This window comes from Cataglyphis hispanica, chromosome 1 (assembly GCF_021464435.1).
Source record: "Cataglyphis hispanica isolate Lineage 1 chromosome 1, ULB_Chis1_1.0, whole genome shotgun sequence".
Lineage (NCBI taxonomy): Eukaryota > Metazoa > Arthropoda > Insecta > Hymenoptera > Formicidae > Cataglyphis > Cataglyphis hispanica.
Window position 1 is genome coordinate 2478085 of NC_065954.1, and position 123018 is coordinate 2601102.

Consider the following 123018-nt stretch of genomic DNA (forward strand, 5'->3'; position numbering starts at 1 on the left):
ACGGAATCAAATTTTCCTTACGTATCATACATGCCAAAGTTGTAACATAGAAAAATACTTTTCATAATATTAAACTCAAAAATGTGGTAAAGCATCTTGTAAGTTGATAACTGTATTCAGCATCTCCGAGAAACTCCATAGAATAATTATGTCTTCTTTCTTGGGTTTGCAAAAAGTTTTTTTTTTCTTAAATCGAATTGTTATAGAAAGCGGCTTCGTGAGAATGAGGTACAAGTATCACGATTCGAATGGACAAGTTCACATTTTATTATTATTTTCGGAAAGTCAAAATTAAGACATCGTGAAATATAATTAACATCTCACGTGTTCGCATTAAAGTATTTTTGTAAGTTCTTTCCGGATTGATCTCCCCGCGAATAAACACAAAGCGTTTGCGCTACACGTTTTGTTGCACGAAGAGTATGATGCTATTAAAATATATCGCAAAGTCACAGCAAAATATATGCGTGTGCCGGTATATTTGTGTGCTGAATGTGGAGTAAGTGTGCATCTATCCTTCCCTTTGGTTTCGATTAAATGGCAGTGATAAAAATGGATATCTCAAATTCATGCATATAGTATATTCGGCTGTCAGATTTATACTTGTATGTACTTTACGTACAGAGTATTCCGGAATAAGCGGATTGGAATTCCGATGACAGATTCTTCTAATCTCTCCTCGACAAATAATATTGACATGAAAATTATTAGCGAGAGCGTAAATGACAAATTTTTGCTTCGAGATCCTTCGATTTTTTTTCTTTATTTGCTTCGGAAGAATCTAGTCGATTGGAATCTGAGCCGCTCACTCTTTGGACTAGACAGACTACAGGTGAAATTTTCGATAACTGGTTGAGTGATACCGCTTTTGTTTTTTTTGTCCAAATGAAATTTTTATTAAACACGGTTTCTCTGTAACATCGAGGACGAATTATAACATAAATAATCATCGTCGATCAGTATCACTTTTTCGCGCTCAACAATGAGTCTATTAGTAACACTGGAAGATAATAGAATTGGGGGTTGGGGGTTGGGCGAGAGCGGGAATGGGGTGGTGGTCTCTCTCTCTCTCTCTCTCTCTCTCTCTCTCTACTCCCTCTGCCAAGTGCATCTATCTTTCATTCTTATATATTCTTTCAATCATTCTTTCTTTCACTCTCTCGTTCGCTCATACATATACGCATCCTTTCATTATATATATATATATATATATATTTGAATAAGAATAATTATCGTTCACACTCAGCTACACAAGGTTTTGGTATACAACAATACCTAACCCTAATCTAGCCTAAATTTTAATTATCATAGCGTGAAGCATCGTGGTGGTGTGTATATACATCACACGCGCGCGCGCATAACTATAATTAAATTCCAGATTTGTTTTTACCTCGATATATAATCGTTTTTGTGTGTTTCAATGTGTTACATATTAAAATACAGGAAAAATGGGGAAAGATGCAGGGGGAAAGAAAGATAATTTGGCGATTAAAATCGGTTTTTTTTTTAAATGTGCCTGCATTTTGTTCGTGAAGCGAAGTGACGTTAAAAAAAAAAGGAAAGATAAACAAACCACCACCACCGCTCCCCGGCTCGCTCGTGCATTATTTTTCCTTTTATAGTGACGCGTTGATTATGTACGCGCGAGTTTCCGGAAAATCGTAACTTTTCTTCTGCATCTTGTCGTCTCGTTCTTCCTCGACGATAATGTCGAGTCTATTGTGTGTTCCGGTAATCTTGAAACATATATATACAGATGCATTTTCAAGGCGAGAACAGCATTATTAAATCCTTTCTTCGATTCGCATGCCGTTTCTTCAAACTTTATCAATCCAACTTCCTCGATGACATCTCGCGTCCCTTTTCTTGCCGGAAATGCGCCTATACATTAAGCTTGTTTCTCTTAGAAAATACTGCACAGTCGAAAAAATGGCAAGCGGACGTTTTCTACAGGTTTCGCTCTCTTCTTTTCTGTCCGTCTATATCCTTCGTTTCTGTAAACAAAATTTTTCAGGGAGAGCACGAAAAATCATGACATGTATGAGGGATGCGATCATCAGCTGCCAATCGATAATCCATCCAACACGACGACGAATGTTGACGTAGCGAATTGTGTAAATTTTATTTCTTTTTTTTTCCTTTTAAACGCCCGCTCGCCTGCATTGAACGAACTTAATATGGAATGTACGAATTATCCTCCGTTTACACATGTCTCTCGTTATTATTGTGTATATAATAAACTCCTCTCTCCTTAGGTGATTCCTCGCCATCATACGATGTGTTTGTCTCTCTTTGTGTATATATGTTGTGTGTATGATGTGTCTACTGGTAAACGTACGGTGTTTTTATACGATTTCACGCAAGCTTTTTCACATCCCCGTTACTCCATCGACATACGATGTTTCTTTCCTCTCGTAATGATGGAAATAATATATATGTGTATAGTGGACCGGATAAAAAAAATCACACATCTAATCGAATGTCGACCGCTGGCCTTTGCGGCTTCCGTAGACGATTAGACGGGACTTTTCTCTTGCCTTTATCGCACCGATCGTATCGTTGTCCATGAATAACCGTGAAAATGCGAAAATTTCACCGCATCCAGCAGCCTCTCAATTGACTTAATACTATCGTGTGTACCTGTTGATCAACTACTATTTGCATTCACACTTCTTTTTTACTAAAGTTTCATCCATCATTCTTCTACTAATTTTTTCAGCTGAACAATCTTCGTCCATACGAGATCTTGTCCGGTACAATTTCACTCTCTCACTCCCTCTTTCTCTCTCTCTCTCTCTCTCTTTGTTATATTACGCCGTTTTATCACGCGCGATTCGCCTACACTTATATATTCCTATCCCAATAATATAATTTTATTTCTTTAGAGTTTTTTTCCTTTTTTTTGTTCACTTACGTGATACTTATTCGCGTACCTGCCGTTTCGCGATCGCATTTAATATATATATATATATTATTTATATATATATATATATATATATATATATTATTTATATATATAATTGTGCTAAATATTCTTTTATCAATAACATGGTTTCTTTTATACACTCAAGTAGAGCCGATTACTTTAACTGGTAATTCAATGTCGCACTAAGCTATAAATGATGATTACTATACAGTGAAAGAGAAATGTTCGACAGTAGAATTAACATGGGAAATCTTCTCTCTACATATATGTGTAATATATATTTCCCTGTCGGCCGTTGTTTTCCATTTTCTTTCCATCTTTTTTTGCTATACATTCGCATACCGTAGCGTCGAAATGCATCCTCACGCATCAATATGCATCGCGAAATATCAATAGAATGTCGGGCGCATTTCTCGATCGTCGATATAATTATACGATTTGTGTGATGGGTAATGGCGTGTGGTTACAAATGTTTGGACGCTAAATATTGTAGATCGATTTTTGAGTTTTACGATATTACAGTGAAAGAGAAACGCGTAAAGAGATGAATCGAGATGGTAAGAAGTAGATAGGTATGCATGGAGTAACGTGATTAAGTAAAATGTCGAAACAAATTTTCTTTTTTCTTTTTAGCATAATAGTAGTCGGGGAGCGCTGTTGGTTACAGGCGACATGTCTTGCATGGAGCCATGTGGCAGGTAGTAGGATGCCATTACTGACCGTTTACTTGGTGTATAGATAGATGGCGACGATCAAACCATAGAGACCTAATACTTCGGCGAAGATCAGAATTAGAATCATGCCGACGAAGAGACGAGGTTGTTGAGCGGTGCCTCTCACACCGGCATCACCGACAATACCAATGGCAAATCCGGCAGCTAAACCGGAAAAGCCTACGGACAAACCGGCGCCCAGATGGGTGAACCCCCTAATGGATAAAAATAAAAATCACTTTTATCAATTATAGATTCGTTTTCTCTCGTTCACGTGTGTAAGAAATAGATTATTATCATATTCTTTTTTTTCAGCGCATCATAAAAGTTGAAGAACTAAACTATAACGTTCTATTATTGAATTTCAACAGACATCTAAGTTATAGCACCAGATTTATTGTATATAATGGAAGTGTTAAAAGTGATACGTACGTATACAGGTCATATTTTGGGACTTTCTCAAGATTGCCAGCAATGAGAACAGCCACTACAAGACCATAAATGGCAATGATACCTGCCATGACAACAGGAATGATGGATTTCATGATTAATTCTGGCCTCATGACAGACATGGCTGCGATTCCTGTACCGGCCTTCGCTGTGCCATACGCTGCTCCCAGAGCTATAAAATGAAATTAATTTTATTATATACGTATTGTATAAAAAAATTTTTTACATTCCGTTTTATATATACACGTTCATACAAGTTGATATTTTTTTTTTTCACTCGCATATTATATAGAAGTGAATATAATATTAATTTAATTTAAAGCATTTTAAAAATTATGTAAACCTAAAAATGTTAAATGTAATGTCAAAACGCCCCTCCCCCCCTGTATTTTTAATAGGATAAATAATGGAACAATCAAATAAGAGCAAGTATTAGCTATACAAACATATGCTGAAAATTTTGACAAATTTGACTTTAAAAAAATTTTAGTAAATTGCCTACAGATTAGTATTTAACTATAACTGTCTTCAAATAATCTTTTTAAAATTCTTTCCTTCATTAATGAAGAACTTTATTGATAAATGTTTGAGATATATACGAACGGCGTCCGACATTTTTAAAGCGTAACACGTGACAAATTCATTTTTAGATCAACAATATAATTTCGCGCGAGTTAACTCCTCGTCCTAGAAAGCCGCCGAAAATGTCTCGTAAAAGGAATCGTAAAGTAAAATGTGCTGCATATATTTTTCGGATGCACTGTACATTTCTTTGCGGTCTTAGCCGCCAAGAGCGTGCAGGAGCATTATCGATCGAGAGTGCTTGTCTCACAGATAATCTCAAAGCGGACAAAAATAATTTTTATCCCATGCCATTTTCGCCTCGCCTGAAGGGAATTAAAGTCATGTGAAAGAGGAAAAATTCCTCGTGAAAATCGGTCGAAATGTCCGCGGCGCGACCAGGTATCTTTACGGATACCCAGCCCAGTTCCTCTGGAAGTTACAGTCACATGATTCTCACGTTGGCAGTCACATGACAATCAAGTCCCATCTCGTGAGTAGGGGAAGGGAGGGGGGAGGAGGCGTGGCTGTGGAGAGGAGCAATTGCATTTTTTTTTTTTTTCGAAAACCATGATTCTCCAACGTGTTTTTACGCTCTAATTAAATACCGACCATTCAATTGTCGATATTGCGAACATATGTGCGTTATCGTATGTTTATTTAATAAATAAATGTCACAGGTACTCATGTAAATCGGTCCCGTTGCTTGGTTTATGCGAAGCACCGCAAGTCGAAAAATGAATTAACTGAATTCTCGATTTCTCTTCTTTTGTTTTTCAGATTTTTGTTCTCTTAAACTTCGTGGAAAGAAAACACGAGTAGCTTGGATTGAACATTTACTCTTGTTAGCAGCACATACGTTAATTTTCGCATCTTTGTTGTCCAAATAAAATGACTCGAATAAATGAATGCAACGAGGAATCACGAACGGTCTCTTGTAGAACATCCAGATAATCGATGACGAACTCGATCGATGCGTTTCGGAGAAAGATGACAGAGGCGGAAAAGTGCGATGTTCGCTCTTCGTTTACTAGACAATCGCGCAAATGTATCCCCATTGATGAGAAAAGCGTCGAAGGCGCTCATACGAAAAGGGAAATCATAGGGAAAAGGTATTGATCTTTCCAATGGTAAGAGCGACGCTCGCAGCGGTGTCGCGAGGGCCATATCGTTTATTACGAATTCGGGAAAATCATTAATTGTAAATCAATACGCGGTGCATTCGCCTTTTGCGAGAGAAAAATGATCTGTGCTTCTTATTTTCATCGGAGAAAAAAATTTGAACGAGGGAAAGAATCGATTTTTTGCCGATTGATCGACATCCGCGTCAAAATTGATATCTGTATATCAGTGAAATTTAGGAGAGGTAGTGGAAAAAAGTGCAAAAGGTACAGGTAGAGCATAAATTGTCGCGAGGAAGCGCGTCTCGTGACACGCACGAGGCGCACGCCCGCTTCAATATTCCATCCGTCCGTCTGTCTGTCTCTCGCTCTCGCTCTCTCTCTCTCTCTCTCTCTCTCATTCTCTCTTCTCCGTCGCTTTTCCGAGACTCGCAAAATTCTAGCGAGGCGCGCGCTCGTCCGAGGTCAGCATTACGAAATAAGCTGCGCCCGGATCGACCCGCGAATCTCCGCGAATAAAGCGCGGACATTCCTTAAGAATTCGCGGCGCAGACCGCGTTTCCCGGATTGCAAATAGCCTTTGATAATCAAAACTAATGAGAAGATTGACTCGACGAGCAGTAGGAGTATGAAGGAGAGGAAGAAAAGGGAAATCGATTTGGCGATTCGGGGAAGGAAGGGGTGGCAGGGGTCGCGATTCCTCCCCGAGCGTGATAAGATAACTTATCCGAAATTTCATGCAGCCTCTCGTCATCGCGACGAGAGATCTCGCGAAACGTCACGCGTCTCATCGGCACATGACATGTCGCCGCGAACGCCCGTGGAAAACGTCCCCCCGACGTTTCTTCGCGACGAGGGGATCGATAATCCGCGCGCGCCGCGCTGTTCGCACACCAACGAAGGATTTTTCGTCCGTCTTACGCCGCTCGAGAAAATGGCGTGGGACACATATCGTGCCGTCGTCGACGACGACGACGACAATGAAAACCCGACATACCCGAGAGCTTCCGCAAAGGAAGCTCTAATACAATCGCCGAGCTGATCTCGCGAGCGAGATCACGAAGGCGATGGAGAGAGGCGGAGAATTATCGACAATAGTTGAAACTCACAGGAAAATATGATGGCAGAGGCGGCGCCCATAACGCCGAAGAACGGCGAGTATATCGGGGCTTCTTCTGAACTCATTGTGGCTTGATTTGCTGGATCTCTCGGTCAGTCGGAGTTGATCGCGGGTGTATTTACAGGTTGCCAATCGGCGGTCGCACGGATCGTCGAACGTAGAACGATCTTCACGTCACTCACGTCGCTAAACTAGTGGGCCACTGTCAAATATGGCCTACACCGGAGTACAGTGGCGCGGGTCATGTGATGAGTGACGAGCGATTAACGCGCCGAGGTAGGTGGCTGTGCGTCGTATCCGCGAGTAGTCGCGTCGCGATTGGCCGACGACGAATAGCCGCCGCCAATCGCCGGCCGTGTCTCATCCCCACCATATAGCGTACGGTTCGCCGATTGGCCGCGCTGACGCTCACGATTTCATCGTCGCGAGCGCGTGACATGATATCGCGAGATTCAAGGCGATTTCTCGCAGGCACATGACCGCGTGTTTCGACTGTCAGCTGAGTGGCTACGTTGAGTGCGAACTTTCAAAGGAAGTAGAGTGAACGGGATATTCATGATTATAAAATTGAAAAGTAATTATGAACATAGCAGGACATATATCGAGAGAAATTGTATCGAAAGATGAATCTCTCATTGATATTATGCCAGAGCAGTTTCTATTATTCAACGTTCGTATATATCCTTGACCTAATTACACCTTGGTATTAAAGAGAAAAAGAGCTTTTAGATTAAAGTACAAAATATATTCGTGTAAAATATCTATATATCTCAGTAGATTATAGCAATTTTATCAAGTCTGTTTAAGTATGTATTATTATCAATAAATGTAGAGTATGTTCGCAATAATTTTATTATCTTTTTCGAAATAATCTTTATTTCTCAATCAAATATCTCTTCTTTAGATATCGCATTTTGAATAAGCTTTCTTTATCAGAGATACTTGACAAAGAGTATTATATGACAAATATCGCACATTGATATTTTCATATGATTAAAATATGATAGATAATTGTCTAGATAGAAATTCATATAAATTACATATATACATATGCTTAGCGAAGATTCAAACCCAGCAGAGATTGGAACAGAGCCATCTTGTGGCAAAGTATAGAATACAAAATTATGTTGGAGATTGAACGAACTAATAAGCGGACTTCCATCGTCTGAAAATATAAGGAGTTTCATATCCCTGATCTGTCACGTGTTTTTACAAAATATTTAAAAAAGATATTTTTTTGATATTGTTGAAGGAGAAAGATGAAGTTTTCGTACAAGGTAAAATACTAATTGTTTGGAAAATTACATTATATGTGGTATTGTATTTTTGCGTCAAATGGCAAAATTGTTAAATATTTCAAGTATATACTAACCTCCCTATGAAAAACATGATTACATTTTTTAAATATGTTTATTAAAATTAATAAATAAAATGGTTTTTTAATAAATTTTATATTCAATCAATTTAATTATGGGCAATACATGTGTTGGAATAGTTGTTTGAGAGTTATATTAAAGATAAACAATATATACTTATAAAATATAAACAAATACACACACATAATAATATCATTTTCTATTTTTATGTTACAGTTTAGTAATTTACTTGGTACGGTTTACCGTAAAGGAGAATTACTTTTTTCTCCAGATGGATCATCAATAATTAGTCCTGTAGGCAATAGAATTACAATTTTTGATTTAAAAAAGTAGGTATAACAAAGTGAACATATAGATTACATATCTGTTTAAAAGCTTCAAGAAAATTTTTAGAAATTTTGTATATAATAATTTTTATAAGTTTTATCTATATAAGAACGATTTTTCTTGCAGCAATAAATCTATGACGCTTCCTGTCGAAAGCAGATTTAATTATGTTACTATCGATATATCGCCAAATGGCAGTATGTTAGTCGCGATTAATACAGGTAAGATTTTTTTTGCATATATATATATATATATATATATATATATATATATATATATAATAGAAATATAATTTGTAACATTTAATAAGAATCTAAAGAATTCTTTTAAAAAAGAAAAAAATTTTATTTTATATTTGCAGATGGTGAAGCTCATATAATTAGTTTGATAAGCAAAGTTATTCTACATAAATATAGATTTAAAGGGCGGCCAAAGCGTGTAAAGTTTTCTCCAGATGGAAAATATTTTGCAGTTTGCAAAGGAGGCGGTGGTATGTGTATTAAAGATAACAAAACTAGATTTATAAAAGGATATATAACTTTTGTAATCATTACTTAAAATAATATTTCCTTGTATGTTTCAGTTTTTGTTTTCAATGCACCAGGTTTACAAACAGGAAATTATAATCCATTTATTATGGAACGTGCATTTCACGGAGCTACTGCTGAAACTACATGCATTAGTTGGTCCTTTGATTCAAAACTATTAGCAGTTGGTTCAAAGGATACGACTATAAAGATATACAGTTTACAAAAATGGGCGAATCTTAAGTGGATTACATTGGGCGGACACTCTGATGTAATAGTAGCATGTTTCTTTGAAAGTAAAGATTATGATATGTATACTATTAGCAAGTAAGTGTTAAATATTTAAAATATTTATATTTATTAAGTTTCAGTTGATATACTTTTTTGATTATTATTATTTTACACAAATATTTTTATTATAATTCTGTACAGAAATATTTTATATAAACAAGGCAATTATAAATTTGTAGTGCATTTCTTTTACAGAAATGGCCGTGTTTGTGTATGGGAATGCACGCTTGAGCCGGACGATTGGGTTGAATGGCAACCACCTGCGAAAAAAGGGAAATCTAAAGATAGTGAGAGTGATAGTGAGGATGACATTGATAAAGAAAAAATTATAGAGAGAACAATGAAACAACAGGCTCGTATTGAACGTAAATTACTAGAATCAGGTGAAATTTTCTATATTCTATAAGATTTTTAATTTTCATATTATTTATAAATTATATTGTAGAACTAAACAAAAGAAATATTCTCTTTATAAAACATATTTTATTAGATGATTTGTTGGAAAATAATGAAAAAGAGGATGTTATAGAAGAGGAAAATACTACCAAAAAGGAAATCAAAATGTTAGGTTACAAAAAACTAGCTACTTTTTATTTGGGGAATGATCTCCAGAAGCACTATAAAGAAGCAAAGCTTACTGCAGCTGCTTATCATCAGGATACTCATATATTGGTTATAGGTTTTAATATAGGTTCATTTTATTTATATGAAATGCCGCATGCCAATTTAATCCATTCATTAAGGTAAAGTATTTAATAAGTTGTATAAAAAAATATTATAAATTTATTTAGGCACACATATTTTTTACATTATCTTACATCTATTTCTTACATATCATTAGATATTAAATTATTCTAAATTACTATATATATGCTTACAGTATCTCCCGACAACGTATCTCATCGATCGCATTAAATTCCATTGGAGATTGGATAGCTATAGGATGTTCCCATGCCGGACAACTACTAGTTTGGGAATGGCAGAGCGAGACATACGTCATGAAACAGCAAGGACATAGAACTAATATGAACTGTCTTGCGTACAGTCCAGACGGCCAATATATTGTGACGGGCGGCGATGACGGAAAAGTTAAACTATGGAATACCTTGAGCGGTTTTTGCACGCTCACGTTTAATGAACACACCTCATCGATATCCGGTGTTTTGTTTAGCCACAATCGTAAATTCATCGCGTCCGCTTCATTAGACGGAACGATACGAGCGTACGATCTAGCGAGATACAGAAACTTTCGAACTCTCACGTCACCACGACCAGTGCAATTCTCTTGCTTGGCTATCGACGCGAGTGATGAATTTCTCGCGGCGGGTGGTCAAGATTTCTTTGATGTGTATTTGTGGAGCATGAAGCTTGGAACTCTTTTAGAGGTATGCGTGTATAATTTTAATGATCTTCAGTAATTTACACAAATTACGCAATTTAACTTTCACGATTGTACAATTTGACTTTTACTTATGTGTGTATTTATCTGTATTACGCTATGCGATTGATAATGTGCAATAAAATATTTGATTTTAGATATTGAGCGGTCACGAGGGACCTGTTGCAAGCTTGGCGTTTAATCCCAATCCTGCCAGTACGGAACTGGTGTCCGCGTCCTGGGATAAGACATTGAAAATATGGAACGCCGTCGAGAACGGTTCCGCGCACGAGACTATACGATTAATCGCCGATGCATTGTGCGTAACTTACAAACCAAATGGGGAAGAGATTGCTGTCGCTACATTGGATGGACAGATTACGTTTTTCGAGTGTAAAACGGCAAGACAAACGGGTTTCATCGAGGGCAGAAACGATTTAGGTGCCGGTAGATCTAAAACAGATCTCATTACGGCAAAAAAAAATTTACAGGGCAAGTAAGTAGTTAGATACAAGAAGAATTACACATTAAATATGTCTAAATTTGTTATAAAATCTGATTTTTTCAGAGCCTTTACTAATTTATGTTATTCGGCCGACGGTACGTGTATATTAGCCGGCGGTCGTTCGAAGAATGTTTGCATTTATAATATTCGAGAGTCAATATTATTGAAAAAATATGAAATCACTCAGAATAGATCTCTGGATGGTGTAGACGTAAGGAATTTCTTTTTTTATGTTTAAATTTGCGATTAATCGGAAAAAAACAGTACTATTCATTTTTATTCAAATTATAATGTCTTATTTCTATTTTGGCAGGATATTATAAATAGGAAATATATGTCTGAATTTGGAAACAGAGCCTTAATTGAGCACCGTGAAGGTGGAAATAACATATCATTACGATTACCAGGTGTCAGGAGTGGTGATAAGGCAAGCAGGAGAGTCAAACCAGAAGTGAGAGTACTTTGCTTACAATTTTCTCCTACAGGTAAAAAATAAATAATTGTTAATTTTGATTGAATTAAGCGTGATCAATTTTTTAAAATAGTATTAGAATATATGGTATATCAAAAGTCTCGTATTTCGTGAAATAGGACAAGCATGGGCTGCGGCAACAACAGAAGGTTTATTGATATACTCTTTGGATATTGGATTGATGTTCGATCCATTTCAATTGGAACTTGGCGTTACTCCGGATACCGTAAAAAAAACACTTGATGAACGCGATTATGCAAAAGGTATAGCATTTTTATGTTAGATTTAATGATAATACAATAAATAATACCATTTTTTTAGCTCTAATGATGGCACTGAAATTAAATGAGAAGCTATTAACGCAACAAGTTATAGAAGCTATTCCTTATAAAGAAAGTAAGAGTATATACATCTTTAATCAAATATACTAATAATTTTATTAATGATTTAATATATAAATGGGTCTTACTATTTTCTCTCTTTATACTACAGTTGAATTAACGACGACAAGTATACCAGACATTTATGTGGAAAAGCTGCTGAAATTTATAGCATCCGAATTGGAATCAACTAGGCATATACATTTCTATCTTTTATGGATAGAAATAATTCTGACAAAACATGGGTCGCGAATTAATACTGCACTTCAGATGCCGGTATTATTGCTACTACAAAAGAATATGCAGAAAAAATATGATGATTTGAGTAGAATGTAAGTTTACACTATATTTTTTTGATTGTAATAATATATGTTACTATAAACAGGGAGATAATTAAAAATGTTATTTTCTTTTGCAGATGTGATTTTAACGAATACACGATAAATTATATACTGAGAATAGGGGAATTAAAATCTGCAAAAAATATATCGAAATATTCCGCTATCACAATGGATGATGGATTTCTCTCTGACGCTTCGGTAGAAAAAATGGATACTGATTGAATCTTATTTAAATTTCATAAAACGAAAGTGTATATACGAAATTATTTTATAGGCAAAATAAATACAAATTCCGGATAAAAATATATATCCCATCTCTATAAATTTTTGATACATTTCTAATTTGATCTAATCGACACTGATTCATCTCAATAGATATGAAAGAAATTTCAATTATAGATGGCATTTATACGGAAATATTTACAATTGAAATTCGCGTCGTTTTATTATTATGGCGCTTTTTTAAGCAATACTATCGGCCAGTATAAAACAACAAAAAGTAAGAAAAGTATAGGAAATACAATTCTGCTATAGCAATCTATTTTCTGAGAGCGCGTTTTACGCGTCTGATATCTAGGATCTGGCATCCATAGTGTTGGCAGCAGATGACGCCCACCAGTTCGTTTATTTTTCGATTTAGTCATGTAAATGAACTCGTCGTCCCATATGCTCGGTCCTTTATTCGTCGTCAACCGCTAAAAATAAATAATTAATATTTAGCGAAGAGAAAGAGATATATATGTGAGACAAAATACAATTGATAAAATTATCTGACGAGATTTTTATATTTCGAACCGAAAACGAACGAAGTCCCGTGGAACTTTGTGAATCATTCTCGGCATGTCGCACATCGAGCACCTTGACGACGACGAATTCACCTAAAGCCGCAAATACGAACATCATGCAGCCAGCCATCCAGACATCCAATGCCTGTATAAACAAACACGTAAATTCTTGTGCAAAAGAAAATAAAATAAACATGAAAGCATGCCCTACATTATACAGAGAGTTCGAAGATAAGATACTGTTGGAGTACATTCGCAAACTCACTTTGATGTATGCCACTGGCGGAATGTCACTCTTGAGTCCGGTGAACATCGTCACTAGTGTAAGCATACTCGTGACCAGAAGAGCCACTCGACCAGGAATCGCGTCCAAGCCCAGCCAGAAACTGAACCAAGAAAGCATCACTACCAGAGTTGAGGGCGCGAATGTCTGTATTAAGTGGTGACCGATCTGTCTCTCAAAGCGAAAAAAGAACACTAGCCGCGAGAAATTTCCTACGAGTATTATCTTTTATTATTTTCTTTATTATTATTGTCCATACATACGGACAGAGATTATATGAGAAAAAAAAGATATATATATGATTCATTTTTTCTTCCCGGGATAATTTTAAAAGTTTGGTTTATATATTCAAATTAATAAGTATAAATAAAAATTTTAGATGTATACCATTTTTTTCGAGCATATAATCTATAGTCTCTTCAAACACTGCAGGTTTTCCGATGTCATATTGCAAGAGCTTCAGTTCGGGATTCACCGTAACACCACCCGCACCCCATTTTAATTGTAACTTCTTTCGATTGTAGGAAACTGCGACAAATAATTCGAATTGTAACGAATGAGCAAATTTATCGGAGTTCTATCTGAAGATACTCATCATGTTTTTTTTTCTCTCGTATTTTTTTATCTTCCGTTTTAAAGATCTATAAAAAAAAATAGCGTCCGTGCAAAATATATATTCCAAAGAGATGTAACAATAATTTTTTTCTATGAGTAATGTTAAATTGAAATTAAAAATATTAAGTGTAAATTGTAGGTGTTAAATTAAAATACAAACATTGAATTAAAATAATACTTATTTATATAAAAAATTGTATGAAGCGTATATAGTATTAATCATTTGCATATTTAAGACTCACTTACAGCTCTCTATGTAAATTGGGCAGATTTGAATATCCATTGGATACAATTGAAATTCCATCTGACAGGCGACAATAGCATTAATTCGTGCAGAATACTTGATGGTTTTATTTCGATATAACGTGACCAGTGAAAACTTGTGGTTCAATGTCGCAATTTCTGAAAAAATATTAATATGCAATAATTTATATTTTAAATAGCAGGCGAGATATAGTTTTTGCCGTTTGCTATGCTTACCAGAAACCTTTGAATTTAAAAAATATGGATCAGGTTGCCAAAGATTGTCGAAGAATTCTGGTGGAAGTATAAGATAATCGTCGTCATCCTCAAAAATATTTTGTGACATATCAAATCGAGATTCTATCCAGCTCTGACTGACAAACATGTCCACACTATGAACATATATGTTCATATAGTTTTTACTTAATTATATAGAATAGATCTTGCATTTTAATTAAAAAAAAGTACTATACAGAAGGTCCAAACATTCCGGCCAGACTTTGAGATTTTATAGGAAATTTAATTGTGAACAAAAAGTTTTTTATAGACATAAGTCGAAAAATGCTTCTTTAAAAAGTTAGCGCTGTAAAATCACTGAAATCACGATTATTTTATACATTTTTGCAAATATCAGGGAAAGTATGCGTTTTTTAATAAAAAGTACCGAAACAAAAATTGTAGGCGCTAACTTTTTAAGGAAGCATTTTTCAATACATGTTTATAGAAAATTTTTGATTTAGAATTAAATTTTCCACAAAATTTCAAAGTCTGATCGGAGCGTTTGGGTCCACTCTGTGTATATAAAGTTTTATTTAATTTTTTAAAATTGCAATTCAGCGATAAAAAATTATATAGAACGATTAAGTTTATACCGGAAATCCATATCTTCCACATTGATGGAATTAATGTCAACTACTAAAATGTTGAAGTTTACTACTACAGGTGCACCCTTTTCTGATGGCGGTCTAATTTCTGCAAAAGTAAAATTTATAAAACTGTAAATTCTAAAATTTAAAAAAAATTTTAAATTTTATTTTTTATTATATGCTATTGCCTGTTAGAAACGCTCTATAAGAGCTTTACCTTTGACGTAACGTTCTGGTAGAATTAGTCTCGACGTCATAGTGCAATTATTGACATCCTCGCTGAATGAGCTGAAAAAAAATGCTGTTATTAAAATTTTTTGTTAACGTTGTGTTAACTCAATTTGCTCATTCGTTCGTTGTGTGTCGGCATTTATTGTCATTTAAATTATCATATTACATATCTGACTCATTGAAAATTCTTAAAAAAAAATATTAAGAAAAAATATTTCTACGAAAAAAATATTTCTACTCCAATATGATTTTGTATGCGCCATCGAGATGGAATCGCGATGTTTATCTTCCCGGTTAGGTAACACTTATTTGATCGCGCGAGAAAGAGAGAAGTCGTTAGCGAGCGAGTTAGGTCTGTATCTATTTGCAGACAGATGTTTGTTATCTGTTGAAAAAAAAAAGAGGAAAATGATAAGTTACAAAATTTATCTTTTCACAAGAAACTGATAGTTACTTACATGCACACACGTATTTTTAAAGTGAATTAATAAATAATCGAGATAAGTATGAACAAGAGTTCGTTCAGGTTGTAAAGCAAGCAAGATGTTAAACAACATTTACTCAAGCACCGTTATTTGATTTCAAAAATTACTAATTGTTTATACATAAAATTGTTACAATTTCTTATTATAATATTGCTGGAATAATATCAGTTGTCTGCAATATAAGAACAAAGTTATCAAAGAGAGAATTTTTTTTCAAAGAATTTCCTGAATTCCAATAAAATTCCATGATTATTTTAGGTACAAAAGAAAATCATTGAAAATTATAGATTTTTTATTTTTTTTCCAGAAAGTAGCCACACTTCCAAAAAATTGCACACAAATTACTAAAAATAATTAATTGGAAATGAAGTAGTACAGTTTTAAGTTGAAATAAAAAAATTCTTATAATTTTGTATGTGTATGTATGTGAAAATCATTCTTGGGACTTTTTTTCCTCTACTTCTCAAGTGCGGAATTACTTACACACGTTTTTCTTCATCGTTTTTCGAAAGCGAGAAAAGACGAAACGACGCGACGCCGCGTCATTTTGTCGCGCTGTGCGTAATGAGGCGAAAATGACGTTTAAAGGAGTACGAAGTCATTTACCTCGAGGAACACACTTCCGGGAGAGAATTCCAGCACAGGTGAAGCAAAACTATTAGAAGTATGTCCTTCATCGTAGCTGGACGTGATGGTCGACTGACGGCGATGTCTTCAGCATCCTTTGCACCGCGCTGTGCAATTAATCAATAAACTGTCGTTTACGCCCGATCTAATCCAATTACAAATATCATTATCCGCTTGTACTTGTCGAGGCAATTGCTTTACGCGAATTGCGTAACGATTTGTCTATTTAGGCACATAGTTGTAGTAGTTAGTGTCTAAGTAGACACATGTTATTTGCATCGTGCGGCCGGGAAGAGCGCTCGCTTGTTGCACCAACAAAAAATATTTGCCGTGCCATTTTAATTTTTAACATCGAATTGTTAATGAGATTTATCAACAATTTTTGCGGTTGCAGCAGCAATTCCAGAACACGTGCCGTTCTTCCGTTCGTGCATTTTCGTTATACTCTTTACTTCTAATTACACTTTAATTCCTAAACAACAAAAATAAAAAAAAAAAATCAAGAAAATTATTTCGCAATCCCTTTCTTTATGATTATCATCGATATCTTGAGATCGAGATTAAAGTTATAAGAAAAAGTTATTTAATTTTTTTATCATGTTATATTTGTGACATCTGAGGTGTTAAAAAAAAATAGTCTGTTCAAAAATGAAGTATGCATATTGATAGAATCTTTATCTGTCAAATGGAATTTGTGGTGAAGATTGAAATTAATAATAGATTTTTCACTTGCTCAATTTATAATTTCAAAATTAAAAATTATGCAGTTTTTATAAGAAGCCACATATACTTATATACGTTCTTATCATTCTGATAGACTCGTCTGAGAGGACGGTGCCGTTGTTGAGAGGAGAAAATCTAAGAGGAGACGGAGGGAAAGAGAAAGGTGAGAGTGAGAGTGGGTCAGTACAAGCGCCTGGTCTGGCTACGGATAGCCGGTCCCGATGCAGGCTTCGGCAAATGAAGCGAGGAAGAAACTCCGAGATTACGATTCGCTACGGTAGGTATACGCGCGCGTATTCTTCCCTTTCCTTCTGCCCGCAACGGTACCATTCATTTAGACGTCACGTCGCGTGTCTGAAAACCCGACCTCGATCGCCGGCCCCGATGGGACATATCTTCCCCTGGGTCCTACCTTTTTATATCTCTTCTTCAAGGACGTAGGATAAAAAAGGGAATCGACGGCCTTTCTTTAGATTTTTCGAACGAGAAGACTACGCAATGAGTCTTAAATTGTTCTCAATACTTTTAAAACAAAAATACTTTTAATACAAAAATTGATAAGTCGGTTTGATAACAATATTTTTTTTCTATCTCAAAAGTGTATAAAAACTTTTTTTTTCTTCGCACACTTTTTTTTCAGAATAATTTTATCTTCATTAAAAGAATTTTGCATTCAGGTCTAGAAATCTTACGCTACGCTTTTGCTCTGTTTGTATATTTCTTGTTAATCATAAGCTTCTCTCCGATGCTTAAACATTAAATATTAAACAGTCGATGAGCATTTCTCTAGACACGGACGGACGGTTCCGAATTTTACCGTTACAAGAATAAAGAGTCATTACTTGTCAAAAAGAACCGGCGACGTTATTGAATCCCAAAAGCATTTCAAGCACGATAGGAAGCATACAAATAAAATAATATTTGCTATTTCTTTTTAAAAACAGGATCCTTGAATACGAAAAATTAATCCAACCCCACGGCTTGAACAACTTGATCTCTTTATACAACTCCGAATTTTGCTCTCATTTTCAATCTTAATTTTCTCATATTTATAGATTCAATAGATTTAATTTTATTATTATATTTAATTTTCCTATTATATTTATTTATTTATTATATTTTTTTATATTATATTTATTTAGAAATTGAGCTCTTTTACTTTACATCTCAAATAAAAGAGGAACTTATGACAAAAATTATAGATTAAATAATTTTGAAAGAAAATGATCTGATTATTTAAAGTATTATTTAAAGTATCAAAATAAATGTCAGATTGAGACTTGAAAAGAAAAATATTGATTCGGGTCAACCATGAGTTGTTAAATGTGGGAAAATAATTTTCTTGATCCGCATATGTTCGGCTTCAAAGACATTGATTATTGTTATCATCGAAAGGATGTCGCGGCGCGTAGGTGGATCGACAAACAGTAAAGCGGACACTAGGTAAAGTGATAAAAAAGACAAAACTCTACACATAGAAAGTCATCGTGCATATCCACATTTTCTTTAATCATCGTTCCTTTTATTCACCTCTAACATTCAATTATTTGAATTTTAAGACCTGATTTATCTCGTGAGAGGAAGATCGAAATGAGATTTAATTTGACAGAAGATCGACATGAGCTTTGTAAGGATAAAAAGTGAAAAGAGATTGACGGTTCGCACTGTTACTGATAGTTACATGATCGATGACCGGGTTTACACAATTAACTGCTAGTCGAAAATAATATACGTAATATCAAATTCGATTTTTGACGTGTGAAAGTGATCCGTGTATATTTACCCGACGACGAGAAACGTCAAAATTATATGAGATATGATTTTCGTTCGCATATCCAATCGATTCTCGATTCAACACGCGACGAATTGTCCTGAAATCCCAGATCATATATACACATATACATATACACCCAGTGTAAGCTCCCCTTAAGGGTTGTATTGATTTCTATGATGGCAGCCGGCCGGCGCCTGCACCCTCGGCGATCGGAGGAAAGGCCAGGAGTAGAGCATTGCTCCGTGTTTTTCTCGAGAGAGAGACGCGACGAGAGAAGCGCGATGTCGCAAGTGTGAAAGCTAATTATTACAAAACGATACGTGACGCGTTACTCTCGATTCCGCGAGCTTTATTGAGGATCGCTGTCGGTCGAGGTCCGTCCGCGAGTGAGTGGTTGACGATGGATGACGGTGAATGTTGAACGACGCGCTACATCTGAGATTGTTCGGTCAAGATCGACGGCGAGTTGGCGCTGTGTAGATTGACCTCTTCGAATGAGAGAGTCGCGAATTAATAGGAGATTGCCGTGCCGTTGCAATTGCGGCGGTTGCATCCTCGTCGACGAGGATTATCGCTTCGAAACGGAAGGTCGCGTGTGACCGACCTTCGGATTACTCGTCGTGGATCACTCGTTGGAGAAATCAGCGGAGAACAACGATACTCTTGGGTAAGGGATTGCTGATTCACCGGAGACCGGTTTACCGGTGTAATATATTCGCTGAGAGTTTGTTAATTTCACTTAAAAGGTATGTCGATTATCGTATGATTACACAGAGTGTTTGCTCATATCCTGTAAAAAAATTTCCTGAAAAATTCCTTAATCCTCTAGGTATTCTTATTCAAAAGTTCAGGTAAAGAGACTATTTTAAAGATTTTTTGCGATTTTTTAAAATAAGATTTTTTATTGTATGCTTTTTCTAATGCCTTTTACTTATGTGAAGAAAAAACACAGGACTTGTATTTCAAGTGTTAAATTTGAAAATGTACTAAAAAAATTGATTATTTTTGTAAGAAAAAAAAAAACATTTTTTACTTACATTTTAATTTTTTTATCATTACTATAAAATGGTACTACAAAAGAATTAGAGAAAAAAAGTTGCTTTATATTTTTGTACAGAGCTCTAGTAAAATTTTTAATTGTACAAGAGTGACTGATACAAATTACGGAGAGGAGCCAGAGATTTATATTTTAAGCGTTTCGAAAAATTGTTACTGATATTTATACAAAATAAATAATTATTTATTCGTAACTCTGGAGAAAGCTTACACGAAATTATCGAAAATAATTCTCTCGTTACATTATACAGACCCGCATCGCATTTCGTATGTTAATTAAATTCGCATTCAATTTGAATGTTAATTGAATTTTGACACGAAAATTTTCACGCGGTTATTCAACGCCGTAATTGCATATAAAGACTATACGTACACACCTGTCACTTGTCACTTGTCCGCGAATGGCTCATCGTCGTCTGTAGTTTACGCTCTATCGACCAACTTGTAGCCCCTTTCGTCATTTATTCATGCGTCTTACTTTTAATATCTCGGTCATTGACTTACGCGACTGCAGGTTGCAAATTTGCTTGATTCGACGCATTCTCGGAATATTTATACAAAACAGCTTACGTGGAGTTTTAATCGCGCCATTACGCATACTATATTACATCTAAACCGTAAACTGTGCAAGTAAAATAAAATAAAAACAAAATGACCGGTAGATCAATCAGTAATCATCCGTATCAGTAATCATCAATCAGTAATCAGAAAGCGCGTATTTCATTCGATGATAGACGATTTTGAACAAAGAAACTGTGAGTCGCGTTCGATTGAGGTCATTTACATTCGGTAATTTCGCATAAACAATTTCCTTATTTAATATGCTGTTCGAGAGCGCGTGGAGTTTGAACTGCCATCATCATTTGACGACGTTTGTCTTAATGAGATGACACGAAATGTTCAAACGCGGTCAAACGCGTACTTAGTCATGTGACATGTGACAGTAGAAAGCATCACAATAATTCAGGCAGTTCAGCTAGATTAAAGAGCGACTTATGTCCACCCGTGCACCATGACCGCTATTCGACCAACTAGGCTAAACTTGACGCTTCGTAAAAGCATAATTTTAAAAGTATAAATAGAGCTTTAAGAAGATAGAATTTTTTTTTTTATTTAAAAAAGACATTTTCATATTGCGTACGGGCGCTTTCGTTGAAGGAATTCCTCAAAGTCGCTTGGCCTGAATATTACGCTAATGTTATTGTTCTTATATTGATAGCATTCCTCGAATAAATCCTACTTCCGAGGAAATGTTACTTTCGCTGTGTGCTTCTTCCTTGTCAGATCCATCGGACATGTCGATGCGGAGAAATCATCGCGATTGCGACAGAAAAATGCGATGAGAAATGCGTATTACGAGATCGATCAAAGAATTTGTCACTTTTCTATAATCTCGATATTAACTTATGTTGAGCCTATCACTTTTAAAATCGAAACTTTTCGATAAACGTTATATTCGAGTAAATATCCATTGGGTTGAAAAATAAGGAAAATCACACAGTCTGATGCGGCTGATATTTGTACTTCGATCAAGGAAAGTTGTGCCGATGCAAAGAGAGTTAATCGCATCACGGGCGTATGCATCGGGCCTAGACATTGACCTCGAAAGTGAGGTGATCATGGCCAATGCGTTAGAGACGTATCGAAGAAAGTGCGCCAACCTCCAACCGGTTTGCTGTCTTACGTATATCGTTGAATCGAAACTTGATACACGATTTTCTTCTTCATAAAACCTTTTTCTTGCAAAGCGATTAATCATTTGCTGATGTCATGCTAATGTTACAATTATACAGAAGAAGACAAAATTTTAGACACAAAAGGCCTCTATTTTTAAATTTACAAGTAGAACTGAAGATTCTCTCTTTAATAGGTTCTGCGGTAAATAGAAAATAGTTTACGTAACTAAAAATGAAAAATAAGATATAATTTATAAATTTTAAATATAATTAATATCTTTATTATATTATATTATATTTTTCTATTATTATTATTATCATATTACGTTTATTACATTATTTTATTTATGTATTATTATTTTATTACATTATTTTTTTTTTAATTATAATTAATTCATCACCGTTCTTTCAATTCGTACGAAAAAAGAGAATTTATGGCCAAAAGTCAATGTATTTTAAATTACGATGATGTTTTTGCAAAGCAAAATAATATATATATTATATTATAATTTCTCCTAAACAATGGAGAGAACATATAAACGGCCATAACATAAGTTATGAACTTCTCTCTGAGAAGTCGTTTTCTTTTAACATTCTCGAATTGGCGGAAATGCAAAAAGAATGATCAATTAGAGAATCCAATAAAAATCTGTCACTTTCACCCTATCAATTGTATCGGTTTAATTTTATCTTTTTTTTTTTTTCTTTTGACTATCTACGCGACTATCGCATTGTTACCAGCGATTTGGATAATTGCATTCTTTTTCCGGGATAGAGGATCGAAGAGAGTGAGATCCGGGGCCCGCGGATATCGCGCACATTACTATATGTGTGTGATTTACATAGAAAGCGAAACTTAATAACTTCAAATATGGCACGAATATATACATGTACATGAAACTAGCAGTGAAACTAATCATCAGATCAATATTATCTCTCTTCACACTCGAACGATACATGCTTTGAGATATTAGACTATTCCTATGTATATGTAATATTTTAATATAGTATTTCACTTTTCGTACTCTGTCCTAGAAAAATTCTACACTCTTTCCAATTAAAAAAAAAAGAAAAACATGTGTTACTATTATTTTTAAAATTAAAGAAACTTTATATATATAAATTTTATATATGTAATTTTATATTTAAAAAAATTTTTTTAGTCAATTATTGCCTTAAGATGTATATGCCTTTCTTCAATCTCGAACGGCACGTGTCTTGCAATGAGAGTATTATTTAGATTCAATTTCCATATTTCTTATTTCATTATTTTCATTATTTCTTATTTCGTAGAAATTGCACGCTCTTTTTAACTTAACAAACATATTATTAATATTTCCAAAATTGAAAAAAATATATATATGAAAACATATATATATATATATATATATATTGTATATATATATTGTATGATATTATTAATACTTAAATAATTTATATGATCATAAAATAATATATTTGTATTAAACAATGTATTAATCTTCATTTCGTTAAATATCGAAGGTAGAAAGTGTTGAGACATTCATGCGTTATATACTTTAGGAAGAGAATTACATTTTAAAGAGATTATTCTAGACTCTTGTCTTAGAGCCAATAATTGTGATAAAGATACAATCCTCGCTATTAAATGCAGGAGAAAGGATATGCAACCACTCTCTATTGAAGAACTTTTCTCTTCGTTTCAACCAGACGTTAACTGGTTACCGTAAGAACACACTATTTGAAAGCAGTTTCACTCGTTATGCGATGATGGAATTTCTTGCATCGTGGATAATAACATTAGATCTGCACTCATGAAAATTCGGATAACTATTTACTGAAAGATTTTCTCGAGCTCTGAGCAGGAATAAATCGAAAAAGTAAACACGTAGTGAGTTTGAAAATTCGTTACATGTAATTTTACATTTATTTGTCTCTTATCATTTTTAAATCAACTCTAAAAAAAATAAAATTTTAAATCATAAGAGTATCTTGTAAGGCAAGAAAATATATGTATCGATTATTTATAATTTTTCTTAAACGATACAGAAGCTTGAACGATGCCTGCTTTGTCTATTAGACACTTTTACGACGTCTTTGAGTCACACATTGCTTGAATTGCGATGTACCATACAGCTGTTTATGATTTCTCTAGAGTAAATATTGGGTAGATTTATAATCCGTTTTATCAATTAGCTAATATATCATCGATTTTTCTGCCTTTTTCTTTTAGATCCCACAGTACCAGCTATTTTACAAATGCCAAAAAAATATTTATTTCGATTGTGTATATGATAAATTATTTATATGTATATATATATTTTTTTTCTTCGTCTATTTTATACACAATTTTGAAAATGCAAAATATAATTCTAATCGTAAGGACAGATTTCGTCGCATATTTTCTCGGGATTCAAGCATTACACTTTATCTACAGGAAATTACGTGATTTGAATTACAACAAAGATTTGAATCTTGCAAGTCTAAGGTATATTGACATTTAATGTGTGATGAGTTCTCGGAAGATATACAATGGCCGACAAATATTTAAGAAGACGCCAAATATTATTTCTCTTAAATTTGTCTTTAAGCAATGTTTCATACATTTCCGTGCCAAAGCCGAAGTGTGTCAGTTATCATTTTCCCGGGAAGTATGCAACATTAAAATCTCTATGATGTACTCGTCGAGTTTATTTTATTCCGCTACGCATATGTACAAGTTAAGACCAACACGTAAGCGATAAAAACATAAGTGGTAAGCAAATCGATCAAATTACAATCAAGTATTCTCATGAATCGATTGTAATGTTTTTTGATTACAAGCGTGTGTTTATGTTTTTATATAAGAATGTTAACATATACCTATGCTTAATTATTGACAATAATAATAAAAAGTTTTCTCTTGGTTTAATATTTTTCTCTTTATTATCGTTCGATTTTTCTTTTCACATATAAAATGAAATTACATAAAAAAAAATGACGCTAATATTATTTATGTAATTTAGTCATTTCGACTGCTAAAAATTCAATTGTTCAGTATTAAAAAAAAGGAATACTCGTTGTCATTGAATTTTTATTTCCTCATGGCAAATAAAATGAACACACAATCGCGTAGATGCTCATTATCATACTGAGCCTTAAAATTGTATCGAGTTATTCGCGATAATTGCTAGAAGTCGCAGGAATGAAGCGGTCTGTGACAGTTCTAATATCACGTTTGTTTAATCGCTATTATTTAGCCAACTATGTAAAGTGAAGAGCGAATGTAAAGGTGATTGCTGCGATCAACCATGCAAAGCGACAAACGAGGTCGTACGACATGTGGCATTCCGCGTTTTTCTTTTTTTTTCAGCTTAAAAGAGATGTTCTGCTTGTTATTCATGAAGCCGCGACACGTTCGTCTAGTAAGATGATTTGGAGAAACGTCATGGCTCATGAGGTGTGAAGGAGTGCTTCGAATAATGTATCCTAAGTAGAGTCTGTGAACATGAAAAAAATGCACACTCTGCACAGTTCTCTCGAAAACAGATTTATACCTCAGCAGATTTCTTCGTCGAGCAAATATAAAAAAAAAAAATAGGTAATTTTGTTTTTATCGCACGTGATATGATTACGCTAATAAGTAAATAAAAATTAGGGTAATAATGTATCATTAAGTCAATAATGAAGAAATAATCGATATTATGTTTGTACAAATAAGTAGGTCGCTGCTTGTTGAATACATCGTCATTGAATGACTCAAGATTCTTATAAATGCCTTCCCGTTACCTTTTCAAACCCATATATTAGGCTTAGTTCTTCCTCTTCTTCCTCTCCCTGACACATAAACGACAGTGATAGTGTTAGTTTCTATTTCTACGATCAAATGTTGGCCGTAATAAGATGTTAATGCTTACAAATTTTCACGAACAGAGAAGATATAAAAGAGTGATACGATGTTATTGATAATATTAAAATATTATACAAAGCGTCTCGTTATCGTGACGATGTACTGATATTTGACGGCCAAAGTACACTTTCAAACTTATGAAATGCTCTGACAAAAAAAAAACAGGCTCTTTTGCTTTGGAAGTGTCAAGTTTTATTGAAGCAAATGATCAAAATCCAATACCATATCGCTGTAAATTGCGTTCGATATCTTGTCTTAGTGCTCTATAGATTAATCTTTAATTATTCTATAAACTATATATAATAAATACTTTAAAGATATTTTATATTTTTTTAGACAAAGATATGTTTTATTTTACAGATAATTAGACCTCTCAGATATTTATTATGTAATTAAAAGTGCTCATTATATTTATTTACATATATTAATATTAATTAATAGAATTTTTTATACAATACAAGAAAAGGACTTTGTGACGATGTTTTATGACTTTATTTTATTAAACGCAAATGTAACATGCAAAAAAAATTTGTCTTGTGTTTGAAAAGAAAAATGACGTCTGATTTCTCTTACTAACGTCATAATCCATTGTGGCGGGAATCATCAGAAGCCTCGATAATGTTTTAACTTTGGCCATTAAGAGAGAGTGACCTTATTATTTATTCAAAAAGATTATTTCTGGATATAATTTATTAAATAAGAACCGTTATGAAAAGATTAAGAAAATTGTGCCAGTTATTGATATATTAGTAATAAAATACAATCAATGTAAAACATGATCAGTATATAATTTTTTATAAAAGAAATAAGAAAGATGTTATTAATCTTTGAAATTTTTCACGTAAAATTTCTCGGAAACAAATATATATATCTATACAAAAAAAAAGCTTCATTCGCATCCTTAATTTTTTCACACGTGATTATCCGCTTTTTGCGATTGTTCCACAACTTTTGGATCATCCTATATATGATCTCGTTTTTACTTTGCTCGCTTTTCATCCGCAGAGTTTTACTTTACGAATCTGTAAAATTAAAGTAACTGTAAAAGTAACTGTAAAATTACGATAATGTTTCTGAAAAAGTAAAAAGATGGTTTTCTAAGCGTCGCGCTTCCGTTTAATTACGTGATCTTGTTAAAAGATGGTAATGAGAACATCTCTTACATCTCGAACATGCCCTTTGTAAACTTGTTTTACTCCGAGAGGATCTGGTTGGTCCGATTGGCGTAAAGCCAACCGAAAAATCTGTTCGAATGAAAGTTTGCTTCAGAGTAAATTAGCTAGATTTCTTTCGCGAGTATATATTATATATATATAATATATACTCGCGATATATAACAGAAAGTATATATATATATATATATATATATATATATATATATATATATACTTTTTGTTTTATATCGCGTATTTAATATTTAAGTGTTAATGTATTTAAAAAAACAGTATTTTATATAAAATAAATCTCTTGTAAAATGATTTTATATCATTATCTGAGAAATTAAAAGTGAATATATATATATATATATATACACATATGTTTTCTATATATAGTATACATTATAAAATATATTTAAATAAATTAACATAAGAAAATAAATAATAATGCAAAAAAAAAAAAATATTTAAATAAAATTCAATAGATTTTTTTTAAATTTCTCACTTGTTATTCATTATGTGCTTATTATCTATAAATACTACATTTCTATAAATACTACACTCAGAATATTTTAAGGCTAAATATATACATTTTTAAATTAATCAATTACAGACATTCTTGTTGAAGTTAAATCATAAATATTTGCTTTTTTCTCTGAATAACCCGGTTTCAAATAATTCTCTCCTTGCCATCTTCGGTACGTTTTTACCTCGGGCTTAATAAAAAGGGCAATTCGATACTTGTTTCACTTGATGCGATGATACCATGTTGTCGGGTACCCAGTAACCCAGCTTTCAATGTGTCTCATCTGCCGAAGCTGGTCCGGACTCCCATCGGCCCACTAACGTAAGCGGCCGAGATATACGCACAACGGGTTTCCTTTTGCATCTTTTTTTTTTTCACCGATTCGTGAGGCACGTGTGAGTCGCCAACCGGCTTCAAGCTCACACGAGGACATTCAGAGATTGGAACACCGATTTTTTGATTTTGAATCCTGTTATTAAAATATTAATAATATTGACGTGTCGCGCATCTAAATTGACGTGAATAACTGTTGCCTATCCAAAGTGTTAAAATATATTATCTATGAACAATGTTTTCTCTTGCCTCAACTAAAATATTGATTTATGTTAAATTTCAGCAAAATAATGACATAATAATTGCTTTTTTATAATTTACATTATATCAGGAAAAAAGTTTGTTTATTATTATCGAAATTTCCTTTCTGTTTTTTATTTCAAAAGAGTGATGAATGATTTTTTTAAATTGGGCAATTACAGCGAGAGTTAAAAGCAATCAATATTGAAAGCGCAAATTTTTGCACATTCATGACATTAAATGGTGACACACATATTATTAACTTGGCATATTACTTACATGAAATCAAAACATACAAAATATAAATACAATTTAATTGGATAAAATTCAGTTTTATATAAAATGTCAGCAAATATCATTAATCTTATCTGAATAAATCTGCCTGCTAGAATCACATATCAACTTTATTTAAAGAATTCGCACTTAGATCGAGAAGAACACTGGAGAATATAATTTTCCATAACGGTAAATAATCACATAGTTATTCTATTTTGCACGAAAAAAAATGCGTAATGGCTATTGATAGAGTAAATTGCTTAATGGAAACCAAATGCATAAATGCAAGTATAGGGCAAATATAAGGTCAACATTGTGTATCGAACTTAAAATTTTTTGTTCCGTATATGCCGAGTCAAAATACACGATATATTTTTCTACTATTTTTATATACATTAATAGATTCTAAAGAAATTTTAATTTTTAAAGCTTATAACTTTTCTAGATTAATTTATAAAGAAATTGAGTTTGTACCTTAAATAGCCAATAAAAAAACCAGTTTTTTATTTAAATATTGAAAAAAAAGTTTTTGATAAAACAATAGAATAATTTCAAGAAAAGATGATTCGACTGCTTGAAGTATCAAAATAGATGTTATATTAAAAAATGAGATTAGAAATAGGAGAAAAGTTTGGGAATTGACGTGTACACAAAAATCTTAATAAGTAATAATTTTATTTTTCACAAATCTCTCTTCGGAAACTTAACTGTGCATGAATTAATTATCGGTGACGGATGTGTCGATCTTTTTGTTGTACTTTTTTGTGAGATAGTTTTTACTAGAAATGTCGGTGTGAAAAATCTGTGAATGGGTATAGACACACATACGAGCTCTATTTAAGTACATAATATTGTGATTAGGTGAAAGGTAAAAAGGAGCCGACAAACGAGCCTCGGTTCGCATGGACCAAGTTATTTGGATTTTGGAACCGTGCTACACACAGTCGGCGAGCGATCCATTGACCTGTTTCAATTCATTGAATTATCGTTGATTTGGGTTTTGCCTCTTCCACATCGCTTTCTCCGCAATTGACGTTTTTCTTGCGGTGCTACGTTTGCTAAAATCATTAGAAAAAAATTAGAGAAAAACTATTTTTTTCTTTCTTGCTTTTCTTTAAAAGAGAGTGAAGTTTCGACTCTCTATCAAGTTTTGCGTACATTTGATAGCATATTTATATATAGAGTAGTCTATATAAAATACAGAAAACTTTCTGAAATAGATAGAGATTAAAACTATAACAGATTTTATAGAAAAGAAAAAACGTTATCTCGATTATCTCTTCACATTTATTTTACTATAAATATATATGCATATTCTATACTTTTATGTTCTATACTTTTCTTAGATTGCATGATACAAAGATTTGTTTTTTTACATAAATAAATTACATTTCTTTTATATTCATATTACATGTCATTTTTTTAATTGAATACATAGACACTTTACGTTTAATTTGCTATTGTCTTTTTATTTATGCTGTGACATTGAGATCAATTAAGAGTATACAATTAACTCTTTGTGTCATAGATTCTATTTTTGATGCAGTTTCTTTTTTGTTTTTAGATATGTCGTGATTCAGCGCATTCTGCGGAATAGTTAAACATTGTTTTGTCACTCGACATTATTTTGTTGGTTCTAAAAATTGGTTCTAAAAATAACAACCAATCATCGTCGATTTCTACCCAACTGTTGAGCTCGTTAAATGTGTCCATTGTTTTATTTACTCCATTGTTATATTTGATATTTTCATGTTCCTAAGACGTATGTTAGAGCATACTTTTTAAAAGCTGCGTACATGCGTCGATTTTACGTATGGTTTAAGAAATTTGCTGAATTAATATTTTAGAGTTAACGAAAGGGAATCTTCGTACTCGTCGCGGTTGTTCGTCCTTGCCCGGACGATGCTCCAGGGCCCACTTTTCTCACACGAGGATCCTGAACCGCAAAAACGCTGAGAGAAGACTTAGCGTAGCGGAGATGCTGCGCGACTCTCGCTTGGAAAACGAGGCTACATCGGCTACGCAGTGTGTAGCAAGTGATATATGGTGGGATGGTCCGGAACGAGATGGATTATCCTGACACATTTTCATTTACGAGGAATTCTTCCGACGTTGTACGCACACCCGTCCCTCATATAAATCGCCAGATTTCGTATCAGCGATCTCGGTTGTGTGCGAAATAATCGCAAAATAAAAATTTCTGATTACGAAATCATATTTTTTTTAAATTGTTACAAGGATAATTCGACTAACGATAACCGTGTTAAATTGACATGTTTATTTTGACAAACAACAAACATTGAGAGGAATCGATTCTATTTAAAATCATGAATTTTTGTTATTCTAATTTTTTTGTTACTTTAATTATTTTTATTGTTCAAGTATTTGGTATTAGATATTTAAATTAAAAAAATAATTTAATAATCGATTCTATTTAAAATCTTGAATTTTTGTTATTCTAATTTTTTTGTTACTTTAATTATTTTTATTGTTCAAGTATTTGGTATTAGATATTTAAATTAAAAAATAATTTAATAATCGATTCTATTTAAAATCTTGAATTTTTGTTATTCTAATTTTTTGTTACTTTAATTATTTTTATTGTTCAAGTATTTGGTATTAGATATTTAAATTAAAAAATAATTTAATAAAAATGATTTTATTATATATATATAAATATTAGATAAATGAAATCACACACAAGATAAATATAAAAATTTAGAACAATGATATTAGAAAGGTGAAAATTAGAATGCTTGTTTAGTCTATTTTGACATCTTATATAAAATCAAGATATATGTAAAAATTTTGTAAAACGACGTTGAAAAGGTGATAATTGGAATGTTTGTTCAGCCTACTCTGACATTTTACCTCTCATTCACCTTCTACTAATATTTCAAGAAGTCTAATCCAATTTTACGTACGTAAAATTGGACGTTTCAATCTCATACGATTGAAGCTTATCAATCCACGGGCGGAAGTAGAAATCGCAGAGGCGAGAGCAACGCGAGAGTACTCGTTGTCTCCGCTCGCGAGAATGGACCCGCGAGCGGAGACAACGAAGAGGGGCCAGATGACGATGACGGTCAGGGGGTGGGATACGCCTCGATCGCGGGAATCCTCGCCTTGACCGATCTCGGTCGATGTATCCCCACGATTGATATCCCACCACGCGATCGTGGTTTTGGCCTCGTTTACGTTCTACGTTCGCGGGCGCGATACCACCTCCGATGTACCGGACGACCCACCACCAAAGCCTTTCGGTGGCGCGGATGGCACCAAAGTTATAAAGTAGACCGGCTAAGCTGGTAAACGGCGCTGCCACTTTGTCGAGAGACCACGACGTGCCACGGTTCCCCCAGCTTTCGTGACAGGAGAGGAGGATAAGCGGACTTTTCGGCGGACACCTCGCGCGGTGTCGTCCTCTGAAGCGCACGGTTGTCGTGCCATGTCATTCTAACGTAAAAGTCGCGGGTGCGGTTAATCATCGATATTCCTGGAACGATATCCCGGAACGCCAATTTTGCCCTCGTTGTAGAAGAACAGGGATCCACTTGAACAGGGAACACTTGACTTTAAGGTACTCTACTAAAGAATCGTGTTTATATCATGGATAAGATAGTCTCTTCTGATCTTCGAAAAATCCCAAGTCTAAGTGACTCTTGATATAAAATTGGCAATTTTGCGATATGACAAGAGTCTCTTCTTTATCGGGTTTTTAAACGCGTTTTATAGCGCACGTCGTAGATATTTGAAAAAATATATATTAAAATATATATATATATATATATATATATATATATATATATAAATATTTAAAAATATATTAAAATATATACAAAAAACACAAAAATTAAACAAGGATTTTTGCGCTTGAAGTATTAGTGATTAATAAAATATTTATAATAAAATTACAAGTAATGGAAACAAGATTTTTGTTTTTACGTTTGTATCACAAAATTGTCTTATATACATCGTGAGATATAACAGTTTTTATCTAGGATGATTTTACCCCTAAAACAAGATTCAACATAGAAATATTTAATACAATCCAAATTTCTCTGTTGCCGAAGATCGAGAGACAGTAAATGTATTTTTATATATTTTTATATATTTTATATAATAATATTTATTATTTATTAATTGTACAATGTACAATTTATTGTAAAAATAATATTTATTTAATGTTTATTAATTATTTATTTTACATAAAAAATTTGTTTAAAATAGCAAATGTAAAATTTTTTTAAAGTGAAAGGGGTCTTAACCCATTGTTTTAATATTTTCAAAAATATTCTTTAAAAGTTTTTAACCACATTTTCAAAAATATTATTTACTTATTGGGTCTGCGCGTGACAATAAAAAAAGACTTTGATGACGGATTAATGACTTACTTGTAATTCGAGATACAATATTGCATTACGTCATTTGGAAATGTGCAATTGTCAGCAAACTGCTGATTCGTGAAAATTTCAAATAAGCATTTATTGATACAATATTTAAATTTCGTTTGAATGTTACTACATTAATTATACAATTTTTTACGGCATTGAAAGTAAATACGTCAGTGTGATTATATCGAAAAATATCTATGTTTTAGGTATATATATTGTTATCGAGTTTGTGTTGCAAAAAAATATATGTATATAGTAAAAAATATATTATACACGTTATTTTTGCGATATATAAAAAATATGTTACAAAATTGGAACAAAAAACAAAAATTAAACAAGAATGTTTGCACTTGAAGTATTAATTACTAATGGAATATTTATAATTTCTCTTTCTCTCTCTTTTTTTCTAAAAAGGGATTAAAAAGAAGAGCTTTTTTTACAAGCTTGTTACAAATTTATTGAATCATATATGTATGTGAATTTTACGTGATTATGTATTTAACTTAATTTACGTCGTATTTTATTATCGTCTGCGTGCTTCGCGGCGCAAAATTCATAGATTTCTCTCATTTGCACTTCTCTCTGTCGGCGTCATATCATAACGAAAGCGTAGTACGTTTTTACACTGTCACGTATCATATGGTGCTCAATGGCCATATTAGATCTTAAAGACATTAATCATAATTTATATTTAAATTGTATGAAATGATTAATTACGTTATTTACGTTTGCATGAAATGATTTTTAACTTTCTTTCGCTGCATACGACGGGAGCTTATTTTTATACAATGTTAATTGCTTCCGTCTAAAATAATTAAATATCAATTTGATGCCTTCTTTATTCGAAAAATATATAATTCACTTATATATACACAAAGTCAATTATTAATAAAGTTTGTCGAATCAGTTCACGAGCAACATGACAAACATGAATTATTGACGATTTAAATAAAATTTACGATTTTAATAAAAACGCGTTATTTTCCCTTTTATTCACTTTAACAAACTTTTATGTGTATTTTTTTCCAACCATCTATTATTCACGAGAATTTTGAAATATGTGATTTTTTATATGTGATTTTATATGTTAGTATAAATATGATTTTTTATATCTGATTTTAATAATTATTATTTATTTTTCTCCTTGTGAATAATACTTAGTTTAATTTTTTAAACGAGAGATATATATAATAAGGTAATAAGATATATAATTATATATTACATAAAGGAATATATAATTAAGTTCTGAATGTAAGGAAAATATTACTTTTTTAAAAATAATTAATGTTACTGATAACTAATATTAGTCTAATTAAAATCGGAGATTTGACATATCGCGTTACGTATTCTTGTATCTATTAATGATGCAAAAATAATGATTGCTAAATTAATATTATTGTGAACATTATATATAATATATATTTACCGACTTAGTGGTATTATTATGATTACTTAATGCATGATATTGCATAAATATGCGATAAGTTATAACAATTTATTTTTGCATGTGCCATAAAATATGAAGTCCTAAAATTCCAGATATTTCGCGAGATTCTTCTCAGCGAGATCCCTTTTTATCCGCAGACTCACTTTACCTTGGGTATAATATATTTTTGTAAAATATTTCATTCCCCTTTGAAGCGATAAATCCATCTTTGCAGTCGCAAAAGGATAAGATTCTGCTGCATCAATCGTGACATGAATCTTCGTTAACATAATAACTCGCATTTGTGCCGAAAGTTCAACACGCGAAGTCGCTCCTTCAATGAAAGTAACTTTCCTCGAAAGATATGTGTGTTAGTTGATAGATGATCGATTGGACAACAAGTCGCTTAAAGAAGAGAAGTGTTCATCGGGACATGGTTCACAGCGACTTGGGGAGATAGTGGTAATAGTTTTCTTCGGAGCGTGAAAGTTATGTTCTACTATGCGAACGGCGAAATGAACGACCGGATAATGTGCATCGAGGAAATTGCTATTAAGAATTAATTATGCGCTAATAGACGCATATATGTCTATATTTACATGATACGAATATATCTCCTAAATATCCTTTAATATCTTGTTGACACACCCGGGAAGAAAAAATTCATATATAAATATATATAATTATATAGAAAATATACTCATATATATATATATTTTAAATCTCTGTTTATATATACACGAAAAATAAGAAGAATAATCAAAAAATAAATTTGATTAAAATCAAAATTTATTTATTATATTCATATTTAAAATGCCAATTATTTTCTCTCTCTCTCTCTTTACGAGACATATGTATTTCGTGAGCGTTCAATGTCACTGAATTTGCTATGTCAATTTAAATATACCTTGTTGGTGATAAAGTACTTAAAGTCGTAAAATTAGCGGTTTTACTGATGAGCGAATGGTGGTCTTGCTCCGATACCTTGCGCCTAAGCTTGAAGACGTGGTATTCGGTCAAGGTAGTACTGAAAGATGCTGAGGTATATGACAATAGAAAGCGGCTATTCTATTAAAATTATTATTGGCCGCTGTGAATCTGCGGGGCGACTTGCCGCTTTTCGACACACATGTATGATTAAAGCCGAGAATGTGACTCGACACAGCAGTTATGCTGTGTAAGCCGCATGCGTAAAAATGCAAGTTCATTCAAGGCGGTTATGGATTCGATAAATTCTCTTTTCGGATTGTTGCAGGCGATGGCGAGCCTCATTAATTCCACAGCGCAATTCATTAGCGATGCATACGACTACTACCTCTGGACTCTGTCCCTCGCAGGTAATTTACGGAATTTTATATACTATTTATGGTATTTGAATTGTAATTGTTGTTTGTCACTTGTTGTTCGTGACATTGTGCATGCGTAGTATATAATAAATTTACGCAATTTTTTAATAAAAATTTATAAATGAGAAAAATTAACTTAATTATATATTATTGACACACTTATATCTATATTAATATATATATATATATATATATATATATATATATATTTATTTATTTAATTAATTATATAAATCATAGATATAATCCAATTTTATAAAAATTCTAAGTATAAAGAACTGGAAGAAATTTATGAAAAAAATAAAAAAATTTGTTATTGTATAAAAAATTAGATCATATAAATATATATTATGCAAATTTTTTTTCACTTATGAAATATCATTATGTTATAAATAAATATATAAAAAATAAATAGTTGTACATTTTAAATAAATATAAAAAAATGTCACAAAATCTTTATTGGAATTTGCTTTACAGACGAGAGGACGAGAGGATGGTTACTGGTTGATTCGCCGCAACCAACGTTAATATACACGCTGTTATACCTTCTCATTGTTTGGGCGGGTCCTAAGATCATGAAGAAGCGAAAAGCTTTCAAATTAACATGGGCGCTGGTGCCCTATAACCTTGCCATGGCCTGTCTCAATGCTTATATTGCCATTCAAGTGAGTATACCGTTTCTTGCCTCGGGTAATAAGAAAATATCGCGGATCGTTTCATTTATTCCCATGTATCCGCTTTCACTTGAAAGTGCACTTCCGCTTCATCGATATCTCTTTATTTCCTTTGCAGTTATTCGTGGCATCCACGAGATTACGATACAGTTACGTGTGTCAGCCAATAAGGCATATCACGCGTCCTGATGAACTTCAGGTAAGAGAAATTTCAGTGAAACGGAAAAAGAAAAATTTCTTTTCTATATTTTTACATTTCAAGCTGGTGGTTAAAAATTTTTTATTTCAAGCAAAAGTCTGTTCTTTTCCCTTTTTATTAAAATAAATTATGAATTGATAGAAAAACTTTTAAGCCACGCAAGAAGAAGTCAATAAAATTGAAATGCTCAAAATGCTTTCAGATTGCTCACGCGGTTTGGTGGTACTACTTTAGCAAGCTTCTGGAATTTTGCGACACGTTCTTTTTCATCTTGCGGAAGAAGGACAATCAGTTGAGCTTCCTTCATGTTTATCATCACTCCACCATGTTCTCGTTGTGGTGGATCGGTATCAAATGGGTACCGAGCGGTTCTAGTAAGTTTGACATATTTTTCTCTTCATCAATATTAATTTATTATAATAGTTGAATGATCCTCTTACGGTAACTTGCCAAAAACAAATGTCTAACAAACGTCCTAGGTCAAGCAGAACGATAACTTTATTAACGAATAATGACTTAAATCTGTTTTTTTTTTTTTTTTGACGATTTAATTATATGATATTAGAATAAAAAAAGTCGCTTTATTTATGCATAATAGAAGGCAATCAATCATGTTTCTCTTATCATTTACGTGTGTCTGCAGCTTTTCTGCCAGCCATGGTAAATAGCTTCATCCACGTGCTGATGTACTCGTACTACGGGCTCGCCGCATTAGGCCCCTCAGTGGCCAAGTACCTCTGGTGGAAGAAATACTTGACAATCCTCCAGCTCATCCAGTTTACGAGCGCGCTGATTCTGGGCATCAACGGCATCCGGTCCGGATGCGACTTCCCTCTCTGGATGCAATACGCACTCGTGATCTACATGCTCTCCTTCATCGTTCTATTCGGGAACTTCTATGCCAAAGCTTACATCGCAAAGGTGAGTCTTGAACTTGATGGACTTTGGACGTAACCGATGCGTGCGAGTATTATCGATCCATGATGTTTGTTTGTAGGGTAAACAGGCGTACGTGGACAAGCGGCTGAAGAGGATAAAAGCCGCCAAGGAGACGTCAATGAATACGCAGCTGACTGTTGACGCAACGCACAGCAACGGAACAAGCGCGAACGGACACGCGAACGGTTACACGAACGGGGTGATCAAGAGAAAGATCCAGTGAATCTTCTTCTGAGAATCTTTCGAGAATCCGACGATGCACGATGCTCGCGACACACAATAAAAGAAAATTTAGTCACGTACGTTAGTAATCTAGTAATCGGCGACGATCAGTATCGACGATAGTTTATAACGTAAGAAAAAAAAAAAGAAAGAAACGAAACAAAAAAAAGTAAGCGGGAAAGAAAAACGGGGATTTTATTCTGTGTTCGCGAAGCAACGTGATCAGCAATGTGATTCCAAAGTTATCGACACGCGATTTCTCCTTCAACTCAGTCAGCTCAATCAACTGTACATTCGCGACGCTGATTTCTCAGCATGATTGTATATATTAAGGGATACATACATACCAGAGGCACTCTACTGGAGTAAATAGTGATTAGCGCGACAGGTCTTACACATATTGGGGGGAGCCTGAAACTCGAAAGGGTTCTACGTAAATAGCAGAATATGGTCAAAAAAAAAAAAATAAATAAATAAATAAATAAAAAATCCGAGCAAACAAACTTAAGAAATCTTTCTCTATAATAAAGATTATTTAAAACAGTAACGAAAAGAAAGATACATATGCGTAAGAAATAGATAAATAGATTGGCGAAAAGTCTAATTATCTGTGGATGGACAGATGAAAAAAAAAAAAAAATTACCGATGTCTCTTTTTTTTTTGTTTATGTCATAGGAAGATTCGAGTTGCATCTGCTGTAAGAGAACAAAAGAGAGAGCCCTACTCGAAATTTAACACGTTCGACTTCTGATACGTTTGCAATAAAATGTATGCGAAATATTAGACACGTGTTAGTTCAATTAAATTTCGCGAACGATATCACGAACGAGTTTTGTATGCATAAACGTTAAAGAAATATTAACAATAACGCGCAAAAAGCCTATAATGGAATTAATTTTCAACTGATTGTAATTATTGTTCAACTAAGAATCGCGAGAGAATTCGACTGTTTTTATTAAACAATTACACACATTTGGATAAACGATAGATTTCTTATTCGTTTCTAAACGACGTATATTTTTAAACAAAAACCACCTATCCATCGGTTAGACGCAGATTTTTATACGGACATTTTTCTACAACGAATAATCCAGGTGTGTATATATGCAAATGACGCGTTTTTGTCAGTGAAAATTGCAGTGAAAATTATGATAGCAAGAAAATTGTACAATGGAAGATAAATGGAAAGAAATCTTGCAGAAAGCAGAGAAAACGTTCATATCACGATGTGTTTTCTCTCATTCGCGTAGATCTGCTTTTTATTTACAGTGTGATTCGTATTTTTATCCTATGAATTTACAGATATAGGAACTCTTAGCCCTTATATAAGTTACAAGATAACCATTTTGCGATGATAGTTTATTATTACTTGCGAATCGTGTGTTTCCCTTTAATATACATATTCCTCAATCTTTTTTAGGTAATTATATTATTGTTAATATGTTTATCTTATTATCACATTCACATAATGTAACGGATGATGCAATTGTTATAAAAATGGCATTGCTGCGCAATGCTTGAAAAAAATAATGCATTATGTTAATGATTTACGATTCACGTTTATTTACGACCTTTCTATATAAAATTTTCCATTAATTAATCTAATATCTTCCATTAATATATCTAATTAATTAATATCTAATTACTTAATATCTAATCTTTTGATCATTAAATATTACAAAATAATTTTTCTTTGTATTTTTGATTGAATATTAAATGAAATAATTTCTTTGCATATATATATATATATATATATATACATAATTATATTTATTGTATACATAATACACAATATATATTGTATAAATAAATTCCGTTAATTTAAAAAGCGAGCAATATATCGTACTTGAATTATATACGTGGCAAGTAGATGCAATTAATCATTTATGACATAATAAAATAATAGACAATTATAAAAAATAAAGCATGGAGAAAATGATTAGATAGCTTTCGATATACAAATGAAATGAAATACATGTTTAATTCTACTGATCATTTCTCTCTTATTTATTAATCCAGAGTTATTTACATGACATTCATAAAATTTTGTTAATAATAATTAACATAAGGTTAATTCATATGAGAAATACCATGTACAGATGACTTTACTATTCGGTCACAATATTCATATATTTTATTTCTTCCTATGTAAAGAGAATTTCCTCCTCAATATAATTTACGAATAGCAATATAATTTACGATAAATAGAAACAATATTTGATATTATTTTTATTTTATTTTAAATTATTTATTAGAATTAAATTCAGATGTTTAAGATTATGAGAGAAAAATATATATAAAATAAATTTATCTAAAAATATAAAATAAAATTATTATTGTAAAAATAAAAAATAAATATCTACAACATACACGAAGAATAAAAAATATATAAGTAAAATATCTTTAAATTGACAATTTAATGTTATTAATTTAATTAATTCTTTTCATTAAATATGAAAAATAGGTGTAATCTATTATATAATTAATTTAAAAAAATCAAAACTTATTATTCAATCAGTCAATGATTAATAACAAGAAGACATATCAACAGTCAGTCTTTTTCAATGATAATTTTGTTGTTGTTAGTTTATTTATAAAGCATTTTAGTTGAAAGCTTCTTAACAAAAAGAAAGATGGCCAAAATTTTGTTGCAAAAATCAGGGATTAACGACTCCGTAAAATCGCTATGGCCAACCATATCGAGCACGTCTTGCCGACATATGGTTTTATGTGACAAACAAGAGCAAATTCGACGGGACCAGTAATATTATGGACTTTCGTAGCGGCTATGTGTTCCGTCAATTCGTCGAGGGTAGTTTGACGTAGGTTCAAGACAAAACCGTGCGTATGATAAGCTCTAAACAATTGTTTCAGATCACGTTTGTCCAACTGATATTTCACGTCGTTTGGAATGTCGGAGATGAAACCGCGCAAGACGCTCACCGCGTGACGATTAAATATCGTCGTTGAACCGAGAGCGCTACGTAAACCCGACAATTTGTCTCGTAAATGTTGCTCCATTTGTGTCGCGCTCTCCTTTATTTGTACATCTTCCTCGGCTGTCACGGCTAACTCCAGTGTCTGGACGGATCGATTACTGCTCGATGACGTGGAGACAGGCACGAGTGGCCGCCAATCCTTGCTTATCGTCACGTTGTACTTCAGATTGTGAGGCAGAGTAGACCTCTGCGTGTTTTCCCATATCTGAAATGGAGGGAAACGATTGTGAAATAAGAGCGTTAATAAAAGAATCATAAAAAAGGAAGTGTATAAACGATAGTGAAAGAACAAATGTGGGGGAGCTTTTGTCACTTAAAGAATCAACTAAATAATTGCTTTATACTAACGCCAGAGTAATTAATTAAGCGAGACACCTTCATTAATGTACAACGGCTGTCGCTTAATTTATAATGTTCCCCAATCTCGGGGTCCCATAAAACAATGTTATTCTCCTCGATGGTCAAAACATACGCGGTCCATTTACTTATCTGCGAAGAACCTGCAACACAAGTACAAGCATTATGTCCATCTATTCTGATCGACAATGTTGTAAATTTATATATAATACATATATCTGCTTTGTCTTATAATTGACTTATGCACATTGTTGACAATTACATAAGGAAAGAAAGTATTAGAAAGATTTTAATATAAATACAATAAATTTGATTTAATAAAAATAATACTAATAAATATTAAAACATGCGACATCTCAAATTTGTATAACATGGAATTAGAATTAAATAGAATAGAATTAATTATTATTTATATTGTCGATATTTAAATTATTGAACCCTGTTGCTTTACATATCATTAACTTTATATACCTAATAGTACGTATGATTGCAAGCCGAAAGCCTGCAACAACGTTGCTAGCAAAGCCGCTCGGCCATAATGATCAACCTTATTGACATTCAACGCCTGACGTGGCGTGACCGGGCCATAATGAACAGGCAAAGATGGTAGAAGCATGACGAGCCGGGCGGCATCATCGGGGGTTTCTATGCCGGATATTTGATAAGGATGCGCCAAGCAACGTTGGACACCCTTGGACAGAGTGTCGATAGCGTTAGCTTCCATAGAGTTTCCAGGTTGCTGGAGTCTCATCAGCACGTAGATCCTGGTGTGCGATTGTCCCGGGCTGGCTTGCGCGTAACCGAACAATAATGCCGGACTGAAAAGAGGTGACAGAGCGATCCAACGCTCGAGCTCCTGATAGTTTCTGTGACGCTCGAGCGGAACCCTCGTCTCGCCCAACCATTGCTGGCCCCAAACTGGGTGCTGATCGTACAGGCGAAACTTGACGCAGTGCTCTCCGTTCTGTCTGGGCAGTTCCAAGTGTATGGTTTCCTGCCAGACAGGCGCGGGCCCGTCCGCGACCGAGGTCGTGCGAACCACGTTGCCCCATTCCACTTCCAACAGCGGAGAGATGAGCGCTGATTCTTCTCTCACTGGTACTTCCACCCCCCGTAGCACGGTAACAGTGAGGATCGTTTTGCCTATGGTGTGATGCCTGCTGTGATGTGAGCTCGACGACGGTCTGAGCGGTCGATTAGGACGAAAGAGATTCTTGAAGGATACATCCAGCAGGGAAAACGCCGGTTGTTCTGTCACCACGATGTCTGGCGGTTTGGATTTCGGCGGAGATAACTTACGAGCCGTCACGCCAGCATCCGAAACGAAGATCAAAGCCGGATCTTCCAATAAAAAATACTCGACCTTTTTCTTATTAACGGGGAGTCTTCTCTGAGGTCTTAATAAAGAAAGGCTGTTCTGCGGATCATTCGGATCGTTGCTCGGTCTGTAAAGATAGCATCCGCTGTCTTCCTTTGGCTCGTCGGTAGAACCGTACGTAGATAGAGAAATGGTACAGGTGACAATCCCGGCGTGTATCCCATGCGAACCGTCACCGATCGCGAAGTCTATGTCTACCTTGTGATCCTTCACGTTGCAACGTCGGGGCAACGGTAACGGAAGCACGCTGGATTCACCGTGTCGCGCGTGCACCTGTATCGAGAGATCGTGGTACTCGGAATCTCTAATCAACAGCTTGTATAGCTTCCTGTTGAACGGACCGTTCGATCTGCATATCGGTCTGCCCCTGAACAAAATAGACACGGAGACGATCTCGATCGGCGTCGCGTCATCCGACTGTTGTTGCGGCGTGTGAATGCGAATCTCGCGTATCGCGATTTCCACGAGTTTTCCGCGAAATCGCGGCTGCGACTCGAAATCCAGCCGTTTCACGTTGTCGAGCTGATACGGCTTGATTATCTTGCGGGTGAAAGGATTCTCGGACACGTACAATCCATCCTCCGTTGCCGACGAATTTCCATTGTTTGACACTCGCAAGGTGCCTCGATTTTTCGCGAGCACATCGTTTGTTTTAAAGTCCTCATCGATCACCGGATACGCATAGCAAAGACCGAGATCTCGCTCGGTTTTATCTTCCGAACGTTGAGTCGTTCCACTTATAAAGTCGATATGAGAGGCAGTCATATTGATAGAATTTTACTCACAAACATCTTTTTCATTTACATAATTTATTTGCAAAATTTTAAATTATTTAAACTATCGTTTTTTTTAGTAAGTATATTATGTAAAATTTAATTTGTTTAAATATCTCGCTGTAGAGTTACAGAACGTATAATCTTCTATTTTATAGACTCCCATTGGTATCTGTATTGTTCACGGTATCACTAATCTCCATGGTGACAATTTCCATGGTAACAAGTAAGGGAAACATAAAAGGCAAAAAGGCTTGAGCCCTATAACGGGCAAGTGGTAAGCTAAAAGATAAGTAACGACATCTTGTAAATTTGCATCGAATGGAACAGAAAATATTAGAAAGAGCTGAGATTATCAAAAGTTTTTGATTATATGATTTGTCAGTATGCGAATAATTAAAAACATATACATCACATTGATTTTAAAACGTATTACTGAACTACTATTATTACGAAAAGGTATATACTAATGAAAATGATAACATTATTTTTATTACAATTAATTGTGCATCGTATGTGTTAACAAATTTAAATTTAAACAAATAAAAATTTAATATATGTATTTAAATCTATACATTCTTATTCGTTTAACACAATGTGCAGAAAATTATACACAAAAGAACTATAATGATAAAAATACTTTGTGTAAGATATATAAATTATATAAAATGAGGCAAATAAAAACGTATATAAAAATTCATAAACTTTAAGATATTCAGTAAAAATTTTACAAATTACATTTACAGGAAAGTTAATATCTAATTTGTAAAATTATTGTTCTATATTACAAATAGAAAACGAATAATTTTACGTCTATATTCTTCAAAATTATAAACATTATTCTGTGTAAATTTTATAATAAATTACAAATCTTGTCAAGAAAATCTTAAATAAATTTTATATCTTTTATTGGTGATTAGAAACAAGTAGATAACGATAGTCTGTTGATAATATATCGATAAAAGGTAACACCCATGTGATGTACAACATCGACAGCATTTTCGTGAGAAGTTAGAGTGTTATTCCTAGCCGGGACGCCATTAACAAAATTTCAGCATACAAATCCATTTTAAATGTAGATATAGTGGAGTCCTGTTTTTTAATTATGATTTATTATAAACGGAAGTAACGGAAATGAGAAATAGGATGGGAGAAGATATTGCACATAACTAACGATCAACAAATACATATATTAAAGAATATGTATCTTATTTTTAATACATAGCTCTTATATCTCTATAAAAAAAGAAAACATTTAAATAATATATGTGCTGTTGGTCCAGACATTTACAATAACAAAATACACATATACATACATATACACGACATGTAAATAACAATACAAAGCTTGTTATAATTACCTTTGAAAGAATTATCGAATATTTTTGATTACGAAAAAATAAAAAGGAAGAAGATTTTGCACAGATAATAATGAAGAGTGAGGGAGAGAGCAAATAATGCAAAAGAAATTAACACAAAACAAAGACTATAAAATCTCAAAGTCTGGCTGCACTTTTGGCCCACTCTGTACATAAAGTTGTGCAGTTTATAATTAAAATATGTAACAGATATTTATATTATTTATAAGAGATCATAAATTTACAATAAAATGTTATCTATTTGTTATCGTAAAATTTCCTAGAGAGGAATGTTGATCAGAATCTGCTAAAATTTAAAATAATTATATATAAATCTTTTTTTTATTATTTTTATAGAACATTAACTTTTTCAAATGCGATTATTGTACGTAGTATACACGTTCCGAAGGAATAATTGATCATAAAATACATTCTACTGTCTTCAAAATTTAACAAAATTTGTAAAGTATAAAAATATAAATTAAATTTTGAAGTATATGTGAGTTAAATATTTATCAATCCCCGAAAACGAAAAAAGGAGGATAAAAAATTCAATTCGCGTGTACATACATAAAGAATATACAAACAATCAACAATTTAGATTTTTCAAATGACACGAGAAGGGCAGAAAATATCTCGTAAGGACGCTCAGGAAGGATTTCTATAAATACGTGCGCGCAGAGAACCGACGTTTTATTATAGTTTTCATCAACAGATTAGCCCCTTTGGAACCATCGATACTCGAGAATCGAGATTCACAGACAGTTTATGGCCCTCATAAAAGAATCTATTTGGTGTTTTCCGACTTTGGCCGACGGAGCCTGAAGCAAGTCGAACAAAGAGTTGTATCCTCTGTAGCCAGGAATTTTGGTATGTAAAAACTATTACGTCTTTGGGTCCAATTACGCACAAGTTGCCGACCGGATTGTCCTTCCTTTTCCTTCGTTCAATTCTTTAAAAAGCCTGACGCCGATATCCCCTTATCTTCTTTCATTTATGTCTTTTTCCCGTTAGTTTCAACCCATATATCACGTGCATTCTGCGGATATCGCAGACAGACTCTATTGTCTCTATTGTGCTTTTCGTCACATTTTGCAAAATATCCATCTTTTTGCCATTCAATGAAAAATGGTATCCTGAATTCTAATGCAACACAATGATAAACAGATGTGCCCCAAATGAAAAGAAAGAGAGGTGAAATTGTGTATAAAAGTTTTTAATCTTAAAACTTCTATTTTTTTACTTGTTACAGGTTTATATATATATATATATATATATATATATATATATATATATATATACCTGTTTGTCTTAAACATTTTAATTTTGAATTTGTCTAATAAATAAACTAAAACATGTACTAAGGATATGTATTATAATTTAAAACGCATGTTAAGTAGTACATAACATGTAATTAATTTTTTTTATTTAAATGATTTTTTATTAGAATGATTTTGTTAAATGTCATATTAACACCTTTATCATCAAGGTGAATAAAAAGCGCGCGATTATACTTTGGCAGAATTTATATTCAGTTTTGTTTATTATGTCGATTTTTTCGAATGAACGGCCTTTCTTTGTCGGCGCGCCATCATCGGATAAATTTAATCGGAATACCACTTTTTAGAATAGTAACGAAATATTAATTCTGTTTTTCGTGTCGATATTATGCTGCGTGCATAATGCATAAAACGTATAATATTAAATCGCCGTCAAAATAATTCTTAGAAGACGGCGAGTAAACACAAGTAAAAATCAAATTTTTTTGCGGATCTGAATTTTATCTAGACCAAATAATTATCTACGAATATTAATTATGAAAAAATTTTACAAGGCACAGTGTGTGTATGTGTGAATCCTCACATATTCATAATATATATTTTACATTATCGCTTAGACATACAGTGAATAAATGTCAATCGATGATTCTTTTATATCTCGCGATTTTTATTCGTGAAATAGATTCAAAGCGAATATGAAAATCCGGCGATGCGATCAAGTTCCGATATCGTTTTTTTCATCGCTCGCGATTTTCGCACTCTTTTCCGTGGAAACAATGATATATCGCGAATGACTATATTCGAACCCTCGTATGATCGATACTACGGTAATAATTGGATCATAGATACGGTTATGCAGCAGATCCATTAATTCTCCACGGCGTTCATTTCTCACACCGTCGGACTCGTTATATCGTCAGACTTATTCGAGATCTTGGCATTTTTAGGTTTGTCAACAAAATTATTTTGATAAAGATCAAGTACAAAATAAATTCAGTTTTTCGAGTTAAATATTAGTATACGTATATAAGTTAATATAAATATTTATATTATATTTATTATAAATACATTAAAATCCATTATTCTAAATATTAATATATAAGTATTTTATCATATAAATTTTTCCTAAAATATATCTCTCTATCTGTGTATTAGAAAATTAATATAATGATCTTTTTCAATATTGTTGATAATTCTATTTAAAAAAATTAATTTATTAAAGAATTAATTAAACTTCTTAGAGAATTAATTAAAATTATTGAACTAATGCTATTTTATTTTCTATTTAAAACTGCATCGTACATCAATTTTATTTTTAAAAAAAGGAAAAATTACTGATATGTGTGTATTTAATTTTATATTGAGAAAGATTTTTATATCTCCCTTTAGTTATCAAAGCTTGACTTTTCCAACTATATCCAGCGTAAATCTAAACCATCGCAATCGCGAATAACCATTAAACGCTTGCGATAATCGTGTTTACGGAACAAGCGAACCTTCGGGCGACGTCTCGGGGAAGAAATCATCGACTCGGGTCGCATAACCGCGACAAAGTTGTTCCCGATTCGCCTCGACAGAATCCGAACTCTTGGTCGCGTCCAAGTGTGTCGAGAGGGGGGTTGGTTTCACGAGACCGGGGGGGACGAGGTCGTGGGCTGGGGTCGGACATCGATCTGGTAGTTAACTTGAGTGCCCCCGCGGGACTCGTTGCCACCTTCGTCTGCGCTCGCGGTATGCGTGGAGATGGGGTACACAGTCTCTCCTCGATTCGGGGGAGGAGGGATGATTCGCGCGCTCGCATAAAGCGTTTTTACGTTTGCATTTACGCGCGATTTAATTCGATCTTCTTCCCACTTGCGTCACGACGCCATGCTATATTGTTAGTATCGGCGGCGAATTTTTTAATTAATTCGACATTCCCGAATACACTCGTTCGCGTTTTGACAAGTGAAAAAAATAAAGATGAGATGAATTTCATAATTGAGAAATTTTGAGCAAAATTTGACGATTTTATATGTGTGTGTGTTTTTCTTTTTTATAGACGACGGCTAGGAACAATGTAAGACTGGTCCGTTTCCAGAGTCGTATCTGTCATTCGATGTACACGTGGGCTAGCTCAAAACAGGGAAATCGAGTTCTAGGATTGGGGCTGTTTAATGCGTGCTGTGAACTATATGAAGAACATCATTGTGTTAACGCACACATTGTTATACAACGTCGCCAAACTTTTTTATTATATTTAACCGTAAGTCAATTATTGATCGTAATCGCCATTGTATGTGTTATCGTCATCATCGTCTCGACACCATTTATTGGTTCAATATCTAATTTTGACTGTTATCTTAGTCCAAAATATATCATAAAAAATCTTGAAAAACGGAAGGAATGTGGTAAAACGACATGTGTCAACGGAAAAAATACAATTGATTCAAGGTTGAAAAAAACGGCCTATTTCATTACAAAGAGATACAAACAAAACCTTATTGAAATGTAAAAAGTGCAAGAAATAACTATTATTTTTCTTGATTTATTTTTATTGAGCCAAAGACTCAATTCTTTACACATTTATGGCGCATGCAAAAGGAAAAAGTGACATAAGACATAGGTACATACCCGATTCAATTTTCTAATATTTCTAATATTACTCTCAGTTCACGTTTCGTCGGATCAGTTTTTTGAACCACGTTCTTGAATTTTTTTTCACATCTCAAATGCATTTCAATTTTTTCTACTTTCAAGTATCAAAAAATTACTGATAATATAATTATCGTACATAATATATTAGAAATTTTTAAAATTTACTCTTCGTCATTTTACAAGTTAATTAAAAATCAAGTTTAAATTGCATTGATAGAAATATAAATAGTTTCCAAAGAAAATAATTTATTTATTTGGTTACTTTGCTTAAAATATTAAATTTGATATTAAATTGAAAGTAGAAAAGAACTAATGTAATTTTGATAAGCTTGGCTCTATATACTATATATGGGATGGAAAAATCGACGTCAATCGTTGCAATGTACACAGAATTAAAAGTTATATTTATTAAGATAACGATAATGAATCGTTAGTTGCTTTCTGTTATGTGTAGATATTTACGAATAGATTTAGGAATATACGGATGGGAAAAAATGGAGTTTGTATATGGACGTTATTGTAACGTATTTAAGATATTTATTTCTTTCTAAGGCACATTTTTATATTAATCTTATATTTATATTTTCTATTATACTCAGATATTGTAAATATTAATAACTTATTAGTTCAGATAAGTGTAGATGCAGATGAATATAATAACTTATATGGAATTTTAAAAATATAGCAAAATAAGACACACGTAATCTTGTCTGCCTTGTCGTTGCATAAGGAAATAAAAAGGTAGATAAAAAATAAAGAGAAAGATTGTGCGGCAAATTAAATGGGGATAATGTCGAGATCAAAAATCAATCGTAGTACACATTTTGAATGTTAATGGAATGCATAAAACAAACAAAATAAAACAACAAAATAAAAGAGTGCATATAATTTTGTGAGCTTTTATTTACTTATATCTAATATATACATGTTTCCTAATGTATGCATCTTGCGTTTTTAAAAGTTAGACGGTGTAATTGATAATGACTAGGGGTGCGCAAATATTCAAAAGTTTCAGGTATCCAATACATTCGATCTTTGTCAATCAATTCGAGTTTCACTCAAATTTGATTAATTTTTTAATTGGAAATGCCTAAATAATTACAATAATATATGTATTTGTATAAATGTACATATATTTGTATAAATCTTGTTGAATTGAACAACTTTTATTAAATAATATGTGTCCGGCGATACTTCCTTGAGAAGACTTCTCAATTGTAGCCTTGCTTTGCGACTGTTCGATTTCTTAGATTAAAACAAAAAATATTCAAATATGTTTTAAATTTTACGCATCTTTTCTTTGCGTTTCTATATAATAAAATGTGTTTATAATGACAGCCTCTAATCTCGCTATAAGCATTGCATCTGTATTAAATGATGCCTAGCGCTTTAAGAAAGTATCGCCGGATATATGAGTTACTTGAAAAAAATTGTTAAAAAAATTAATAAATTAACATTTGTAGTAATATTAAATAAAATTTTACACGAATATCATGTGTACAATTTTATTTAATTTACGGTCAATATATAAATAATAATAATTATTATTTTATAATTAACCAATAAATAATTATAGTTAATTTATAATCAACATAGAAATAACATATATAAATGCGGATAATAGGTCGTAACCATACAGTGTATTTCTATCTCGTCTACGAGGTAAAATGCTTTTTTTGCAATTGAAGAATCATTTTCTATCACCTTTATTATCTATCATTTCGTATGTTTTGGATAACTTAATTATTTTCAAATATTTACGCTACCCTTATACGCAATCGTATAAAAACTTGCGAATATTACAGAGAAATAACAAGTAATATTCAGGTACAATATTACATATATTGCAATAGTAGAAGTATAAGAAGCGTGGATGAAGGCATTCATGCAGTCTATTATATGTATACATCTACTTTCAGTTGTTAGAATATTTTATAATAATTTAATTGTGGAAAGAGTTGGGTGTAAAACATATAGTGGATTAAGTTGGATGCGCCACAGCGCACTGGCACATATTTATTTAAATTATTAAATATAAACAATAACAATCACTTAAAATATTAATTATCTTATTAATTAAGATATAATTATCATAATAATCTCTAATTGTTTATCCTATTTATGTACAGATTTTAAATATTTTCGCAAGTTAGATTTTAGTATGCATTGGAAACATGTCGTAAATAGTTGTAAAATTTTTATTATTGACAAATTTTAATTTATTAATAAAAACGAGATGCGACTCACGTCAATGAGAATCGTCGTGGATATGTGAACGTGAAAAAAGTTAATGAGATCAAATCGTTTATCTAGCTATTATAATCTCTATCTATCTATTTACACATGTATCTATATTTTTATATTATTTACATCTGTCAATCTATATGTATACATATATAGTATATGTATGTATAAATCCACGAACGATTCCTTGATCTAACAGTCGCTTATCACAGACTGATGAAGAATGTATAGATGGATAACAGCCGTCCCATTGGCTCATTCGATTACAAATTATTTTGACTTCATTTATATAAAACTTGCTAATTCGAATAAAGCAATGAGCCAACTTATTTCTATCGCAATCCATCGTTATCCTACTTCTTATTTTTGTTTTGGACGAATTTTACCATTTATCCTAAGGATAACATAGCGTTCTTTGCGCTCTGTGATATTCGACTCTATTACGGTGTCGAGTGCGGTGGATTATTGAGCACCGTATTCAGAGCTATTATTTCCGACGGTTGTAATGACGGATGCAAAGACGCAGATGTAGATTGCGATAGGGACGACGGCTGTGATAAGGGTTGCGGAGGTACGGGTTGCGAAGATTGCGCGGACGTGGACGATGATGCTGACATCCACGCGGGCAACGATGGCAGGTGCGACGCTGCCTGCGATATAGGCATCGGCATGGTCATCGATGAAGAGGAGCCGTTGCCGTTGGCCTGCATCAGACCGCCTAGCATCCCTCCCATCTCTCCACCTGAGTAACTCGCCATTCCGCCGGCCGTCGCATCCATGACGTTCGCGTTTGCGGCGGTGGCGGCTACCTGTGCCGTTGCCTGCTGCCTCAACTGTTGTTCCCTCGCTCGCTGCTCCTCCTGCTTCTTCATCTGCTTGCGTTCTTTTGCCCGTCGATTTTGGAACCATATTTTTACCTGCAACATTCAGGCGAATCGTTCTTTGATTGCATTTGATCGTCTCGTGATTTTATCCTTGTGACTATTTTAGAAATTCATAATCCTTATTTCTTTTTAATTATTAAATTAAAAATGTGCAATCTTTCTCATTCTGATAATATATATTAATATTTTTTAAATATGTATTTATATATATATGTGTGTATTTATAATATACAGGGTGTCCTGCAAAGATTGTGCCAATGCTCATGAGTGGGTAGAGCACAGTAAATTGAACAGAAAAATCCTTTACCATTTTTTGATCCGAGCTTTCTTTTCTCGTTGTTATACGATGTTAAAATTAGCTAATCAGCGCCTGTCTACAACGGAAAACAAAGGAGGGACGTCGAGGATCGGAGTAAGGAGACGGCTTTCTTCTGTATAGACAGGAGCTGATTAGTTAACTTTAACATCGTATAACAACGAAAAGAAAGCTTAGATTAAAAAATGATAAAGAACTTTTCTTTTCAGTTTACTATGCTCTACCTGCTCACGAGCGTTGGCACAATCTTTGCAAGACACCCTGTATATGTATATTTTATTTATATTGCGTACACCATTTCTGCCTTTTGTATATGAATAATATGATTTGTTATTATTTTACTTTTTTGGAACTTAAGATGTTTATATATTATATACTTGTGTTATGTAAAATGCAATAAGAAAAAGGCTAATCAAAGTCAAACGCAAGACACATAAGTAACTGTCTTAAAAAATATTGATAATTTAATTATTAATAAATATTGATAATTTAATTATTAATAAATATTGATAATTTAATTATTAATTATTTAATAATTATTATTAATTATTATAATATTGTAAATAATTAATAATAAATAAATTATTAATTTTTATTAATAATTAATCATTATTAATTGGTTAATAATTATAAAGACACTTTTTTAAAAATAATTATTATTTATATGCCTTGTTTTCTGTGTTTTACTCTTAATTCGTTTTTTATTTATGTATATTAATAATTAAATTCATATTACATATTAATAAATAAAAAATTTAATATATAAAATAATTATTAAATAACATATCAATATTAATATATTAATATTATTTTATATCAGTAATAAATGTAGATATAATCTATATTCTGATAAGCTAGATGCGTGGTAGCGAATATGTTAAACATAAGTTTTCAAATTGTGCAATCTAAAAAACCTTATGTTGATACAATTTAAGAAGTGTGATACGTTTTATAAAAATATCGCTTTAAATTTTATAATAATTGTGATATGTATATACATCACACACATAAATAAATGCAAAATTTTTTACAATAAACCTGTTTTTATGTAAAGAATATAAATAATCAGAATAAACCATATTATTAGATTATATATAGACTATATAAATTTTCAATATTATTTATTCAGAATTAAATTTTCTATAAAATCTCAAAATCTGGCTGGAACGTTTGGACGCATCTTTTATAATAATTCAATAAAATAATTACATATAATTAATTTCTTAAATTATATAATTTATCTTAAAATTATTAGTTTGTTGCATTTAACTGTTTGTTAATAAAATATGTAAAGATTATATAGATTTATATATATATATATATATATATATATAAAAGAATCTATAGATAATTTTATGCGATTGTCCTTTTCTTATTTCTTTCTTTTACTTTGTGATGTAAGGCTGTTATTTCTGCTAAAATAATCTTAATACGCGTTCGCAGGAATGGTGCGAAAAGAAGCTATTAGAGAACATCACACAGGTTGAACGTTAATTTGAGTGGGATTTATACTTACTTGCCGTTCCGTGAGATTGAGCTGAAGAGCAAGCTCGGCTTTACGTTTGATAGTGATGTAATGGCTCAGATGAAACTCCTTTTCAAGCTCCAGTCTCTGATAGTCGGTGTAAACCACGCGATATTTGTCTTTTGTGCGAGTTTTTCCTGAAAAAAAGAAGAAGAAGAAGAGATAAGAGTCGGCGTTATTACGCGGTTAATATCTATCGTACTGATTCTCTTGTCAATAATACGTTAAAGAGATAACGTTTTCAGCACATACATTGCGTGGTGACATTAACTGAGCAAAGAGACAAAGTTTCGTAATTAATTTCATGACGGATTAATCCTTTTTGGTATTATCGGCGACTATGATCGACGGCCGCGTCGACTATAATCGACAATACAAAAAGAATTGTCCTTCGCTGAACTTTTTTTTATGAAATTAATTAAAAAAATTAATATCAGTCAGAAGAAAGAGGCAGCTGTAATTTGCAATTTAGCTCTTCTGCAAAGAGTTTTCATCTGAGATGAACAAATGCGTGTAAATTCTAAAATTTTGAATGTAAACATGCGCTGCATATAATAATTTCATAATATAATAATTTAAATAGTTTGTGGACAATTGTTTCAAGATTTTACCAAATAAAGCTATGATAAATATTCGTTAAATTATATTAATTTATATTCATGTAATACTCTAATCTTAATTATTTTTAATACATGAATTACTTTAATTTAATACTTTAGTATATTTATACTCATTATATCAATAAATGATTATTATGATTTATTTTAATTGTTTATCCCAGATTTATGAAACAATTGTCCGAAAAAAATACTACTAACTAGATAGCAAAAAAAAAAAACATGTAAATTATTAATGTTGCCTCATATGATACTCCATTCTCGCATTCCAATCAATTTAGTTTCAAATATTATGAATTTAATTGAGTGTATGCTTATCAGTAACACATTCATCGTATCAATAGCTTGCGTTTAAAACAATCATGCGCTAAACACATAAGAAATATTCCAAGAATACGGAATAAAACAAAGTAGAATACAATCTACGTACATATATACGAGAATTAAAATTTGCATTTTTTTATAATAGTAATTATATAAATGTAAAAAGAGACAAGCGCACATAAAAAAGTAGCCTGAAACAATGGCATGAATAGAGATGAACAGAGAGCATTTACGATTCGCGATGAGTAACGCGGAGCGCTTATTATATGTATATTTCTTAGGAAAGAGGAAAGAGGTAATGGCGACGCGTCAAGCTACGTCAGAAAGCGGTAAAAGAAAAAAAGTGCGTTGGCAATCGCACGGTGTGAATGCGTTTCTTACGACGTGGCGCGTTCGTGACGGTAACGCGCGCACAAAATACAGAATAAAGAGAGAGAGAGAGAGAGAGAGAGAGAGAGAGAGAGAGAGAGAGAGAAAAAGAGGAATCGAGAAAGACAGGGATGGGAACGGCGCGAGAGATGTCTCGGGAGAGAGGGACACGATTAGATAAGGCCCCGACGGCGAGATCAAAGGCGTGCACGTTAATCCACCACTCCTCGATAAGGGGACACCGAGGCCTTCGTGGCATACGAATAAGCGGCGACCTTATAGAGATAGACTTTTCGACGGTACACATCTCAGGCATGGATCCAGGTGAATTCAACATGGCTGGCAACTCGGCCCTCGAGGATGTTCTTGTGACGAGGATGCCACGAGCGACAGATAATAGAGTGGAATAAACGATGAATTGTTGAAAGAAATCCTAATGAAGTTTATAATGTTTCCTTGAAAAGTATTCGCAAAAAATCAAATTGACTGTCCGCCAGTTTACGAAATATCAGTAGCTAAAATTTTGCAGATTTTACTTCCAACAGATTTTCTTCTGGTTTTTTTTCTTTTGCACCCTCTTGTTCTCTCTTTGATAATATGGCGGCAAAGAACAAAATCCTTGAGACATTAAAAAAGAAAGTAAGAAAGAAAAAAATTTGAACAATGGATACATTTTTAAAATGTTTTTTACGGTGAAAATTCTAGGAAATCCGAACTTTTGCAATAAAACAGAGAATATATCACATAATCACATCGAAACTTTCTACATTTCTTACTCGAAAAAAATATTTCACTAAATAAAAAATAATGAACACACACAAAGACATTTCAGAAAATCATGAATTTTGAGATATAAAACTTTCACACACTTTTTTAGAAGATAAAGTTTTATATACCTATACATTTTTGTTTCGTATGAAAGAATTATCTTATTTGCACAACGCCGTGCAAGAATAATTTCGCACAAATGTAAGTATCGAGGATTTACAGAATTAGACAACGCACATTGACATTTCGCGGTGATACTTATTGGCGTGCGTGCCTTTATTGTCAAATCTACGTATAATCTGTTCAAATGTAACACCCAGCAATATATTACGGACTGTCGGCTTTCGAGTTTTCATTTACTCACAGATTGAGATCGATCGTTATCGCGGGTACTTCGAGCTCTCCATATCTATGATAATGCTTGAATCACATCTTTGCCGTATATCCTGTATAAGAGAGAACACATTGTATACTAAATTGACAAGCGTTCGCTACCGATCATTACATCTTATCCGTCGCTTATCCGGCTTTCGATCATCCCAGCTCCGATTCCGAAATATAACTCATTGTTTCAATCATAATTTATTTGCCGTATTAAGATATAATTAAATTAATAATTGTGTCAAAAAAAATACGCTTATACATACAAAGTTCATCGTTCTCTCTCTAAAAAAGAAGGATTATGAATAATATGTTCAAGAAACGAAAGATCTGATAATAAACGAGAGAATATTTTAAAAGAAATCTTTCCCAATTTTTTGTAACAATTGATTACGTAATAATCGGTTTCTCTCTCTCTGTTAAATCTCTGTTATATAAATAAAGTGCTATACACGAGAGATAAACGAAAAATAAATATTACACACTATAGTTCGCTATAGTTTTGTCAGTACGATATCCCAAGATGTAGCTCGAATTTTTCCTTTCCTTATTTTTTATTTATTTATTTCTTTTTTTTTGTCATATGTGCTGCACATTGTTAGACGTGTAAATATTTGAAACGTTAAGAGCAAATGTCGCGCAACTTGATGCACGTAAACAAACATGAAATATCCTTAAACCTTATCAAAAGGCAGACTCTTTATCTCGTTGAAGATTGTAATCGAATAAAAAAAAATTTCAAACTGTACGCGGTACTGGCCTTAATTGCGATAGATTCTTCGTATGTGAGTGACGGGGGAGGGATTCATCACGCCACATTCGCAAAGATAATTTTTTTTGCAATTTCAAATCAATTTTTTTATCGCGAGACGAAAGAAGCTACACTATTCCAATGCGTTATAATAAGAAATAAATCAGATAATTCACATATCTAGAAAAAAAAATGTTCGCGCTTGCGCATAATCAATTTGTTGCGTAAAATTTCTGTAATAAAATCATGATTAAAATAATTATTAGTATCATCTATTAAGATTTAAAAAATTGCCTAAGTAAAAAATCGATATTAGACATTACAACGATAATAAAAGACAAATTAACAATATAATTTGGCAGCGCGCTTGGAAGTAATATATCAAAATTTTCAAACAAAAAAAGAAATATAATATTTAATATATACGCGACAAATTTTATATATGAAATATAAAAAGAATGAAAAGAATAAAAATCATTTAACATTGAAGGTGAATTCGTTCTCCTTAATACACTCGAAATAAAGGACTTGAAAAAAAAAGAATCGACGTTTCTAGTTTCTGGAAAACTTTTTCACACGGTTAACGCGACAACTTTGTACGATTCGAAGTTACAACTTTTTACATTCTGAAGAGACTCGATTCGCTGGAACCTACCCTCAGATAGTTTGCGGATTGTGTGGGCTCTTGTTTGATGGGAGGGGGGGGGGGCGGAAGGGGCGAGTGTCGAGCCGGTATTTTTTCGTCGCATGCACGAGTCGCATGCGAGCGTGTGAGTCAGTCGGGAAGGATTATCGTCGGCGTTTTTCATCTCACCGATATCGGGACTAGCACCTACGATTACTCGGGTCTCGATGACGTGTCGCGCGTACGCAATGCACCGAATGTTCTCAATAATGCGGTTGTAAGCACAAAAATATATACGTTAGTTGCATTCTTCCTTAGATCTTTCTATGATTGAATCACCCTCGAGAAAGCCAAAGTCAAACTTTATGTAAAAATATTATTATATATTTAAAATAATTTTTTTTATATTAATATATATTCAATTACGATTATATAGAATTACAGAAAGGAATCTTTTATTTGTTTGCAAAGTCTATATGTATATCCTGTAATCTCTGTGAGAAATACAATCAAGATATTAATTAAATTAATATTTTAATCAACAATTAACGCGGAAGGCGTTTTTAATTTATCGTCGCGATGTTCTAATATTTTAATCCTATGCGTTTTTAAGCATCATGGAAATTTTTCCAAAAGTGTCGGCTGATTCGACATTGGTCCATCATAGTTTGTTTGTCTTTGAACGAGCAGCCTCGGCAATCCAGCCGAGCTATTTCTCCCGAGTATCCGCGTGCAAAATGCGAATGAGCGTGACGAAAAAGAGAGAGAAAAAGAGAGAGAGAGAGAGAAAGAAAAAATGAAAAAGAGACAATCGCTACGAGACAATGAAGAAGAGCAAGATAGAGAGAGAGAGAGACAGAGAGAGAGAAAGAGACAGAGACGGAAGACGCGCAGCGAGAGGGAGCGGAAGAAACGATGCTCCTGGGACTCGTTGCCACCCCATTATAGCGTTTGCTCTTCCATTTCGCGGCGCGAAATGGCAAAAGCGCGTGCCCCGCTTTTCCTGTGGGCGTTTGACAACCCCCGGCGATATCTCTCGTGTCGGCGCGGGCCGCCACGACTCATGTGCGCCGACTCGCGCGGGTGCCATTCGTCAGCGGCGTCACAATTACCTCTATTGTGCCATCTCGCATTTGTATATCGCATATCAAATGGCCCGCGTACGCGAGGAGGGATTTTCTACTGCTCGCGGTCGCATGAAATATATGTATGTGTGTGTGTGTGTGTGTGTGTGTGTATATATAGTATACATATATACACATATTTCACATCTCCGGCCACCAAGATTTTTCATTTATAATATTTCGTGCAATATCGTTATATTTTTTCGTTATTTTTCATCCTTTCAATAATATTTGAATGCGCAAATATTGTTTTTCGATGCAAGCAAGCCTAACATTTTTGGACATTAATTCGGTAGTCATATATACAGGCTGATGATGAGATCAATACTTATATCAATTAAGAGATAAAGAAAACATTTAAGAATACAAAATCTATTATATAAAGATAAGTGGCACAAACGCAGATAATATAATCATTTTCTTTTAGATAAATTACACACACACACATACATGTATTCATACATATATATATAATAGTAATAAAATTACTAATAAAATATGTACAATAATATATTTTTAAATAATGTTTATATCAATAATTAAATTAGTAACAATAAAATTATTATTATTGTTATATGTATAATAGTAAACTTAATATAACATACTTATAAATACGAAGAAACGCAAGTAAGGTAAGAATTCTGTCTAAACTGTGCTCGAGCCTAGAGGATGCTGTTTCTGTACCATGTTGAAGAGACAAAGAAATTGAATGTAACATATTAGAGTAACAAAGAGCGCGTCATCCCTACAGAGAAGCTGCTCCGTATCTAACACATGTTGGACCAATCTCTCTTTACGACGATTCGTCAATTTCTATTCTCCATTATCTATGTGTAGAGATCACTGACAGAGACGACATTGTTATAGGTCAGTTCGAACCCGCATACAATGTGCTAATACAAAATCAATGCGCGATGTACATGTGATTTTCGTAAATAGTTGGTGGCAGGCAAAAAGAGAAAAAAGGTAGCAATGTGGAGGCACAGAATTATGTTGCATGCGCATAAATATAAACGTACTCAACAGCTTCTCCTTTTTAACGATTAGTTATGCTGCAAATTGACGGTTACCTGATCCAATGGAGAATAGAAGGATGCACTGGGAGAACTAAAAAAAAAGTCCTTTTCGAATGACATCCTGCGAAGGAAACCTAGCGCGAAGCTTTACAAAATACAAAAGATAAATGATACAGAAAGATGAAAACACCATTCGACGTGAATAGAGTGGTAGATATATGCTGAAATCTGCAGATCTTTGTACGCCGTTCATCTTTCTTTTCCTCTGCATCAGCTATATTTAGGACTTGTTGCCCAAACATTTAACCATAATTGGAAGTCACTGATATGGTGGGCGGTCCTGTTTCACGCTTCTGGTTCTACTACAATAAGATGTGTCGAGTTTTTCTTTGACAAAGATGTTGACACGAACAAAAGATTACAGATAACGTGTAAAAACTATATGTCCTGAAAATTATGTGACAAAGGCAATTACATTTTCTAACAAAGCACGAGTGATCATTTATCCATAATCGCTTATCAAAAAGTAATAATAATCGGTATTTCTTTACATTTACCTCTTTGAAAGTGGTAAACGTATATAGGTTTTGAGTTTTTTTTTTTCCAAAGATAACAAACTTAATTTAATTTTTTAACTTTAATCGATAGATATCGTATTTTTCATATTTTTCACTCATTTCTCTCCTAAAATTTCAAGTTTTCTGAAAATGGAATCAATTTGGATTCATCTCAGAGTTTAATTGAACAGAGAAACTATTAATTAATATGAGAAATTAATTGGAAGAAGAATAAATGCAAGAGAACATCTGACATTTATTGATAGGCATTTACTTTCTCTTATTCAATCTGAGGCTGATAAAAAACGAAAATATGCCGTTTGTAGGCAGTCGGCGAGAAAAGAGAAGAAAAAATCAAAGTCAAGATATGAATGTGATGTCTCTATACAACTGATCGCTTTAAGAAATATCACAAATTTAACTCATTTTTAATCAAAACTACATTTATTTTTATTAGATAAAAATATCTTTTATAAATCCGTAAGAGTTTGATTTTTCAAAATAAACCGCCCTCAAAGATAATTAAAATAAATTTTTCCGTGTGATGCTTTCAACTGCACAAGCGTCGATACGATAAAGGGATCGCGGCGAGACGAAAGGTGTCATAAAACCGGTAGAAATCGCGTGCTGCCATCGCAGGATCGCTCTCACGGAACGAGCGCGCGATTCGCGAACGAGAAAGCGCGCACGAGAAGAAGCGCCTTATTCCTCTCGAGATTGTACGACGGCCTCGCATTTCTGTGCATTATGCGAGCAGACTGTTGTCATGAGGAAAGGAGGCTTCTGCCCGAGCGGCGCTTCTACCTGCAATATAACCATAAAATGCAGATAATAGCCGTTGGAAGGTACAGGGGACGCACGCTCGTTTTAAGGTACTTAAAGCGTGTACTTGCTGCACGCGCGTCAAATAAGATGCAAATAAGAGAGAAGAGAAAGAGAGAGAGAGATGTAACAAAAGAGAAAATTAGGAATAGAGAATGTGGAAAGAACGTGATAGCTCTGGAGCCCGAAGGACAGCAGGATTCAAGGGAGGGAACATGATGGGGAGATATTTTTTTTCCTACGCATTTTTCCTACTAATTTTAGTTGAGTAAAAGGATGGAGAGAAATTGATGCTTTTCTGAAAGAAAAGATACTCCAGAACAAGCTGTTCGGAAAAAAAAATGGCTATTTCAGTTTTTAAGAAAATGGTTTCTAAGAAAATGGTCGCGAGATACTGCTTATAAAAAATTTTAATTGAGCTAAACAATGATTAGAAAAGTGAGATGAATGGTGAAACTTCGAGAAAAGTTCTCACGCAAATAAATGATTCTCTCGAGCCACGATTAATTAATATTTATTAATATTGTCACTGTGTGTAATTGATCAACCTTTTTACCATTCGATCTTTTATATGATATATTATATGAATGAAAAATAATTAAATAGAGGACCTATAGGTTTTATAGAAATATTTTTTATTTTTCCATTGCTATTGAAAACATTTTTAACATTTCTTTTAATATTGTTACTCCTGCAGTTCTTTTCAGTACCTCCAGCTTCTCTAATATTCCTTCCTTCAAAAAAAAAAAAAAAAATGTATTTTTGGAGATATTATTTTAATATAATAATGGAAAAATTACTAAAAAAATATATCCTACTTTTATAGACATTTTTTAGACGCGTCTTACGTATATAAACTTGTATATAATGTATATAAACTTCTGTTCAAATTAGTTTAAAATAATGTTAGTTCTGCAAGTTTATTGCAAAATTTTCTACTAAACAACATTGAGTACTCGCATGCACAATATATCGCATGCAAAAAAACATCAAAGTAACATCGTACACAACAATTGATCTCGATTGTAATTCGTACCGAGAGTTTCAAGTCGACAGCAGAGTTCGTTAATCGGCGAAGGCGAATCCGCATTGTCAGCAGCGTTGCACGCTGCAAGAATGAACATGACAGCTCTCTCATCGTATGAGAAATTATCGATATGTGTATTAAGGACGGATCGATTGTAAAAGTTAATAAATCCAATGCATTTCGAGATTTATGAATTTGACATTGCGCACACACAAAACATTTTAGCTTTTTAAAATATAATAATTAATTTATGAATTAAAGTAAAGATTTGCTCCTGTAGAATTAAAATCTTTATTTTCATACAATTTTGTGTTTAAGTTATATTCTACAAGAAATCTTTACTTTAATTCAAAAATTATTTATTAATTTTAATTTTTAAATTTTAAAATTTTAAATTTTAATTTTTAAAAGGGTTAAAGGTATTTTGTATGTGCATATATGCGCTTTATCAAATACATGAAATGTATTACATTTAATAACTTTTGGCGTACTGATATATAACTGATCCGTTCCAGAGTTTCTGCTTAAGAAATTTACCTCGACTCGAATGAATCGAGTATTATTACGGTGCCGCGAGAGACACGCGAGAGATGGTTTTGCTACGTAAGAGTTAACTCTTTCTTGTCGCGTGTGTTGATTCAGGACATCGTGCGAACGAATGGGATTTTCGTTCGAAAACGGAGAAAAATTCAGGTGTATACGACAAGAGGACAGACGGATCGGGGAGAGAAAGGGGAAGGCGGGAGAGTAGGGGAGGGATTATCTCACAAATATTTGAGAGCAATTAGATGTTTGCTCGTCTGTTACCGTGTTTACATGGTTTGACCGTATCTAGACCGCCGAGACGTGTTTATAATCGCGCGCGAAGTTCTCGTTAGACGTGCGTCTTAACATATATTAAACTCCATTACGCAATTTTTAAATCGCTCGATTTTTTAATCGACCTTTTAAAACCCAAGATTAGTTATTCGCATTTTTTAAGTCTTGTCAAAGATAGTAAATTAAAATTCGCGCGTCTCTCGCAGCGACTGAGCGGTCTATGAAATCGGGTTCTTTTTTTCAATATAAAAATTTATTGACTAATAAAAACAAATTCTAATAAAAAATATATTTCTACAAATCTTCAATCTTTTAAAGATGCAATAAATATATATTCTTGAAAATATATTGGAAGTATTTATATAAAATATTGGGAAAATTACTGAAAAAAAGGTATCCTACTTTTTTAGACATTTTTTAAACACGTCTTTTTAAAGCTTCTGTTTAATGTTCTACAATTTGACATATCATACAATTTTAAATATTCTGATAGAAATTTGTAATAGGTATGTACGGTGCTAAGAAAATAAATTACATTATTGGTTATAATCTTCGATACATATAGGGGATAGGTCTTTTGTTTTTCGTTTTCTCACCTGATTTGATCAGATATCATCGTTTTGCGATGGTACGTGTAATATAATGGCTTTAATTCTATATAATATGTTTCACAATAAATACGGCTTTATCGTATACGATTATAGAAGGACTTAAATTGTAAATAAATATTGCCGAAAATTTTTTGAAGAAAATGATTCAATAGATCTTATATCATAGTAGTTTCGTCAAACATCGATTTCTGAAAACCACACATCTGAGATTAATGAAAATAAAAGTTGAAAATTTTTCAATATCCGCAAACTTTCTGCAAACTCATGACTGCAAACAAAGTCTACAATTTGAAAAAAATTTATATGTGGATTTATGCTTGAAATAAAGTGACATGAAATTTTCCTATCAACACAATTAACGTAATACTATATATTGCAGGCAGTATAATTGCTTTTACCGATTAATTAAAATTAAAAAAAAATCTGATCTACAATAATTCCCACGTACAAATTCTGTTGTGTTACATCTAGTCAAATATGCAAGATAAGATAAAAATTAAGTGGGACTAGGGAGCGACGAATCGAGGCATAAAATGTTTCCGACGGCGCGTGTAATTTAATGTTCACGCATTGAATTAAATTTATTTATAATTAATATTAAGACGAATGATTTTTTATGATATAAAAAATGGCAATTTTTTTTCTTGCATGGAACGTGTTATATCATGTTTTAAGAAATAATAAATGTTTTTGATATCTATATTAATAATGTAAATGCAAATTAATATTTGCTCAATTAATTTTGCATTAATATTTATGTTATCATGTTATATATATATTCTGTAAGAAAAATATTTTTATCATAATTTCAATGCGTTTTATTATTTTATTATTTTAATATTGTTACAATAATCTTGCCAATTTCTAACAAATTCCAACGAATTTCACGCAAAGATAATTAAAATATTATTAGATAAAGTGACATTATTATTCAAGACTAGATATAGAAAAAGAATTGACATAATCTTTGTTAATCAATATGTTTACATGTTTAAATTATACTGACCTGGCTTCGGTTGATTTTGGTGCGATGATCTTTTTATCCACCCATAGGGACTTCCATGCGTGATTCTGGAAGTACATGGTTGATGCCTAGACGGTAGTCCTCTCGATGTCGATGGCATAGCCGACATTTCTCTCGATGTAGACGGTATGGCCGACATTTCTCTCGATGTAGATGGTATAGTTGGCATTTCTCTCGATGTAGATGGTACGGCTGCTGATGTGGACGGCAAGTTGATATTTCCAGAGGTACACGGTACGTTCACATCGTACATCACATTTGGATTATTAGGTGACAATGTGCTATTACTGCCACTCATACTACTATCTACACCGTTGTTTATATTGTCACTTACACTGTTTAATCTGATGGATATTGATGGATGTGGATTTAAAATAGGCATTCCGCCATTCTCATGTTTGATGCCCCATTCATGCAATATCTGCTGTCTGTAAGAGTTTTCAAACGATTGATGCGGATATTCTTGTTTGGGCAAGGAAACACGTTGACCATGGTGAACGTGATGCAGCGGTGACGGATGATGCTGACACTGCTGTTGTTGCGGTGGCGAAATTTGTTGTACGTGTTGTTGCGGTGACGAATGCTGCTGATAATGTTGCTGAGGTGGTGAACTTTGCTGTATATTCTGCTGCGGCGATTCTTGCGGACAGATTTGTTGAGGGGGCGATTGTTCCTGCATATTCTGTTGCGGTGACGAGAGCTGCGAACAGAGTTGTTGAGGTGGCGAATGTTGCTGCATGTTTTGGTGCGGCGATGAATGTTGCGGGCAGATTTGCTGGCCTGGCGAATGTTGTTGCATATTTTGTTGCGGCGACGGATGTTGCGCGTACAGTTGCTGAGCTGGCGAATGTTGTTGCATATTCTGCTCCGGCGAGGAATGTTGGCCGTTAAGCTCGTCTATCAACGAATGCTGCTGGATGCGTCGCTGCGCCGAGTTTGGCTGCTGTTGTGATTGCGGTTGGAGATGTTGCAATTGTTGTTGGTGTTGATATTGTATATATTGCGAGTAATGAGCCGAGTAAGGCCATCCGGAGAGCATCTCGGCATGATTAAAAAATTGTGAAGGTATTGTGTGCGTGTGCGGGTTCGGCTGATGCTGCGGATGCAGGGCTGGTGTTGCCGGTATGGGTCTGGGAGAATATCCATACCAATGGCTCCCGTCAATGACGGCGGCAGCGACCGCGGCCGCGGTATGCGGTTGGACCTGTTGCATCGGTGTCTGCTGCTGCGCTTGCTGCATTATTAATTGCTGCTGTTGATTATTCGCGATCTGTTGTTGTTGTTGGCGATATGTGACACCAAAGTTCGCTTGGTTATAATGCGATATCATGTTGGCGAGGTTGCTGAGATTCGGTTCTCCCGTGATAAAATCGTCATGAAATGATGGCATGTCTTTTTTATATTACAGTTTTAGATAACACAATATAAGAGTATATTTTCACGATACTAAGTAAAAAGATCGCAATCGGAAGTCAAAAGTAAATTGTTCACTACACGAAATCGAATCATATAAAACACTTGAACTGAACGAAACGTTGTTGTTTGATGCGACGAACTTGTTTTCCTTCGATGTCGGTATCGGTATTGAGATGTGACTTTGGCGAGCCTCTGTCGTATATTGGCACTTTTCTCGCGTGGACTTTCCACATTGCTATGAATCGACTAACATGGTTCACGAGTTTGGTGGGGCGCAGCTAGTCGAACCGGATAAGCTCTGTTCCCACCAGCAGCATCGACCGACCAATCTACATCCACGACTCATCGTAATGGTGTCCAACGAGTCGCCCGTTTACAAAAGGAGCGATAAAGAGAGAGAAAAAGAGAGTGAGAGAGAAAAAGAATAGGAGCTCCTATGACTCCACCTCTCTTGATAAGACTTGCTGTCAAGCGTCGCGACGCCAAGTATAAAAAAAATTTCTTTTTATATATTTATCCCATATTTATTCCATACAAGTGTATCGACTTGCATTGTTTCGCCGATTGCGGCAAAAAAGAAATTTTTTATCTCTAATCTTCAATTATCTAATCATAAAACAAAAATTAATACTTATATATTTATTCATTTATTACAAATTTGTTTCTCGGATATAATCGTTTATTAATAAATAAAAACTAACTTGAAATAGAAATAGAAATAAATGATTTCAAAGTACAATTTTGTGTATGAAAAGATAATTCGAATTTTTCGATTAAGTTGTTAGAAATATATTAAGCCATCAAAATTTTTCACAAATTTTACAATGAATTTTTTTAAATAAACGATACTGATATACAAATTAATCTTCCATTTTTCTCTCTCTCTCTCTCTCTCCTCTTCTCTATTCTATTCTTTTTCTCTCTTTCTTTTTTAAGTCAGCATGTTTTTTGATTGAAAATATAAAAAAAATAATATAGTAAGAAAGTTTGTTTTATTTTTTAATGTATTATAATACATTGCAAATTAATATTATATATTTTTTTCATTTAGTTCTGTTTTAATACAATGATATCGATAAAAACTGCAATATTTTTAAATCTCTTTGATTAATTTATGCATTAATGAAGAAATATATATTATATTTCTCGTATTTTGTGGAGTCAGACTTGTATTAGTTTCTATTTTCATGTTATGACAAAAATATAAAAATATTTATTAGCAAGCATTTTTATATAAAGTTTTATTCGTCATTAATAAAATATGTATATTTTTAATATAATATTACATATTTAATATTTTTTCAAAGTTTATGTTCTATCAAAATAATAATTTAATATCATAATAGCGCATAAATCATGAGTGATGTATTCGCGTAATATATTATTTTATTGCACGATCATAGTAAGATCACATATACACAAAATGGTCTGGGATGTGTATAACAGTTATATACTGTGTACCAGAAGTTCATAAATCATTTCAGCGCTTAGATAATTTAGAGCCGAAAACTCAAATTTATCGCAGTTATGATTACGATCGATGATCATTGTTTATTTAAGTTGAAGTGGGTCTCTCTCTCTCTATGTTTATAATAAACTACTCCTAGATAATATCAATAAGTCAATGACTTTCTTAATGTTATTAAGAAAGTTATATATATGTATACTTTTAAAATATCTAATCAAATATAAGTATATAAATATAATTATATATCTTATTAACCAGAATTGAGACAAAAAATTCTTTTTGAGAATTGAGAATTTGAGAAAGTTTTAATAACATTCTCAAAAAAAAAAAAAAAAAAAGAAAAATTGTAATGTGTGGAGCAATTTAGAAAACAAAATCGTATTTAGCATTAAAAGATTATAAGATTATGTATTTGTTATACGATATTTTCATCACATTGGAATAACAAACATGCGTAAACGATTACACGTTGGCGATTATAATTATATTGTTGTGTAATTACTAGGATAATCATTGTGCGACGAGGATTAGCACACTTGTTGCTGTTTTATTGCTGCGATTTTGTTAGAGTCTATTGTATATTGAGAATGAGTGATAGTAAGCAGTAACAGAAGATGTCTATCTATTTTTGATGACAGGACAGTGGTAGTTCAATTGGTCACGCGCAGCAGTTGCGGTACCATTTCTTTCTGAACAAACGTACATATTTAAGTCTTTCTAAACTTCACATCATCCGCACTGTTGTAGAAACAGATTTCTGCGATAATAAAAACATAACATTATTTTGCGTATAGTAAAATCTCAAATTTCATAGTTTCAAAAATGCAGAAACATATTACATTAATCGTATTCTAATTTTATTTTATAATAATAATTTCAGTTTTGCATAGATTAGATTTAAATATTATATCAATATTATATTATTGTGTATATATGTGTAGATATATATACATGTGTGTGTCGTGCATTGACTTTAATTTTTTAAATTTAGTCTATTTACTAAAAATTCTGATCGATGCTTTGTGAAAGCATTTTGTAAAAAATTTTATAAAAGAATTGACAACATATGTTTATTGTGACAATTGATTTTGTAAAAAGTCTGCAATGTGTACATTGTTACATGCAGAGTTAAAATAATCAGGTTTAAACTAGTCTTTGTTACTCAGGAGGAAAAAAAGGAACAAGAATTTTAGTTCCGTGTTTATTGTTAAGACTTTCGGTTGTCCATTAAGAAGATTTATGTTTGTTGATAAAGTTTCAAACCAATTTCTTGCTCTTGGAAAAGGAAAAGGATAAATTGCTCGATCCATTACTATAGTAAGACCACACAGTATGACATTATATTTTAGCAACAGACACTATTCACACATTATTCATTCGGTGTCAAATTCTTAAAAGCGTTACAAATTTGATATATGTTTCAATATACGTAAGTAGTTACAAGATCTTTATAACAAGTGAAATTTTGTTGATTTGAATATGGCAAAAAATTTAATTTGGAAAAATATTTTTAAATATTTTGTTTAGAGTTTCTCGGTTCCAGATCGCTATCGAGTTTTAAAAAATTCCTACAGTGGGGGTGGTGGTATTTAACTAACAATTTATCTTACAATAAAATCTGATTTAATTAATTTTTAATTCTATCATGATATTAACTCATGAGAGATAAATATAATTAGAAAAAGAGATTTATGTATTATCACACATGATGATATAATACAAGTTTATAATATTACAAATTATGTCTCAGCTGTAAAAAAATTAAGTAATTTATATCTTACATTCCTTCATTATTTTTAGTTAATATGTAATTGAAAAAAAATTTAGAATCTAGAAATTATCGTATTTTTCACGAATACATGAATGTACTAAAAAACGAACAATTTATTTCTTATTTCTTTTGGTTTTTGTTAAATAATGTAATTTTTTTTCTTTCTTTATTCTTTGTCTTTTTTCTGAATACCTGGACATCTTTGAATTCATTTACAATTTTCTTTAGACTTTTCTGGCGCTCTGCTTCTTTCTTTCTTACCTGATATAAATAAACCTTTTGCTTGCATTTCACTCATTTCGAAAGTACGAAACTTCTTTTCTTCCAATGTCACCATTTTTATTTGTCCTTTAATTGTCCTTTTTTAGTCATATTTTATTTTTTATTTTGTGTGAAACATTTGCGTCTTCTTTCCGTTATTTTTTTTTTATTATTATGTTGAAAGGCAATTCGGGTAATTTTTTCGTTGCACGATGAACTCTGTCGCCTTAATATGTTCAACACTTCATTCTTTCTCATTATGATTTTATAATTGCGTGTTCTCCGTAGATTTTTTCTTATCATATAAGATTGCATTCATCATATAAGATTGCATTCGTCATCATACTTTTTTATGATTTATCCTTAAAGGGTTTTGTCCTAGGATAGTCATAAACGCTTCGGTCAATTTCTCTCGCCGAAAGTCACTCTTAAGTAGATACTAAGAGTTTTATATCATACCAATAATATATATAAATACAGTAAGGATAGATTGAAGTGTAAAATGTCAAATTTATTGAGCGCTTGTAACAGTCCATTATAGATAATAAAACGCATTATCATTATGTAATTGTTCGGCGCGGCACGTGCCTATTTATTATAGATTATAAGTTTACGCATGTTATGGAGAATTTTATATTTTATTTTAACGTGATTATTTTATATAGGGTAATTTTTAATTTGTATTTGAAGGTAATCTTTAAAAGAACAATGCAACATTTGCAATTTTGTTTTGAAAAATATTCCGACAATTTTGTCAATAAATTGATTGATTTATTTCTTTGTACGCATGCCCAGTGCAATATCAAAATTCCATTTAAAAAGTACAATTTTTTTGTTTAAAAAACATTTTTGTTTGATTAATCTATGATTTTTAACTTCTTTCGTTAATTTACGACTCGTAAATTTCATCAAATATGGAGGAATAATTTCTTATGATAAACGTAAAAGTTAAAAATGAAAAGCACTTGATTAAATGAAGATAATTCGATATATCTCTCATGTTGTGCATATAATGGGGAATTATAGTTACGCGAGAACCCGCGGACATTAATTGACGGACATCTTCGTTGCCTCGCCGAGCCGGCTTTAATGATCAGCCTGTAAAAATGTTCTCTATTTTTATTTTTTTATGGCGCCATAAACACTTCAACGCGCTGAAGGCGCACGTAGACTGCCCGCTGCAGCTTATTTATGCATTGCATGACGATATTTTTTGTAGCATTCCTATTATAATTAACTTGTTGATCAATTTAATTTATATATATATATATATTGCAGATTTTTTTCTAAAATTATTTACAAAAAGCGCAGATTTTTTTATAAAACGCCCATATATAAATATACATATTTATATTTATATATGCATATATTTTTCAACTCATTCATTAATAAACATAAAATGATATAAGATTGCATCTAATTGAGATAATTGCGCCTGGACGTTTTTGAATTATTGAGCAAAAAAGTTAAATTACAAAATAGCGTTTTACAAACTCATCGGACGATATAATCTTAGCATTTTAATTCTGTCCGTACTTTTTTCTTTGTTCTTAAAATTTCTGCCTCTTCGATTTATTATTATTCTTACTCCCTATTTCTTTTAATCTATGAATAAGGGATATACGTCAACTTATCATAAGGTCCAAAAATGTCGTTGGTTTATTTTCGCGTTGAACGCTCCCTGTTATGTCCAAAGGATAACTCGAAATTCCTAGCAGAACATTTAGTTATACTGCAGCGTGGGGCGGTCGTGAAGCGCAACCTCTCGATTATAGCACCTGCGGGAAGCGTGATGGCACATCAGAGCACCGCAACGTCTCATAACTTTACATAAAATTAGTACCTAAAAGCCCTTCGTCCTCGAGGGCCGCGGAAAGCTCTCGCACCGGCATTATAGTCGGTCAGAAGTTCAAACGTTTAATCGGCGAGCATAACATTAGATCCTGGAAGCGCGTAATAATATAATCGAGAGATTATCTCAAGTGTGATTCGAAACACGATGATTAATAAAAAACGCTATATCTAAGAAAGCGATAATTTCATTCGATTAATAAAAATATATATGACTGTGTATCGGATAAAATTTTAAGGAACAGATATCCTTTTTTTGAAATCAATAAAGGAGGGCACTCATGAAAGCTTAAAATGTTGTCATCATGTCTACATCACATTTTATATATATGCTAGTTGTTAAATAAAATAAAATAAATATTAATAATTAAATAATAATTAAACAAAATAAATATACATTACATTTAAATTATATTGCAATAATTCGTATTAACTCATGCTTTTTCTTTAATATTTGAGAAATCGTGTTTGCTAAATTCTGTACATTTTGAAATTCGATACTGTCAAAGAATTAAACTAAAAAAAATGATTTGAATGATTTATTTGATACTCGTGCTATATAATGTCACAGTTGTCGTACAATACAGCATATACGATATCTCGGTAAGTACACATTAGAGATATTAATTGCGATTGCATAATATTTATGACGATGCTTTAAATAGCGTTCTCTATCTCGTTCTTGCGACGAGTTCCGTGGAACGCATACCAGAAAGTTACACATTAAGATTGTATATATTGTGCTTTAGCTAATTTATTGTTGTTACTGTGTTATTCTCCCAGGGATGTTGAGAAAATTTTATATATATTGATAATAATTTAACGCGCGAACATAGCATGTGTTACACAAGATTTTCTCTCAATCACATTACAGAAAAAGAATATTGTATTTTATTATTAAATTATTGTATATCATTAATAATAATTTATTGGCAGGCTCAATTACTTTTTATAACAATTTTTTTTTTTTAAATAATTCTGAAATTCGAAATTTTAAGATTAACTTCATTCCTATAACATTACAATGGTCTCTATAACGAAAAACTCGAGGTGTTAAATCTTTTGTGAACCGCATGCGGACGCATGCTTACTGCATATATACTGCCGATAATATCAAACTTACGCGAGATATTTCATTGATGTTTTGCCGCCGTACATTTCAGGAGAATTCGGATTCTCTCCTGTAGAGAATAAATGATTTTACGACAATCCGCTAAGCATCAAAAAGAAAAAAAAAGAAAGTTTTGACCTTGAAGTGTTTGGATCAGTGTTGACATAGTTCACAATAAAATTTGTTTCGCTTATTGTTAGACTTGCTGCATTTGTTAAGAGATGCGGATGGCAGTGCGCCAGCTTCCATGAAAATTTATTTTTCATAGAAAAATAAATTTTCTATAAAACTGACCATGTGCACAGAACACGTAATTTATTTGGTTCTATATTAAGATCAAAAACATCAGGGAGAAATCGTCAAATCGGGAACCGATTATTAGTCCATTTCTTATTCAATTTTTTTTAAATTTTATTAAGCCCTTTTGTTTCGTTATTTATTAAGTAATTATATTAACGTGAATACACAAAGTAATTACGTTTGACAAAAAAAATGAATCAAAATAAAGTAATTGGAATTGATGACAAAAAATGGATCAAATCAGATATTTATCGCGAATCAGATATTTTTTAATTTGAAGAATATTCTGAAGAATAACTGACAGAGTTGAATTATGAATAGCAAAAAGATTTCTATCTTATATAAAAATCTAAAGATGCTGCGTAGGTATTAACTATACCTATCGTGATTTACGATGTTTCATTGAGAACGGGATTAATCCAGCAATCAAACCATTCTTGGTTTCGTAGACCGTTCAAAACTTTATTCTGAACATTAGACTCCGCCTCTCGGAGAAGACATCCGAAAATGTCCGAATTTCTTTTGTGTATCATGGAGGGAAAAAAATTTTTGCAGTGTGTGTTGGACTCAAGAAACACGTGGTGGCCAATTGGAATATTTCTCGCCTTCTTCCATGTTGCTGAAACTTGGATAGGTGAGTTTCTTATAATGGCGACATTCGAGCAGGTAACAGATCGTAGAAGTGAGCAAAAGAATCCGAATAATGAAAAATGTTTTCACACAAAGCGCAAGTGTAAACGGTGTATAAACGGGGCATGTAGTGAACCCACGCACACAATCATTATTGAATATATTGAAACATATTTTTCCAAACACATATGTATGTGTGTATATATATATATATATATATATATATATATATATATATATAATGTTGAAAGATTAATTTGAATTTTAAATAAAACAAGTTTTTTTTTTATTAGTAACACGTCCAACTATTTCGAAGTATTTTCGTGAATCATTGATTAAAAATCGTAGATTTAAATATGATTACATAAAACGCAAAATTGAATCAAGTTGTAAAGTGTCCAAATAATTAAATCGAATTTATATGCTTTTTCTATAAAGATCACATTTAAATTTTATATCAAAAAGTTTCAGTGTTGGTGAAAATAATAATTTCATTGTAAAAAAGAAGAACAGAAGGATTTTGTTTAATATATTTTTACATAAATATGTTCTCAAAAATATTGCCGCAAAAACTTTTAGCTACAAAAGCTTCAGAAGATATTGTATTTCTTAAATTTGGGATTAAACAGATGTAAAAATATTAAATAAAAAAATTACTTTTCACTTACCTCTTTTTCTTTTGACTGCACTAGATATTCTCGACTTCTTTTATCCCCTTAATCACTTTTTCTAATTAGCTCCATTTTAATTTTTTCCACATTCACACAATCTTTCTCCTCCTAAAAAAATAGTAAAAGATGTATTATTACATACGTATATATATATATATATATATATATATATATATATATATATATATATATATATATATACATTTACTATTACCATTATTTATTACTATTTATTTTTTTAAATATTAAATAATATTATTATTATATTAATTATCGCATAAAAAAATATTATTAATTTTATCAATTATTCTATAATTATATATCAAATAATCTATCAAAAACTTGAACTAGAGAATGTTCAATAATAAATCTAACTGTTTTGATCCCATGCTTTGGAATCCTCTTTGAAGTATATTATAATATTTAAAATGATAATATTCTAAATCATTGGAAGGCATAACGAATTATGGAAAAAATTCGTAAATTGAGAGAGATACATGTTCTTCATATATAAAAAAAAAAAAACAAATATCTCTAGGTTAACACAGTTAACATATAACACAGTTGAGATCAAAAGACAAACAACCCAAAAGTAAATACAGAAAAGGAAAATTTTAAATGTGAAATTAAAATTGTAAAAATTACAATTTTATAACGACCGAAATATTAAACAAATTTTGACAAATTTGTTTAATATTTCGATCGTTATAAAACGGGAACAAAATGTTTGAGTGTAACAATATGTATAACAATTTTTTTTCGATTTATCATAAGAATGCATACATTAAAAAGTGAAATATATTCTGCAAATGTGTTTATTTAAAGAAGCGGTCACAGATTTTTTTATATATCTAATTATATACTTTATAAATAATTTTTTAAGCATAAACAGCATAAATCTTTCTCCTTTTTTTTTCTATAGACCGTTATATGTACGTTATACATAATTATATATTATATTATACTCACGGCTATAAAATCTCGGCTTTCTCAATCTTCTTTGTAATTATGCCGATATCTCTTCTTTATATATTACATCAAGTGCAGGTATTAAAACGGGTTCTTTGTTTAAATTCGTTCGAAGATACTTCTTGTTTTCATTAGAGAGAAATTCGGGGGCAAATACGCGCGCGTACCGAGTGCCGAGTTTTCGGTAATTACACAAATATTTAAATTTCTCATAAAACAGCAAAACTCGCAAAACAGCGCCATCATATAATAGAATTATTTAGCCAAATATACTTTTCAACTCTGTCGATAAAATTTGGTATGTGTCCATGCTAACACACGTATCAAATAATAATCTTATAGATAAAAAATGTTGAAAAGCGTATATGTGGCTAATAAATAATTTTATTATATAATACTATATATATATATATATATATATATATATATATATATATACATATATATATTTGTGTGTATAGGAGACAATTATGTATAATTTCAAGCTAACTGAAAGTTTGAGAATTTGTTAAGGAAAATAATTTTTTTGAATTCATACATAGAATTATTGCACAGATGTGTTTGTGCATGATATATCTGTTTAATATGATATAACATATGCTGCAGTGTAATTAAAGATGATTTATTACATAAATTTGATAGTATATTTACATAATTTAATATTATGTTCATTTATTATAAATGAGGCCATTACATAGGACAGGCAATATTATATATATAATATGTGGATTTTTTTTCTAATAGTAAAATAATATATCATAAAAGTGAGTGAAACATGCGAGCCATTACACATATACATTATATAAAATTTAAGATTTCACTAGAAATATATGTATAGTGTAAAGTATAGTGTATATAGAAAAAATTGTATAGTGTTTTACTTAGATATACTATAAAATATTTCTAAAAGAGTTCAGTATATAACAGCTGATTAGAAATTATTTCATTACTACATTTGTGTGATATAAAATGCATTCAATTTCTATTTACAATTGATGGTCAATATAGTTGATAAAAACTGACATAAATAAATAAGTGTATAAAATTTCTGTAAAATTGTAAATTTCTCTTTCTCCAATATATATAGATTAGATAATATATAGATTAAATTCATGCTAAATTTTTCATATTTTTTTAAGGATATTTTTCGCTAAAAATATATGATTAGAGAATTATATATATAAACATGATCAATATATATAATTCTAAACTTTTGTAACATTCTTTTCTTTTCTATTTGTTATGCACACTCATGCATATGCGTATTTAGATACTTTTTAAGTATAATCGTTATGTAGTACTAATATTATTAGCAATTTTATATAGAAGTTCTTATCTAGAACTCTTTTTAATCTCTACTTTTTTTATATAGTTATTTCTTTTCAAGATATCACACAATTTTTAATATTTATTATATCAAATCTTTACTTTGTTAAAGAAACGATACTCTGCTTGTAAGATGCACGAAATTATATAAATAAAAATTATTTTTACCTCGTGAAGCATAGTGATTATTGCACTTGCTTATGCATACTAAAAAAGTTTATTATATTGTGCGCTAATAGTACGTTTCCTATATATCCTAATGATAACATTTATGAGCATTGAGAGACTTTATTCCGAAACAGTCTTCGTACTCGCTTCATCGTACACTACCTAACGGGAACCATTCAATGGTTTCGTTCATCAAATCCAGACGTCCAAGTGGTAAACTTATACCACCGAGAAATTCATTTTCCTGTAATGTATCGTGATTCCATATCGTTGCTTCTAGTGTTCTCTCTCTGATTACATCTAGAGGCATTCTGTACTCCAACTAAAGCAATAAAAAAATATTATAACATCATTTAACTATAAAATGATTAATGTATGTCTTTTTACTTGTTTATAGGATTTATTAAATGATTTTATTATTTACCATTTCCATAAATGATGGATGACAGTTTTTCTTTACTACTTTCGTTTTTCGTTTTGTCGCCTTTGTAGGATCGGGTTTAAGATACACCTTCACGTATGTATTCGGCTCTTGAGCATTAGCTACTTTAGGAAGTCCTCGAGCGTGATAGACCATGACGCACAAAGTGCCACGAGTGTAATGAAGAGACAACTTGATCTGACCGCTCTGTATGTTGTCTCTGATTTTCTTCTCGGCCCACCAATTTCCAACTATTTTACGAAAATGTTACGAAAATGACATCATCTGTTATTATTGTCATTTCAAATATCACGAATTTCATTATAAAATCGATCAAGTATTAAACGATTATTTTTAACTTCATTTTTTTACAGCTTTTTTTCATGTGTGATCGCAAATTTTTATTTTTAAATATTATAATAATTGCAATATATATATATATATATATATATATATATATATATATATATATATATATATAATGTACCAAATAGTATACCTTTGACTTTACGTAAACGTATATCGGCATTCTGTTGATCTCGCAACAACGGATGGAAAAAAGTATATACCAAATCGCTTTGGGAAATCTCGGGTGCCATTTTAAATAAACTTACAAGGAACTTTTCTATATCCGCTCGCCGTTTATCAGCAACTTGCTTAATATTAGAGCGTCCTACGCTCATTCCACTTGGTAAGCTGTGAGAAAAATAGAAAGAGTCGAAATTATTCTCTTGCATACTGATAAATGAGGAAGTACTTCCGTATTCAAAAACATCCTCATTCGCGCCTCACTTGAAAGATTATAATGTACATATTCAGATATATGAAGTATGTTCCATAAATAAATAATATAATAAATATCAAACAGCCGTGTTAAATAATAGTGGCATTGTGTGAAATCTTTATACTACTATGAGATACTAAATTTAAACATTGTTTTAATTTGCGTAATGGGAATGCTAGACAGTTCTAATTAATTCGCTTCTTACGGTTTTTGCGCTTAATTAATTTTCCGCTATGCTTGATAATTAATCTTGGAATGACTAAGACTGTTGTGATACGTCTGACTAATATCGGATAATCTAAAGATAAAGCATATCAAAAGGTGCGATATTATGCGACAACAGTTTTTGCGTTTAAGATATCTTCTTATATACGTTTTGCGAACATTCTACGTGCTGTTTCTGTCTTGCCATATATATATATATTTTTTTTATATATCACGGAAAGTTTTTGTGTGCAAGCAGACTGATCTATAATCGCTTGAAATTAATAATAATGGATGTGATTGCATTATAATTCGATTTCTGGTGAAAATTTAGCATTCAATATCTATTCTTTTCAGCAAGCAAAGTGATCATAACTCCTTTGACAGTTTTGCGTTGTAAGTAATAGTTATTATTATACATTATTTATATCAAAAAAATTAATGTTGCAAAACAGCAAAATAAAATAATAAATTAATTTTAAGAAAAAGGTATATATAAAATTATATTTAATAAATATATCATATTTTCACAGGAGATCCAGAATATTAAATTCTGGAAAAGATGGGCTTAAAATGGTTTCGAGCACGTCTATCGATGGAGAAAGAAGCGTCTAAAGTTCCAGTAATGACGGGCTTATATCGGAGAGTTTCACACTTTGAAACGAATGTATCGATGGTGCGAAAAAGTGAAGTCTCCTCTCCTTCAATGGCCAGTGAGTCGACAACAATTGCCAATAACGAAAGAACGCAATATGATCGTCCGAAAGCAGATCTTGCGAGTCAATTATCATCGTCGTCAATTAATGATTCGGAAGAAATATGGCATGATAACTATGTGATCGTACACACGGAACCTTCTACATCCAAAGATTTAAACTTAAAAGAAGAATCGTTGTCACGGAATGAGGAATCAAATAAGATGAATAGAGAGCAACATGATAGTTCAAATATGAAGAATTCCTCAGATAACGAATTAGTGATTTAATAAGAGAAAAATATATTATATGTTTAACATTAAAATGTTTTTACATCTTTCTCTTTCATACATAAAAGGTAAATACATTCGTCTCGAGCCTTTTATGATATTTTTATGTTATGTTTACTATGTGTATATATAATTTATGTATTCAAAATTAAAATTAAAATTTAATTATATAAAGAGTCAAATATGTAATATATGTTCATATGTATATATAGAAATAAAAAGCGTTTTAATATATAAATAGATATGCAATGTATACGATTGTGAGATAATCTTGTAATATTTACATTAATCAATATGAAAAGTAAAATAATAATGACAATAAGATAATCTTTACCTGGCTACTTTAGCAAGCGGAAAATGTATGCATAATTTCTGGTAGAATTCACAAAACTCCTTGTATGATCGGAACAGATACGTCGGGTCTGGTTGTCCTTTTCGTTGTATTCGTAGAATATACATGTAATATTTTTCCGGATCATAACGCTTTTGATATCCGTGAACCTGCACGCTTGTTAACTGACCTTCCTGTTGCATTCTAGAATGATTGCAAATTAAAATAAAGCTTAATTGTATAAATAAATCAATTGTCTGGTATCCACGAGAAACCAGAAGAATCGTATTCTCCGATTTTTCGCGGTTGTAATCAATTATATAATATCAAAGATGGAAAAATATACTCACGTGTACGTGCGCGGAATAAAGGACAGCAGTTCTCCTTCACTATGATCTCCGGAGAATCTGAGCTGCGCCAGATTATGCAAGAAGAAGTTGAATTGTGTGAACCAGCTTTTCAACGAACTTTCTATCATTCGAGCGAAAGTTGCCGCTGCTTCGGGATTTGTTTGCCCGGGAAGCAGTGCCTTCTGCACATAACTTACAGCGTCCATAGTAACCCCAGGAATACCGGACGAAGTCATCTGCGAAGTGGTGTATTCATTCATTCTTGCTTTATTTAAATGATCTTTTATTTCGATATCGTGCAATTTTCGCGCTATAACATCTCGTTTATGTGAATGATCGAAAAAATTTTTCCGGGATATTAAATCATCCATTGTATGCGTGAATCTATCTCTGTTAAGATGATAATAAATGGATTTCCCTATTCATCGGCTACGTTTATGATATTATGGTGACTTTACAACGATTCTTCAACTTTTATTTATTTCCAATAGCACTTTACTCTCAATGTGATTAACTCAGACTGCTGCAGCGTACGATATTTTGTAAGAGTGCGGGCGATAATGACCAATTAACAACATTGTGTATAGTTTAGCGATAGCGGTCCGCTGTCTGATAAAGCATTACGGATAAAGCCTTTCCGTTGTGGCTTTATTGTTTTCAGAGCGGTCGAAGACCATATAATTCTTTATTTAAAATGCGTTCTATTTCTGCATTATATATTTTATAAGAAATGAGCTTGCAATTATAAAAATAATTAATTAATTAAAAAATTATATTAACTAAGTACCAAAGAGAAGTATACATCCTTCTGGAATAATTAAATTTTATGTTAAAGTCTACTCAATTTAATTATGTAATTTAAATATTATTTTAATATAATTTTTCTAGATAAAAATACATAGATATTAGCATAAAATTAATTATTAATTATTTTTTTTAGAGTATAAATGTTATATAAAACATACCAATCCAAAAAGATGAAGAATCAGATTTCCATGTTTCCGCACTACATTAAAAGCTTGGCAGCATAAATCCACGAAATGGTGAAATTTCGCCGAGGGTTTATCGCCACCGTTTATAACATATACCATATCTGATGTTAACACAAATGGCGTTCGATCTCTAATTGAAAAAATATAACACACAAGATTACGCACATACTTTTCTCGTTATTCGAATTAAAATAGAAATAAAATATGTATAGTAATAAAACTTGCATAATCAATGATAAATATGTGTAAGTTATAAATAAATTGTGTAAGTTTACCTCTTAAAATTTCCAAACATTTGCACATCGCCAAGGAATTTTCCAAAGTCGATATGAAATAAATGACCAGATGTTTTTAGCATAATATTATCATTATGCCTATCACAAATTCCTAAGATGTAAGTGGCGACGCTGTAACCGGCACAAGACGCGGTAAAATTTTCTACCGCCCTTTCGTATTCTAGCTCTGAGGGATTATGTTTCGCTAGCCATTCTGCAATAGGTCGATCCTTAAACGGTCCGGTTAGTCCAAATTCAACTTGAATTTTCCGTAATGTTTCTGCATTCGTTACCATCTCTATCATTCCACGTTTGTTACCGGTGGGCACGCAGGCAAAAGTGACAATTTTCAGATCGAGACCTTCCTTTAACCACAACTTGTCCATAATACGTACCATTTGGAGAGTCAACATATCCTGCTGTAAATCATCGCCGACCTAGAAAAAAAAGCGCGACACGTATATATATTCATTGAGAACGTGAATAAAACTGTTTATTAAAACAGAATATTTCTATTACATTAGTTAGAAAATACATACCTTGAAGATTGCTGGACTTATTACATTGTCGCAACTAATAAAGTTAATTTTCAACGGGAGAGTGAACGATGGAAAATAGGCGCACGTCTGTACATTGATACCAAATACCAGCTTACTAGGAGATAGTGGTAAACACGTGCCGTCATCTTCCATTAATTGGCAGTGTATATTTTGTAAACCAGTTTTAAGTGTCTCCATTCGTAACGATTCCTTCGTGACTTTGATATTTTCAGCTATTTCATACAGATTCTATGCGACAAATTACAAGTTAGGCTATATGGCCTTTTGATGTAAAACTAAGATATATATATATATATATATATATATATATATATATATATATATAGTATATATGCATAATTAAAACGTACTTTAACTAGCAATTGTTGGGTCAAGAAACTATTTCTTAATGCATCTCCAATAACTGCCAATAATGCTCTTAACATTAATTGCAATCTTCGTTGATAACGAGCACAACTGATGGCTTTGTCATCTTCTGCAGCAATTTCAGCTGAATTCTGAAATAAATTAATATTATTTATTAATATAATTTTCATATATAATAATGTATGTCGCGTTAATCAACTTTATTCTTTTAATTTCTTTGCTTATATAAAAATAAGTAATTTTTATAATCGCTATAACTCATTTTTATTGCAATTTTTAGAGAATATTTTGTTACTATTCAATACAAAATGCACAAGAAATTAATAATGTTATCAACGCATCACCCAACCTGTACCTGGGGACTCTGTCCCGGCAGTGCTTGAGTTAGCAACCAGTAAATGTGATGGGCCACTCTCGGTGATAATAAAGCACGTTCTAACAAAAATCGCGTCAGAGGTGAAGCTTCATACGTCTCATGTTTCATTGCTTGAAGTAGTTGTGGCAAGTAATCAATAAGTTCGTCATTACTTAACTCGCGAATCCATCCAACTGCCATTTCTCTGACTTTCATATCTGGGAAACTGTGAGAAACAAGAAAAATGCAGTATTTTATGAGATATTCTTTGTCCTTTTCAGAAATTCTATAATAGAGAAATAATCTTCATAAAAACATACCACGGTAAAAGTAATTGTAGAGCTTGTATCGGAGGCAGCGAGCTCCAAACTCTGAGCGAAGCGTGTAAATCCGGCAAGCATGCCCAATCCCAACTATGCGCGGCTAATAATACTTTAGGTAAAGCTTCAGGTCTATCATGCAAGTAATGTCTTTTTTCCCATAAAATTTCCCTTTCATCAATGGGCGGTCTGGAAATAAGAATTGGTTTTTTACATTGGAGTTTGAGATTTTAGAGAGATCTTTCTTCACTTTATGATCATTATATATACAGTCATACCTAGAGAATGTATCCTGCTGTGTAATATCTATCAATAGTTCTTGTGTATTTTGATCTAACGAATTAAAGTCTAGCGATTCTACATCGTAATCTCTCAACTCTGTGGGGAATAACACTCTTCCTCCGTAATCAGGCAATTCTAAGCCTATAATAGGGTGAATATCACCACGCGGGTGAATTCCAGGTGCCGGTGCTGGACCTAATCTTTTGTCTGCGATGGCTGGCCAAAGGGACAGAAAAAAACTCCCTTGGCTCATAACACTAGAATAGAAAATAAGGGCATATAAAAATGTGCACAAGAAAATTAATACAATGTATATAGTTGATATCTCATCAAAGATACAAAAGAACTTTGAAAACGTATGAAAAAGCATAGCAAATTATTTATAGTACACTTACCCGTCATAATCAAAAAACTGTATAGCACCCCATCCGAGTTCTTCCTTCTGCATTGCATTCTCCGCAGACGAGTTTGATTCGTGCTCGGTTGGTTGTAAAGTACGACCGTAAAGAACTACTACAAGTCTGGCTTCCCTTGGTACTTGACAGACACTTATTCCGCGAAATTCCAACCTAATATAAATTATAATTTTTATTCATTTTTGTAAGCATATTTCTTTTGGAAAGTAGATATATCGAATTTATTCCTGTTCTTACCATGAATTAAATAAAATTCTTGGGTAAAAATTCGTGCTGACCGTCATTGGTTCTGACAAGACTGGATTTCCTACCGGTCTGGTTCCATGAAAGATTTGAGCTGCTACTATATAATCGTCGTGTTTCCATGTGGTTGGCAACCTATGTAAAGCACCGATGCGTACCAGAATTGTATCGATTACTTCCGATGAAATTAGTGTATCTGTTAACAAAAAATGTTATATTATAATTCTAATAATATCGATTTTTTTTTATGTAAATAAGTATCTTGCATATTCTTCTTACTTGTCGGAAATTCTCCTTTACTATTTAATTGAAAATCGACTCTAAACGCGTGACAGTACGTCTCAACGAGTTCTTGAACAGCATCGCGAATTTTATGACAATGCGAGGAAATTACATCGGGAAATTTTTTTCTCAAGGTAACCACAGCGTAATCGCCATCTTCATGTATGATTTCGGGCTTTTTACATTCTATATTGGCTGTATGAGATTGCGGTAAAAATTGGCAGCAAGCATTTACGAAATTGTCAACAGCCTCCGTGATTTCGAAAGTCTCAATGCTTCCCATTAAGGCACACACTGCTTTTACTGCTTGCACCACGCAGTGTGGTTGAAGTTGAGGTAATAAAACAGAACCCTGATTTGTGTTTACCAATTGTAACGCAGCGTTCTCTACGCGTTCCATTTCTTTTTCTACTGTCTCTACAATTGGAAAATGCAATGTCCAAGTAAATATATTATAAACAAGAAATTTATGTATACATATGTGTATATGGGTATACCTAGTAAAATAATTAATGTATCATATGAAATAGGTTGCAAAGGTTCATTTGGTAAAATATCTTCTAATCTTAGACATTGATCACAATTATCATCTTGTAGCTAGAAAAGAAAAATAGCGCGATTAGTATTTAAAAAATTACATGCTTATATAAATATATACAATGCATGTGATACTGACTGTTCGAGCAATTGATTGTTTAATTTGTGCTCTACTCATTATAGCTAATTCGATATCCTTTTCCAATTTAATGCATTGATGTATGTATTCATATTGTGCTAAGGTCGTATTAGGTGCAAAGTATTCAGCTAGACCCCATACTCTTAAGCAATATTTTTCTACATTTACCGTATCCTCATCCTCTAAGGAACAGGCGACATTCAAGATAACATGCTCAACGCTACAATTCACTGAAATATAATATTTAGAGCATGTAATGCAAAGAAGAGGTATAAATCTTGATTTAAAACATATTCCTTTAACTTACCATTGCAAGTAAAAGAAATAGATGGTGGATCTTTATCATTATTGGCTAATTGTGGATGAACTACTAATTTTATACTTGTCCCATCCGGATATAAATTCTCCATTATTGGACTGACAATATATCCAATATTTGTATTGGGGTTATTAAATGGAAATTCGCCTTAAATAATGTCAAATTAAATAAAATCGTGTAGTATAAATCAAATAACGAAAATGTGTATCGATTAAAATATAATGAGTAACATGATGAAACATTCTACTAACTTCGTATAGACTTTATCATCTTATGAAATGCCTTCAAATCGCAATCATGAAGAGATGATCTGGTTTTTATGACAGTTACATTTTCATACAATCGCGTTTGACGTTTTTGCTAGAAATAATATTGAAATGTAATTATGATTATTTATCATCAGAAATTTTGAACATAACTATTCTGAGACTTACTCGACGATCTAAAGAAGTTTTTCGCCTTTCTATAGTATTCCATGCAGACGAATTGCGAGGAGGCAGTGGAGGTGGTGCAGCTGGTGACATAGCTGGTGATTTTGCAGATTTTTCCACAGCAGCGTAAACTGGATCCGAGTTGACGCTTTCGTTTGTGCTATACATATAATCAAATGGATCGAATGGGTCATATACACTGCCACTAACTTGTGATTGTAAATCTGTAAAACAAATTGATCTATAGTAGTAGAACAAAGAATCTTTTCTTTACTTACAAGAAATATTTTCAGACATATATTTCAAATTTTGTTTTATACTATATCACCAATAATTTACAGTAAAATTTCTATTATTTGAACAATATCATTTAGAAAATAAGAATAAAAATATAATGTTGCAATAGAAATACGTTTAAGTACATGTTACATACAATATATATTAATTCCCCACTCGGCATATAATATTTCTGATACACTGTTGCAATGAAATATTGCAGCAATATGTCAGAAAGTATCAGAAATGTTACATGCCGAGTGGGTCTATTTCATGTAAAAATGTTAATATTGCTAACGTTTTAATGCTAGAAATAAAAAAACATAATGCAGTAAAACATGTAAAAAAAAATATTACTGTAACAGAGATAGAAATCAAATATTGAATCGACAAATCGTTTGCGATATGGGAAAAAAAAAGAAAAAGAAAATTGTGAAATTATAAACTGTATTGAAAGATCATCAGCGCCTGAACTTCTTAACCACAATTAAAATAACAGAGATTTTATTGTGCAAAATAGAAAATATGAGATTATAAAATTTACCATCTTTACATTCTTGCACGGAATCATTTCCACTATCAGTTTTAATAAGTAATGGATCGAATGCTTCCAATACACTAACTCGCACATTTGTTTTGTCCTCCATTTGCTCAAAATTATTCAAATCTATAAGATTGCTATTTGGTTTCTTTTCTATTACTTTTAACACATTCAATTGTTCATCATCCATAGAGAATGCCGATATTGACGGGACGCACATAGCAGGTGCAACGGTTGGTCTATAATTTGTAGGCAATGGAGGAATCTAAAAAAAAATATACAACTTTTGATATTCTGTTTGATCTGCCATGCATCGATGAGCATTCCTCGCTTGAAAAAGCTAGCAGTACAGGTATATTTAACGCAAATATTCCTCTATTCACTAGAAAAGAGACAAAGCGCGCATGAAAACGTGTTTCATTAGTTGGTATATTATGTACATAGTATGTTATACTGGTGATTTTATGTGAAGAGATAAATTAAAATAAGTTACTCTAATAATACTATAAAAGAAAATAAAATAATATAAGCATCTCTCAAATCTTCAGATATATAAGATACCTGTCTGAAGAAAAGATGCTTAAAGATAATGAAGTTCCATGCAGGCTGTAAGAAAGACTGCATTTTAACAGACTGCTTGTATCTACATTTAAATAAGTCATATTAATAAAAAAAGAAAAAAAAAAGAAAGAAAAAATACTTTATTGGGGAATGTTCATTTTGGAGAATATACAAAGCGGATTCTATATAAATCTTCACTACCTGTGGTGCAATATCAGGTACATTGTTGCTAACACTATTAGCTCTTGACATGATGGGACTAATTCCTGGTGTTCCTGGCGTACATGGTGCTGTGGAAGAACGCGGACCTGGAGAAAGAGAATGATATCTAAAATCTCTGGAATGATACGTGCCAACTGAGCTATTACTTCGAGACACTCTCGATTGTTTCTTCAATGCTGGATGTGTATCCCATTTCGGTTCTATTGGTGCTTTTCTGCAATAAAACATTTTTAATAGCTTCAACACTTCATATAAGGACATAAAACTGTTTTTGCTAACAGAAGAATGATGTCAAATATTATTGTAAGCACACAAATTACACAATTAATAGTTTATTTTTTATATGAGAATTGCCTGATTATTAATATATAAATTTAATATATAGAAATAATAATAAATATAAATTATATAAATAATATATATAATGACAAGTCTTGTATAAAAAATGATATCGTTAATTATGCAAATATATTTTATGTATTATAATAAAAATATTACGGTGGTGGGGGAGGTGGTGCTGAGCAATATTCAGCTAGATTATCCTGCTTCACAGGACTTGTAAAATTGATTAAGTCATTAGAAGAACCCTGATTTGCAGCAGTGGCTGTTGAATTTCTTCTACATGGTATTGGAGGTGGTGGTGCTAATATTACAGTATTCTTTTGATTCGTATTAATGGATCCAGGTCTTGGTCGACTTCTGCACTGGGAACTGTTAAATATTAAATAGTTAGATTATTTAATCATCGCTTTCAGAATGAAGCAAAATTTTTAGAAATAAAACAGATTAATGTATCATAAATCAAATAAGCACATTATTAAGTATAATAAAAGTCGTATATAATATTAAAAGAATATAAAAAGATTTCTTTACCTTTCTCCCTGCGAACTGTCTGTCTCTGACGTTGCACTATTTGTATTGCACACATTGTTTTGCGTAAAGCATTTAGATTGCTCCACATTACTAAACTCCGAACGTAACTTTTGTAATCTAAATTTCTCTAGAGCCAAGCTTTCCAAACTGAGGGCTTGGGCCCGTTCCAGATCTTCTTGAAATTGTCTTTCATGATCAATCACCGCAGTCCTTTGATTGTAGGAGTTTCTACTGTAGTGTGACATCTAGAATCAGAGAAAAGACTGCTTTTAATACATATCGTTGACAGTTACATAATTTAAGCGTTGGCAGATCACATTTTGAGATAAATCACAGGATAAGCGATGCATATACACGAATGTATAGTCGATACCCGAATAAAAAGCAGTAACGCACAGTGCAAATCACTCTAACCTATATTAAGCAGAAATGAGGTAAAATACAACAACTATCGAGACTTCCTCTTGTTTTGAGCAACGAGGTGCTCCGATCTCCAGGAGAACGTATCCCGGGAGACCATCTATCGACTATTATGCATTTCTCAATCTCGTTGCTCCATTCTATATAAACATCATCTCTCGGATATCTCTCTTTCTCTCTCTCTCTCTCTCTTTCGGACGGACAGAACAGATTTTTCGGGTTTCGCGCAAATGCTGACGACGACGCGTACGCTACTGGTTTGCCAGTAATATATGCCAGTAATATTAACGCGCGATAAGAATGGAAGAAGCGCGTGTTTAAAGAGCCACCTCTTATCGCTTTCGCGACCGGAAGAGACTCTTAGCTCACCGTGGCATTATTCCTGAAGAAGCGTCCCTCGTTGATAGATGCTCTTCACAAGCGTCCTTTCTCTCTCTTTCTGTAACGTCGTCCTCGCTTAGTGCTCCGTTTCCATTTTGCGGGGAGATAATCGAGAATACGCGATTTCAATCTGCTCCGAAATATTTTTCTACGAATTTTACGAGCAGCGAGCCGCGAGTGCACTGACTCGCGGATACTGTTATTACGATCGGTCAACGCACGGATTTACGAGGAGTAAACAGCCGGAGGAGCTGAGGACGGCACTGAGGAGAATATAGTGGTGGTTGTTAACTCTTCCGTTGTGTGTTGTGTAGTGTGTAGTGCCTTTAACAAGCCAAGCGCGCAGTCGCTACGTGCCGCGCGCTCCGATCAGCTGACGACGGCGAAGCCTTATTTGATTACCGTCGATTCAATTTATGGTGTGCGTAGGATCGCGGAGTAACGTCCGCTCTCTTTCGACACGCACCTACCGATAGGATCTTTTTGTTTATACGAACGTATATATATATATAGTATGTATGTATGTATGTATGTATGTATACATAGCGACGCGTCGACTACTATTTATACTTACGAGAACTGTTTGTTTACATCATCAGTTGATTCATGAAGTTTTATTGACAACATAATTGAGCTTTTTTATCCTCTCTGTTTTGAAACGATAAACGATGTGCGATAAAGAAGTTTATGATAATGTTGCATATTAAAAAGCAAAATAAACACGTGTAACTTATTTGTGTGTTATAAGAGATAAATAAATTTTATTATTTTATTATTTATTTTGTTATAATTTACATATATAAAAAACAGCTCTTTTACATTTACACATATTTATTATTCTTTCTATTACAATAATTTTTATACATACATCTCATTAAATTATTATTTATGAGCGTGTATAAATCCCTAAAAGCGATTATTAAAGTTATATACATATATAACTAAATTGATATAACAGATTCCAATGTGAACAAACTACAACATAAAAATATAAGTTTAATTTAATGAATTTTTTTTTTAAGATCTCTCTAATTTTGCGGTGTAGTTTTAATTAAGCAACTTATATACACAGACAAAGAAACAATATATAACGGACGTTCTACCTTTGCCGCCAATTAAGTACGTATATATTATTAAATATATAATATATTTGTGATTTTATACACGTGCATATTTAATGTTTAATTACATATTCGTCTAAAAACCTTTTTAAATTAGAAATCTCTACAGATCTAGGAGGATGGAGTGATGGCAAGCCAAAATCCACTCTCGCTCGTAGTCACGAGACTCCGTCTGCTAAACTTTATCGGCACAATTGATCTTTCGCATATTTCGACTCGGTGATTCTTGAGAAACGATATTATCCCCATCTTGATTTGCAGCAGCGCGAATCGCATTCCTGCAAAGTTGCAAAATCGTCAAGTTACACCGTCTCAGCGATTATGACGTGTCACGTGTTACTTAATGACGACTGATTTAATAACAGTTTCGAGGCTTATCAAATTGTAACGGATATTTTTCTGAAATTAATACACGGTATATTATCGCGGTTGTTGTCCTCTATAATCGCATAAATTTGCACTCAAGCAACTTTGCGTCTTGTTTTCGAAAATAAATAATTGTTAAACGAGTTATCGAATAAGTTTCGCATATATTTCGCAATTTTCAAAAATATGTTTTTTTATTTGCGTTAATTATTATATTATATATCATTTCTTATTTGTCAATTATTGTAATTAAATCTTAAGTTAATTAAATTAATGATTAGTTGAAGATATAATGAGTTTAAATACTAGTTAAACTATACTAAGTAATTCAGTATTGTTTCGCTTTGCTGGGAATAATAAAGATAAACAATGGTAAACAAAGATAAGCTAAAGAAAATCTATGAATCGATAAGCGCGAGATTGGCATTTGCAAATTTTACAAATATGATTTTTTATCATCACGATAAATCATTATGTCACGAGCGTCGACTATAATCAGGCGTTTTTTGGTTCATACAAGCAAAGTAACGCGTGACGTAACAAATGTTGAGTCAGCAGATTATAAATTCCGGATAAATTGTTTTTTTCGTCCCGTTACCATTTATAGCCATTTTACGGAAAAATTTAAATTGAATGAACTCCGTTGTATGAAAGTTGCTTAAACGCATTTGAACCTTCGTTTTTCTTTACGGTGTATTAAATTTATGTGTTCGTTGACAATTTGATATCGTTTTTATTTCTAAAAGAAAAAATAAAAAATAGAGATCACCATATATAAACGCAACAGCATAAGATATATCAAGTGGGCTGAATATATACATGAAATTTTTGGAAAATCCAAAATGTTTCTTTTTTTTACATAAATAAAAAATTCGACTTAATATTACAATAAAAAGAAAGTGTCACAGAGAAATTAAATAAACTAAATAAATAAAAATATCGATACCTATGCAATTTCGTGGCCCTTCTCCAAATGGAAGATATGTGTAAGGATGTCTCGCGCGTTTATTCTCTTCTGTAAATCTCTCAGGATTGAATTTTGTCGGATCAGGATAATAATTTGGATCGTGATGAAAGCCATATATCGGTATAATCACCCGCATACCAGCTGGCAATTCCACTTTGCTATTCGGTATTTGATAATTATACTCGCACTTCCGAGATATCAGTGGGGCTGGCGGATATTTTCGGAGAGTCTCTACACACACACACACATTTTTTTATGCTTATAATAATTATTTTATCGAATTTTTTTTATTGCTACAATTTTTATGGTAAATATATTTGGATTTGAATTTTATCACTAGTAACCAAAATTTGTGTTTTGACGTAAATATAAATTAAATCTTTTTGATAAACGTAATAATAAACAAGAAAATAAAATTCAAGAAAAGTAATAGTCATTTCTTGTAGTTTTTTTTTTTTTATACACAATATGATTTTAAAATATGTATATGCCTCAGCAATATCTATGTTGTAACTTTAAAAAAAATTGAGATTATAAAAAGGATTAGATCATAATTTATCATTTATCAAACTTAATCTTTTTTATAAATTCAAAATTAAAATAGTCTTTCTTGCATCTTTAATCGCTCGGAATTGGTGTGATCATATATGATGTGATATATGATTTATCGTTGAATTGTGTTGTATTATAGTGCGTACCTAATATTACCATATCGAGATACTTCATCTCCTGTACAGCGTCATAAGTTAATTTATTATCTCGCGCTTCTATGGCATCGTGTATCTCTCGTCTGATTCTTTCTTGAATTTCCTGATTCAAAGCTAATTCGTGAAGACAGAACGCGATCGTGTTCGAGGAGGTTTCGTAGCCGGCGGCGAAGAAGCCGAACGCTTGCGCCGCAATAGCATTGTCGTCTAATTCTATAAAAATAACAGTTTATTTTTAGCATATGCGAATAAAAAACATTGTACTTTCTCTCTCTCGTTTACCGATTTCCTCCACCCCTTGGACGTCTTCGTTGTTGCAGATTTGCGCGCCGGTTTCGTTCTCCAAAACGCCCTTGTTCTTCAGCTCGATCAACAGGTCCATGAAATCATATCTTTGCGCGCCAATTTTCTCTCTCTGTTCAATCATCTGCGACACGACATTTTTGAAGAATTTGGTGACGCTCGGATCGATGACCTGCACGCCTAGCAGCCTGTACAACCTCGGCATGGCAGTTCGCAGCATCCTCCAGAGAGTCGCCTTGTAACTCGGCTTCGAAAGCCTCTTCGCCATCCGATGAAATTCGGACTGCTCGTCAGTGAGGGCGTTTATCTGTATGCCGAAAGCGCAGCTGCCAATGACGTCAATGATGAATTTCGCAGCGAACTCCCGCACCTCGATCGTATTACGATCCGCGTTGCAACTCGCATCGATGAGCCTCTGCAGCTCCTCGCAGCATTCCACCAATAGATAGAACATCCGCTTCAGCTTGCCCGACGAGAACGTGGGCGTCAATCTCGACCTGAGGCCCTTCCACTTGCGCCCTTCGAGGTTGAACAGGTGGCCGGAGAGCGGATCCTGATTAAAATAGGATTAAAATTTTGGCGTCAAAATTTCTCATACTTGTTATTATCTATAAATATTTAATTAATGTAACTAGACAAGCTTCCGGCAAGAAAAAATATTTGTTTTTTTATTAAAATAAAAGAAAAAGATAGTAGAGTTATGCGTTAATACCTGAGCGTTATTGATTGGAATTCCGCGATTTGTGAAGCAGGCAAAATCCTTGACGAATACACTCTTCACCAGATCTGGATCGCGTAAGATCAATAGGGGCGATCTTACGCGGAACGCGCCGAAGAATCTTTCATCCTTAAACCATTCATACATCTCTTTGATACTTTCCGGTTGTGACTTTCGGAATAGGAGCAGAGGACCGAAGTTTCCGACGAGCACGGTCGGCTCTTTGAATGGTACACCGCGACATTGCCAAAAATCAAATGTTGCCCTAAGATAAAAGTACAGGCTACCGAGAAGAAGTCCGATAAGCAAGAAGGGATCTAGTAACACTGTCACAATACCAAGCATTTTCTTCTTTATGATGCAAGAAGTCTCAAAAAACACCTTTTCTGCAAACATAGTTTCTATAATAAATATATTTTCTAATTTATAATATAAATAATAATTTATGAATTTTTCATTTTATATAAAAGAATAATATAATTCTAATGAGTTTTTTAATCTCCAATCTGTGACATAATTTTTAATAATTTTCAGATATACATGGGCGAGTTTAAATTAAATAATTTGTTAGGCTGAATCATTTGCATCGAATATCGATTCAATGTCATCGATTCATTATCATAGCATAATGCAGTTGCGATTGTTTGATCGTGAGGTCTATTTTTAAATCTGTCTTACGAACAAACATTCAGCTGCACAAAAGAGCACTCGGAAAAGATGATGTTCATATTTTGCACCATGATTATACCTGAGCTCAAATACAATTCGCACAGCTGTTTAGCATAATTCACTTCTTAATAACTTGCTGCTTCAACAGGAACATTTTCTCGCCATTTTAAATACTTTCTGTCACACAATCACAATTTAACTTTTATGATAGTATCAACAATATTGTATCTAAAAATTGTAGAAATATATTTTATATATTTCTGAGAATTTTAAGAACAGAGAAACGAGGTAGGAAAATATATTTTCTGGATACAATTATATATTAAAAAAAAAAATTTTATTGCATCTCTTCATCGCGTTTGATTTTTATTAGTTTCCAGTTTTTTTTTTTTTTAATTTTATTTTTGATTTTATAAAATCTGCCTCTTTTCTCTCTGAATTTTGTGAAAATTATAAATTTTTTGTTTAAAATCACAAGATATTCTTACATTTTTATTTTGCATTAATATTAGCGTATAATAATAAAAAGAAGCTTAAATAATTGAAACAAGAGGCACTGAGAGATGTCTAATTAAGTCATTTAAAGTTTCAATATATTATTAATTCTGTGACGCATATACATATATATTAGATTTTTGTGTATTTTTATATTGTAGCGCAAATATTTTGCATATTTAGATAAACAACTAACTTTCACTTTGTTTACGCTGTCACGCGATCTGCACGCTATAAAACTATAAATCATTGATCGATGCACTCAGTTTTTTTTTTCACTGAAGAACTGCACATTCATCCTCGGTCGACGGTCGACTACGTTTCGAAACCGCGAACTTGACAGTTCGACAGCAAGTCGCTCCGACTCATTCGATTTGACATAAAAGGACACAGGAATGTCGTTGCACGAGGAAACATTTCGCAGTTTGATTTTGCATTATTGCGTTCGCGATTTTCCAATGGTGAATGCGCGATTGTGTGATCGAAGCAAGTAGAAGTGGATTTGGTGGGAGGAACAGCCGAGAGAAAAGAAGAAAAAGAAAATAAACAATGTTATGTGTACATTCAATGCACGAGCGTATATTCCGTGTTGCGTCGTATCGTTTTCGCCGACCTCCCACCAACTAAAAGCTATCAATACGAACGCCACGCATTTATAGAGAGACCTTGTTCGTTCTCGGCGTCGGCTATAAAGACCGAAAGAGTTCATAGCCAATGATATCTTCCCCGTGGAAGGAGATTTTTGCGTTTTTCCCTCTCTTCCGCTTGGAATTATTAGTTCCGTATGTTAAGAGTCGGACCCCCTTCTCTTTTGCATGACTCTGAGACAATTTTTTCATTTTATATGAATGATTGTATAAATGAAAGTAAAGCGAATGGTCTTTTTTTAGCAGACAAGATAGAAACGGAAGTGAATTTCTATTTGTGGATTATATCAAGCGTGGATGCATATTAAAGATATGAAATTGCGTAGATATTGATTATATATTAATTTAATTAATTAATTAATTATATATAGTGAAATATTGTGTCAATTTTACGAAGCAATGCTACACGGTGTAATCTAATCTAGATCAAGATTTATTGGAGATTTGTAGAACGTGACTGATTGTTATCTTTAAAGCATGATTTTAATGTGTTATCGTAATGTCAATAAACATTTTTACATAACCTTATATATTTTTATATTTCATATAAATAAAATTACAATACATATGATTTTTAAAATTTTTTTATATTCTTTAAATGTTTATTTTCTTCTTCCTTTTTCCATGTTTAAATCTTAATCAGATATATTTGCATAATTAAATAATTATATACAATTTAAAACAACGTAGCTGAAAAACAGATTCATATTTTTAATATTGATAGAATATCGAGCGCAAATGCTACGTTAAGAATTATCTATCAGCAATGTGATACCAATAAAAATAGATTTTCTTTTCATATCCATCTTCTTGAAATGTCGATATCTGGAACGGATGCTTCGACGAGAAACAGATGGTAGTATTGGAAGAAGTATTGGAAGAAGAGAAGAGGGAATCCGTTTACATTCCTTTCAAACATTTATGCGACTTACGCGTACTTTTCCTATGAATGCTTCATTTATTTTTGGCTCTATTTATAATACAAGATTTCTTGAAATAGAAAGAAACATTGGGATAAAATAATCGTGAAATAAATTCTACGCGAAAAAAAAAAACAATCTTGTCGAAAATTTATTTGATGAGATATAGATTTTTATTAAACTTGATTATTAACCAAGTGTTTATACGACCAAACTGGCAATTTATTGTTTGATTATTATATCACGACGTAATTTCGACCATATGGTTTTGGTTCTTATCAAGTGAAAGTTATAATTAAAAAGTAGAAAGAGAAAAATCGATATGTCAAACTGACATTGTGTCAACCACTATGTTTGGAGATCAACTAAACTGGTACATGATGTTATCAATATGGTGATATTATATCGTCAAAAAAATATCAGTTTATAAAAATATAAAAATATAAAAATACCAAGATATAAGTATGTACATGTAATTTTGTGCGAGAATTATTGTTTTGTATCAGTTTTGCATCACATTGCTTTTTGTTATTTTTTTTTTTATTATTATCTCGAAATATGTTAACTAAGACATATGGTATTATTAAGAAAGCAGAAAAGCAGAACTTGATGACCTATGAAACTATAATAGCATATCATAGACGATAAATTTTTTTTTAGAAACTGTTTCCTTATAAATGCGGCATATACATATTCCAAATATCAGTATGCAAGAAGATTGCTTTGCGTCAGTCTTGCTGAACGAATTGCATGGTACATAGTTGTATAAATTAGCTCCTCACGCTATGACTGTCATCAAGAGTCTGTTTACGATAGCCCTATTCCTTGCAGCAGGCCGGAGTGTTCCTCTTCAAGATAATGAAGTGAATAATACAGAAGTGGGAGAAAATATATATCGACTACCAAAAGAAGTCGTACCGATTCATTACGATATAAGATTAATACCTCATATTGTGGAAGGTAACTTCACCTTCAATGGTGAAGTGGACATTGATATTGAGGTGGTCAAACCGACAAACAAGATCGCATTGCACACCGAACAATTAATGATAGATGAATTGCTGACGAGATTAACTCGCAAAGGAAATGACGATGTAAATGCTGCACAGAATTACATTCCAAAAGAGCATGAATATAACAATGACACTCAAATTTTGACTATACGATTCGAGGAACGATTAGATCCTGGAACTTACAAGTTATATCTGAAATTCGAGGGTGTGATTATGTACATACATGGGTTCTACAGAAGCTTCTATACTGATAACGAAGGTCGCAAAGTGTAAGTAATTGTTAATAAGAGATTTATACGTAGATTTATACGTAGAAATAAAGTTAATAAGGGAAAAAGATGTGATATAAATAATATATTATAAAATAAATCAATTAAATCAATTAATAAAACAGCTGATAATATATCATTGTTTTAAATTACTCTAAAACGTTTATAACGATCTGATGCTTCCTCGCAATGATTATTCGCGCGTTGAAGCAAATTACAATGAATTTACAGGTGGTTGGCAGCAACGCATTTCCAACCAATCTCCGCGCGACAGGCATTTCCGTGCTGGGATGAGCCCGCCATAAAAGCGACCTTCAAATTTTCCATAAAGCACTATCCTAATTACACGGCGTTATCGAACATGCCGTCCGCACTGTCGGAGGTCGATCCGGTCGACGGAAAATTGTGGACGTACTTCGAAACGACGCCCATCATGTCCACCAATCTGCTGGGATTCGTGATCGCCGATTACGATTATGTCTCCAATCTGGACGGTACCATGAAAATATGGGGCCCGAGACATCTTCTTCGTCACGCCGCGTATCCTCTCGATATCGCCGAGAAGGCAACGCGCGAGCTCGAGAAGTTCACCAACAGCACTGTTGGTGTGCCGAAAATGGATCATGTTGCCGTTCCCCATTATTCGAGCCGTGCCACTGAAAATTGGGGCATGATTGCCTATGCGTGAGTACACATCTCTTATACTCGTTAGAGAAGATAATTAATTATTCCTTAAAAACGAAGGAAATAAATACTCGTATGATTATGATTAAATCGAGGAGATATCTCTTCATGTATAATAATTAGAGTTGTAAAAAAACTGTTCTTTTTTTTCTTTTTTTGAAAAAATAGTAAAAAAAATAAATTTGATTATTTAAAATTATTTAATATGATATTAATAATAATTAATCAATTAATATTTTTTCTTAATATAATAAAAAAAGTAAAGTGTTTGTATTCTTAATTTTTTCTTTTTTTGTAAATAATTTTAATGGATTATTAAAAAAATAAATGAGACTTGCAGCAAATTACACGAAACATGACAGGATTTAAAAAGGTTACAATTATAATATTGCATAACAATTATATATTGCATAACAAAAATTTTTATTATGTCATTAACTGAAAATTGTGAGAATTATGTTTGGCTTCAATCACAAAAATTTCATTAATTTGTTAAAATTAAAAAAAAAGGAAAAATAAAAATTATTTTTTACGTAGATTAAATCATTTCTTGATTAGTGCATTTGTATTGCAAAATATCTCCTGAAAATTATATTTGTCGCTTTACTATATCGCGATATAATATTATATGTATATCATATCATATAATCATTTTTCTAATATATAAATAATTTTTTAATATATAAATATCCGAAAATTTTAAGGCAACATGTACTTCTTGAAGACGAGACCTTACTCTCGAAATCTATGAACACCATGACAATCACTCACGAGTTGGCGCATCAATGGTTTGGAAATTTAGTCAGCCCGGCTTGGTGGAATTACCTTTGGTTGAGCGAGGGCACATCGACTTATCTAAAGTACTACATAACAGACAAGGTATTGATAGATTGCACGATCAAAATATATTGTATTAATTTTTTTTTTTAACTAAATTGTTTTTCTCAGTTTATCAAAGAATGGAGATTGATGGACTTATTTGTAGTGCAAGAGGAACAATTAATGTTGCTTGGGGATTCTTTTCATTCTAAGCCGATCAACATAAACATTACTAATAATTTCAATATCTATTACGCTTACTCTGCCAACACATATGTAAAATGTAAGCTATTTTCTAAATATATTTATTTAACTACATGCATATAATTAGTTATTTGCAAAGAATAATTATAAATTTTGTTTCTCATCTTTTAGCTGCTATTTTATTGCGAATGATATCACATGTCTTGACGGAAGACGTGTTTCGAAAAGGTTTGATAAAATATCTTCAAGCGCAGTTAGTATAATTTTTTAAATTTTTATAATTATTTAAATAATTTTTTAAATAACAGCAAATCTATATTAACAGATGTAAAAAAAATTCAATAATTTCACCGAGTTCGAATAGTATTAAACTTATTTTGCGTATTTAATCGCAGGTCAGTGATTGAAAAATTTAGTATATCTGAGTTTTTTTAAAAAATTAATTCTAAAGTTAAAAAAAAAAATAAATTTATATGTATTAATTTTCTTAAATTTTGAACAAATATATTAAACTGCAAAAATAAATAGAGAATCTATCAATTGTCATTATAAAGTACGCTTACACATATATTGTATACATTATTAAATTTCAGTGAATATAGCATTGCTACGCCAGATGATTTATGGAAAGCATTACAAGATGCTCTCGATGAGTCAAACGTACCGCACGATGATTTTAAGGTAAAAGAAGTAATGGATACTTGGTTCAATCAGGCAGCATATCCTGTCGTGACAATACATCGAGATTATAATACAAGTGAGATTAAGGCGACACAACATATGAGAGTTAAATTCTCACAATCTGATGACATTGAAAGAACTGACAATGAAAGAAATGACGCGTGGTGGATTCCGTTAAACTATTTGACACAAAGTAACTTAAATTCTTTATCAACGCTGGCCACTCATTGGTTAAAACCTCAGGACGAGAGTGTAACGATCGAAGGAGTGGATGTTGATGACTGGATTATTGTAAATAAGCAATTAACAGGTAAGTATCGTCGCGATATAAGATATACAATTAAAGAATTTATTCAACATTTGCACGATAGCAAATTCTGAAATATTATAAGTTACTCCACTACATGTACATTACATATTTAGTTGTTCTCTTATTCTGAACAGGTTATTATCGCGTGAATTATGATGTAATCAATTGGAAACGAATTGCCGCTTTCCTTAATTCCGACGATTACGACAAAATTCCAATTCTGAATCGTGCACAAATCATCGATGATGCTTATGATATGCTGATGACCGAACAGCTTGATTCTGTTACTTTTCTCGAGATTATAAAGTATTTGTCACGCGAAAGCGATCCCGCCCCATGGTATCCAGTATTCCGAATCATTAATCAATTGTTACTCGATTACTTGTGGATGCCCCAAGGAGCCGCGATTTTTAAAGTAAGATACATTTCACACAATATTATTAAAATTGATTAATTATACAAATTAAAATTTAATAGAAAGAAAAAATAAAATAAAAAGTAGAGAGAAAAAAAATATTAAAATATCGAGAGAAAATAAAATATTAATATTTTTTAATTTTGTGATTGATTTTTACAAATTAAACATTCATCAATTAAAGCAATTATTAGAAAGAAAATTAATATATCTCAAACTCTAAGTTACCGCATTTTTAATATGCGCGTTACTTGATCATTATAAAATGTTTTTAAGCCATATTTCTTCAACTTGACGCATAAATTATGTGAAAGAATGGGTTTCAATGATCATCCTAATGACGATTTGATGACTACAAAAATTAGATTAGACTTCAATAAAATTGCTTGTTTATATAACACACATCCGAAATGCCGAGAGGAAGCTACAGCTAAATTACTTGCATATGTGGAAGATCCAATTACAAACAAGTGAGTTCAATTACTAAGATATACGAATACGACAAATAAATTTATCGCATTTTACTACAAAAAAAAAAAAAAATAAAACAAGATAAAAGTAATATTTAATGCACGACTTTTTATATATTTAATAAAAAATTTTTTTAAACAAATTTCTTAAATATTTTTGTTTTACTTTCGTATTAGAATTTCATCTGGTCAAGAATTTATCTGCTTTGGCTTGATACAAGCAAATGAATCTATCTGGAATCAGTTTCTGCAGAGAGGAAACGAAACATCAACGAGTCATTACAAGTTCCTTGGTTGTTCAGAAAATTTCGACATCATAGAAAAGCATTTAAACTTTACAAAGGAAACAAATAAATATTATTATCTCTTTAAAAATATGCTTGAGAATTTGCCAAATGTAAATACGGCAATTGATTTCTTCATAAAACATTTCGACCAGATTGTCGCAGAGTAAGTAACTTTTCTTTTTGTGTAATCAATATTCTTTAAATGTATACTTTGTCTTCCTCTTGCTGACAAGTACATGTACTGTGTTGTATGATATAATTGTACAAAGCAAAATATTTAAATGTAGAAATAAATATTATTATTTATTAGAGATAAACATAATAAAAATTACGTTTAATAATTATTTTAAAGCAATGTTAAATGATATATATTTTATAATAGCCAATATGATCGACATAGCCTGAACGACATTATTATGATGAGTATTGAAGAAGATCACATTGAAAAGGTAAAATAATATTATAATATGTTTTTTTTTCTATGTAATAGGTAACTGCAATTTTTTGAAATAATCTTGTTACAGATAAAAGCTTTTGCCGAACAACGTGGACTCGACATAAGCGATTATTTAGACAATAGGCTAAAAAAATTAACCAAAATGAACGATGACTTGGCGAAAGTTCGCAGTGTTCTCGAAAATAATCAATTCTTATAATGTTACAATAAATAATGACATATCAGGAATAAATAAAATTTATGTTTAATAAATGAATGTGCCAATATGAAAATATTATAAACAATAATAAAGTGTGTTAGTGTATAATAATTATAAACCTGAAACTCGTATTTTGTCCACTCTTAAAAAAGGATGTTAAATCGATACTCGCAAGTATTTTTGCCTTTTTTTCAATGCTGATTGATTATCTTGGCATGCTGCGCATTATTTTGTATCGATACAAGTCTATTGTAACTATTTTAATTAACATATTTGACATAAGTAGTTTAAGTATATAGATATATATGTAGATTTATTTATTTATTTAAAACTGAATTAATTAAAATTTCTTATATGTATCTACACAAATTATTCTAATATGAACAATACTAAAAAACAGTTCTTCATTAATCTTTCTCGATACATCTGTTAAGATATATTTGTTAAGATATTTTTATTAATTACTTGAATAACTCAATTTTTTATTCTTGTAAACGACGAAAAATTTTCAACCATATCCCCGATTTACTTGTCAACGTAAAAGTAGTCGGTTCAAATTCTAATGGAATAGTAGTCTTCTCACTTAGTTCCACTTTATAATTCGCTACAAAAGTAACGATACCTATTTTTGTTTGGATATAAGCAAACTTCATTCCTGTTTATAATAAAAATAAAAAATTATATGAAAAGCATATACTATTAATAACTTTATATAATATGAAACAAATATACATATATTAAATTTTTGCATATATTAAATATATTACCAATACAGATTCGTGGTCCCTTGCCAAAAGGTAAATATGTGTCATTATCGTGCTTCTTATTCTCGTCAATAAATCGGTTCGGATCAAATGCATTTGGATTTTTATAATAAAGCGGATCATGATGGATTGCATAAATAGGTACGAGAACTTTTGTACCTTTTTCTAAAATAACGTCCGAATCGGGAATTTTGTACGATTCTGCGCAGATTCTTTGTGTTGCACCAACGGGCGGATACTTCCTAAGTGTTTCTAAAAGTATAGCATTTTGTAAAAATTGGCAATGCTTATTCATTAATATCTTCTTATATTTTCTTTTATCTTTTGCAATAATTTTTATAAAAAAATTTGTAAACATTAAAACCAAGAATTATCTTAAATTAGCATAACTAAGTGACCATTGATTTCACTAATTGTTATTGAAGTAACTGAATTGTGCAGACACATACACACATATATATTTACGTTATGCTATTTAATCACGGGAATTTTTATTCAGGTAAAAACTTACCGCGAACAACGCAATCAAGATATTTCATTTCAGATATACTATCGTAAGACAGACAGCCGTGCTTTTCGTAAGCGGCTCGGATTTCGTCGTACAACTTTTCTTGAATTTTAGGATTAGCAGCCAACTCATACAGAGCGAAGGACATAGTCAATGATGTGGTATCAAAGCCAGCTAGAAAAAATATAAAAGCCTGGGCTGCGATGACCTTGTCATCGATGACTGAAACATGTAAAATGACATAATCGATATTTTTATATAAATTGCAAATTAATAATTTGCAGAAATATATAAACAAATTAATTAATATATATATATGCATATTTTTGAAAGTCTAATTACTTTATGTTTAAATTTATAAAAACTTAGCTTTTTCTACTAATGTTATGCATACTAATGCTACGCAAAATGAAATGTTTTTCTGATACCTATATCATTAGATTCGGATGCCTCGTTTTGGGCTAGCGCATCTTCCACCTTTGTTTCCTTATATTTTAAGTCTATCAAAGTTTGCATAATATCATTTCGTGTTACATTATTCAATTGCCTGTGTGTAATTATTTCTTTCACTATCTTCGTGAAGTAGGCGGTAACCTTTATAAGAGAGAAATGCAACAAATAATAAATTATAACATTTTTCTTTCTTGTTATTTACTTATAGTAATATAAAAAAATCGATACATTACATCCCGAGGTATTAAGCAGATCGAAAACCATTTGAATATTCCGGGCATGTAATCGCGTATATATCTCTTCATTGCCATCTCTAATGACGGATCCACGACCTTCTTACACATTTTTTGAAATTCGGAATCACGATTTTGTATCGCATTAATTTTGAGTCCGAAGAAACAGGTTGCAATGATCTCGCTGGTAAACTTGGCAGTAAGATTTCGCATTTCAACGGGTTCTTCATTGTTTGCGTATTGAGCTACAAATTGCTAAACCAGACAGTTACTATTAGTACAAGATTTATAATTTAACAAATATTGCATGACAATATTGTCTTTGTAGTCAGAATACGTTTTAGGAACAATGCATTAAAATAATTTTTTTCTCTAATTTTTTAGAAGAATTTTATTTGGTGCATTCATAATTTCCGAAGACGCTTTATATTTTATAAATTAATACCGCGGATATAAATTTTAAATTAGTATATAATTACAAAACTTTTATGTTATATATCTGGAATAAATTTTTGTTCAAGTAAAATATTTTTACAATTAGAGCAAACGCTTGATCACTAAATTAAATAAATTATTTAGTTTCTATAATTAAAAGAGAATAAAAAAAAGAAAAAAATTTTAACTCTAAATGATAAATAGCTGTTTTTAATATAATGCCAAATATTGTTTTCTCTTGAATATGTTCTGCATATTGTTTTAAATCATCTACTAAAAAAAAAAAAACAAATTAAAAGTTTTTTTGAAATGTTTAACTTATAATTTGATATATTGTTATATTCTTTGACAAATATAGTTTAGTTTTGTTTCAGAATTTGCTTTGAATAAAGATATCTTTTAAAGATTCAAATAAAGTATTATCACATATTATTAATATAATATATTGAGAAACAAGTTCAAATTTGAATGCAACATATTCTTCTTTAAAAGATTATTTTTCAAATATAAATAATGTGTACAGATGTGTAATAATAATACGAAGGCATGTATAATCATTATTTTTTTTTACCTTATTTATTATATATTTATATTTTAGTATTAATTATATGTTTCTAAGGAACTTTAATAAAACAGAGATATTTTGCTAAAAATATTTTGCAAATAGTAGGAAATATATAAGAAATAAAAATATAAAATACCTTAAATTTTTCTGATACTTCGTTGATCAATTCAAATACGTGTCGAATTTTATTGGTTGTAAAGGCTGATGTGAGCTTCGTGCGTAATTTTCGCCACCTTTGTCCGTTGAGACTAATTAAATGCGCGCTAAGCGGATCAACGTGTTCATTTATCACTATGCCACGACCTAAAAAAAATTATATATGTATAAATAATTGCAATTACCAAGTAATTGTGTTCATTAGAATACAATCACCGCAAGGAAAAATCGCATTAAAATCTCATTCATTGCTTAAAAATTTAAGGCTTGTATTTGATCGTAAATAAAAAAAAAAAAAAATTAGTTATATAAAAATAGTTACAAAAAGAATTAATTTCGGGAAGTTAATTAGACTGCAATGACAAAATTCTAAATATAGCTAATAAAATAGCTTGGATAAAAATACTTTTATATTAAAAAGTAAGTTTAATGAGTTAATAAAGTTAAGAGGAGAGAGTTTTGTGATTGTAAAAAGATAGCGACTTACTCTGAAAGCAAGAAAAATCTTTCACGAGGACACATTTAATTAATTTTGGATCTCTCAACAGAAGAACCGGTGTTGCGAGTTCGTATATACCGACGAACGGATATCCTTTGTATTTTCTGTATATCGTCTGAAGATTTTCACCGATTGTAATCTTTAGTAATGATGCATTTCGATTATTCTTGAAAAACGAAAATTTAGGACAAGGAACGTTTCTTCTTAACCAGTAGGTATTAAGTCTTGTCCAATAGTAATACATTAGTAAGATGCACGATGTGACCAGCAGTAATAATAAAACCATTTTTGGCATACATACAGTAACGGATTAATATTGCAAAATATTATTTATCATTAATTTTCTGAAATGTATAGAAATTATTAAATTAATTTTACAGATAACTACTTAATAAAAAGTTAAACGAAATAAAAGATTTATTTTATAAATAAACACAATATATTACATATATACATATTTTATATCAAATATTAAATAATTTATCAAAATTCTGCACATGTTTTATATCAGATTTATAAATAGACACATATGTTAAAAAACTTATAATAAATTCGAAGTTACAATAAGAATAATTAAACGTTGATATACTTTGGTTATACTTATTTTTTCACGTGCAGTTTTAATTGAAGTTTTTGAATTATAGGTATATTGGTAGCCTTATTTTTTCGAGAAATATTTCGAGATTTGAGAGATGCGCGAACAACTGTAAATTGCAGAGAAACTGTACATGCAGAGAATATTATATACTCTTTCATAATCAATATACATAAGTCTGATTTTGAGATCAAGGTCTCTCCTAATGAGAAATTTCTTCTTATTTTAATTGAATAAGATAAAGATATCCTTCTTTTTTCTCTTCTTATCACCACATCATTGATATTTATATATATAGATTGTTTGAGATGTAGATAAATAATGTCCCCGTTTCTATAAAAATGTTGGAATAAAATAAAATAATAAACTGGTATCAAAATAAATTTACTCAGCTTTAAAGTTACATATTTATTATTCAACGTAATCACACCAATTAATGTAACATATTTTTCTGACCCTCTATCTTTTCTCATTCCGTCGTTGAAAAAAACTTTCATAAGATTTACTTTTAATCCATTTGTGCAGAGCAGCTTGAATTTTGGTATCAGACGTAAAATATTAACGTTTTAACTTCTTTTTGAACTTTGGAGCAATCATGAGTCCGATGACACTAAATCAAAGCTGTACAGTGGATGTGAAACAATCATGAAATTATTTAATAATTATTTGTGAACATTAAAATTGAGAATTATCTTACATAGATTAATGGCCATCTGCTGATAACTGGGCGACTATTGATCTTACAGATTGTTACTAAAGCGACTGAATTTTGTAGCTGGAAATGTTTCGCGATTTGTTCGATACGTGGTGAATTTTGCGAACATACATATATTATACTATTCTTAACTCTTGCCGCTAATGAAAGGCGCAAGTTATTTTTTTTATTAACGTTATAAATAAATATTAATCATATGTATATAAAACTGCGATATTTGTGTCATATATCTCACTTTCTTTCTCTTTCTGTTTACTTACAATAATATTAATAAATTAATACGTTATTTGGGTGTATTAACTGCATTAAATAATTGCAAATATATAAAACAGAATAAAAATATCATATAGATAAAAAATGAATGTAATAATACGATTACGTTATTTTTCTAAATTATTAACTATATACGTATATATTTATTGTTTAATATTTTACTATAGAATATATTTTATATTTTTCAAAAAAACTTGTAAAATAGATATGTTTTTTTTTCTTTCTCTCTCTTTCTGCCTCTCTGCTAAAAATATTATGTCAAGAGAGAAAAATGTATAATCTAAGGTACCTTAAATTTTCTGATTTATTCAAATATATGATGGACTTCATATCAGTCAGTGTGAATTTTCGCCACTGTTGTCCGTTGATATTCAGTAAATTCAAGGTAAGCCGGATCAGCATATTCGCTTACCACTACACACCATGATTTAAATAGGATTATGAATAAATAATTGCAATCACCAAGTGTAATTGTGTTTATTCAAATACAATCACCTCTACGCATATCGAAAATCGCATTTAACTTTTATTATTAGTCCCTCAAAGAATGTAAGACTATACTTACTACTACATTTAATTGCAATTATAACTGACGAAAATCAATAATAAAAACTTTAAACATAAGTTTTTAATCAAGATTTTTGTAAGTTTTTTTTTTTATATTTGAATTTGAATTCTTGATTTTTCGTATTCGTAGATGTTTTATTTCAATTAAATTTTGTTTTGTTATAAATTCTATTATTATACGTCCTACATTTTGATGTGTCCCATATCAGAAGAATGTAAATTGATTTATTATCATTGTTATCATAATAAATATCTCAAGGTTTGCAGACATGTACATATCTTTATCTTTCTTTCTCAGATAATATTCACAAATATATCTAGAATTCAAAAATAATTGCAAATTTAAATTCTCAATGACATTAACTATCGACTTACGAAGCTATTGAAATTTAAAGCATTAAGCTCGATATGGCGCAAGATTCTTTTTCAACTACGTTGCTTTTTAAATTGTAAAAATTATAAAACAGTAAAGCTTACTGTCTCGCGTCTACAAAATATGAAATCAAGCCGCAGACATATTGCAGAATTACATGTGAAAATTCAAGTTAATAAGTTTTCCTATCTTGCGTAATAAGAGATTCGTATGAACCGGTTCCGGTAGATTCGACGCAGTCGCAGCTGCGACGTGGAAGAGGCTGCTTCTGCCGCCGCCACGGCGGCGGTCGACTGCCTCGAAAACTTGATGCTAAATAAAACTCCTAGCTGCTTGGGCCGATGCCATGCGCTCTAATTTTCTCGAAGGCACGGCCGGCTGTGGACGTGGTGGCCCGGGATCTCGCCACGTCGGAAAGCGATCAGCGCGACGAGATCGTCGATAATTCGATTCTTCTTTCTCGATCGCGAAAGGAAAAGCTGTGGATTAGAAGAAGAGGCGCGGGACTCTTAAACGGGCTCTTTGAAGGTGGCTGTTGCACTTCAACCGACAACTGACGTCGTTATCGTCGTCATCGTCACAGATCGAGCCTCGCGCGCGGCGAGGCCAATCTTCGCCATTTCCATGCGAAGGTCGCTTTATCATGGCTATCGCCCTTCCGGGCAAGTTCATCGCGTTGCTGGGTCTCATGGTGTTACTCTACGCCACCTGCTACGGCTTCCGAATTCGCGATCTCGCGCCGCAAACCTCGCACTCGGTCGTCTGTGTCCCCACGCATGACAGAGCCTGCCCGGACAAAACGACAACAATCGGGAAACCAATGCACTTGGCTCGGAAATGGCACGAGAGCACAACGTCGCGAAGTACTGCTGGTGACCGGAAACCACCTGTCGAGTCGACGTCAAGTCGAGGTGTTGGAACGGAGAAGATTCGGACCACGGAACATCCGAGAGACAAGGATGCGATCAAACTTACACCAAAAAATTTCAAGACAGAAAGTGTCGAGGTCGATGATGATGGAGATACGATAGTGGAAGTGGAAGAGGAAATAGAGGAGGATGAAGGATCGATGGAAGATTTTGAGAGAGATCAAACGGATAGAACAGATGAGGACGAGGAAGAGGAAGAAAGAGCATCCGAGATCGAACAATCAGATCGAGGTGCTGAGAGTAAGGAAGAGAAATTGAAAAAAACTATTGTTTATAAAGACGATGATAATGAAAGTGAAAACGAGGATGATGATGATGATGATAACAACGTAGATGATGATGAGGATAACAAAAAGATTCTTAAGAAAAATTTAAAAATACGAGTAGAAGAAACTAAAACAATTAAAACTAAATCGATAAAATATAGTAAAAGCAAAGTTGATAATGATGAGGAAAATGAAGAAGAAGAAGAAGAGAGAGTAATAGCCAAGACAGATCGACGAAAAGTCATAGAACCACTTAAGAAACAATTTGATGTATCAAATAAAAAACAGAATAAAATTCAGATTCTGCAAAGTGACGAAGATAAAGATAAAAGTAAAGATGACATAAAAGAAACCGTTCCATCACCTAGAAAGTTGGAAAAAGTAAGGCACGCTGATAAAGACAAAACTAATATTTTACTTAGCAAACGCGATATGGAAAAGTCGAAACATGAAGATAAAACACCGATTAATGTCACAAAGTCGGCAGTTGAGAGCGTAAAAAAGACAACCGAAAGCACGAAGAAACTTGAATTAATCGAAAACACGAAGAAACCTGTCGAGAGCGCAAAGAAATCAATCGAGGTTACGCAAAAATCAGTTGAAGGTACCGGAAAATTATCTGAAAGTAAAAAAAAAGTTGAATCGGTTAAGACTACTTCTCAGCCTAAGGCCGAAGTGTCTAAAACTGCAACAAAAGTAGCAGACGAAAAATTGAAGGCGCGCGTAAAACCGGAAACTTCAACACCTGCACCGAGGATCAAGGAGCAGGTGTTGAAACAACCGGAAAAGACGGATGTCAAAAAAGTAACAGCAAAAGCAACTTCGAAGCCGTCGAGAGAAGTTTCGCAAGTGGAGAGTGAGTATTATATGAAAATGGTTCAATATGAAAAGCGCGAGTTTGTCTAAAGATGCTTATAATCTCTTTTCAGATAAATAGGCGCCAATGTAGTAACTTAAGTATTATAATAATCTAACTAAAGTAATATCCAACAGAGCCGTGTAATCCTTTTATTCGTTGCTGAATTTTCTTTTATTCATAGAAATTTTGGTTTGTTTATTTTGGAATAATTAATTGAAAACATTTTTCATTTCTTCCAGGCGATAATCTCTTTTTTTATACATATATAAAAATAATACACCGTGATGGCACAAATACGTTATATAAGTATGCTTTTATAAAAACGTATTTCTTTATCTGAAAACAGATAGGATCGCGCTTGAAATTTCTAATTTATGATTTGTTGCGGAAAATTTTTGTAATTAATTGATACTTTTAGAGCAAGAAACAAAGCCAACAACGAGGAAACGCGCAGACGCATCTGTCACATTGTCCGAACTGAATGATGCAATTCTGCGTGTGCCGACCTTCGTGCCAAATTTTACGAACGTTGAAAATCTCGAGTGTCAGCAACACGGCAAGATATTCCTGCGACAATTGAGAGGTTACAAGTTGTGGGCGCTGCAAAGTGAGTCGATTGACAGAAATAACTGTTCATTCTATTTTCGAATTGACGAACCAAAGTCATTATGATCACTTCAGCCAGAAGGTATTCAGTAATTCAATAATTTTCTTTTGAGAGAGATATGTACATTATCGAAATTTTTTTTTATCAAAAATTCCAATTACATTTATTCTATATTTGTGTGGCTTAAATGTTCTTGGTTATAAAAAAATCGCATTTTTTATCAGATGAAAAAGAATTATCTTGCTTTCAGTGTTGGATTCAAGCGCAAAAATTCCGTCGGGCTTGTTACGAGGAAACATGAATCAGCTCGGGGATTACGATCAATGCTTGGGTGTGTTGGCACATGTTAAAGTAGATGAGAGAACGATAAGAGTACAAGGGAAATATTGCTTGGCTGCTGTGGACCTGCACGCTTCGCATCCAGACATGAGGTTGCCGGTCAATCTTATGCAGGGGCGCGCTTTTATACGAGCAAGCATGCGCGACGTAAGAGATTTTGCTCTCAAGTTGAAATAAGGGAAATAAGCTATTAAAAGATTATACATTATCTACATTTTTTTTTATAAAACGTACAGATAGATTGAAAAATAGATAATAATATTCTGATATATATAATAATAATATTATAAATAAAATATATAATACGTATTTATTTCATGAACTTCTAAAATTAGAGAAGTTTGCTTTTGAATTAATTTCTTTTAATTTCGTTAAAACAATCAGATACATATGGCATTCAATTTGTTCTTTTAAGTTAAAAACTTTAGCTCAGCTTAATTCATTGAATGTTGCAGCCAGGTCATTTCATTCCGAAATTTACTACAGTCAATTGGGCACTGTGTCTACCTGCGGCGTGTTCCGCTAAGGACGCCGAACGTGCGTTAGAAAGTGCCTTAGAGGAATACAATGGAACTGTTGGAATTAAATTTACGGTGGACGTCGATCCTAATATGTGTTACGTGAAACAAAAGTCTCAAACTTATTCGAAAGAGACGATCGGCGTTCTGTACGTTTCTTTTTATTGTATTTTAAAGAAGCAGAAATATCGGTAAGATTTACTTTGTTAATTTTTTTATTTATTATATAGGTATTTTTACGCAATGATCGTTTGCATCGTTATCGTGGCAACTGTGAGGGATTATTTCGTGGAGACGCAAGGAAAAGGTAGGCAGTTTCGATAAATTACAAGAATCATGTTTAGAGCAGCATGATTATACATGTGTCTCTTTCGCAGGAAATTATTCTGAGAGGATAATAATGTCATTTTCTTTACGGAGAACGATTAAAGCCTTATTGAAGGAGACAACGGACGGTGCGGATATTACCTGTGTTCACGGAATAAGAGCTCTGGCCACGATCGCTCTTTACGTTGCTCACCAGCTTGTAACAATTTCCCGAATACCTTTTAGTAACCGTACTTCCCTTACCGAAGTAAGATCGTCGAGCGGAAAGTCGTCCCGTCTTTGCGTTATCACGTACCGACATCAAATCAATGATAAATGATATTTTAAACGTTAGATTGCCAACAACCCAGCCAGCTCTATCTTGCGAGTGTCGTTGGTTTACACGGATGCGTTTTTATTGCTAAGCGGCCTTCTGACCGCTTACAATATGGCGAGGGAGCTGAAGATTCGCGGCGAGATTCGCTGGTTTTGCCGTTTCATCGCCAGATTTATCAGGCACGTTGCAATCTGTCTATATGAACTAAAAATTATTTTTTGCTCATGTAAAAAAAAAGCGTCGCAATTATTTTATGCCATTGACATTCGCAGACTTTCGCCGGCGTTGCTCGCGGTGGTATTTTGGTATGCGTTCGTTATGGAACACGTGGGTTCGGGCCCGCAATGGAACAGCGTCATCACGGCGAATGCGGAGCTCTGCAAACACAACGCCTGGACGAATTTGTTATATGTGCAGAACTTTTTTCAGTTCGAGGAGATGGTGAGTCGTACGAGAGGAAACAGACAGTGAATTTAAATCTGTTGATGGAACATATCTTTCGCAGTGCGCCACGCACACGCATCAGTTGGCCCTGGATATGCAGCTGTCACTCTTGGCGCCCATCCTGGTCTTCTTTCTGCAGTACAAGCCTCTCGTCGGTGTCCTGCTGATAACCTTCATTGTTTTGTTGTCCGCTACTCTACGTTACATAGCGACAACGAACAATTATCTCTCTCTCGTCATCTTTCACGGGATATCGTGAGTATACACTTTTGAAGTTTTTTTGGCATCGTACATTTTGGTAAAATGTATTTTCGATCGCAGGTTAAAGCGCCTCTACAAGACCGCTAATCTTACTTACGCGTTGCCGCTGCACAGAGCGACGCCATACGTTTTTGGCATCGGCCTTGGCGTGCTGTTACATTACACCGGGAAGAACGTCAAAATTCATAAGGTATTATTCCTTCGTGGAGTGCTTCGTAATCGTGATCGCGTGATAGCATTCTAATTTGCAGGTGTTGGTGATCTTGGGCTGGTCGATTGCAATGTTTCTGGGTTCATGGTCATTATTTTCACCCTGGCGTCAGGCCAGACGAGATTACGTGTACAATGTCGAAGAGGCCGCTCACTATACAGTAATCGGGCCAGTGTTATGGGCCGCGGCTCTATGCTGGTCAATATTTGCCTGCTTCACGGAACACGGAGGTCTGTTGTAACAAACGATTGATTATAAACCGGTATCAGACGGTGATGTAAATATGATGGAACATTGATGGAATGATCACTCGTAGGTTTTATCAACAGTTTTCTCTCCAATTATTGGCTGGTGATCTTCAGCAGGATATCGTACGCCATGTACCTAACGCAGTTTGCGGTGTTCTTCTACAATATCGGGGTCACGAGATTTTCCTCGGAATTTCAACTTCACAGAGCAGTAAGCCACACTGGCAAAGCAAAGAAACCCTGTTTTATTAATCTTGTAGCTCACACATTTGTAATTCTAAATGTATTTCTCTGATTATTATCATTCATTAATACTCTATTCGAATTTTTGTGATTGATTTAACACTCATGTCAACTTCAGAATCGGACAGTCGTTTGATGTATGATAGAAATATAAACGGGTACATACTCTTACATTTGCAGATTGATCCTCTGGAAGTAGCGATAGTGATAGCTGTGTCAGTCGCTTTGACGTTACTCTTTGATCTTCCGATGCAGGAGGTGAAGAGTGTCATAATGGAAAGCACAGACATTTCGACGCTCGAAGCTTCCAAGGAAGAAAAAACAATCGTAAGCGAGGATAAAAACTTTACCGAGCTGGCGGAAGCCGCGAAAACGACTGCGGTCGAGCAAGCAAACACTTTCGAAGATGACGAGATTACGTCTACCGGTTGGGATTGGCAGAAAGATATAGCACGTGGTGTGGCTATGCTCGAAGGACACGACACAGAGGAGGAAACGGTAGATATACCGATATTGAAGAAAGTGAATGGAAGGCGAATGTCATTTATCGATCACGAAACGCGTGATTCCGAAGAGATTTCAAACAGAGCCAAAGTACCAGCTAGAAAACTATCCAGAGACACGGAAGACTACGCAGAGCGTAGCAAGAAAAGCGTAAATAGTCAAAGATACATGACGGATGACTCCGAAGAAGAAGTTATTGAATTTCTGAGAGGTCAGCGAGAGCACGAAATTGCCCAACGCAACAGGCGTTCGCTATCGAGAACCAAAGATAATAAGAGAATAATATCAACAGAAAGCGAAAGTGAGGAAGAGCAGCATGGCAGAAGAGAGAGCGATGACGATTTGCGGCTGTTCGGAAGATCCGAATCCAGAGGAAAGACATCGACGAAGGAAGCGGACGATTATCGTTCTTGGGAATTTGTTGGAAAAGAAGATTCCTCTGTGAAAGAGCAATACGACATAATACCGCGACAAATGAAAGCACCTCTCGCAAGATCGGCGGATGTTGCGAGAAGAATGTTGTCTTCCGAGAGCCAGAAGGAGACATCGATTCGAGAAAGATCGCAACCGGAACGCGTTCCAAGTTTCGAGACAAAGACGAGCAACGAGGAGGACTGGGAACACGAATTGAGAATACGAAGAAAAAAGTTTATGGAACAGTTGATTACTCAGCAACGCGAATCACTGTCCGAGGAGAGAAGCGAAACCGGCGCGGAACCCTTAAAACGTAGATCCTCCTCGGAAGGCAAGATAGCTCTGCTGAAAGACGATCTCTGGTGAGGATAACATGGACTCGTGGACTGTCAGCGTTGGACCGCAGATTGATCAGCTCGGATCCTCCCAGGATCCGAGCGAGCCTGAAGACAACGGTATTTACATGCGACGGAGGGAATATCGCGAGCAAGGTCCACCTTCGCGAGAAGGAAGTCTGAGCGAGGAGGAAAGCAGTCAGGATACTTCGAGAAGACAATCGTACACTAGCGGTAGTCAGAAGACATCCTTGGAAGAAGAAGATGATATTAACAGTTACAACTTCGTGCTGACTAAGGAAAGCAAGAGGGAATCTGTGCAAGATTTGTCGAAATTATCGCAAGAAGAACTGACGAGCGCCGGATGGAACATCATAAAGAAAGAAGACGATCTTTTAATAAAACCGACTGGATTATTCAAGCGGGAATCCATCGTGAAAAGTCAGGCCAGTGAGGAGGATCCCGAGTATCTCCTACCGGAAAGGCCCAAGCTTGTCCAGCAGGAGCGGGAACATCCTTTCAAGAAGGCTTGGCAGATGCAAAAGTCCCGATCGGAAGAGGAGGGCTCCTCGGCGTACGTTATAAAGGATCCCAAGGAGCAGTTGTCCGAGACAAAACAGACGACAAAGGAGACGTTGATTAAACGCGAACGCAGCGGCGAACAGTCCGAGGACACCGAGTCGTTGGCCGACGAGGAAGCTGTGTTGTTGCGTGGCAAGAGTACCGACACGGAGGATAACAGAACCAGCTCGAAATCCGGCACGGACGAGACAGATTCCGTTTCGATGGAATATAGCAAAGATCCCCGCTACGCAGATTACAGACAGAGCTCGAAATCTGAGACCGACGAAGATTCGGAAAAATTTAACTGGCCTGGCGAAGAGGAAGAGAAGGAGGAAGACGAGATTTACAGGCCTGACTGGAGGAGAAGGTCGGAAGAAGCGAATTTGGATTGGGAACGGGAGGAAACCTGATGAAAATCATTTTAGACAATTGTGTATGAAAGTGATCGTACTTCACCTTTAAGTTTGGTCGAAGGCAAAGATGAAGAAGGAGAGGGAAATGATTGAATCTCGGAGCAACGGAGTTTGTGCAGTTTTGCGTGAGAAGAAAGAAACGAGGACGAAAAAATCGATCGAGATTTATATATTTTAATCCTTATAAGTTAATAAATGATAAAGAAAATATTTTGCGTTGGCACACATATCTCTTCTTGGTATTGTTTTGATAAGTATTTTGCTTCTTATGTACATATTGTGTGTTTATTATATACAAAGCGTTTTCTGGATATAAAATTATGAGTATTTTTTTTTCTTCTGGTTCTTACGCCAAATGTTAAAATGCAAAAAAAAAAAACGACTTTATAAAATGTCGCTTTCACGATTGTTTCCAATGTTGCTTTTATAACAAAGGAATATTGCACTGATTCTGTCATCGAAATCATATGATAACTTTTGTGTTTTTGAAAAAAAGAAGAATCATTTCTTATAAATGGATTGGTACTGGTTTCTGTCGTCGTCTATCGATCGCTTGTTGGAGTAATGTGAGTTTTCACGGGAATAAAGCGACGCTTTCGATATCATCGTATTTCATCCTAGTTGAACTTTCAGGTCGAAGCGTTTCGAGGCTGTTTCCGGTATCCATGATTAAGTCGTACATATATACACTGTTAATATGTATGTAATTATCAGAAAGAGAACATTATACACCTCATCGATTTCAAAAAATGCACGTGGCACTCTTCAAGGATATATAACATGGATACCAAAGTCGCTTTTTATAGCTTTAATAATTTATTAATATAAAATAATTAATAATTGTTTTATATTAAGATAGAGAGAGAGGAAGAAAGAAAAGGAAAAAAAAATTATTAAATAACAATTCATTTTGATTATTGTATATGTACAGATATAGATCTATTCTATATATATTATTTTCCATATACTTTTACTATATATACTTCTATTTATTATAACATACAGTTTCAGAGACGTTATGTAAAAATTTCAGGAATACTATATCACGTATATACTATAACGCTATTACATAATGTCAATTAAAATAGAAAAATAATGAATATATATATATGAATAAATATTGTCATTATCAATAAAATTCTTTTCTCTTATCTAATGCAATTTAGACTCAACAACGCGCTTTTTCTAGACATTTGCAATTAATTTGCCTTAAATATAAGATGTACATTTTTTATTTGCGTAAAAGTGCGAAATAATGCATTCTTTTAGCGGGCTAAACAAGAGAATCCTTCTCTCTGCCTTAGTTCTAATATATTTTATGAGAGAAAATCTCGTAAAGAGCTCGTCGCTCTCTCGCTCAGACCGATGAACGATCCTCGATCGGACGTTATCTACGCGAGATGATCTATGTTTTATAATTTATAGCGTCACGTGAATTTTATTTCCGTTCTACGATCGTCTATAATAGTCGTTATGGTTTTCATCGCTTTGAACCAACCGCCGCTCTATCGAGACCGGCGTTGGTCTGTCACACAAAACGCGAAGATAAACGAAGGCTATAGATAATTCTCTGTTTTTTTTTAATGTTAATTTATGAATTTAAATTTGTTGCTTTGCGAATATTTTTTTTATTCAACATCTTTTAATATTCGCGAATTATTTGCAGATATAATATGTGTTTTCCTTTCATACAATTTTTTTTCATTTTTCTATTTAAACATAGGCAAGCTCTCATCCACTCTATTGCCCGTCTCTCTTGTTTTAGTACCGTCTATATAAAATATAAAATTGTTATAATTTTGTACGCGCACGTGGCTAAGAATAATAATTTATCTCTCGATTTTCATTAAAATACATTTTGCATCGCGGGACGAGATCCGATATTATCAGGCAGCAAATGTGCGAGAATCGATATTACGTGACGGGGAATCCTCATGATCGTGAAATATATACGAATAATCCGAAGACTCTCTCTCTCTCTCTCTATCTCTGCCGACGAGTGCTTCCGGTTCCCGCGCTTTCCCGGGTATGAAGCCACAAAATCGCATAGTCAACGTGATCCCGAACGTCCGAGGAATCCGAAACGGTTGGAGCGCGAACGGTATACGACCTATCACGGATCACTTCGTACCAATTTGGACTACGATGCTGCCGCGGCCGCGAGCGAAAGCCCGGAACGGGACCCTTGAAATTCTAGGCTTCAAGATCCCGGGGCTACGACCCGGGTCTTCAGAAGCCAAGAATTCGATAGCGGTTCAGAATCGCGGCTGTTCCGCATCTCTCCGCGTCTCGCAGTTCGAACGCGAAGATTCTTCTCGAGGCGTTACAAGCGAATTTTTTGCAAGCTAGTCCTTTAATTACGATTCTTTACGCTCATCTCTTTCCTTATTATCATCTTGTCATTTTCTATCAAATCAGCAAAGTGACACGATAGAAAAGTGTGAAAAAAAATTAATTATTTATTAAAACTTAACAAAATTAATGTTATTATATAAAAATCGCATTCGCGGTTCTCCAGTTTTTAGAATACGCTTCATCTCGTTCTCTTATGAAGCGATCCTCAGGAAAATGTGCATGCAATCTGAGAGAGATGTCAGTCTTCATTTCAGTTCAATTTACTCATAATTTGGACGACATGATAAAAATTGCATTTGTAAAGGGAAATTCTTAAACATTTTCTCCGGGGAAAAGGCAAGACTGAAATCTTCTTGGCGCACGTAGCCTTGGCGTGCTCTCGATTCGCGATGTTGTTGCCCCCTCCTTCCCCCGCGAGCCCACGAAGCGACGATGACAAGCGTGTGACAAAGACGCGGTGAGGCGATTGAGAGGAGAGGTAAGTCGAATACAATAGAAAATATTCGTCGCCTGTTATTGCCTCGCACGTACGCGCGACGTACGTGTCGGTACGTTCTTATTTACTTTATCGAGAGGGCGAATCGCGCGCCGGCAACGGCGCCGTGCCGGTAGCACGATTTTCCACGTTTTCTCTGTGCCCGGCTTTCCCTCCCTGATTTTCCCCCCTCCCCCTCGCCACCCCACCCCTACGTACGCCAATCCTTTTTCTTCCACTCGTTCGTCTCTTCGGGAACGGGCCGCCGGACGTGATCTCTCCGTGCATCGTCTCGTTAGTATGGCTGCTTATCTGCTTTTCTCGTCCCCGAGTGCGCAGCGTGAATGCCGCGCGTTTCTCTCTATTGTCGTTGATTTCGGTCCACGTGTGCACACGAGAACGACGACGGCGATGACGTTCGCCATCGCTTCTCTCTATCCTGCGAGACGTGCGCCGACTACTCGAGGATTCTTTCCCCCGATTCGCGCCCCGATTTCCCGCGATGCGTTTCCTCGTTCTCCTCCGGGGATGTTACCGCGTCGCGCGACAGTTTCTCCCGCGGAACTGAACAGGACCGAGAGACAAAAAGATTCGCCAATATAAATACCGTAGAATCGAAGTATGAAACCGCCGATATTCCCGCTACAACATATCTTTCCTTTTCGGATACAGTCAGATTAAAAGATATATATTAAATATAATTTTAAATAAATAGTTGAAAATAAATAGTTAAATTATAAATAACGCTTTTAAAACACAAATGAATGCTATATATATATCTGACTCTCAAATGCAATATTTATAATACTTGTGGTATCAAAATGCTAAATATTTAAATTTGACGTGCTTACTGTTACACAAAAAGGCGATTAAAATAGATGAAACAGTATATATTAATAAAATTTACCGCCAATTTCTCTTATTCCTCCCTGCTATTCATCACGTCAGTTCCTCTAGGTGCATTTATATAATGGGCGTAAGTCAAATGTATCATTAACTCATAAGAATTGCTTTGTTCAAATATGATACCGCAAATAACACATTTTCTCTGCAGTGTATTTATTTGTCTGCCATGTACGTTCATAAATTCGCGGAGGCGTCTCGCTTTTATTGCATTAGTATTATGATATCTTATTAAATGATTTTGCATAGGTATTAAATTAATTCGATGTGACAAACTATATGCACGATAACAAAGACTACAAATTGCATGGTGTTCTGTTATGTAAAAGAATTTCCACAGCCAATTATAGCCTTCTAATATGATAGTATTTTCAAAAATCTGTTTATGTTGAATGATTATATGTAGTTTGAATTGATTTACACTTTCAAAAATTTGAAGATGTGTACCACAAATACTGCACTTTGCCAATTCGTTTTTTAATGTACAATATTCCATAATCCAGTTACGGCAAATTTCCCACTGCCGCCTTGCCATGATGTTAGCTTTATCACATGTAACGTATAGTATGTTACTAAATGTAAGAGAAGAGTTATCTCTCATCGAAAAGTGTTGTTTTTTCTAGTAACTATAAACAAGAAAAAGGTCGTGGAAAGATGTATAGCTCTGTTCGAAATAATGTAAATATACATATAGTTCAAATTCGCCTAATGTTGTGACTCGCTTGGTCTTGTCATCATTCGCAGTTCTAAATTTACAATTAAAAAAAATATATATATCTGATATCTGCACGTGAAACAAGCTAAAAAATAAAGTCGGTCAGTAGCAAGTACAAAGTAGCATTAGATGAGTTGATTTTATTCTTTAATTTGTACGTTGTGAAAAAGAAAATGCAACTTTTTCATAATTTTATTTATATAAATTTAAATTAAAGTTTGCAATATATAAAATTAATAACAAAATAATTGATGCGAACATTATTATAATTGTCAACTTTAACCTAATAATCAGAATCACTATATATTAAATATATATTTCAGGAGGGATTATTTGATATTCATTGAAATAAATCAAGCAAGGCACTTCGGTGTGTTTCTAAACATTGCTGTTTTTTTTTTTTTCTCGCGAGGTCGTCAATATGTCCGATATTGTAAACAAGTTTAAACGACACAACGCAGTGTTGTCGAAGACGAAAATTCTCGAGTGATACTTGGAAGCTAGAAGAGAAACGTCCTAACGTCGCCACGGAGACATTTGCATACTTGGGTATTCATGCGGGGGAAGCTTTCGTCGGCACATTACAGGATCCGGGATTGTTGCGCGTGAATACGCGACATTGTCTGGGAAGCGACTGCGAGAACGGCAAAGAGACATTGTGCGTGTTAGGTGCGAATAGGTGGGTGTACATACACGCCGATATATTTACGATCGCGAGGGAGAAAGAGTTCGAGGTAAGTAAATTATGAGAAATTATATATTATATATTATGAGAAAAAGATTAAAAGTGTATTTTTTATTATGCGTAAAAATGTTCTTTTTTTTAATTTTATTTTTCATTTGCATTTTTTTCATATGCATTTTTTTACTATTATCAAATACCGAGTTACGATTAGCTTCTATTTGCAGTTCATGAATGTAAGCATTTTATAAAATTAATCCCTTTACTTTTTTATTTTTATGAACTTTTCGAAAACGATTTTAATGGATTAATGAGATTTAATGAAATGCGGTTAAAATAATATATACATACACCAAACACACCACATAATTTGGATAATTTTCAGTTATCTTTTTTTATAGCACATAATTAGAGAATCTTATTTAATATTCACGTCACATTGTTAATTTTACATAAATAATTTCTACAAGTCTTTATCTGTAGACTCAAAATTATTACTCGATAGTATATTTGCGTATTAATCTAGTCTCGAGTCTCTTTTTCAAGATTTGTCAAGAACTTTGTTCCTTACAATCAGTTACATCTGCGTGTATGCGTCGAGTAATCGAGAGATTCATGCAAATGAAATGAAACGAAGTATCTTCCTTTCTTTTCTCGCGCCGATTTCTTTACAGAATCGTCGCCGTCTCCGTGCCATCGAGCCGGATAATTGCTTCGATTATTTACAAGATTTCCCCGTGGCGGATTAAAGCGATACCGTCTCCTATGACGTGATACTCACCCTTCCCCGCTTCTTTGAGAAATCTTCCCGCTTCCTTTTTCACGCGACCCCCATACCTCCCCTCTCTTCTTCATTCCCATAAAGCCTAATCCGATCACGATGAAACGAGAAGTGTCCGTTCAAGTGTAATCCCGCGATAATGGATATTGCTATTCAAGGTATTTCTCCCACTGAATGACAAGTCTCGTTGCTGCTTTGCCAGTGGTTAAAGAATGACTCGACGAGAGAAATTCTTCAACCTTCTTTAAAAAAATATAGAAAAGATATATATATATATATATATATATATATATATAAATTTGTTAAATACGATATATAAAAAGCATGGAGATAAGAGACATTTTATATGTATAAATATATTATCGAACATACGTCAATTTTTCGAAGGCGACAATTTTTTTTCTTCAGCACATCAAGATATTTCAATTCGTTCAATTTATTTACGCTTATCCTTACATTATTCTCCATTAGTCGTATTTCGATTTCTTTCTCTCTATTCCATAATCAATAATAAAGGATAAGGAAGCCTCTTCGTCCGGCGGCAATAAATCGGATCCGTGTGTAATTTCGCAGGCTCTATCGGCCTCGAAATCCATGAGATTCGCATTCGATATTGAATTATGAATGCGTCAAGCGCGCGTGACGTGTCGAGCCCGGAGGGGTAGATGGAGGGGCGGGGGGGGGGAGTGTCAATGGAATGATAGTGCAGGAAAGGGGGAGAAAGGAGGGGGCTTGCATGAAGCGTGCCGCAACCGATCCCACATCGTAGGTATTATAAGTTCAGTCGAATCCTTCGTGGGAATGAGCGGCTTGCGCCCGCGAGACTCACCTTTGCATTACTGCCAGCTCGTCCCCCAAGTGTAATCTCTAAGCTCCTAAAAGGTATTCGCCCCTTTCAGCCCGACCGCCGTCGCTGCCGCTTCCTTATACAATCTCTCTCTCTCTCTCTCTCTCTCTATCTACCTGTCTGTACTTTCTCTTCCCTTTAACATAGACTTCGAACTTAGCGTTATCGTCCTGTGGTTCTATGTGTGATAAGACACTCGCAGAAAAAAAGCGGAAGAATCATCTTTGAATCATCGGACATATGACTCGATAGTACATTACACGGTTTGAGAAGAAATAATTTTCTTTAAATCCAAGAAGGAGGAATGAGTCAGTTCTTGTATTTTTTTTTTTTTTTTTATCACATTGCTGTTTATCATTTTTATTATGCAATATGCAATGTGTTGGAAAAGAATCCTATCTCACGTAAAATTGTGTATATAGATTCTTAAAGAAATTAAAGAATTTTAATTTAAAGAAAAAATTTCTTGTAAAGTTTAACTGATTTAATAAGATTTAATAAGGTTTAATAAGGTTTTCGTGATGGAATGTTAGTTTACCAAAACAAATTAAAATGGCAAATACAGCGGATGGTGAAGTTAAAAAGATTTGTGATTTCTGCAAAAATTTATATGCTGGTCTCAATAATTATAACTAGAAAGGAAGTAAAATATAAAATAAAAAAATTGTAGAAAAATATTAAACCAGGTCATTACGTTTTGGATCACCGATGAATATACACGTGACGATGACATTGTCAACTAATTTGTACAGACTTTACTCGAGTTTTGATGAGTCGTTTACTTCGATTAACAACTTCAGTTCGATTTTCGATTGCAACAACTAATATTGTGCATGTTAAGTTTTAAATACAAATTTAATTTTTATATATCGTTATCTGAAGATGGACCAAAAGATAATCCACAAAATATATATATTTAATGCATACTTGTTATTAAAAGAATTTAAAAGAATGCCTCGGCTCTTATTTTTCAGTTTCTTTACTCAGTATCGTTAGTACTCTGAGTTTATTTTTGTTAACATTTAAGATTTATTTTATTGCAGAAACTGTTCAGAATGTCGCTCATGTTATTGTAGAACCACTTCTGCAAATTAAATTATGGGATACTCTTTCCAATATATTAGGCGTCTTTAATTTTTTGAATGCTACAATGATCTTTGTTTCTTCGATGCATCTGTTAGTATAGGAATAAACAATCAATTTTATAAAATGAAAGAGATAACATCAGATAATAGCAGAGAGATAGATAACATATTTTTAAGACAATATTTTTAATTAAACTGCACAGATAGATATATCTTGATCTAGAGTTTGATAAAAAAAAGCAATATTACTTAACACAAACATCTACTTTGAAAGTTCATTCACTTCTCATGTCTAAAAATTTCTTTCTTGAGATATGAAATAGTGATTTGGTGAAGGGGAGAGGGAAAAGAAAAATATACAATGATAAATTATCTTTGATAATAATAACTAAATTTTAGTGAGGCACGTAAGTTAATTTCGAAAGCGATGACTTTCAAATATTTTGAAAACGAATCAGCATTTAATCATTATCGAAATATTTTGTCAAGATATATACATACATATATATATATATATATCTTTTCTCTCTCTCTCTCTCTCTCTCTCTCTCTCTTTTAAATACACGTCATTTATTTTGTATTTTAATCTTGTATTTTTTATTTACCGAATAAATGATAAATTTTAACCGTCATATTATAGCCACCGCGTTCTTTGATGCACTCCTTCGATTTG

General features: G+C 32.9%; 11 protein-coding genes and 1 long non-coding RNA gene across 22 annotated transcripts; 5 read left to right on the forward strand and 7 right to left on the reverse strand.

Annotated features, from left to right (window-relative positions):
- Window positions 1-243: 243 nt before the first annotated feature.
- On the reverse strand, window positions 244-7140 carry LOC126853239 (V-type proton ATPase 16 kDa proteolipid subunit c). The gene is made up of 3 exons (XM_050598842.1): window positions 6881-7140; window positions 4072-4261; window positions 244-3854 (listed from the first exon to the last, which is right to left on the reverse strand). The coding sequence occupies exons 1-3, from the start codon at window positions 6954-6956 to the stop codon at window positions 3650-3652; spliced, it is 471 nt and encodes a 156-aa protein (XP_050454799.1). The 5' UTR covers window positions 6957-7140; the 3' UTR covers window positions 244-3649.
- Window positions 7141-8004: 864 nt separating this feature from the next.
- LOC126852736 (periodic tryptophan protein 2 homolog) lies at window positions 8005-12793 on the forward strand. The gene is made up of 15 exons (XM_050597864.1): window positions 8005-8168; window positions 8484-8596; window positions 8721-8815; window positions 8956-9084; window positions 9178-9448; window positions 9608-9795; window positions 9903-10155; window positions 10293-10797; window positions 10949-11286; window positions 11359-11506; window positions 11609-11780; window positions 11887-12030; window positions 12089-12163; window positions 12260-12479; window positions 12566-12793. The coding sequence occupies exons 1-15, from the start codon at window positions 8151-8153 to the stop codon at window positions 12708-12710; spliced, it is 2814 nt and encodes a 937-aa protein (XP_050453821.1). The 5' UTR covers window positions 8005-8150; the 3' UTR covers window positions 12711-12793.
- LOC126853080 (glycine receptor subunit alphaZ1) lies at window positions 12776-20606 on the reverse strand. Of its 4 annotated transcripts, none has more exons than XM_050598498.1 (10): window positions 20554-20606; window positions 16603-16768; window positions 15498-15568; window positions 15287-15386; window positions 14652-14806; window positions 14418-14573; window positions 13944-14084; window positions 13539-13768; window positions 13284-13418; window positions 12776-13183 (listed from the first exon to the last, which is right to left on the reverse strand). In XM_050598498.1, exons 2-10 carry the CDS (start codon window positions 16671-16673, stop codon window positions 12938-12940), a joined length of 1305 nt encoding a protein of 434 aa, XP_050454455.1. In that variant the 5' UTR covers window positions 16674-16768; window positions 20554-20606; the 3' UTR covers window positions 12776-12937. The 4 variants fall into 4 exon arrangements, with proteins under 4 accessions (XP_050454455.1, XP_050454465.1, XP_050454473.1 ...); XM_050598508.1 differs by having other exon boundaries at window positions 16603-16730; window positions 20554-20595; XM_050598516.1 differs by having other exon boundaries at window positions 16603-16730; window positions 20550-20581.
- On the forward strand, window positions 19317-39001 carry LOC126853147 (elongation of very long chain fatty acids protein 4-like). 2 transcript variants are annotated; one of them, XM_050598663.1, is made up of 7 exons: window positions 19317-19787; window positions 35328-35409; window positions 35896-36083; window positions 36211-36291; window positions 36494-36665; window positions 36935-37212; window positions 37289-39001. In XM_050598663.1, the coding sequence occupies exons 2-7, from the start codon at window positions 35331-35333 to the stop codon at window positions 37451-37453; spliced, it is 963 nt and encodes a 320-aa protein (XP_050454620.1). In that variant the 5' UTR covers window positions 19317-19787; window positions 35328-35330; the 3' UTR covers window positions 37454-39001. The 2 variants fall into 2 exon arrangements, with proteins under 2 accessions (XP_050454620.1, XP_050454610.1); XM_050598653.1 differs by lacking the exon at window positions 19317-19787 and adding an exon at window positions 31514-31832.
- A 1029-nt stretch (window positions 39002-40030) lies between these two features.
- Window positions 40031-43059, reverse strand: LOC126852826 (uncharacterized). The gene is made up of 3 exons (XM_050598038.1): window positions 41281-43059; window positions 40801-40952; window positions 40031-40657 (listed from the first exon to the last, which is right to left on the reverse strand). Exons 1-3 carry the CDS (start codon window positions 42950-42952, stop codon window positions 40118-40120), a joined length of 2364 nt encoding a protein of 787 aa, XP_050453995.1. The 5' UTR covers window positions 42953-43059; the 3' UTR covers window positions 40031-40117.
- A 1917-nt stretch (window positions 43060-44976) lies between these two features.
- LOC126853282 (uncharacterized) lies at window positions 44977-49123 on the forward strand. 2 transcript variants are annotated; one of them, XR_007687932.1, is made up of 3 exons: window positions 44977-45188; window positions 47640-47843; window positions 47945-49123. It is a non-coding gene; the product is annotated as an uncharacterized LOC126853282 (long non-coding RNA). The 2 variants fall into 2 exon arrangements; XR_007687931.1 differs by having other exon boundaries at window positions 47640-49123.
- Window positions 49124-49275: 152 nt separating this feature from the next.
- Window positions 49276-74799, reverse strand: LOC126852890 (H2.0-like homeobox protein). Of its 3 annotated transcripts, XM_050598175.1 has the most exons (6): window positions 74488-74799; window positions 73516-73626; window positions 64022-65784; window positions 61595-61666; window positions 53196-53341; window positions 49276-51396 (listed from the first exon to the last, which is right to left on the reverse strand). In XM_050598175.1, exons 3-6 carry the CDS (start codon window positions 65427-65429, stop codon window positions 50920-50922), a joined length of 2103 nt encoding a protein of 700 aa, XP_050454132.1. In that variant the 5' UTR covers window positions 65430-65784; window positions 73516-73626; window positions 74488-74799; the 3' UTR covers window positions 49276-50919. The 3 variants fall into 3 exon arrangements, 2 of the variants coding, with proteins under 2 accessions (XP_050454132.1, XP_050454140.1); XM_050598183.1 differs by lacking the exon at window positions 61595-61666 and having other exon boundaries at window positions 74488-74792; XR_007687887.1 differs by lacking the exons at window positions 49276-51396; window positions 61595-61666; window positions 64022-65784 and having other exon boundaries at window positions 74488-74729.
- Window positions 74800-74955: 156 nt separating this feature from the next.
- LOC126852658 (phosphatidylinositol 4-phosphate 3-kinase C2 domain-containing subunit beta) lies at window positions 74956-88416 on the reverse strand. 4 transcript variants are annotated; one of them, XM_050597698.1, is made up of 26 exons: window positions 87836-88416; window positions 87047-87291; window positions 86672-86884; window positions 86320-86387; window positions 86153-86259; window positions 85394-85655; window positions 84577-84797; window positions 84394-84502; window positions 84131-84289; window positions 83824-84053; window positions 83645-83744; window positions 83145-83564; window positions 82860-83061; window positions 82602-82775; window positions 82203-82463; window positions 81925-82113; window positions 81599-81830; window positions 81234-81380; window positions 80863-81111; window positions 80324-80760; window positions 80022-80178; window positions 79057-79292; window positions 78710-78910; window positions 76902-77098; window positions 76406-76653; window positions 74956-76303 (listed from the first exon to the last, which is right to left on the reverse strand). In XM_050597698.1, exons 2-26 carry the CDS (start codon window positions 87289-87291, stop codon window positions 76130-76132), a joined length of 5238 nt encoding a protein of 1745 aa, XP_050453655.1. In that variant the 5' UTR covers window positions 87836-88416; the 3' UTR covers window positions 74956-76129. The 4 variants fall into 4 exon arrangements, with proteins under 4 accessions (XP_050453655.1, XP_050453630.1, XP_050453647.1 ...); XM_050597673.1 differs by having other exon boundaries at window positions 86153-86387; XM_050597690.1 differs by having other exon boundaries at window positions 81605-81830; window positions 86153-86387; window positions 87836-88351.
- Window positions 88417-88670: 254 nt separating this feature from the next.
- On the reverse strand, window positions 88671-93879 carry LOC126852963 (probable cytochrome P450 6a13). Its single transcript, XM_050598276.1, has 6 exons — window positions 93390-93879; window positions 92024-92410; window positions 91291-91864; window positions 91000-91221; window positions 90281-90532; window positions 88671-89246 (listed from the first exon to the last, which is right to left on the reverse strand). Exons 1-6 carry the CDS (start codon window positions 93441-93443, stop codon window positions 89080-89082), a joined length of 1656 nt encoding a protein of 551 aa, XP_050454233.1. The 5' UTR covers window positions 93444-93879; the 3' UTR covers window positions 88671-89079.
- A 1588-nt stretch (window positions 93880-95467) lies between these two features.
- Window positions 95468-100679, forward strand: LOC126853548 (aminopeptidase N-like). Its single transcript, XM_050599390.1, has 12 exons — window positions 95468-95513; window positions 95592-96042; window positions 96274-96726; window positions 97431-97605; window positions 97675-97828; window positions 97921-98002; window positions 98343-98740; window positions 98875-99155; window positions 99432-99625; window positions 99803-100075; window positions 100295-100361; window positions 100437-100679. Exons 1-12 carry the CDS (start codon window positions 95468-95470, stop codon window positions 100566-100568), a joined length of 2706 nt encoding a protein of 901 aa, XP_050455347.1. The 3' UTR covers window positions 100569-100679.
- Window positions 100680-101050: 371 nt separating this feature from the next.
- Window positions 101051-104467, reverse strand: LOC126853030 (probable cytochrome P450 6a13). Its single transcript, XM_050598410.1, has 7 exons — window positions 104170-104467; window positions 103663-103829; window positions 102527-102781; window positions 102269-102434; window positions 101844-102062; window positions 101336-101584; window positions 101051-101223 (listed from the first exon to the last, which is right to left on the reverse strand). Exons 1-7 carry the CDS (start codon window positions 104465-104467, stop codon window positions 101051-101053), a joined length of 1527 nt encoding a protein of 508 aa, XP_050454367.1.
- Window positions 104468-107042: 2575 nt separating this feature from the next.
- Window positions 107043-114712, forward strand: LOC126852653 (uncharacterized). Its single transcript, XM_050597659.1, is given in 14 exon segments — window positions 107043-108755; window positions 109177-109365; window positions 109616-109851; window positions 110160-110371; window positions 110453-110529; window positions 110600-110796; window positions 110884-111044; window positions 111138-111306; window positions 111371-111564; window positions 111631-111760; window positions 111822-112011; window positions 112098-112240; window positions 112453-113547; window positions 113549-114712. Coding segments are annotated over 14 exon segments (5352 nt in total). The 5' UTR covers window positions 107043-107347; the 3' UTR covers window positions 114500-114712.
- The last annotated feature ends 8306 nt before the right edge of the window (window positions 114713-123018 follow it).

Excerpts from the sequence above, each read along its gene's own strand:
- LOC126853239 (XM_050598842.1), bottom strand. The coding sequence starts at position 6,956 with ATGAGTTCAGAAGAAGCCCCGATATACTCGCCGTTCTTCGGCGTTATG. Across the intron at positions 4,262-6,880 it reads CTCTGCCATCATATTTTCCT|CTCTGGGAGCAGCGTATGGC; the intron begins GTGAGTTTCAAC and ends TTCATTTTATAG. Across the intron at positions 3,855-4,071 it reads CCAAAATATGACCTGTATAC|GGGGTTCACCCATCTGGGCG; the intron begins GTACGTATCACT and ends TTTATCCATTAG.
- LOC126852736 (XM_050597864.1), top strand. Across the intron at positions 11,287-11,358 it reads AAAAAAAATTTACAGGGCAA|AGCCTTTACTAATTTATGTT; the intron begins GTAAGTAGTTAG and ends TGATTTTTTCAG. Across the intron at positions 12,164-12,259 it reads AGCTATTCCTTATAAAGAAA|TTGAATTAACGACGACAAGT; the intron begins GTAAGAGTATAT and ends TTTATACTACAG.
- LOC126853080 (XM_050598498.1), bottom strand. The coding sequence starts at position 16,673 with ATGAAGGACATACTTCTAATAGTTTTGCTTCACCTGTGCTGGAATTCT. Across the intron at positions 15,569-16,602 it reads CCGGAAGTGTGTTCCTCGAG|CTCATTCAGCGAGGATGTCA; the intron begins GTAAATGACTTC and ends ATTTTTTTTCAG. Across the intron at positions 14,807-15,286 it reads GTGGAAGATATGGATTTCCG|TGTGGACATGTTTGTCAGTC; the intron begins GTATAAACTTAA and ends ATATGTTCATAG.
- LOC126853147 (XM_050598663.1), top strand. The coding sequence starts at position 35,331 with ATGGCGAGCCTCATTAATTCCACAGCGCAATTCATTAGCGATGCATAC. Across the intron at positions 35,410-35,895 it reads CTGGACTCTGTCCCTCGCAG|ACGAGAGGACGAGAGGATGG; the intron begins GTAATTTACGGA and ends TTTGCTTTACAG. Across the intron at positions 36,084-36,210 it reads ATGCTTATATTGCCATTCAA|TTATTCGTGGCATCCACGAG; the intron begins GTGAGTATACCG and ends TTTCCTTTGCAG.
- LOC126852826 (XM_050598038.1), bottom strand. The coding sequence starts at position 42,952 with ATGACTGCCTCTCATATCGACTTTATAAGTGGAACGACTCAACGTTCG. Across the intron at positions 40,953-41,280 it reads GCAATCATACGTACTATTAG|GTTCTTCGCAGATAAGTAAA; the intron begins GTATATAAAGTT and ends CTTGTGTTGCAG. Across the intron at positions 40,658-40,800 it reads GCTTAATTAATTACTCTGGC|ATATGGGAAAACACGCAGAG; the intron begins GTTAGTATAAAG and ends CCTCCATTTCAG.
- LOC126852890 (XM_050598175.1), bottom strand. The coding sequence starts at position 65,429 with ATGCCATCATTTCATGACGATTTTATCACGGGAGAACCGAATCTCAGC. Across the intron at positions 61,667-64,021 it reads CCAAAATCAACCGAAGCCAG|CGTGCAACGCTGCTGACAAT; the intron begins GTCAGTATAATT and ends TCATTCTTGCAG. Across the intron at positions 53,342-61,594 it reads CTGTCGACTTGAAACTCTCG|GAAAAACTCGCACAAAAGAC; the intron begins GTACGAATTACA and ends TCTTTTTTTCAG.
- LOC126852658 (XM_050597673.1), bottom strand. The coding sequence starts at position 87,291 with ATGTCACACTACAGTAGAAACTCCTACAATCAAAGGACTGCGGTGATT. Across the intron at positions 84,798-85,393 it reads CGTGCAAGAATGTAAAGATG|ATTTACAATCACAAGTTAGT; the intron begins GTAAATTTTATA and ends TTTGTTTTACAG. Across the intron at positions 80,761-80,862 it reads TAAGTCCAGCAATCTTCAAG|GTCGGCGATGATTTACAGCA; the intron begins GTATGTATTTTC and ends TTTTTTTTCTAG.
- LOC126852963 (XM_050598276.1), bottom strand. The coding sequence starts at position 93,443 with ATGATTTATAGTTTTATAGCGTGCAGATCGCGTGACAGCGTAAACAAA. Across the intron at positions 91,865-92,023 it reads TTCCAATCAATAACGCTCAG|GATCCGCTCTCCGGCCACCT; the intron begins GTATTAACGCAT and ends TATTTTAATCAG. Across the intron at positions 91,222-91,290 it reads CCAAGGGGTGGAGGAAATCG|AATTAGACGACAATGCTATT; the intron begins GTAAACGAGAGA and ends TTATTTTTATAG.
- LOC126853548 (XM_050599390.1), top strand. The coding sequence starts at position 95,468 with ATGCAAGAAGATTGCTTTGCGTCAGTCTTGCTGAACGAATTGCATG. Across the intron at positions 96,043-96,273 it reads GATAACGAAGGTCGCAAAGT|GTGGTTGGCAGCAACGCATT; the intron begins GTAAGTAATTGT and ends ATGAATTTACAG. Across the intron at positions 96,727-97,430 it reads TGGGGCATGATTGCCTATGC|GCAACATGTACTTCTTGAAG; the intron begins GTGAGTACACAT and ends GAAAATTTTAAG.
- LOC126853030 (XM_050598410.1), bottom strand. The coding sequence starts at position 104,467 with ATGGTTTTATTATTACTGCTGGTCACATCGTGCATCTTACTAATGTAT. Across the intron at positions 102,782-103,662 it reads AAGTATCAGAAAAATTTAAG|CAATTTGTAGCTCAATACGC; the intron begins GTATTTTATATT and ends TGTCTGGTTTAG. Across the intron at positions 102,435-102,526 it reads TCTGCTTAATACCTCGGGAT|GTTACCGCCTACTTCACGAA; the intron begins GTAATGTATCGA and ends TCTCTTATAAAG.